Below are 142,732 nucleotides of genomic sequence, written 5' to 3'. Positions count from 1 at the left end.
CTTGAATCTGGCAGGCAGAGGTTGCAGTGAGCTGAGATGGTGCCACTGCACTCCAGCCTGGGTGACAGAGTGAGACTCCATCTCAAAATAAATAAATAAATTTAATTTAATTTAATCCACCTCTGAATTTATCTTTTAGCCCAATCACAATCCCATCTGGACATTCAATAACTCAAAGACTAAGTTGAAGTTAGTTACCAACACTGCCTCATCTTACAATGTTGTTGTCTATAAACCTTTTGGGGCTCCCTATTTATCTTCAGATTATATACAGTGAAAATCCAGCCGGGTGCTCAGTGGCTCATGCCTATAATCCCAGCATTTTGGGAGGCCAAGGTGAAAGGATCGCTCGAGCCCAGGAATTCAAGACCAGCCTGGGCAACAAAGTGAAACCCCATCTCTACAAAAAATTCTTTTTAAATTAGCTGGACATAGTGACGCACACCTGTAGTTCCAGCTACTCAGGAGGCTGAAGCAGAAGGATCACTTGAACCCAGAGTTTCAAGGCTACAGTGAGCTATGATTGTACCACTGCACTCCAGTCTCAGCGACAGAGTGAGATCTCATCTTAAATAAATAAATAAAGTCTCCCACATTTGGGGTTTAAGGACCTATCAAGCTAGACCAAAGTCTTCCTTTTTTTTCCCGATTAGCAACAGTTGCACGTCATTGGCTATGATATTGGCACTGTACAAAGCTTGATCTTCCTTTCACAACTTCTTACTGATTAGATTGACCTGTATTTCATTTCCCAAACACACCTTGTATATTTCTCCCTCTAAGCTTTTGAGCTTCTCATTACTCCCACCCAAAATGCTTTCCCCATTCTCTTTTTCTTTTCTATCTCCTCTGCTCCAAACCTACCAATTTTTCAAGGTATGGCTCAGGTTCAATGTCTGCACAGAGCTCTCTCCCAAAGGCACCAGCCCTCTGGGACAAACTCACCCCCTTGAGTTTGATTCTTCCTGGCTTCCCCACAGCACCTAGTAGCACAATGCCTCCCACATATCCATTTACTGACAAATATCTGGCAGTGGAGGATAGGGAAAAGGCAACACATAACTAGCTATTAATTCAAAGCCCAAGGCACTTATTGCCCAACATCAGCTTCCTGTAGGCTCCCATCATCCCTACTCAGGCTCTGTTTGATTCTGAATTAAAATCTGAAGCAGTACATCAATTCACCACAGCAAACCTTAAAGGAGTTCAGCTGGTCTCCAGAGACACTGTTCTCAGATTACTACCAAGCTAGCAACCTGGTTGAGGTCATTAGCAAACCACACCGTTTGCCAGCTAACATCAAGTCAAAGACAGGCAAACAAAATGCTTTCAAAGGGGCATTGCTCAACAGGAATTGTTCACCCTGAGAAAACGTGCAGGACACTGAAGAGCTAAGACCTAGAACTCAACACATTCCTGCTTAGCCATCCTGGGCTCGTTCCCAACAAAGGCTAGAAGATGCAAAGCCATTGCAAGTGTCCCTTCTCTCCAGGGGTTTTAAGATGTGATTTGGAATGCTAATTTCTACCAACAATGAAATTGTGCATAAACACAAAGGGCAATTAGCAAAGAGCCTAGAGACATAGTTTTTGTCCCACTTCTGCCCTGGATGAACCTTGTACTTTTCCCTCCCCTGATCTTAGTTTTCTTATCTGAAATACGAGGGGGTTGAACTAGATCATCTTCAAGGACCCTTCCAATCATGAAATCCAAAAACATCTTTAATTGCTTTCTGCTTTCCTTGTTACAAGATGTGCAATTATTCATTGAAGACCATTACTATCTATTATCTTGGAGGCTATTATTTATTATCTCGGAAGCTACCATGTATGACTGTTAGACTTGTGCACTGAACAAATCCAGAGAGCACCATTCATATTATAGTCTATGTAAACTACATTCCTGTGTTGGGCAGTGTACAACCTGAATATCCATATATAACAGCCCTGATTATGCTCTTCAATTTTGTAAATAGTTAAGGTTTTACTTTTTATTTTCCTTTTTTTTTCTTTGGACAGGGTCTTATTCTGTTGCCCAGGCTGGAGTGCAAGTGGTGTGATCCGTGGCTTACTGCAGCCTCAACCACCCAGGCTCAAGTGATCCTCCCACCTCAGCCTCCCAAGTACATGGGACTACAGGCATGTGCCACCATGCCCAACTAATTTAAATTTTTTGTATTTTTTGTAGAGAAGAGGTTTCACCATGTTGCTCAGGCCGGTCTTGAACTCCTTGCCTCAAGCGATCTGCCTACCTCCACCCCCTAAAGTGCTGGGATTACAGACATGAGCTACCACACCCGGCCTCTTTTATCTTCTTCATATCCATTATTTCCTGAACTTGGTTCCTGCTGGCAGAGCTGAAACTATATTAATATGTAGTACTGACTGACCAAAGTATTCTCTTATTAACGAACTCCTAATCATGTACATTGAATGAGAATAATAATAATGTTAATATTTATTGACATTTGTAAATATGTATTGATCACCTACCATGTGCAAGATACTTGACATGTATTACTACATTTGTTCCTTAAGAAATCCTATTAGTATAAATTACTATCCTCATCTTTGGATGATGATGTCGTTTGGATGTGTGTCTCCTTCAAATCTCATGTTGAAATGTGACCTCCGATGTTGGAGGTGGGCCTGGTGGGAGGTGTTTGGGTCTTAGGGGCAGATCCCTTATGAATGGCGTGGTGCCCTCCCCTGGTAATGAGTGAGTTCTTGCTCTGGTAGTTCACACAAGGTCTGGCTTTTGAAAAAAGCCTGGCATCTCTCTTGCTGTCTCTCTTTCACCACGTGAGAGAGGGGTGAGATGGTCATAAGGAGTATGAGCGAAGGTGATAATATTTTGATCCTCAAGGCAAGGACCTAAGCTGAAATGCCCATTTGAAGTGAATAATACACAAGCCATTTCTTCCCAACAGTTATCACTGAGCAAAGAGGAAGAAAGAGTCAGATTTAAATAAAAAGACAGAAAAAGATGCTCTAACGTGAAACACTGTGTACAGAGTCCAGAGAGGGAGGAAAGTCAAAACCTAGCACAGTCCTGGCCAGGCGCAGTGGCTCACGCCTGTAATCTCAGCACTTTGGGAGGCTGAGGCCGGTCAATCACCTGAGGTCAGGATTTCGAGACCATGCTGGCCAACATTGTGAAACCCCGTCTCTACTAAAAATACAAAAATTAGCCAGGTGTGGTGGTACATGCCTGTAATCCCAGCTACTTGGGAGGCTGAGGCAGGAGAATTGCTTGAACACGGGAGGCACAGGTTGCAGTGAGCCGAGATTGCGCCACTGCACTCCAGCCTGGATGACAGAGTGAGACTCTGACCCAGAAAAAAAAAAAAAAAAAAAAAAAAAAAAAAAAAACCTAGGACAGTCCTAAAACAGAGGTCGTCTTGCCCTAAATCAGGATCAGGTAACAGCTTCACCTTCTCACCCAGGGCTCCAAGTCACCCGATTCTCCCACATGCCTGCAGGCTGTGTGTTATGCAAGTCACTGGATTACAAGAACAGCAGTGAAATTAAACAGTTAAATCTCTGCATCTTTGCTTTTCATGCCTAAAGTCTCTCCATGTGAAAAAAAATCTAGTGTGATTTTTTTCCCCCATAACTGTGTGGCTCCTTGCATTGTTCCAGATTTGAAATAATGATTGATATAGAACATGGTTCTAAAAATGTTAATAAATTTTTTTACTAATATGTTTAATCTCTAAAATGCTTTGAATTTAAAAAGAAATAAAAATTAACTATGACTACATACAATGAAAGAGATACATCTTTTTAAAACACCCTGTACAATTCTACAACTTTATTACATATTTATATGACTTGGATATGTCTATATAAACTCTATATATTTTACTAAAAATCATTGTACACTTACAATGGGTGTGTATATATATATTTTGGAGGGGGACAAAGTCTCGCTCTTGTTGCCCAGGCTGGAGTGCAATGGCACGATCTCAGCTCACTGTAATCTCCGCCTCCCTGGTTCAAGTGATTCTCCTGCCTCAGCCTCCCAAATGGGTAGAATTACAGGCACCTGCCACCACGCCCAGGTAATTTTTGTATTTTTAGTAAAGACGGGGTTTCACCATGTTGGCCAGGCTGGTCTCGAACTCCTGACCTCAGGTGATCCGCCTGCCTCAGCCTCCCAAAGTACTGGGTTTACAGGCGTGAGCTGCCCCACCCAGCCACAGTGGGTATATTTTATAGTATGTAAATTATGCCTCAATAAAACTTTTTTAAAAACCACCCTGTACAGGACTTAAAAGCAAACATAAGCCAGCAGAATATATTTGCTGTGAAAATAACTGAAATAAAATCACCCTTACCACAGAAATCTTCAAAATTCTGAGAAAAGCATTTACATCTCAATGGAAAATGAGCAAAAGAAGAAATAAAAGTTGTCAATAAACATGAGAAAAACCTTCATCTTCACTAGCAATCAAATAAACATGGAGGCCAGATGCAGCGGCTCACACCTGTAATCTCAGCACTTCGGGAGGCCAAGGCAGGCAGATCACCTGAGGTCAGGAGTTGAAGACCAGCCTGGCCAATACGGCAAAACCCCGTCTCTACTAAAAATACAAAAATTAGCCAAGCATGGTGGTGCATGCCTGTAATCCCAGCTACTTAGGAGGATGAGGCAGGAGAATCGTTTGAACCTGGGAGGAGGAGGTTGCGGTGAGTCAATCATGCCTCTGCACTCCAGCCTGGGAGACAAGAGCGAAACTCTGTCTCAAAAAATAAATAAATAAAATAAACATGTTTTTAAGAAGTAAAGGTTTAATCTATGAAAAATGGCAACTTCTTTTTCAAGGTAACATCCAAAATAGGTGAGGATGGCTGACACAGGCTGAGAAAACACCTTGGTCTCCTTAGATATCACCTCCCTTTCTAAACAGGAGTGAATCAGGGCCAGGTGCCATGGCTCACACCTGTAATACCAGTGCTTTGGGAGACCAAGGCAGGCGGATCACTTGAGGTCAGCAGTTCGAGACCAGCCTGGCCAACATGGTGAAACCTCGTCTCTACTAAAAATACACAAATCAGCCTGGCATGGTGGTGCGAGCCTGCAGTCTCAGCTATTTGGGAGGCTGAGGCAGAAGAATCACTTGAACCCAGGAGGCAGAGGTTGCAATGAGCCAGGATAGTGCCACTGCACTCTAGATTGGGTGACAGAACAAGACTCCATCTTGAAAAAAAAAAAAAAAAGAGTAAATCAGGTCCTCTTCCTTTGGGTTTACAGTGTCACCTGAAATTTATATCTATTGTACCTTATTGTTGCTGGCTATTTACAGGCCTATATTATCCAGTTAAATTTCAAACCTCTGAGAAATGTGGCTTAGTCTTCCATATATACCTGGCACAGAGTATAAACTTTACACATGTTCACTGTGTGTGTATTGAATGGGTAATGAGAGTGAAACCAATGCAACCTTTCCAAAGGTTATTTTTATCTTGTATATCGAGTTCTTAAAATTGTTCATATTCTTTAACTCAGTCATTCAACACTTTGGAATTTGTCCTTAAAATTTTGTGCTTCTGAGACGAACAACAATGGTTATCTCAAGGTTAGTGTATTAGTCCATTTTCATACTGCTGTAAAGAACTGCCCAAGACTGGGTAATCTATAATGGAAAGAGGTTTAATTGACTCACAGTTCAGCATGGCTGGGGAGGCCTCAGGAAACTTACAATCATGGTGGAAGATGAAGGGGAAGCAAGGAACCTTCTTTACAAGGCAGCAGGACGGAAAAGTGTTGAGTGAAGGGAGAAGAGCCCCTTATAAAACCGTCAGATCTCACGAGCACTTACTACCCCGAGAACAGCATAAGTGAAACCACCCCCCAACCCTCCTACTCCCCACCCCAGCCATGGTTCAATTACCTCTACCTGGTCTTTCTCTTGACACGTGGGGATTATGGAGATTACAATTCAAAATGAGATTTTAGGTGGGGCACAGCCAAACCATATCAGTTAATTTTAACAATAAAAAATGGGAAATAGGGCCAGGTGTAATGGCTAATGCCTGTAATCCCAACACTTTGGGAGGCTAAGGCAGGCAGATTGCTTGAGCCCAGGAATTTGAGACCAGCCTGGGCAACGTGGCAAAACCCCATCTCTATTAAAAGAAAAAAATACAAAAATCAGCCAACCGTGGTGGTGTACTCCTGTAGTCCCAGCTACATGGAAGGCTGAGGTAGGAGGATCACGTGAGCCTGGGGAGATCGAGGTTGCAGTAAGCCATGATTGTGCCACTGCACTCCAGCCTGGATGACAGAGTGAGACCCTGTCTCAAAAAAAAAAAAAAAAAAAAGGAAAACTAGGAAATAATGCAAATGTCTGACATTCAGTAATAGATCAAACTTTTTTCCTATTTGTATAGCCTATTTTTAAAATTGTGGTAAAATACACATAAGATACAATTTACTATTTTAACCATTCTGAAGTGCACAGTTCTGTGACATTTAGTACATTCACAATGATGTGCAATCATCACCACTATCTAGTTCCAGAACTTTTTCATCACCCCAAAAGGAAACTTCCCACCTACTGAGCAGTTTACTCTCCTTAGGCCCTGGGAACCACTAATCTGCTTATGGTCTCTGTGGATTTTCCCTATTCTGGATATTTCATATAAATGGAATCATATATTATGTGGCCATTTGTTTCTGGCTTTCACTTAACACAATGTTTTCAAGGTTCATCTATGGTGTAGCATGTCACAGTACTTCATTTCTTTTTATAGCTGAATAATGTCCCTTGTATTAATATACCATATTTTATTTATCCATTCATCAGTTGATGGACATTTGGCTTGTTTCCAACTTTTGGCTATTGTGAATAGTGCTGTTATAAACATTTGTGTATAAGTTTTTGTTCAAACACCTGTTTTCAATTCTTTCGAGCACATACCCAGGAGTGGAACGGCTGTATCATGCAGTAATTCAATGTTTAACTTATTGAGGAACTGCCAAACAGTTTTCCACGGCGACTGCACCACTTTACATCCCATCACAATGCACAAGGGTTCCATAGATTAACATGTTATTCCACAGTTTTGCTGCGTCAGACTATCCTGTCACTAATAAAACAAAGTCCCTGCTTTTAAGAAACGTATAGTCAGCAGAGGAAATCAGTTTATAATACAAATACTGTAAATCAATATTAATCTTCTTTGATTAATATCAAGAAATGGTTGATTTTTTTCAACCATTTAAAACTGTAAAACAGGTGGGTGCAGTGGCTCATTCCTGTTATCCCAACTCTTTGAGAGGCCAAGGCAGGAAGATTGCTTTAGGCCAGGAGTTCAAGACCAGCCTGGGCAACATAGCGAGACCCCCATCTCTAAAAAAAAATTTTTTTTTCTGAGACAGGTCTTGCTCTGTCACCCAGGCTGGAGTGCAGTGGCATGATCTCGGCTCACTGCAACATCTACCTCCTGGGCTCAAGCTATTCTTCTGCCTCAGCCTCCTGAGTAACTGGAATTACAGGAGTTTGAAACTGGCACGTGCCACCACCCCTGACTAATATTTGTATTTTTAGTAGAGATGAGGTTTCACCATATTGTCCAGGCTGGGCTCAAACTCCTGGCCTCAAGCAATCCACCTGCCTCAGCCTCCCAAAGTGCTGGGATTACACGTGTGAGCCACCACACCCGGCCAAATTTTTTTTTCAATTAGCCAAGCATGGTGGTTCAAGACTGTAATTCCAGCTACTCCGGAGGCTAGGAGGGGAGGATCACTTAAGCCCTAGATTTCAAGGCTCCCACAAGCAGCCTACTGCTTCATCATATGATCATACCACTGTACTCCAACCTAGGCAACAGAGCGATACCTTGTGTCTTAAAAAAAATAAAATAAAATAAATCAATTAAAATGCAAAATCCATTCTTAGCACATGGGCAATACAAAAACAGGCTGCAAGCCAGATTTGGCCTGAGGGTTATAGTTTTCTGACCCCTGAAATAGACTCCCATTTACCAAGACTGATCTAGCTGCTGCTTACCTACCAGCTACAAAAATCAATGCTGTGGCCAAGCATAGTGGGTCACGCCTGTAATCCCAGCACTTTGGGAGGCTGAGGCAGGCAAATCACCTGAGGTCAGGAGTTCAAGACCAGCCTGGTCAACATGGTGAAACCCCGTCTCTACTAAAAATACAAAAATTAGCCAGGTGTGGTTGTGGGCGCCCATAATCCCAGCTACTTGGGAGGCTGAGGCCGGAGAATCGCTTGAACCTGGGAGACAGGTTGCTGTAAGCCAAGATCATGCCATTGCACTCTAGCCTGGGCAACAAGAGTGAAACTCTGTCTCAAAAACAAAACAGAACAAAAACAATGCTGAGCCTCTGATACTACTCCTCACAACTGGTCTCAACTGACCCTCCTCAACAGGGAAAGATAGAGTTACTGTTCTAGAATGGGGGTTGGGGCAGGGCATGGTGGCACACACCTGTAATCCCAGCTACTCAGGAGGCTAAGGCAGGAGAATCGCTTGAACCCAGGAGGAGGAGGTTGCAGTGAGCCGAGATCCCACCACTGCACTCCAGCCTGGGTGACAGAGTGAGACTCTCAAAATAAATAAATAAATAAATGAATAATAGAATGGGGGTTGGGATGAATATACGTGGAACCCAGGTGATCTATGTGGGTGCCTTGTGATTTTATTTGCCAATTGTAAAGTGAATGGACAAGTGCTGCAACCTGGCCTGAGAAGGGAATAGGGGGGCACAACTTTTCTCCACCCTCTTAGGGTCTCCAAGTGGGTCTGCAAATTAAATTGACATAATGCAAATTAACAGGAGGAAAGCGTACAGATGTTTACATCTACATAGGAGCCCCCATTAGAAAATAAAGACCCTGTGTAGGAAAAACTCCATGGCTTTTGTTTTTTGTTTTTTGAGATGGGGTTTCGCTTTTGTTGCCCAGGCTGGAGTGTAGTGGCGCGATCTCAGCTCACTGCAACCTCTGCCTCCCGGGTTCAAGTGATTCTCCTGCCTCAGCCTCCCAAGTAGCTGGGATTACGGGCACCCGCAACCACGTCTGGCTAATGTTTGTATTTTTAGTAGAGATGGGGTTTCACCACGTTGGCCAGGGTGGTCTCGAACTCCTGAACTCAGGTAATCACCCACCTCAGTCTCCCAAAGTGGTGGGATTACAGGCACGAGCTACTGCGCCCGGCCAGAACTGTGTTTTTCCCCTACTCTCATACCACAACAACCACGTCAACACAAAAGAAGATTTCTGTGACCAAATGAGTGGGTTTTTTCCCCACACACACCAAGCAGCAGACACCAGCTGGGTGTTCTCCAATTCAGTTCTAACACTATGTACCCTAAGATAGTGCCAGATCCCACAGGTTAAGGGCTCAGTCCCCAAGACTGCCCCCGCCCCCCCCACAACACATACAAACACGAGTCATATGTCCAGGCCTCCAGAACTACTGACCAACCAGCTTCAAGTTGAGGTTCCCATGACCCCCTCTTTGAGTTCAATTAATTTGCTGGAGCGTCTCACAGAACTCAGAGAAACACTTACATTTACTGGTTTATTATATAGGATATTGCCAGGGATAACAGAAGAAGGAACATGTAAGGCAAGGTATGGGCAAAGGGGCTCGGAGCTTCCATGGCCTCCCTGGCTGTGCCACCCTTCAGGAGGCTACACTTTTTCAAGTATCCAGAAGCTCCTGAACCCCGTCCTTGTGGATTTTCACGGAGGCTTCATGACATCAGCATTCCTTACCTCAGGGTATAGGACGGGACCCTCTTATGGGAGGGTCTTAAGACCCACAATCAGTTGGGCGAGGCACAAGCACTTTGGGAGGGCGAGGCAGGTGGGTCATCTGAGGTCAGGAGTTCAAGAACAGCCTGGCCAACATGGTGAAACCCCGTCTCTACTACAAATACAAAAATTAGCCAGGCATGGTGGCAGGCACCTCTAATCCTAGCTACTGGGGAGGCCAAGGCAGGAGAATTGCTTGAACCCAGGAGGCAGAGGTTGCAGTGAGCTGAGATTGCGCCATTGCGCTCCAGCCTGGGTGACAAGAGTGAGACTCTGTCTCAAAAAAAAAAAAAAAAAAAAAAAAAAAAGGCCAGGCATGGTGGCTCATGCCTGTAATCCCAGCACTTTGGGAGGCCAAGGCAGGCGGATCACCTGAGGTCGGGAGTTTGAGACCAGTCTGACCAACATGGAGAAACCCGGTCTCAACTAAAAATACAAAATTAGTCAGGCGTGGTGGCGGGCACCTATAATCCCAGCTACTCGGGAGGCTGAGGCAGGAGAATCACTTGAACCCGGGAGGCGGAGGTTACAGTGAGCTGAGATTGCGTCATTGCACTCCAGCCTGGGCAGTAAGAGCAAAACTCCATCTCATTAAAAAAAAAAAAAAGAAGAAGAAGAGGAAGAAGAGGAAGAAGAAGAAGAAGAAGAAGAAGAAGAAGAAGAAGAAGAAGAAGAAGAAGAAGAAGAAGAAGAAGAAGAAGAAGAAGAAGAAGAAGAAGAAGAAGAAGAAATAAAGAAACCACAATCAGAAAGGGTCGGGGTTCGTTCTTCACAGAACTAGAAAAAACAATTCGAAAATTCACATGGAACCAAAAAAGAGCCCATATAGCCAAAACAGAACTAAGCAACAAGAACAAATCTGGAGGCATCACTGTACCTGATTTCAAACTATACTACAAGGCTATGCTCACCAAAACCACATGATACTGGCATAAAAATAGGCACATAGACCAATGGAACAGAATAGAGAACACAGAAATAAACCCAAATACTTAGAGCCAACTGATCTTCAACAAAGCAAACAAAATCATAAAGCCGGGAAAGGACACCCTTTTCAACAATGGTGCTGGGGTAATTGGCTATCCACACGTAGGAGAATGAGACTGGATCCTCATCTCTCGCCTTGTACAAAAATAAACTCAGGCCGGGCGCGGTGGCTCACGCCTGTAATCCCAGCACTTCGGGAGGCCGAGGCGGGCGCATCACAAGGTCAGGAGATCAAGACCACAGTGAAACCCCGTCTCTACTAAAAATACAAAAAATTAGCTGGGCGCAGTGGCAGGCACCTGTAGTCCCAGCTACTCGGGAGGCTGAGGGAGGAGAATGGCGTGAACCCGGAAGGCGGAGCTTGCAGTGAGCCGAGATGGCGCCACTGCACTCCAGCCTGGGCAACAGAGTGAGACTCCGTCTCAAAAAAAAAAAAAATCAACTCAAGATGGATTAAGGACTTAAATATAAGACTTGAAACCATAAAAATTCTAGAAGATAACATTGGAAAAGCCCTTCTAGACATTGGCTTAGACAAGAATTTCATGACCAAGAACCCAAAAGCAACTGCAATAAAAACAAAGATAAATAGTTGGGACTTAATTAAACTAAAGAGTTTGTGCACAGCAAAAGGAACAGTCAGCAGAGTAAATAGACAACCCATAGAATGGGAGAAAATCTTCACTATCTATACATCTGACAAAGGACTAATATCCAGAATCTACAACAAACTCAAACAAATCAGCAAGAAAAAAACAATCTCGTCAAAAAGTGGGCTAAAGGCCAGGCGGGGTGGCTCACGCCTGTAATCCCAGCACTTTGGGAGGCCGAGGTAAGCAGATCACCTGAGGTCAGGAGTTTGAGACCAGCACAGCCAACATGGCAAAACTCCATCTCTACTAAAAATACAAAAAATTCACTGGACGTGGTGGCACGCGCCAGTAATCCCAGCTACTCGGGAGGCTAAGGCAGGAGAATCACTTGAACCTGGGAGGCAGAGGTTGCAGTGAGCCGAGATCGCACCACTGCACTCCAGCCTGGGCAAAAGAGTGAGACTCTGTATCAAAAAAAAAAAAAAAAAGTGGGCTAAGGACACAAATAGACAATTCTTAAAAGAAGATATACAAATGGTCAATAAACATTTGAAAAAATGTTCAACATCACTAATGATCAGGAAATGCAAATCAAAACCACAGTTTGATACAATGTTACTCCTGCAAGAATTGCCATAATCAAAAAATTTAAAAAAAATGGTGATGTTGGTGTGGATGCTGTGATCAGAGAACACTTCTACACTGCTGGTGGGAATGTAAACTAGTAGTCACTATGGAAAACAGTGTGGAGATCCCTTAAAGAACTAAAAGTAGAACTACCATTTGATCCAGCAATCCCACTACTGGGTATCTACCCAGAGGAAAAGAAGTCATTATACAAAAAAGATACTTGCACACGTATGATTATAGCAGCATAATTTGCAATTGCAAAATCTTGGAACCAACCCAAATGCCCATCAATCAACAAGTGGATAAAGAAATTGTGATGATAGATAGATAGATAGATAGATAGATAGATAGATAGATATGATTTAATACTACTCAGCCATAAAGAGGAATTAATTAACGGCATTCACAGTGACCTGGATGAGACTGGAGACTATTATTCTAAGTAAAGTAACTCAGGAATGGAAAATCAAACATCGTATGTTTTCATTGATATGTGGGAGCTAAGCTATGAGGATGCGAAGGCATAAAAATGATACAATGGACTTTGGGGACTTGGGGGGAAGGGTGGGAGAGAGGTGAGGGGTAAAAGACAACAAATAGCGTATAGTGTAAACTGCTCAGGTGATGGGTGCACCCAAATCTCATAAATCACCACTAAAGAACTTACTCATCTGCTGAGTGCGGTGGCTCAAACCTGTAATCCCAGCACTTTGGGAGGCCAAGGCAGGCAGAACACTTGAGGTTGGGAGTTCAAGACCAGCCTGGGCAACGTAGTGAAACCCCGTATCTACTAAAAATACAAAAACTAGCCGGGCGTGGTGGTGCACGCCTGTAATCCCAGCTACTCGGGAGGCTGAGGTGGGAGAATCGCTTGAACTCAGGAGGTGGAGGTTGCAATGAGCCAAGATCTCACCACTGCACTCCAGCCTGGGCCACAAAGCCAGACTCCATCTCAAAAAAAAACAAAAACAAGAACAAAAAACAAAACAAAAAAAAGTATGTAACCAAACACCACCTGTACCTCAATAACCTATAGGAAATTTTTTTTTTAAAGGTCTGGGGAACATGAGAGTCTTGCCATTGCACAGGTGAAAGGAGGGCAGGGGGGCAGAGGAACTGCTCCTGTGGCCTAACACATCCAGCATTAGAACAAAAGACTGTAACAAAGGCGATGGGAGTTATAAGCCAGGAACCATGGTTGAAAACCAATAAATAGGATAGGCATGTTGGCTCACACCTATAATCCCAGCTCTTTGGCAGGCCAAAGCAGAAGGATCACTTGGGTCCAGCAGTTCAAGACCAGCTTGGGCAACATAGTGAGACCTTGTCTCTACTAAAAACAAATAAATTGTCCAGGTGTGGTGGCACATACCTGTAGTCCCAGCTACTTGGGAGGCTGAGGTGGGAGGATCACCTCAAACTGGGGAAGTCAAGGCTGCAGTGAGCCATCTTCGTGCCAATGCACTCCAGCCTGGACAACAGAGCAAGACACTATCTCAAAAAAAAGTAAAAAAAAAAAAAAAAAAATAGGCCGGGTGCGGTGGCTCAAGCCTGTAATCCCAGCACTTTGGGAGGCCGAGGCGGGCAGATCACGAGGTCAGGAGATCGAGACCATCCTGGCTAACACGGTGAAACCCTGTCTCTACTAAAAATACAAAAAATTAGCCGGGCGAGGTGGCGGGTGCCTGTAGTCCCAGCTACGCGGGAGGCTGAGGCAGGAGAATGACGTGAACCCCGGGGGGCGGAGCCTGCAGTGAGCCGAGATCGCGCCACTGCACTCCAGCCTGGGTGAAAGAGCGAGACTCCGTCTCAAAAAAAAAAAAAAAAAAAAAAAGTATATATATATGCAGGAGTAAGGTTGTATCAAATCGTGGTTTTGATTTGCATTTCCTGATCATTAGTGATGTTGAACATTTTTTCATAATGTTTATTGACCATTTGTATATAAAGAAGTGGAAAAATCTAAGTGCTTGTATTCCATGTTGAACAGAAAGAGGCAACTGCACAAAAGTAACTAAGATATGTGGGAAAAATAATGAGTATTTTAATAAGGTCTGTTTGTACAGATTTTTCTCAGCCTTGACTCCCTATCTCTGTTGACAAGACTGTTTCTTCCTCCTGGCTTAGGGAGGGCATCTTTCACATGGGAGTTTTATCTCCTGCTTTCAGGAAGAAGGAAGAAAGGTCAGAGTGCCCTTCTTACATCTGCTGTTTTTCAAGTGCCTTCAGTTCAAAATAATCCTATGCCAAAGTGGCATATTTTGGAGTGGCATATTCTGCCACCCTTCAAGGGCATGGTAACCAGGTAAACCATCAAGATATCCCCCTCCCCTTTCACAGAGTCACGTCTGGTCTGAAGACCCTGTTCAGGTCTGCCTCCTCCTGTTCTGTTCCCCCTTTATATTTCACAGGCATTAACCTCAATAAATTTATTGCATTTCTTGCTCTATCTTGGCATCTGCTTCCTAGAGGACTCACCATAGGACCTAGTAAATCCACTTCTAGACATTTACCCATGAGAAGTGAGAGCATACATCTACAAAAAGACTGGTACACAGATGTTCATAGAAGCTTCATTCTTTTTCTTTCTTTTTTTTCTTTTCTTTTTTTTTTTTTTTTTAAACAGTCTCTCTCTGTCACCCAGACTCTGCAGTGGCTCGATTTCAGCTCACTGCAACCTCTGTCTCCCGGGTTCGTGCGATTCACATGCTTCAGCCACCTGAGTAGCTGGGATTACAGGCACGTGCCACCACACTGGGCTAATTTTTGTATTTTTAGTAGAGACGGGGTTTCAACATGTTGTCCAGGCTGGACTCGAACTCCTGGTCTCAAGTGATCTACCCACCTTGGCCTCTCAAAGTGCTGGGATTACAGCGTGACCCCCCACACCTGGCCCAGAAGCTTCATTCCTAATGGCCCAAACTGGAAACAACCCAAATGTCCAGCAACAGGTGAGTGGACAAACAAATTATAGAATAGCCACATGTATTCATCAAGGTTCCTCAGGGAAACAGAACCAACAGTACGTGTATAGCTATCCAGAGACTAGAGACAGTGATAGAGGTAAAAAGATTTATGATGAGAAATTGGCTCATGTGATTATGGAGACTGAGAAGTCCCAAGATCTGCAGTCAGCAAGCTGGAGACCCAGGAGAACCAATGGTGTCATTCCAATCTGAGGGCAATGTCCCAGCTCAAGGAGTCAGGGAGGTGAAGTCCCCTCTTACCCAGCCTTTTGGTTCTATTCAGGTCTTCAATGGATTGGATGAAGTCTACCCCTGTTAGGGACAGCAATCTGCTTTACTAGGTCTACTGATTCAAATGTTAATCTCATCTAAAAATATCCCCACAGATACACCCAGAATAATGTTTAACCAAATGTCTGGGCACCTCATTGCCCAGTCAAGCTGACACATACAATTAACCATCACACCATATGATAGGATACTATACGGTCACAAAAAGGAATGAAGTACAGATATACAAAACAGGCAGGGCGCGGTGGCTCACGCCTATAATCCCAGCACTGTGGGAGGCCGAGGCGAGCCAAGATGGCACCACTGCACTCCAGCCTGGATGACAGAAGGAGACTCCATCTCAAACAACAACAACAACAAATGGATGAATCTTACATACTCAGCAAAAGAAACCAGACACACAAAAAAGTAAACATGCTGTATGATTGTAAAAGAAAGCAGATTAGTGGTTGCCTAGGGCATGAGTTAGAAGAGAAATCAAATGGGACGGAGCACAGGGGAGCCTTTTGGGGTGATGGAAATGTCCCATATTTTTACCGGGATGGCTCTCACACAGATGTACAAATTTGCCAAAACTTACTGGAAAGGTACACTTAGAGTGGGCACATGTTATCATATCTAAACTATAGCTCAATAAATGGGCCAGGCACAGTGGCTCACACCTGTAATCCCAGCACTTTGGGAGGCCAAGGCAGGCAGATCACCTGAGGTCAGGAGTTCAAGACCAGCCTGGCCAACATGGGGAAACCCCGTCTCTGCCAAAAATACAAAAAATTAGCTGGGCGTGGTGGTGCACACCTGTACTCCCAGCTACTCGGGAGGCTGTGCAGGAGGATTGCTTGAAGCTGGGAAGTGGAGGTTGCAGTGAGCTGAAATCATGCCACTGCACTCTAGCCTGGGCAACAGAGTGAGACTCCGTCTCAGAAAAAAAATTATAGCTCAATAAATGTAATTTAATAATATAATTTTAACTAAACTCATCTTCATCAAATGGATAAGTGGCTTTACAGGCTTCCTTCAAACAACTGTAGTTTGAAGATAATATGTAGGCACAGCAGCCAGCTGGCAGTTTTCTAGAACAAACTCTCCCACTCACTTGTGGTGTGGGCTTCCTGCCTATAAAGTGAGGAGGTTAAACCAGATCAGTAGTCTTTTATAGGCGGTTCCACCCTCCAGGTATGGTTTTGTTGTTGTTGTTGTTGTGTTGTTTTGTTTTGTTTGGAGATTGGGTCTCACTCTTTAGCCCAGGTTGGAGTGCAGTGGCACAATCATAGCTCACTGCAGCCTCAACCTCCTGGGGTCAAGCAATCTTCCTTCTCAACTTCCTGAGTAGCTGGAACTGTAGTCATGCGCCACCATACCCAGCTTTTTTTTTTTTTTTTCTGTAGAGAGGGGGCCTCTGCTATGTTAATCAGTTGAACTCCTGGGCTCAAGCGATCCTCCTGCCTCAGCCTCCAAAATGCTGGGATTACAGGATAAGCCACTATACCTTAACTTGTTTTTTTCTGTGTTTTTTTTTCCTCTCCCCAACATGAGACAAGACAGATACAATTCTATATATTGGGTTTCTGATAATAATTTGTTTGAAAAAGAAGCTTTGTGGCCTTTTAAAGATGACTAAAATCCATTAACAGGATGACCTCTCTATATATATATTTTTAAACAGGGTCTCCCTCTGTCACCCAGGCTGGAGTACAGTGGTACAATCATAGCTTACTGCAGCTTCAACCTCTTGGGCTCAAGTGATCCTCCTACCTCAGCCTCCCCAGTAGGTGGGACTACAGGTACGTGCCGCCATGCCTACTAATTATTTTTTTAGAGGTAGGGTCTCAGTATGTTGCCCAGGTTGGTTTTGAACTCCTGGCCTTAAGCAGTCCTCCCACCTCAGCCTGGCTTCAACATTCTCACACAGTCATGCATGGCTTAATGGTGGGGATTTTTTTCTGAAAAATGCATCATTAGGCAATTTCATCAATGTCCAAACATCAAAGTATACTTACACAAACCTAGCTGATATAGGATATTGCTCCTAGGCCACAAACTTGAACAGCATGTTACTGTACTGAATACTATAGTCAACTGTAACACAGTGACCATGTTGGCCAGGCTGGTCTCAAACTCCTGACCTCAAATGATCCGCCTGCCTCGGTCTCTCAAAGTGCTGGGATTACAGGTGTGAGCCACTGCACCTGGCCCAGAGGCTACTTTACAGTTAACTTTCTAATCTATAAATACAAGGAGTACACTCTAAACTATACTGTTTAGTAGTTATTAAAAGCTATTAATAGCTAATATTATATGTGTATATATTGTAACCCATAAATATATATACATCCTATGTATTCCCAAAAATTAAAAACAAAAGGTTATACAAAATAAAAAGCACAGTATAGTAAATACATAAGCCAGTAACATAATCATTTATTATCATTATCAAGTATTATGTACTGTACATAATTGTATATGCTATACTTTTTTTTTTTTTTTTTGAGACAGGATCTCACTCCCACCTTGGCCTCCCAAAGTGCTGGGATTACAGGTGTAGGCCACCACGCGTGGCCTATGCTATACTTTTATAAAACTGACAGCCCATTAGGTTTATTTATACCAGCAACACCACATAACAATAATGACATTAACCTATGACATTAAGACAGCTACGACATCGCTATAATTCTATAACCTTTATAATCAGCTCATTATAATCTCGTGGGAGCCCCATTGTATATAGTTGGGGTCCCCAAACCCCAGGCCACAGACCGGCACCAGCCTGTGGCCTGTTAGGAACTGGGCCACACTACCGGAGGTGATCAGCGGGTGAGCATGCGAAGCTTCATCTGTATTTACAGCCACCCCCCATCACTCGAATTACTGCCTGAGCTCTGCCTCCTGTCAGATTGGTGGCAGCATTAGATTCTCATAGGAGCACGAACTCTGTTGTGAACTGTGCATGCGAGGGACCTATGTTGCATGCTCCTTATGAGAATCTAATGCCTGATGATCTGTCACTGTCTCCTATTACCCCCAGATAGGACCATCTAGTTGCAAGAAAACAAGCTCAGAGCTCCCACTGATTCTACACTATGATGAGCTATATAATTATTTCATTATACAGTACAACTTAGTAATATAAATAAAGTGCACAATAAATGTAATGTGCTTGAATCATCCTGAAACCATCCCCCATCCTTGATCCATGGAAAAATTGTCTTCCATGAAACTGGTCCCTGGTGCCAAAAAGGTTGGAGACTACTGGTATACAGGGCCAGTTGTTGACCAAAACCTTGTTATGAAGCCCATGATTGTATTTCTTCAGTTCTTTCCCATGCCCTTTGTTACATGATACCAATTGTTACATGTTAGCCTAGATAACCAGGCTACAAAGAACAGTAAGCCTTGACTATTCTGTAAAGTCTTAAGGCAAAGGTTCTTACCTTTTCTCAGCCCCTACACGCACTCCTTGATAAATCAGAGCTCCCTGATCTACTTTTCTAGGGAGATGTCATGTAGCATTTAAGAGTCAGGCTCTAGGTCGGGCGTGGTGGCTCACACCTGTAATCCTAGCACTTTGGGAGGCCAAGGTGGGCAGATCGCTTGAGGTCAGGAGTTCGAGACCAGCCTGGCCAACATGGTGAAACCTCGTCTCTATTTAAAATACAAAAATTGGCTGGGCATGGTAGCGGGCGCCTGTAATCCCAGCTACTCGGGAGGCTGAGGCAGGAGAATCCAGGAGGCGGAGTTTGCAGGGAACTGAGATCGCACCATTCCACTCCAGTCTGGATGATAAGAGCAAAATTCCTTCTCAAAATAAAAATAATAATTGAAGTTTTAATAGTAATTAGTTCTGAGTGGTAGGATAACAGGTGATTTTTGTTTCCTTTAAATTTTTCATCTCCAAAGTTTTAACATGTACAACTACGAAAAGTGTTATTTTAAGGCATTAAGCCAGAAGTAGTGTCTCACACCTGTAATCTCAACACTTTGGGAGGCCTCGGTGGGAGGACAGTTTGAGCCCAGGAGTTCAAGATGGGCCTGGGTAATGTAGTGAGACTCCATCTCTACAAAAAATTAGAACAAAAAAAAATGAGTGGGGCATGGTGGCTTGCGCCTCAGTCTCAGCTACTCAGGAGGCTGAGGTGGGATGATCTCTTGAGGCTGGGAGGTCAAGGCTGCAATAAGTCAGGGACTGTGCCACTGCATTCCAGGCTGGGCAACAGAGTGAGACCCTGTCTCAAAAAAATAAAAATTAAAAAAATAATGTGGTGAACAAATATGTCCATTAGCCATCAATTCTCCCACAGAGCAAAATTAGAGCAGGGGTTAAAAGGTGAGCCTGCACATAGATATTAATAAATTGATAAATGTGTACATATATATGTGCCCAAAAGTTTCGAACTCACAAGTAAGGAATGTTTAAACGAGAACACTGAGTTCTCGCAGTCTGAAGAACTTGGCTTGCTGCCCACTGACTAGAGTGAGATGGCTTATAGGAAACACCAGGCATGTCTTATCAAACAAATTAAATGAACATGCTTCTAATTGATTGTTTGCTCATGGAGACAGAGACACAACACCAAGCACTGTCTGTGGCAGTTGTCTGAATTAAGCAATTGTACCAATAAAATTAATGTTGTATTGACTCAAGGCTTTGGTTCTGCCTATGGAGTCAGGCTCATAATTCCACTGACTTAACACACAGAATTTGTCCCTGTGAGTCTCCTTCCAGCAAGCAGAAAGGCTCAATCAGTGTGCCATTACCCACAAATCAAGGAAGAACTATTTCAGGATCAAGGAAATCCAGTTATATTGTTTACATTTGGGTCTTATTTGTGCAGTTGTGAGAACAGTACCAAGGAAAGTGGTTTTCTAACATAAATCTCAATAAAACATAGTGTCTTCAAGAAGAGGTGCAGCGCCAACACATCATTTTCAGAAATTAACATTTGGAGGCCAAGTGCAGTGGCTCACACCTGTAATCCCAGCACTTTGGGAGGCTGAGGCAGGATGATTGCTTGAGCCCAGGAGTTCGAGACCAGCCTGAGCAATACAGTAAAACTCATCTCTACAAAAACCTTAAAGAATTAGCCAAGAGTGGTGGCACAAACCTGTAGTCCCAGCTACTAGGGAAGTTGAGGTGGGAGGATCATTTGAGCCCGGGAGGTGGAGGTTGCAGTGAGCTGTGATCGCACTACTACACTCCAGCCTGGGAGACAGAGCAAGACTGTCTCAAAAAAAAAAAAAAAAGCAAGGAAAGAAAGAAAAGAAGAAAGAGGCCGGGCATGGTGGCTCATGCTTGTAATCCCAGCATTTCAGGAGGCTGAGACGGGTGGATCATGAGGTCAGGAGTTTGAGACCAGCCTGGCCAACATGGCAAAACACCATCTCTACTAAAAATACAAAAACTTAGCCAGGCGAGGTGGCAGGCATCTATAATCCCAGCTACTTGGGAGGCTGAGGCAGGAGAATCGCTTGAACCTAGGAGGCAGAGGTTGCAGTGAGCCAAGATCCTAACACTGCACTCTAGCCTGGGCGACAGAGCAAGACTCCGTCTCAAAATAAAGAAAGAAGGAAAATAAAGAAAGAGACAGAACTTAACATTTGGGTCTTCAAAAAAATTACCGGCCCTGGTATTATACTCAGAATTAAATACAGTGCTCTTAGAACACTGGGCAGCACTTCCGGGATGCGATGTTGTGCTTCCAAAATTCCTTAGTGTATCTTCCCTTGCCCCTCTCCCCCAACCCCCAGCAGATCTGTAGTTTGGTAAATTACCCAGCTCAAGCCCTATCTCTAGCAGAAAGGAGTTCACTCTCTCTCTACTTTTCCCAGCATCATCTTTTTCTAGGTTCTGGGATCCTACAGCAGAAAACATCAAAGGGCACTTTGTGGGCCAGGCACAATGGCTCACGCCTGTAATCCCAGCACTTTGGGAGGCCGAGGTGGGTGAATTATTTAAGGTCAGGAGTTCGAGACTAGCTTGGCCAACATGGTGAAACCCCATCTCTACTAAAAATACAAAAATTAGCTGGGCGTGGTGGCACATGCCTGTAATTCCAGCTACTCAGGAGACTGAGGCAGGAGAATCACTTGAACCCGGGAGGCAGAGGTGAGTCTCAGCAGTGAGCTGAGACTGCACCACTACATTCAAGCCTGGGCGACAGAGCAAGACTCCATCTCAAAAAAAAAAGGGACACTTTGAGTGTGAGGCGGAAAGCAATTCTGGTGAGTAAATATTTGTCCCTCAGTTGCCTGTATTATTTCTCAAGGCATTATGAATAATAATAATTGCTGGCATTCAGGGCCAGCTTCTTGAACATGCTACTTGTGCACTGGAATGGGCTCCATGCTCAGAAGGACCCTGCACTTGGCTTAGTACTCTGCAATTGTCGTTTTGAATTTCTTAATAAATATTGAATGAAGGGCCTTGCATTTTCATATTGTACTGGGCCCCTGTGATCCTGTTAACATTTTAGGGCACTTTCTATGCATCAGACTCCATTCTAAGTCTTCACCCTATTAAACATGAGTGGCTGGAGTAGCACCAGACTGTGTAAATTTCCTCCATTACTTAAGGTAATTTGCAGGACTCTGTTTTCTTGCCACTGAAAGTACTTAACTGAGAAGGGCAGGGGAGACACTTGCTCCGCAAGGCCTTCCTAGGCAACCCTGTTTTAAAAATTAAAAACAAGGCCGGGGGCACAGTGGCTCATATGTGTAATCTCAGCATTTTGGAAGGCCGAGGCAGGCGGATCAATTAGGTCAGGAGTTTGAGACCAGCCTGGCCAACATGGTGAAAATCCGTCTCTACTGAAAACAGAAAAATTAGCCAGGCATGGTGGCGGGAGCCTGTAGTCCCAGCTACTCGGGAGGCTGACGTAGGTGAATCGCTTGAACCCAGGAGGCGGAGGCTGCAGTAAGCCAAGATCCAGCCACTGCATTCCCGCCTGGGCAACAGAGCAAGACTACGTCTCAAAAAATAAAATAAAATAAAAATAAGTAAAAACCAAAAACAAGAAAAAAACCTATCACATTACTGTTTCTTTCATATAACAAACCTGCATTTACTTTGCTTATTTTCTCATTGCCATCGCCCTAGAAATATAAGCTGTATGTTTTTCGTTACTGAATTTCAAGCTTCTAGCACAATGTCTGACACTGAGAATCAAACTTTTGTTTTGTTTTGTTTTTCACATCAGCCTCCCAAAATGCTGGGATTTTGGGGCCACCTTGCCTGGCCCAACATTTTAATAAATTAAGCATGCAAACCTTGGGAAACAAAAATTTAGAATAGCTCTGCTACAGAGTGCTACAAACTATCATCACCTGTATCAAATCACTTAATTGTCTTAGATGCTGATTGATACAAAAGTAATGCTTTTATGACTTTTTATTAAATAAAAGCTCATTTAATTTAACAGTACTTGAGTCCCTGCTACCTGCTTGGCACTGTGCCACACGCTGGAGGCATTCCAACCAGAACTCTCTCATCTCCAGAAGTTGACTCTTATCCAGCAGGAAATGGCTCTCAAAAGGGCCTCCAAAATCAAAACTATACTAAAGATTATTTGCTATTTTCATGCTCATTCTCTTACAAACGTGGAGTTTTCCAGAGGGTACATGATGTGATGTGTGATAAAGGGTGGTGGAGTGTGTCAAAGTTTTCTCTTTTTTTTTTTCTTTTTTGAGACGGAGTCTCACCCTGTCGCCCAGGCTGGAATGCAGTGCTGCAATCTCGGTTCACTGCAACCCCCGCCTCCCGAGTTCAAGCTATTCTTCTGCCCCAGCCTCCCAAGTAGCTGGGATTACAGGTGCGCGCCACTACGCCCGGCTAATTTTTGTATTTTTAGTAGAGACGGGGTTTCACTGTGTTGGTCAGGCTGGTCTCAAACTCTTGACCTTGTGATCCGCCCGCCTCGGCCTCCCAAAGTACAGGGAGGGATTACAGACGTGAGCCACCGAGCCCAGCCGAAGTTTTGTCTATTTTAAGTTCTCATTAACTATTTATTAATAGGTATAACCCACACTTTTCTTTAAAAAAAGCTCTTTGGAATCTTCCATAATCCACAAGACTATAAAGGCGTTCTGAGACCAACAAGTTTGAGAACCGCTGCATACAGGTCCGATGCATACCCAGGAAGCCGTCAGCAATAAAGAATACACTACAAATGACCACAGTCATGAACCTACAGTGCGAGGTTTCGTCCCACCCAGGTTGGGAGCCAAATGCATGACTAAGTGGAGATGGCTAGGGTGTGGGTGAGGGGCAAAGGCGGGCTGAAAGCACTGGAGAGACAGGCCCAGCTCTGCGCAAGGGCACACACCTCCTTCCTTTACACACTCAATACAAGAAGCTGTAAATCCTTCTTTCGCAGGTCAGGGTATAACCTGGACCAAACGGGAAATTTAAGGCAGCCTCTCTGAATTAAATAGTTTAAAAATCTGTCCATTTAGTAGTAACTGCAAAGTTTGGCCTAGAGACTAAAACATCTGCTTCCTGATTTGGGGGTGGGGATGAAGGGGAGTGCAAGGTAGAAAACGGCGGGAAATGAAGACCTAAAGAAAGAAAGAACAGGCTGGTGGGAGGGTAAGAGGCACCGCAAGCAGCCAATGAATGAGACCGAGGCTGAGGCGCGTGCGCCAGCCCTCCGCATGCGCAGGCGCACGCCTGGTGTTCTCGCGGGAAAGAACCGTTGCGGCCCGACTTTGCGCGGAGGTAGGAGGGGGAAGTGGAGGCGGGAGTGAAGTCTCGCGAGAAGAGTCGGTTGCCGTAGCAGAGCCCTCTAGCTGTGTGTGTCTGAGGCTCGGCCGCCGGAGCCGCGGACGGTTTGCTGAGCCCGTTAGTGCGCCCGGCCGAGACACGCCGCCGCCATGTCCCGCTACCTGCGTCCCCCCAACACGTCTCTGTTCGTCAGGAACGTGGCCGACGACACCAGGTAGGTACAAGGCAGGTACTCCGGGCCTAGGCAGGGAGGCCGCAGGCGCCCGGAGAGGACCCTGGTGGTGGCGGCACTGGACCGGGGGAGGGGACGGAGTGAAGATGGCGGGTCCCGCGCCTGCTTTGGCGCCGAACTAGGCCGCGCAGTGGGCCTCAGCCGCCGCGTGGGAGCGAGGGCGGCGCCTCTGCCCTCGCCGGGCCGCGTGGCGGGGTTTTTCGTTCCCCTTCCCCCTCCGCAGTTCGCAGCCCCTTTCTCCCTGCTTCCTGCCGACGCGAGCAGCCCCCCGCCGCGGCCTTTCCGCGACCCGACGGCAGCCCCCCATTGATTTGAAGTTCACATTCTTCGAGGTTCACGCCCCCTTGGCCCAGAGATTTTTTTTTCCCCCAGCCAAAAAATAGTGAGGTGGAATAACGGGATCGAGGGAGAGGATTGTTGCTACCATTTATCTTTGTTGTTGTTGCCGTTGTTAATATTTGGGGGTTTTAATCAGTTGGAGGTGTTTGGAGAAAGGGAGCGTTGAGATTTGGGGAGTTAGATTTTTCCAGTTAAATGTTGCGAGTAGTTTTTCTTATTTCCTGGAAATTCTGGTCACCCTTTGAAAAGGGAGGTTTGGGAAGCCTCAATCGTTAGGACGTTGACAGCTAAATTAGATTAATTCAGACCTACCTTAAATAGGCTTTGTTCTCACCATTCCCTTGTTTCGAGTTGCCTTCAGATTATTTTGGAAGAGTTCTTACTACAAGATGAGGCTTCTTATTTCACAAATAATGAATCTACACACAGAAAATAAGTGGTTTGGGTTTTTGGTGTTTTGTGGGGTTTTTTTGCTAGCTTTGTGATTTGCTTTTGTCTTAAATTTAAGCAGGAAAGAAAGCAATAGTAATTATGTTGGCATCTACAGAAATTTTCCCTTTGCGTCATCTTGACACTTATTATTTAAGGAGTTCGACATTTGTGACTTTTTCAGACCATATTTACCTACTGTTAAGTGTCTGAACCTGTCGCTAAAATTGGGGAGTAAAAATAAGTGCTTGGTATTTTTCAGAGTGCTAGAGTCGATTTGATACTGTAAAAAAAAAGTAAAAAAAAAAAAAACCAATGCTTATATACAACCTAATGCTGCTGTACCTTTTATGAAAAATGAAGGCTGTAGATAAAAGTAAATTGTGGTCATTCCCTTGTACCATATGTCTGCTGTTGTCCTATTAATGTAAACTGCATTTTTACCTTCCAAATTCTTGGATCCTAGCTTTCCTTCATCAAAAAGATATATTGCCTATACATCTTAAGGACTTGGACATAAAAATTTGAGGTCTTTTTATGATGTTTTAGGTCTGAAGACTTGCGGCGTGAATTTGGTCGTTATGGTCCTATAGTTGATGTGTATGTTCCACTTGATTTCTACACTCGCCGTCCAAGAGGATTTGCTTATGTTCAATATCCTTTCTTCAGATGGCTGATTAGTGAGGGGTGTTGAAGTTTGAAATTCAAGTTTATGTAAGTGGTAACATCTAAAAAGTAGTTCTTTTTGTCCTCTAATAAATGTCTGTCTTCAAATTTTTGAAAATTAATTCTGACTCACACATTGCTCTCGTTATTAAAGTTAATCCAAAAATGGTAAAATATTTAAATTCCCATTCATGCTTCTGAAACTCAAATCGGTGATTATATATGTGATTTAAATTTGAATGCACTCTGGTTGCTACTACCTTTAATGTAAGTCCTTTAAAAGTTAATATGTTCTTGTGCTTAGCAATTAAAATTTGGTATTCTTGTTTGTTAATTTGAATCTCTTGATCAAAAACAAATTGTATAACAATGAGGTAAACTTCTTTAATATTGTCCCCTAATTTGCTGTCCTCTGTTGTTACCTCAGAGAATGTAAAGCTGTACAGTTATGGCGACCCCAAAGAGAAAGCATGAAAGAACCTTTAGAGTAGAGTTCAACACTTAAGGCAAGTAGACAAGCCAAAGACCTCTTAAGGATCAGGCTTGAAGAGAAGGGAGAGTTTGGGAAAAGAAAAAATAAAGAAAAGCTGGAAGAAGGACAAGCCTAATGGGAGACAAAGCCTCGCTTTATCTACAAAAGGGGGAAAAGGTTGTTTTTCAAAGTTAAAGATAAAGCCATCTGTCATATTTGGCCAAGCATCTCATGACAAGTCCTTCTGACAAGCACTTAAAGAGTTAAAGGTCAAGATGAAGTTGAATGATGGCCAAGATTAAAGGAGTCATACCTGATGTATCCTACAGAATAACTATTTTTCTTTTTTTTTTTTTTTTTAATGTTTTGTAAGCAGTTAATTTTCAAAATTATTCTGGTTTGGTCTAGTGACAAAACCTGTAACTTGATTTATGTGGGCCTTTGATGTTGTGATTGTGGTCTTGTATAAATGCACTCTCTCTTATCAAGTTAAAGTGTAACAGGATGTATATTCTTAAGATTAAATTCAGCATATTTTGGTTTTGGACCAGGTGGTCAGATGCCACAGAGTAGCAGGCAGTGCTCTTTGGAGTAGCATGGGGTTCTGGGGTTAAGCCACAGAGCCCTGCTTAAAGGAGAGACAGGTGCATGCACTGGGGACTACTTAGAAACAGCTCTGGTGGTCTTGTAGGGTCAGAGCCACTAAAAATTCTGTTTATATATAGATTTTAAAGTGGTTGCTGGGGACACACATAAACCCTTAACTTCTTTAACTTAGCCCTGTGAAGACTGCTGGCCCTGCGCTGCTTTAGCACAATGATCAGTTGGCCCTGAATGAGTTGCAGAAGGCCTTCTCCCTGGTATAGGTACTTAACTGGGACCTATGGGAGACTGGTCCCTGACCCAGAGTTTCAGGTGACCTTACTTCCTTTCCTTTCAGTGAGATCATCTCCCTGCAACAAGGGTTTGGGTTGTGGACCTCAGACTAGGAAAAGTTCTTCCTGCTTAAATTCAGTGAGCCTCAAACTTTTAAGTTAGTGGAGTCCTAGTGAGACTTACAGGGAAAAGCCAAAAGCTACTCCTGCAGGGCCAGTGATCAAGGACAGTTGTGAGAATTGGTTGCAAAACTCCATTACGGAGAAAATAATAGCTATATCTGGCTTAGTAAGTAAAGGTAGCGGTGCATTCTGGCTTACAACATAGACCTGATTTTACCTAGTGTTGGGTGGCCCAGGAGTCAAGGTCAGTAGTAGTTTGATTCAAGAGTGTGTGATATTTGAGGCAGAAAAGGCTAGTAATTCAAAGCAATCTAAAGGAGAATGATAATTTTAAAATACATATTCAGTAAGTCTATGGTCTTAAAATAGTTGAAAAGTAATAAGAAACAGGCTTATGAATTTCATTTTTGAAAAGACCGTAAAGTACAAATTTCTCCATGACTGACATCAGAGTGATACTTGGCTGCCTCTGCTGCTGCTGTCTCTTCTGTCTGACTCCATTCGCAATAGCCTTTTCTTCCTACCCCTGGCTTACCAAGTAAAGTAGAAACTTGCCATCAGCCCAGGATTCTGTTTTCGAGGGTAGCCCCAGAGAGGATGCTCTGTTCTCATTAATAATTTTTACGGCTCTCAATATAAATCCTTCTTATACTTATTATATTCTGTCTCTTGGGGTAACAAAGTAGTGTACCCATTAAGTGAACGTATTCCTTCTAATTAGTTTAGAGCCCAGCTGCATTAACCTTGAGGGATGTTCAGTTACAGTATTCAAGGTTCTGAATTCCCCATCAGCCTTTCCCTTTCCATGTTGAAAGCCCAGTTATTTAAAACTTGTCCTTCCATTTAATCTGTTCATAATGGCCTTGGGAAGAACGGAGCTGGAAACCCGCAGTCCTTAATTCCTTTCAGAACAAAAAGTGAGAAGTCTAGTAAGGCAGACCTTTAGTCTCTATAATAAAAGAATACCAGTATCGGTCTCGAAAAAGGAGTGTGTCACTTCAGGGATTTTTAAAATCACCTCTCTAAATCTGCAGTCTTGTGTTGTCTCTCAAATTTAGGAAATAGAAATGTGCAAACTAGAATGGGGATTTTTAGGATAGAATGAAAACCTATACCTGTACCTAACCTAGCTCTCTTTCCAAACCATTTATATCAAACACTATATTGAATGTGTACTTGGCCTCTGTTAAAATGATGGTTTTAGGAAAGGAGCTAGGTTTGGACAGAATAGCTATATAAAGCCAGGAGTTCTCGTAGTATTATTGCTGACATGACCAGGGAGGACAAGCAGCTTAGCTTCTCAGGTCAAAAACAAGTACCAGTAGTTCCTGCTTAAGGCTGGTAAATAATATCTTGAAATTCTCAAGTTGGAAACCAGTCTCAAACCCATTTCTTTGCAAGAAGTTGTATATTTAGGGTCATGGTTAGGGCTTTCTGGTCTAGGAGTCCTTACAGCGGTCTGTTTCTTGATAGCATGCTTTTACAGTCTGCATGGATGTAATAACGCTTTTGGTATAGTGATTGTCTTGAGTACTGCTTGACTCTTGTCTTGATGCCCACAAATGGCTAGCGTGCTTGTCTTTCCATGCAGTGGAAGGAAGACAGTTAAATGAAATAGTAGTATTAGATATATATGAAAAAGAAAACAGCAAAATAAATTTGAAGTTAATGCTTTCGTCTCTTGTAAGGTAAGGCATATATTGCTTGCTTACACAAGAACTATTGGCATTTTCTTTTTTTCGTTTGAAAAAATATGAAAAATATTTTGGTTTTAAGAAATTTTTATTTTAGCATACAACATATAACATTTGTTTTTCTTTTTTGTCTTGTAAACTTAATTCTTAAAACTTAGGAAAATTTTTGGATAGGACAGCTTGGTGATTCAGCTATAACAGATCTTATTTCAATAATAACTTTACTGCAATATGTATTCATACATTTTCAGATGTGTGCCTTAGGAAATCACAAGTGCTTTTATAGTGTGAAGTGTTAATGGCTGAATCCAACTGAATCACCAACTAGTAAGTGGGGGTCTGGTTGATGTTCTGGAATAATATTGGGAGATTGTGAATTGTTCCAGACATACCAACTGAACTTTCATTCATTATCAAAGTTTGCAAAACTTCCCAAGCCCCTTAACATTTAGCACATTTGAGGATGTTCGTGATGCTGAAGACGCTTTACATAATTTGGACAGAAAGTGGATTTGTGGACGGCAGATTGAAATACAGTTTGCCCAGGGGGATCGAAAGAGTAAGTACCCTTATGCCTGATATGTACAAAGCATTATTTTTTAGTGTTTTGAGATTTTTTTTAAGAATTTAGGCAATTTGTGTTTCTGTTCAAAACCCAAAGGGATCTTTTTTTTTTCTTTCTTTTTTTTTTTTGAGACGGAGTCTCACTCTGTTGCCCAGGCTGGAGTGTGTGCAGTGGTGCGATCTTGGCTCACTGCAACCTCCACCTCCCGGGTTCAAACAATTCTTATGCCTCAACCTCCCGAGTAGCTGGGATTACAGGTGCATGCCACCACATCTGGCTAATTTTTTGTATTTTTAGTGGAGACGGAACCATGTTGGCCAGGCCGGTCTCAAACTCCACACCTCAGGTGATCCACCCACCTCAGCCTCTCAAAGTGCTGGGATTGGGATTACAGGCGTGAGCTACTGTGCCTGGCCCAAAAGGATCATTTTTTTAGAAAATGGAGTATCTTGAATATTTCATCATATTTTCCAGATTGTAAGTTTTGGGGTAAGTGTAAGTAGGAGGTGGAGATGAGAATGCCTGAAATACATGTGGACTCTTCTGAAAGTTGGTTATGCAGGCTTACCAGATGTTCACTGCATACTTATAAGGCAGGAATACAGGTTTTAGAGTCAAATAGACCTGGGTGTGAATTCTGGCTTAGCCATTATGTTACCTTGGGCAAGATACTAATTAAGAGATTAAAATAACCGCAGGGTGCAGTGGCTCACACCTGTAATCCCAGCACTTTGGGAGGCCGAGGCGTGTGGATCACAAGGTCATGGTGAAACCGCGTCTCTACTAAAAATACAAAAAATTAGCCAGGCATGGTGGCGCGCACCTGTAGTCCCAGCTACTGGGGAGGCTGAGGCAGGAGAATTGCTTGAACCTGGCAGGCAGAGGTTGCAGTGAGCCGAGATCACACCACTGCACTCCAGACTGGGCAACAGAGTGAGACTGTGTCTCAAAAAAAAAAAAATAGCTACTGAGGAGAAGAGGAGCTCTTGAGTAGACACAAACTATTGGAACTCTAGTTCTTGAGTTGGGTAATAGATTCCTGGTTATGCATTGTGTTATTTATATGTACTCCAGTACATAAAGTATCTGCTTCAGTGAATTGAATGAGATAAGAATTGAAGTGTATATAAGGCCTTTAGGAATGCCTTATTATTTTACTTAGGGTCTTAGAACTGTAATAATATATTACTGCGTGTTGACACTGCTCATTGTTCATAGGCCACCTATAAATATTTCGTTAATTGTGTTCTTAATGAATGGAATCTGTGGTGGGATCATTCCAAATCAGCATATGGTTCAGTGGTCATCTTTTTCAACCATTTGAAAATGTAAAATGCGTGGGTGTGATAGCTTACGCCTGTAATCTCACCACTTTGGGAGGCCTAGGCGGGAGGATTGCCTGAGCCCAGGAGTTTGAGACCAGCCTGGGCAACAAAGTGAGACCCCGTCTCCACAAAAAATAAAATAAAAAATTAGCCAGGCTTGATAGTGCACGCCTGTGGTCCCCACTAGGCAGGAGGATCACTTGGGCCCAGGAGGTTGAAGTTGCAGAGAGCTGTGTTTGCACAACTGCACTCCAGCCTGGGTGGCAGCAAGACCCAATCTCAAAACAAAAAGGCACTCACTTCCATTTGGAGTTTTTAAAAATCCTTTTATGTTATAGATTCCCAGTGTCAGAATAGTTGCCAGGTCTTGGCTGATAAACTAGATGGTGAGAAGACTTTGAAAATAGTTGAGGATATTAATGTTATTTTTAACATAAAACAGTCTTCTAATATACTTTCTTGCAAATAAATACATGCCTTTTCCAAGATGAAAATTTGCAGTTACCTCAACCCAGCCTTGGCTAAATCACGTTCTGCATCTGCATCTCACACCGAAACTACAGACACCTCTAAAACAGACTCCAGGGCTGGGTGCGGTGGCTCAAGCCTGTAATCCGAGCACTTTGGGAGGTCAGGGTGGGCGGGGCAGATCACCTGAGGTCAGGAGTTCGAGTCCAGCCTGACCAACATGGAGAAACCCTGTCTCTACTAAAAATACAAAACTAGCCTGGTGTGGTGGTACATGCTGTAATCCCAGCTACTTGGGAGGCTGAGGCAAGAGAATCATATGAACTTGGGAGGCTGAGGCAAGAGAATCGCATGAACTCAGGAGGCGGAGGTTGTGGTGAGCCGAGATCGCACCATTGCACTCCAGCCTGGGCAACAAGAGCAAAACTCCATCTCAAAAAAAAAAAAAAAGACTCCAGGCTGGGTGCGGTGGCTCACACCTGTAATCTCAGCACTTCAGGAGGCCGAGGCGGGTGGATTATTTGAGGTCAGGAATTCGAGACCAGCCTGGCCAATATGGTGAAACCCTGTCTCTACTAAAATACAAAAATTAGCCGGGTGTGGTGGCGCGTGCCTGTAATCTCAGCTCAGGAGGCTGAGGCAGGAGAATGGCTTCAACTGGTGTGGGGTGGAGGTTGCAGTGAGTTGAGATTGCGCCACTGCACTCCAGCCTGGGTGACAGAGCGAGACCCTGGTCTCAAAAATAAAAATTATTAAAAAAAAAAAAAAAAAAAAAAAACGCCAAAACACATACACACTTTTTTTTTTTGGAGACAGGGTCTCTGACCCCCAGGCTGGAGTGCGGTGGTGTGATCACAATTTACTGCAGCCACAAACTCATGAGCTCAAGTGATTTCCCCCCTTAGCCTCCCGGATAGCCGGAATACATGTGCAAGCCACTAGGCCCAGCTAATTATTTTTTGTAGAAATGGCATATTGCCATGTTGCCCCAGGCTGGTCTCAAACTCCTGGGCTCAAATGATCCTCCCACCTCAACCTCCCAAAGTAGTGGGATTATAGGCGTGAGCCACCACCCGGCTCATACATACTCTCTTTGGGATGTAAAAAGGGATGCAGGGATTTTTTTTCTTATTTATTGAGGGCTTTAATACTGTTTTTAATATTTCTAAGTATTTCTGTTCTTTGTATTTCCTAGCACCAAATCAGATGAAAGCCAAGGAAGGGAGGAATGTGTACAGTTCTTCACGCTATGATGATTATGACAGATACAGACGTTCTAGAAGCCGAAGTTATGAAAGGAGGAGATCAAGAAGTCGGTCTTTTGATTACAACTATAGAAGATCGTATAGTCCTAGAAAGTAAGTGTGCTGTGTAGCACAGTGATCTGTTTAAAAAATGTATTTGTTAGCATTTAATTTTTTTTTTTACTATTTTGTATACTTTTAATTATATACATTGAATGTTTCATTGAGACAAAAAATATTGTAGCATTTTATTTTAAAGGTTTTACGGTTTGCTTTTAATTAGAAACTTTGCCTCTATGAGTAGATATTTGTCACTGCTTTTTCTGATATGCTTTTTAGCAGTAGACCGACTGGAAGACCACGGCGTAGCAGAAGCCATTCCGACAATGATAGGTAAATAACTTTGCTTTGAAAAAGACTCATGTATTTTTTAATTTCAGAGTGAACTTTTGCTCTAAAAATAACAAATTTGATTAATATAGAATCTAATTTTTACTCTAATTATATCTCTCCTCTGTTTTGAAAGATTCAAACACCGAAATCGATCTTTTTCAAGATCTAAATCCAATTCAAGATCACGGTCCAAGTCCCAGCCCAAGAAAGAAATGAAGGCTAAATCACGTTCTAGGTCTGCATCTCACACCAAAACTAGAGGCACCTCTAAAACAGATTCCAAAACACATTATAAGTCTGGCTCAAGATATGAAAAGGAATCAAGGAAAAAAGAACCACCTAGATCCAAATCTCAGTCAAGATCACAGTCTAGGTCTAGGTCAAAATCTAGATCAAGGTCTTGGACTAGTCCTAAGTCCAGTGGCCACTGATAGTATAAACCATGGTCATTTTTAGGCATGTATCATTCATTTACTCATAGTTTGGTTTACTTAAATTATCAGGAATACAATGTTGCAATGATGCTTAAAAAACACTTGTTAGTTTTCCCTGTACCAGGCAATGGTTATAATTAAAATGATATGCTGTTGAGAAGCCACTCTTAAGAGTCCAGTTTGTTTAATGTTATGGGCAGCTACCAATTTGTGGTGTCTCTGTATATTTTTGTAAAGATTCTCATTTTTTATGCTTGAAGTATTTGGTGAAAAGATGTTGGTTGACCATAATTTGCAACATTGTCTCATTAAAAATAAACTTTCATATTCATATTTGGTAGAACTGTTAACCTAGAAATGTAGCTTGCTAATAAGATAGAATGATACAAAAGTGAAGTAGTAGCCACAGTACAACACTGACTGCTCAGACACATTTAGGTTCAGGGTGGACCTTTATGTCTTGTCAAGATGTCGAGGCCCGGCCGGGCGCGGTGGCTCACACCTGTAATCCCAGCACTTTGGGAGGCCGAGGCGGGCGGATCACGAGGTCAGGAATTCGAGACCAGCCTGACCAACATGGTGAAACCCCGTCTCTACTAAAAATACAAAAATTAGCCGGGCATGGTGCTGCATGCCTGTAATCTCAGCTACTCAGGAGGCTGAGGCAAGAGAATCTCTTGAACCTGGGAGGTAGAAGTTGCAGTGAACCAAAATCACGCCACTGCACTCCAGCCTGGGCAACAGAGTGAGACTCTGTCTCAAAAAAAAAAAAAAAAACCGGATGTCTAGGCCAATGATAATTATTTTTGATGCAGTGTGGATTAGTTCTTTTGTTAACCCCACTGTCTTGGGGAATGATGCCAGCTGGGAAATTGAGTTTTTGACTGAAACATGGAGCCTTCACTGCTTTTTTTCTGGTTCCTATGAAGATTTGGAACATAGAAAACACAAAAACTCACCTTAAAATTTGAGCAGGTCGATGATGGCAAAAATAATTTTAAGGAAAAAGGAATATTCTTATGTAGTTATTCTAAAGTTTAAGGAGCGTTGTTGACCATAATATTGCTTAGTTTTCTTACTGCTGTTAGAAGCAAGTAAATTGTTTCAAAGTAGGTTTCGTGTGTGTGTGTGTGTGCCTAGTGTAAAAGAACTGAAATTTTGATGCTTACAGCACTTGGCTCGTGCATTTGTATCAAAATTTGCCTGCCTCTTTGTGAGGGAGGCCTGCTTTTCACACCTCAGTTTATTTAATACGAGGCAAGTTGAAAGACAACACTCATTCTAGGTGATTCTGTGGTGCCATGAAATTTAATTTGGGGAAAAGGATAGTCAGTTTTAAGCAAGAGTCACATCTTCTGAGCTTTCGATTATCATTGTAGTACCTGACTAAAAATGAAGTAATACCCTTAACCATTTATAATTTCTAGTATTTCTCTGAAAGATCGTTTTGGGGACAAAAGTGACTTGACATGTCCAATTTCATTTCAGAATAAAAAGCTAGCATCTTTAAAAATCTCAGATTGCTTGCTTACAGATATAAGTAAGAATTATGGAGAAACGATTCCTTTTAGAGGATTACTTTTTTCAATTTCGGTTTTAGTAATCTAGGCTTTGCCTGTAAAGAATACAACGATGGATTTTAAATACTGTTTGTGGAATGTGTTTAAAGGATTGATTCTAGAACCTTTGTATATTTGATAGTATTTCTAACTTTCGTTTCTTTACTGTTTGCAGTTAATGTTCATGTTCTGCTATGCAATCGTTTATATGCACGTTTCTTTAATTTTTTTAGATTTTCCTGGATGTATAGTTTAAACAACAAAAAGTCTATTTAAAACTGTAGCAGTAGTTTACAGTTCTAGCAAAGAGGAAAGTTGTGGGGTTAAACTTTGTATTTTCTTTCTTATAGAGGCTTCTAAAAAGGTATTTTTATATGTTCTTTTTAACAAATATTGTGTACAACCTTTAAAACATCAATGTTTGGATCAAAACAAGACCCAGCTTATTTTCTGCTTGCTGTAAATTAAGCAAACATGCTATAATAAAAACAAAATGAAGGAAATAATGATTAACTGGAATTATTACAGTATTGAATATGATTCTAAAATAACAGTGGAAACAGTCCTTTATAGATTTAGGAATATTTTAAATCATTGTTGCACTAGGCACAACTAACTTTTACTTCGGAAATGACAGAACTTGCCAGAAAGGTACATCTTTTACACAGTAGTTAAAAATTCATTGTGTAATATCAAAGTTGTTTCATGATTGCTCATTAAGCCTCTTGGGTTAACTAACTTAAGAGGTTATTTGGTAGTGTTAAGATGAAATTTGGATCACCTAATTCCAAGTTTATACTTTCATTATCGGATGGATCAGTAATTCTGCTCTCCCTCTTCATAAACAAGATGCATTAGGACTTAACGTTTATGACATGATTTTAAATCATTTTAAATTGAATGTTGATGAGCAACTAATATTAAGTGATAATCTCTTTGGGGAAGTAGGTTAGGTATTTTGTGGTTTGAATTCTATCTACTTTATGACAATTATAGCTAATTTATTAAGTATTCATGATGTGCCAGACACTTGAAAAGGCTATGTGTTAACTCACTCTTCACAAAACCCTATGAGAAAGATACTTTTATTTTCCCCATATCACAGATAAGGAAACTGAGGCACAAAGAAAAGACTATAAGGCTGAGCCAGGATTTAAGCCCAGGCCTGGTCCCTTAGTTTTGGGGGGTGGGGGGGGGGTTTGTTTGGTTTACAGACTATAATTTGAGAGAAGTAGATTGAGGAGATAGCTCATTGAAATTGTTCATTTTCCATATAGAACTAGAAGGCCTAATTTCATTTTTATTTTTACTTGTGTCAACTTATTTTTAGACTTGGACTATTGAGAACCTTATATGTTGTTCCTAAAGCAACACACCTAACAGCTTCAAAAGGACTATATTACAGTTGAACCCATGGTAGTTTGGATCCTACTGATACTTGATGAGGATCTTTATGTAGTGTTTTATGTTAGTTTTGGGTGATGTAGTTGAGTCCTCCACTTACTGAGTGTACCTACAGTGTATGTGGTACTGGGCTCAATAATAAATAGAATGGTTATATCAACACTCAAATGAGGGCTGACACACTTTACCTCTCCTTTTACTTAAGATCTCTCTGCATTTTTTTTTTTTTTTTTTGAAGCCAAGTAAGCAAGAAGAAAAATGAGAGATAATGCTACAGTGAGAGAGGAAAGGTGCTACATAGAGTATGAGCTGTTAAGTTACATCCCAGGGGAAAGACCTGGGAACTATTGTATTATTCTCTTGAAAATTTGGCCCAGTAAGCTGCTACATCCAGTTCAACTAACAAAATCCTGTATACCACAGAGAAGAATAAAGAAAACCAAACTGACAAACATCCTTCTTTTATTTAAGACCAAACTGCAGCTGGAATACCCAGTACAGTTCTGCTTACTACACTTCAAGAAAGATCTGAAAGCGGAAAAAGAACCAAAGAAGGGCAGTTCAAGCGACCAAAGGGTGGGTGGAAGGTGCTGCAGTATGAATACTGTACGAATATTTTGACTCTGGTCTGAAAAGATAAAAGAATGTTATCGAAAACTACATGGAATAATTGAAGTCCCTTCAAGTTTGAAAGTAAGCATTTTAGGACAAATAAAAGGAAATTCAACTTTGTACTTGTGGAAACTAATCCCTAAATATGAATAGGTTTATACTGATTCGTGGGTAACAGGTCCATAATAAATTATTGGAAACTAGGATGTCTGAATATCAAGGACAACAGCCATAGTCTCTTACAGTGCCTCTGTTGGTCTGTCTCAAACTGAATTGGGTGGGAAAAGGTATGGTCCAATATAAAAGTTCCATTTTTGCCATTATTGGCAAATCTTGCCTTTATTTTGGTGCCAGTGTTTTCTGCGTAATCATTTGCTGTGTTGGCATCTGTGTTTATTTGTACACCACATGCAGTTTACATCTTTCTTAACTGCTCTCCTTCCCAGGTAAATTCCAATTATATTTGACATCCAGCTAAGAGGGCCCATCTCTTCTCACCTCTTTCGTAGTCAGTATGTTGAGCAAATATTTATTGAGCCCTTACTGTGGGCAAATCATTGTACTGGATAATTGAGGAGAAAAATAGATAATTCCCTTATTCAGTAAATGTCTACTGAGCACAATCTAGTGAATCATTACAGTATGGCCTCATTGTTTTGTTTGAGGTGTATTATTCATAACTATTTTACACCATTCGTATCAGTGTAATTATAGAACACACTATACTATCAAAGATAATTGTGTGGTTATCTGCCATTTAAAAGTATCCAGTATTTGATCCCATTATTACAAATAATGAAAAAATGATTTCTTTTAATCTGTAATAAACTGGTTTATTGTGCAGTGACTGTAATATACTAGAGTTATAATAAATTGTTTACTCTGCCTCACCAAACACATACTAGGATATAACCCCCAAAATAAGTATTTAACTTTGCATTAGATATAAAGGAGACTGGGTGCTATAATTAGATTATTTTGAGGCAGACAGAGAGCTGTTATCCTAACTGATTTAGTATGTTCTGTAATTGAGAAAATGTTCACCAAATTATACTTTCTAGTGATTTACATGTACATTTTATAGGGGACATGTTCTGTGTATAGCGAATAAATAACTTTTATAGTATCACAAAATGTTCTGGATTCCTTAGTTTCTTATTAGGATATGATGTTTCTTTACCTATACATTGATTCCATCACATTTGATTTTTGTCATCTTTTTTGCCACATACTTAAAACTTTCCATACAAAATTATTAACTAAAAATCTGGAAGTAGAATTTAAGCTTTTAATTTATAGCAATTTTGAAAATATAGCAGAGGTATATTTTCAGGGGAGGTGTGAAATGGAGGTATTACTGTTTGTATTTTATTTTAGAAATTTTTTTTGAACTTGCCCAAGATCACACAGCAAGTGTCAGATCCTAGGTTACAGCCCATAATCTTTCACTTGCTTCATCTTTTGTTACCATGTTTGTTGTTTAATCAAATGGGGAAGTGTTTTTATAGCTTTATTTTCATGGAGATAGTAACATTGATATAATGGGATCTAGAATTTACTTAAGAGTCAAAATGACTAGATTTAATTACAAGAAGTATTTTGTTGTATACCGTTATACGCTCATTAACATAGTGGGTTCTTACGGACAGAGGTTCTATGTATTTTTAAAAGAATATGTAGAGGTTATAGACTTTTTTTGCCCTCTACCTCCCTTCTCCATTTCCTTTTGAAGTTCAGACATTTAAGGGGGAGAATTAAGGTGCATACTGAGTTGGGATTTTGTTTAAATTAGGTAAATACATATATAACTACAATAACAATAGTTGGTAGTTCTCTAAGTATTTAATTATGGTGAATCAGAAAAGGCCCTTCAATTTTTGCATCTGTTGAATGAATTGCTTTAGGATCTCTTCTGTGGTTCTCTCTCTTTATACTGAATGCTGTCAATATTACTGAGCACTTACTGTGCCAAACCATGTGCTTTTCAAATATTTCTATTTAATCCTAAAAACACTCCTGGGAAATGGGTATTATCCCATTTTACAAATGAGAAAATTGTCCTTTGTAGAATACCCATCATTTGATAGCTTCTTGCATATGCTATTCATTCCTCACAGCCTTACAAGGTAAATGGATAATGTTCCTGGATGACAGATTAAAACGTAATCCAAGATCTCATGGTTGTGTGGCTCAGAGACTCTAAGCATGGCTTTCCAAATCTCATTGTCTTGTAGAGATTTTCCATTGTATTACATTTTGACCATGTTCCTGTTTACAAAACCTAAGATGATATTCTGAAGTAGCTGTGACTTGAGCAATAGCTCAGGAATAATCTGATGGCATTCTACTAGGAAGGAGGACTAGCAAAGCCTATAGTTAGGCTATCCTAGGCATGAACTATTTTCATTTTAGATAGGATGACTTGATAAATAGGATGAAGTGAGCAACCTGTTTGTCTTCAGTTATTGGTATCTACAAGACATTCTGCTAGTCACTGTGGAAAAGTTTCCTTCTCTTGGGTTTTTCCTCTGCCCCTTCCTCTTAACAGTGTTGGTTATCTTTATTATGTTCCTCTGTATTTGTAACAGCTGTTTCGCCCTTGTATTGCACAATGGGGATTTTTCTTGGAATAAAAAGTGAGGCATGTAAATTCATTGAGAACTAACCGTAGTTTGTAAAGAAGTCAAAGGCCTTTGTATCTAGTTTTTTGCAGATCACATTTCTTTGAATGCTGGAAAGTGAAATAAACTGGTCTAGGAGCCAAAAATAAATCTTGGGTTTTTTTAAGATTTTGCTCTACCTTAGATTTGTAACCACCTGGTATAAGAGATTTTAGAGATGCACTCTGTCCCTCTTTCTTTACAAATTGCCTACAAGAATGCAACCAAAATACTAGAAACTGAAACTTACACAAAACCTGTCAGATTTTTTCCTGTGTTGTAGTTGTTCTAGGGAAGAGGATAGTTTATCAGTATTTATTTTAAGCTTAAGGATAGGTTTTGGACCTGGATTCCATCGTAGTATAACTGCCATCAAAAAGAAGACAAATTGAAATTACAGCATTTACCCTAAGGTTCACAGTATGGCTGACTTCAGCAGCCTTACATGGTAAGTTCTCTGTACCAGCTATTTTTGGTTCTCGCAATTGCATCGATTTGGGAAATTCCTATCACCATTCTCTATATAGGCTAACCAAAACTTTACCAGTACCTTTCCTAAAGTATGAAGTTAGGTAATCTTCCACTCCCACTTCCATTTACCCATTTTGCTTGAGTCAAACCAAAAATCTAGTGTATTACTAGATTAATCACTAAAAATCTAGTATATTCAATATATAGCTTAAAAACTAACAGACACCTAGGCTGAGATTTGTTCAATATGTGAAGTTCAATTCTGCAATCCTTGGCATTGTTCACAGAAATTACCCTGGAAACAAAATGAACACCCAAATGCTGGTTCTGCCTTAACTCCAAATCATTTCCTAGTTTGCATGAAAAAACACAGCTTTGCCATGGGACTAGTTGTAGAATTTTAAGGATTACTCAAACTAGTTTTAAGATGCCCTATCATTTGGAATCTGTAGCAGAAAGGTGTGGTTGTGATGCTTTTCTTCTGAGGGGTCCCCTTACATAACTTTCATTTGTCAACATACTTAAAATACAAGGGTTGTCAACTTGATAAATTCGCTTATAATTTTTCTCTATGAACCTAGATCATGGAATTAACTTTCAAAAGCTTTGTGACGTTTTCCACGTGTGGCCTTTTTTTTTTTTTTTTTGCTTTTTGTTAACACTACTGGGAGAGAAATCCCAAGTAGTTGCTTAATTGCATAGCTGTCAAATCCTAGTATCTTCTGTATCAGTCAGCAAACTAGTTGCCCCTTTTCAAGCCAACAGTCCTATCACGTTTTAGTTGTGACCATATATATATATATATATATATTAAGAAATTTAGTGGCTCATAGTTCTGGAGTCTGAGAAATCCAAGTTTTGAGTATTGTGAGTGTATTATGAGCTTCAAGTCAGTGACAAAACACATTTTTAAAAAGAATATTAAGCAATCAAAACCATTTTTAAAATAAAACCAAGCCAATGGGGAAAAAATTTTAATTTTATGCTTCAAATTCATATCATGTACATTAAGTACTACATAAACTTGTCTTTAGGCTATCAATATTTAACTTGGGCAGTACTTCATCTTGACTTATTTGGAGAAATACAGCTTAGGCATCTGCTTAGCTGCTTAGGCATCAAAAGAGGTGCCAAATTAGAAAATAGGGCATTAACAATCAAAATTTTTAAACTGACCCACATACTTGCTACCGGTTTCGCTTATGTTTAAGCATTTAAAGTTGGCAAAACATGTTATCAATGTATTATGCAAGAGTTTACATCTTTTGCATAAGTGGTCTGTTGGGTTGCACCTACCCCTTGACCAAACAAAAACCAAACATCACTGGCACCATACTCGAAACTACCTGTATCCTAGGTTGTAAGATTGTGAAAGCTAAAAATCTGTAAGGTTGGAGGGACTCTAATCTTTGGGCTTAGAGGAGGAAAAAAAAGATAGTCCCATACTGCATTTCACATCTCTTAAAAATAGTTTTAGCAGCTTAAACCTTTTTAGTTATAAAACTTATTACACTAGGATTTACTTTGAAATATAGTTTACAACCAAATCAAGTATAATATACATACACTGGCACTTTAGCACAAGGGCAAACTTTAAAACAAGTTATTTTGGACCTTTAAAATTAGGCCATACTATAAAAAACAGTCCACGGTCTTACATTCAGCAAATTCATACTAAAATATTCCATTTTTGTCAGATAAAGGCCAAGAAAACTTTACATATGCTACAAGTTTATTACAGATATTTACATGGCTTTCTCCCCTACGTACTTAAAATTTTCACATTATCCAACTCCCCAAAGCAAGCTTTGCAGGAATGAGGAGGCCAGATCACTATTAGAATAGCTTGTGCAGTGCTGTAATACAAAAATGTATTTTGAAAGCTATTGAGTGACCATTAAATACTGTTTCTATAAAAAATGGTTTTGGTGTATTTGTTGACACTTAATCCACTACATTTAATAAACAGGGCCATTAGGGTGTACTACGTCTCATTCTGAGCTCCAAATGCCCTTTCCACCCACTGTACAATTCACTAAAATGCAATTATTACAAAAAATTCACATTTTCTTTCAGCAGTGCATCAGGTTGTTAGCATATTACTGGTTTGGGTGTTTCCAATATACTAAACCTTCAGATGTTTACCTAATTCTGAATCCTTGTGTTAGCTAGAGGCTTATAATCCGATTCACCAACTTTCAACAATCTACTGGTCCATGAATGATAAATTACTATCTTTTACTATCTTCCCCTAACAATAGAAAAAGCTGATTCCTTTACCACTCCCCAAATCTAAACTTGGTTTCCACTTAAAAGTTACTCAGTTGAGAACACTTTATATCAAGTACAATCATTAGTTTAAGTTGCACTGATACTACCATTATATCACAGTGCACACAACACAAGATGAAGTCTTTTTTTTTTTTTTACATTAGCAGTTCTACAGATTCCCTAGCGAATTTGTTTCAGACCAATTGACAACTATCCGTGAACATAACTAAACATATGTCTTATTTTATACCTGTACTTTAAGTAAGGTTTTAAGTTGAAATGTCATTATTTCCTTATCTGAAGGATTAAAGGAAACAGGGACCCAGTGGCTTGGTGGTTTGGGAAGAACACTTGGTGATGGCGGCTCACTAAATTTGGCACCAGCATAATTCTGATTAGCTTGAGATTTAAAAAGTAAGCTGGGACCTGATAAGCTAGAATTCCAACTTTGATTATTTGGAAAATTTTTGTTCTTCCCCCCATTTTGCATGGCCTGCCAGGCAGCTGCTGATGAGTTATAACCATGTCCTCTTTCTTTTTTCTTATGAACAATCTTCATCTGGGAATTCTGATCCTTGGTCTTCTGTCTGTTCAGCTGCTGTTGGTTCTTACTAACATTTCTAGATTGAGGGGCTGGAATGTTATACCTTTCTCCACCACCCATCTTCAGCTTCTTTGTCACCTACAAGTGAATGGAAACAAATACTGAGTAAAATTCCATTAAGAAAAGTTCAAAATCTTGAAGAAGCTTCTATGGCTCCAACTTATAACTCCAGATATTTTGGACAAGACTCAATAATAGGCTATTCAGCTGCTTTAAACTCAAAAAAGCAAGCCGTTCAGACTTCAATATATGCATAACCTTTATTGTTATATACTTCCCTAAGAAAAATGGGCTTACCCACAAATCTGCATAATCTATTTTAAAATAAAAACTATTAGTTTAGGATGGCTCCATCATAAAATGTTTGCCCATTATGATGATTACCTTTCAGTCTGCTTTTCAGATTGCAGGATCTCCACTACCTGTCCTCTTCCTTGCTGCCAAGCCCAAGATAACAAGTGTTGCTTTCTGACAGATCCTTTCCTTTGTCTCAATACAGAAGTTTTCATGGGCCGATCTGCTGAGTTCAGCCAAGGAGCTGAGGCCAACATCTGAGTCTCCTCAGCACACAAGTTTGAGAGAAGTCCTAGCTAGAAAAGTAAAGATTACTTCATTATTTCAAAAACACGTTGAGAAAATGATCATTTAGATTTACTACGAAAATCGTTGACTGTAAAGGCTACTTCCTGAACAGGTAGAAAATTTCTCGTAAGATGGCTTTCTTTGACCTCATAACCACGACCATTTAAAAACTCTCTTCACCCTTGAGATCCAGTCACTCCTGGGGAATTTTTATAAGTGTCTCCAAGTCCCGCAATAAGTTTTATCTTTATCTTTTTCCTGGGAAAGACCTTCAGATTCTCTCGCGTATAAAATCAAGGAAGTGTTAAATGTTGAGTCATCAAAAAATTGGCTTCAGACGGATTTTCTAAAGAGACTGTGTTTTTAAACTCCCACCAGAATTTTCCAATCTTTCCACACATGTCACATCCATTTTCAGTCTCTTGGAACATGTAGACATCACGCAGTGTTTTCTTTGGTTATGAACACCCTCGCCTCCTCCCCATCTTAAAATTAAGTTCTCACAAGCCCTAACAGTCTAAGCCCATCTTAAATATATAAAAATGTCTCCCTAGAGGGAACAGCTCAACTTTCAAGGTTTGGTTTTAATTTGATGTTCCAAGAAAATAAGTTACCAAATAGTTAAGCCCCCTCCTTTCAAAGGGGTAAGAGAGCCTTCCAAACAGGTAAACAACCCTAAATAAATTGCCACTTCCGGACTGCGAGTCATTCACAACTCGAACCCGGAAAACTCGCCGCCTTCGACGCCACACGGGCTTGGCTTCCCAGTGGCCCCCTCTCTCCGGAGCCGCAGGGGTCGCGGCGCTGCGACCGCCCGCGCCCGCCCGGGGTACCCGGATCTCGCCTCCGCTCGCCTCCTTCCCCCAACAATGGGGAGCGCGGCCACCAACATGGCCGCGCCCTTAGCGCAGCCGCTACTTACTGACTTCAAGCTCGGAACTACGGCGGCAGCGGCTCCCTCTCGACGTCGAAGCCTCCCTCCCTTTCCAGGGAGAGACGAGGCACGGACCGACAAAGCCCACGAGCACCGACGAGCGAGCTGCCGGCCACCCCAGCTTCTACAACCCTACCTCCTCCTTCTGCCTCTACCGACAAAATGGAGTCGGTGGCGACCGCAGAAGCAGGGCCGGGAGGCTCCGCGGCCAATCAAAACACGACAGCGCGGGCCTGGCCAATGAGAAGCGGGCCTCCGCCTGTTGCTAGGGCAGGCCGGGGGCGAAGGCGCGGAGGTGGGGCTGCAGAAGGTTTGAAATCCGTCCGGGGAGGAGGGGCATGCTGGGAGTAACTGCCCGATCCCCCGGTGTCTCAGTCCTTTTCCCGGCGGCCTCCCCGCGCCGCTGGCCCGCCGAGGCCCCGGCCGCTAGCTCTCGGCTCTTCCTCCCCCTCGGCTCTCGTGCGCGCGGGCCCGCCGCCCTTGGGACTGCCCCGGGGGAAAAGACTGACTGGCGGGGGACGTTTGGTTCTCGAATTAGGGCTACTGAGTCCTGTAGCCTGTATTGACAGATGGAGGATACTCCGGAAAGCCGCTTGCCAGGGCCCAGCCCCCGCCCGCCTCGGGCCTCGGATTGTGGGTCGCCTCTCTCCCACACCCACAACTCCGCGTCCGAAGCCGGCGCGTCCCCGCGGTTCCCTCCGGTGCCCCCACCCTCCAGCCCTGCAATTACTCAAAAGTTGCCTCCCTGTGAAAGCAGTTGAGACACACGCGGGCAAGTCAGTCACTTCCTGCTTGGTGGCCCCATTGGTCCTTAAGTTCAATTAGAGCCCTTCATGCGCCTTGTTACAGTTTCCTGTGGCTGCAGCTCTCCCCACCCACACACCCTCGAGGGCCACAACCGGTTAGGTTTTGTTTCTCTGAGCACAGCGCTTTCGCGCGTTGTAAGTGCACCGTAAGTTTGCTGAAAGAATGAGGACTACTCTCTTCCCCTTTCTGCCCCACTTGTAAGTGAAAGAAAGGGAAGAAAGAATATTGTTCAGTTGATTATGCCAGCCAGATGCAGGTAAGGGGAAAATGGCAATTTCTTTGGAGTAAATGTATAAGCAACCCAATGTGAATCTTTTAAGAGAGCACTAATTTCAATGAGCGTGAATAATTCTGGGATAAACGGTACAAAATCAGTCTCATTACATTCACAGTTTGTTCGTGTATACACATATATACCCAAGTTTACGTTACAGAATTTATATTTACCAACTTTCTATAAATCTCATGTAATTCGTTGTTTCTTTTTGAGACGGAGTCTCCCTCTGTCGCCCAGGCTGGAGTGCAGTGGCACAATCTCGGCTCACTGCAACCTCCGCCTCCAGGGCTCAAGCGATTCTCCTGCCTCAGCCTCCTGATTAGTTGGGATTACAGGCGCCCGCCACCACACCCTGCTAATTTTTGTATTTTTAGTGGAGACAGGATTTCATCATGTTGGCCAGGCTGGTCTCAAACCCCTAACCTCACGTGATCCGCCCGTCTCAGCCACTCAAAGTGCTGGGATTACAGGCGTGAGCCACCACACCCGGCCTGTATTTCGTTTTTTAATCTTCAATTTTTTGCCACCGTTATCCCCCACTTCCCAATCCAACCCAAATTCCTATATTCTAGCCATTGGATCTTAAGAAAAGTTACTGCATCTTAAGAGATGCAGTTTGTTAATTAACTTGATAAAAGAGGTATTTTTGAGCATAGGGACTTTCTGATGCTAATCATAATCAAATAAGAAGTATGTGGTAAACCAACAGGCGTCTTAGTGAAAGTGTAATCTGTTTTGCAAACATTCAAGAAGTTTGCTTAGACGTCTAGCCAGATAATAGCCAGCTGTATTAGTGAATTTTTAATGGTGTCACTTTAAAAAACAACAAACAAAAAAAACTTCCATGGCTCCAAATTGTAATACAGAATAAAATCTAAACTCTAAACGTTTAGAAAGTTATTCAAAGCCATTGCAATCTAGAGTTAGTCTTTTCGTGGCAGGGCATGGCTCACACCTGTAATCTCAGCAATTTGGGAGGCCGAGGCAGGAGGATCACTTGAGCTCGGGAGTTTGAGACCAGCCTGGGCAACATGGTGAAACCCCATCTCTACAAATATACAAACAATTAGCTGGGCATGGTGGCACATGCCTGTAGTCCCAGCTACCTGAGAGACTAAGGTGGGAGAATCACCTGAGCCCAGGAAGTAGAGGCTGCAGTGAGCTGCAATCACACCACTGCACTCCTAGATGAGAGTAAGACACTCTCAAAAAAAAAAAAAAAAAAAAATTCATCTCTTCAGCCACTCTGAATTTTATCTGCATAAACGCACACATAACATTGGAAATGTATAAACACACACAGAGTATCCTTACTCTGCCCCCTACCCTGTGCTAAATTTTTTTTTCTTACATCATTTCATTTAATCCTCACAATAATGTTGTGAGGTAGGAGCTGTTTTCATCCACACTGTACAGATGAAGAATCTGAGACTCAAGACGGTTTTGAGTTCAAAGCCAGATACTGGGATTCAAGAGGCCAGGCTGCAGGTTGCCTGCAGCATCTGTGCTCCCCAGCACCTAAAAGATTTTTTGCCCAGAGCAGACACTGACTGTTGGCTGGGCTGCCGGGGCTGTTCGGGCAGCAAGAAGCCTCCATCCTACCATCTGGCAGAACCAGTTTCTTTGCCAGAAAGTCAGAGTCGAGATGCCCTTGGGGAAAGCACTGTTAAAGCTTTTACTGCATCCCAGACTCCCAGCACCCTCTCAGGCTAGCTCCAGCCTCATCATTCATTAGTATTAACCAAGTGCCTGCAACAGCTCAGAACTAGAGAGGAGAAGTTAAAATAATACCTTTTTTGGGACATCTGATACAGCCTCTGCCAGACCTATGTGGTCTTTAAATTCAGCTCCACCAGCACAATCCTATTAGCAGTTCTCAATTCAAATAGGAAAATGTTGATGCCGACAAACAGCTCTCAGGATATAGCTCACCTAAACTGGAAGCCAAATGCATAATAAATACATGGATGTTTAATACAAAATATTTAGCAAAGATTTATCTGGTGCCTACTTTGTGCCAGGCACTATGCCACGCCCTGGGGATACAACAGTGAAGGAGGCTCCATCCTGGCCTTAAAGGAATCCAAAAGCTGTTTCCTTTACAATTTACCAGAGAGGGAAACTGGTGTCTGGGAAGATTTATTCCCTCCCTTCTTCCCCTGAGAGTCAAGGACAGGCAAGGCCAAAATCAGCCTGCTAACCTCACCCAGGAGGTGCAGGTAACAAACATTGTTACTGGACCCTGCGAATAAAGCAGAAAAGGAGGGGGACTCTCACAACTTGCTGAAATTTTTTCACTGGAGGATCTGTTTTGACCTATGTATCAGTGGCAACCAAAATCAATGAAATCATTAGGAAAACATTATCTACCTAATCTGTAAGTAGAGGTGGAGCAAAAAGCAAGTGTTTCTGGGCTGGGCGCAGTGGCTCACGCCTGTAGTCCCAACGCTTTGGGAGGCCGAGGCGGGCGGATCACCTGAGGTCAGGTCGAGACCAGCCTGGCTAATTTGGTGAAACCCTGTTTCTACTAAAAATACAAAAAATTAGCTGGACGTGTGGCGCGTGCCTGTAATCCCAGCTACTTGGGAGGCTGAGGCAGGAGAATCGCTTGACCCCGGGAGGCAGAGGTTGCAGTGAGCCGAGATCGCGCCATTGCACTCCAGCTTGGGCAACAAGAGCAGAACTCTGTCTCAAAAAAAAAAAAAAAAAAAAGAAAAGAAAAGAAAAAAGAAAGAAAGTGTTTCTGAAAGCCCAGCTTTGGGGGAGAGACAAGTTGTAGGCTGAGGCATACAACCGCACCAGTGCCAGGGTAGTTGGAGAAATCACCCAGGTTTGCCATGGCTTTGGAATAAGTCTATAGTAGAATCGACTGGCCTTCAGGCTGAGTCTCAGTTTCTTCATCTGTAGAATGGCAATCCTCCCTGTCTTGTAGAGCTCATGGTAGGAGCCAATGAAATAATAAATGTAAAAGCACTTTTATGATGTATATTTAGAATACACCTGTAATCCCAGCACTTTGGGAGGCAGAGGCAGGAGGATCACTTGAGCCCAGGAGTTCGGGACCAGCCTGGGCAACATGGTGAAACCCCATCTCTACAAAAAATACAGAAATTAGCTGGGAGTGGGAGGTGGTGTGCTCCTGTGGTCCCAGCTACTTGAGAGGCTGAAGTGGGAGAATTCCTTGAGCCCAGGATGTCGAGACTGCAGTGAGCCATGATCACACAACTACACTCCAGCCCGGGCAACAGAGCAAGACCCTGTCTCAAAAATAAATAAACAGAACATGCTAAAAATGTTAGGTACTTTAATATTATCCCGCAACTCCACCCCCGCCCTAGCGAGTCCATTTCAAAACAAAAGCTGGTTTGGTTCTTTTTCTTCTTCAAGCTCATATATGAAATCAGATGGTCAACTTTGAATGTTTGCAGGTCTGTCCGCTCAGGGCTTAATTCAGTTTGAAGAAGCAAGCAAATTATTAGAACCTGCCAGAAGAGTGAAATGGAACCCCTGCCCACTGTTTCGATGTGCCTCAGAGCTCTGATCTTGTTGCCAAACTGATTGCAAAACACACACCCCTCCCCACACCATGAATTCATTTCCTGGGGAAGCATCTGCTGCCTCCCTGCTTTGCTCAGACGTTCCTGAGAAGTGTCAAATCTGTTCTCAACCATTGCAGCCATTTCGGTCTAATTACTAAACGGGGCACAGGAAGTCAATGCTGAACTCCCACGCCTCCTGTCGACGCTGCTCCAGTGGCCCAACCTTCAAGACCCTTAAAGGATTCTGATGCCCAGACCCCATCCCAGAATCAGAATCTTTGAGCACGGCAGGGTGCGGCTATTCCAATCCAGCTGATTCCAATGTCTCACTCTAGTTGAGAATCACTGCTTTCAGTTTTGCTAAGGGCAATCCCCTGGTGTGGAGGCATATTTATGAAGGAGACCCCCTTTGTCCTACATAATTCTCAAAGTTGGTGATAACACCAAATAACCCCAACAAGTCAGAAACTAGCTCCTGAACACCCAGAGTTGTTTAGATTAGCTTTTAAAAGTGATTTTCACACAGGTGGACTCCCAAGCTCGGCCATGGGCTTCCTTGCTAGTTTGTTGATCCCAGCCGTCTAATTCTTGGCCCATTCCAGAGTTTTGGCCTCAGTCCCCAGGCCAGAAGCTGGCTGAACGGAGAGACGGGCAGCGATCTTGAGAGGAACTTATGAAACAGGCTGAGACTGCTACCTGCGTTGATAGGAAGAGGAAATCTGGAACACACCGTGCTCACTCCCCCCAAAATAATGGTGTATCGGAGCCATCTACTTACATGTAAGACCATAACAATACCTGTCCCCCAACTATTCACACCTGTGGCATGAGGAAGAGACACACCATCCCCAGCTCAGAAATAATGGGAGGCTCTAAAGAGAATCAAAGGAGACATGAAACCACTGAAGTTCCCACACAGTGTTTGCTTGACAGCATTCTCTGGATTCCTCTAAAACATGCTTGCTTTATCACTTTCTACGTTTTATTTGTGTTTGTTTGTGTTTGTTTTTTTTTTTTTTTTTTTTTTTTGAGATGGAGTCTTGCTCTGTCACCCAAGCTGGAGTGCAGTGGCGCGATCTCGGCTCACTGCAACCTCTGCCTCCTGGGTTCAAGCGATTCTCCTGCCTCAGCCTCCCAAGTAGCTGGGATTACGGGCTTGTACCACCACGCCCGGCTAACTTTTTAGATTTTTAGTAGAGACAGGGTTTTACCACGTTGGCCAGGCTGGTCTTGAACTCCTGACCTCAAGTGATCCGCCTGCCTCAGCCTCCCAAAGTGCTGGGATTACAGGCGTGAGCCACTGTGCCTGGCCTAATTTTTGTATTTTTAATAGAGATGGGGTTTCACCATGTTGGCCAGGCTGTTCTTGAACTCCTGACTTCAAGTGATCCACTTGCCTTGGCCTCCCAAAGTGCTGGGATTACAGGCATGAGCCACCGCACCTGGGCCTCTGTCGGCATTTTCACAGGTGAAAAACTGAGGCTCAGCGCCACCGCGCCCGGCCTCTACTTTGTATTGTAATAGCCCCTAGCATTTTTAACATCTTCTACACATCTTTTTAACATATTCTAAATCTGTGTCATCCAAGTGCTTTCACTTTATTTCATTCAATCCTACCATGAGCTTTATAAGGTAGGCACAGTTGCTGTTCTAAAGATAAAGAAACTGAGGCTGAGAGAGACTCGTTCACCTCTGCAACAAATATCTTGTATTTTAAACATTTTCTTTGGAGTTTTGTCTCATTACATAACACATTAACTATAGAAAAGGCAGATAAAAAATAAGCAGAAATCACTCAACATCTCACTTCCCAGAAGTAAGCATTGTGAACGCTTGGAAGCTATGTCCTTCCAGTCTTTTTTCTATACCAGGAGAGAGTGTGAGTTGTGGTGGGAGCACAGACACCAAAACCTGCTCAGCGTCACACCTTAGCTCTGTGGCTTTCTGGCATATGACTGACTTTGGCAGGTTTTTTAAGTTCTCTGTGCTTCAGTTTCCCCATCTGTGAAATGGGGATAATAACAATACCTAACATTTGTGTAATGATTAAGTCAGTCAACATCTCTGCAGTACTTAGAACAGTGCCTGCCACATAGAAAGCCCTTAGTTACTGAGCTTTTTTTTTTCCTTTTTACAAAGATGAAAAGTGGTATATATTCTATTGTTACCTTTTTCCACTTTTTTTTTTTTTTTTTTTTTTTTAGGCAGAGTCTAGCTCTATTGCCCAGGCTGGAGTACAGTGGCACCATCTCAGCTCACTGCAACCTCCACTTCTCAGGTTCAAGTGATTGTCCTGCCTCAGCCTCCTGAGTAGCTGGGATTACAGGCATGTGCCACCACGCCCAGCTAATTTTTGTATTTTTAGTAGAGACGAGGTTTCTCCATATTGGCCAGGCTGGTGTTGAACGCCTGGGCCTCATGTGATCCACCCACCTTGGCCTCCCAAAGTGCTGGGATTACAGGTGTGAGCTACCACGCCCACCCCTTTTTTCACTTTTTAAACTCAGGATATTGTGAGCATGTTTCCATGTATATATACATTCATTGTTAGTCATATTTTATGTTATGACCATCTTTGATTAATTTACTATTCTCCACTGTTATTTCCAATTTTTTGCTATTATATGCTGAGTATTATATGCTGAGTTGGATGTCCCTATAAATAAATCTTCATTTCTGTAAATAAATTTCCTTTAAATAAATTATTAGGGGAGAAAGTACTAGGTCACAAGGTAAATACATAGGTAAGACTTTTGATACATATTACCGAATACTTTCCAGAAATTATGTATCCAGGTATGCCCCCACCATCAAGCTAAAAGTCAGCCCCAGGCTTCTGGCTTTGAGGATACTGTTGTCTGTCCTTATTGTTTATAGCTGCTTTGCTGACATTGGATCTGTAAGAGGAGTTGGTGAATTTACGTTGGTGAATTTATTTGTTTTTTTGAGATGGAGTTTCACTCTTGTTGCCCAGGCTGGAGTGCAATGGCACAATCTCGGCTCACTGCAACCTCTGCCTCCTGGGTTCAAGCGATTCTCTTGCCTCAGCCTCCCATGTAGCTGGGATTACAGGCATGTGCCACCACGCCCAGCATATTTTTTGTATTTAGTAGAGACAGGATTTCACCATGTTAGTCCGGCTGGTCTTGATCTCCTGACCTCAGGTGATCCACCCGCCTCGGCTTCCTAAAGTGTTGGGATTATAGGCGTGAGCCACCTCGCCTGGCGGTGAATTTCTTTTGACAGGAAATAGTCAAAAGAATTTTAAAAGGTTTTTTAAAGATCACGTGTTATGTATGGCCTTTGTACAAAGTATGCCTGTGGGACAGCTTTTTCTGGGGAACATGGAGCTAATGAGGTCCACTTATTCATCACAGCCTCCATAGCTGTCAATTTGGCAGTTAATGAGCTACAAACATCTGGAATTTCCACTGACTCAGGCAAGCCGGTGTTTGTTCTCTGGCTGATGGCTTGGGTTTGGAAAGAGACTATGAGTCAAGCTTCCATGGCCCGAGAGCCTGGATTTTGCCACAGCAGAAAAAAAAAAAAAAAAAAAAAAAAAAAAAAAGAACAGATTGACATAGTCTTAACACATGATTAAACTGCTAGGTATGCCGGGTGCGGTGGCTCAGGCTTGTAATCCCAGCACTTTGGGAGGCCGAGGTGGGCGGATCACGAGGTCAGGAGATCGAGACTACAATGAAACCCCGTCTCTACTAAAAATACAAAAAAATTAGCCGGGTGTGGTGGCGGGCGCCTGTAGTCCCAGCTACTCGGAGAGGCTGAGGCAGGAGAATGGCGTGAACCCGGGAGGCGGAGCTTGCAGTGAGCCGAGATTGTGCCACTGCACTCCAGCCTGGGTGACAGAGCGAGACTCCGTCTCAAAAAAAAAAAAAAAAAAAAAAAAACTGCTAGGTGACACCATGGCATGACTTCCACTCTTGGGAAGAGCAGGCAACAAAGGAGTCGCCATTCGCCCACAGTTTCCAAGGCAAGAGGAGGTGAAGTAACTTCCTCAAATTCAGTCTGACCTCTTGATTCCAGTTCACCGTGATTGAATATTTATACCATCTCCTTGCCTTTGACTGGTATATCTTTATTTTGTTTTGTTATAACTGTTACTTATGCAATTCAAAGGTATGATCTTTTGCATATTACAAATGTGTTGCACATTAAATAATAACAGTAAGTATCAAGCACTCTACCATGAGCAAGGTACATTGTCCTAAGCAATTTAAAAAAAAATTTTTTTTTTTTTAAATAGGATCTCACTCTGCCACCCAGGTTGGAGTGCAGTGGTGAGATCACGGCTCACTGCAGCATCAACCTCCTGGGCTCAAGCAATCCTCCTGCCTCAGCCTCCCGAGTAGCTGGGGCAACAGGTATATGCCACCATGCCCGGCTAATTTTTGTATTTTTTGTAGAGACAGGGTTTCGTCATGTTGCCCAGGCTGGTCTTGAACTCCTAGGCTCTAGTGATCCACCTGCCTCAGCCCCGCAAAGTGCTGGGATTACAGGCATGAGCCATTGCATAGGCCTGTCCTAAACAATTGATATGCGTTATCTTATTTAATTCTCATCACAAGCTACTGAGGTCACTGGTAGTATTGCCTCATTAAATGGATGAGAAAACTGAGGTTCAAAGAGGTAGGCTAAGTCATTTGCCCAAAGTCACGCACCTCGAACTTGAACCTGGGTCAGCCTGATGCCAAAACCTGCTCTTAGCCCCTCTGCTACACCGATCTAGTCTTCAGGGTCCATATTGCTAGGAAGTGCTCGGAATACAGTATGCTCTAAATGGGAGGTAGCCACCCTTCTGGTTCCATGCTATTATTGGCCAGTAAAATTGCACATATATTCTCATTGCTGATTAGAAAAAAATAAGAAAAAGAAACTAGAGTATTTATAGACCCCCATGTGTTTTTGTTGTTGTTGTTGTTGTTTGTTTGTTTGTGAGACAGGGTTTCACTCCTATTGCCCAGGCTGGAGTGCAATGGTACGATCTCGGCTCACTGCAACCTCTGCCTCCTGGGCTCAAGTGATCTGCCTGCCTCAGCCTCCCAAAGTGCTGGGATTTCAGGTGTGAGCCACCTGCCTGGCTGGAGTTATTTTCAAAGCCCACAAGTGTGGCCCCTGCAATGGCAGTCTTACAGCAAGATATTGTATTAAGAGGCAGAAGCTAAGGGAGCAGTCAGCCTAAGGAGAAGCATTGCCCACTGTGAAGGAATTGCAGCCGAGAGAGCTCATGAAGATTATTTGCTGAAGAACAAGTGCCATGAGAGAAAGAGGCAGCTTTAGCTATCTGTCAGGCCAGGGAAATGTTACAAGAGTTCAAGTAGGAACTTTCTTACCGTCTTCTGCCCTTCTTCCTCCCTGATTGCAACTCTTAACTATAGTTAAGGCCAGGCATGGTGGCTCACACCTGTAATCCCAGAAATCCAGGAGGCCAAGGCAGGCAGATGACTTGAGGTCAGGAGTTTGAAACCAGCCTGGCCAACATGGTGAAACCCCATCTCTACTAAAAATACAAAAATTAGCCGGGCGTGGTGGTGCGCGCCTGTAATTCCAGCCACTCTGGAGGCTGAGGCAGGAAAAAAGAATCACTTGAACCCGGGAGGCAAAGGTTTCAGTGAGCTATGATTGTGCCACTGCACTCCAGCCTGGGCGACAGAGTGAGACCCTGCTTTTTTTTTAAAAAAAAAAAAAAAAAAAAAAAAAAAAAAAAAAAAAAAAAAAAAAAAAAAAAAAAAAAAAAAAAAAAAAAAAAAATGGAGCTGAGCAGAAAAAAGAATCACTTGAACCGGAGGCAAAGGTTTCAGTGAGCTATGATTGTGCCACTGCACTCCAGCCTGGGCGACAGAGTGAGACCCTGCTTTTTTTTTAAAAAAAAAAAAAAAAAAAAAAAAAAAAAAAAGGCAGGCGTGGTAGCTCATGCCTGTAATCTCAGAACTTTGGGAGGCCGAGGTGGGTGGATCACTTGAGATCAGGAGTTCAAGACCAGCTTGGCCAACATGGTGAAACCCGGTCTCTACTAAAAATACCAAAATTAGCCAGGCCTGGTGGCGTGCACCTGTAATCCCAGCTATTCGGGAGGCTGAGGCAGGAGAACTGCTTGAACCCAGGAGGTGGAGGTTGCAGTGAGCTGAGATTGCACCACTGCACTCCATCCTGGGTGACAGAGTGAGACTGTCTAAAAAAATAAATTAAAAACAAAAATTTTTTTGAATTGTGTTCACAGCCGCCGCCGCTGTCACTCTCCAAGGCCAGCGCCACCTCTCACTCGCCGAGCTCCAGCCGAAGGAGAAGGGGGGTAAGTAAGGAGGTCTCTGCACCATGACTCATACAAAGCAGACTGCCCGCAAATCGAAAGAACCCAGGAAGCAACTGGCCACGAAAAAGTGCGCCCTCTACTGGAGGGGTGAAGAAACCTAATCGTTACAGGCCTGGTACTGTGGCACTCTGTGGTATTAGACATTATCAGAAGTCCACTGAACTTCTGATTCGCAAACTTCCCTTCTAGCGTCTGGTGCGAGAAATCGCTTAGGACTTTAAAACAGATCTGCGCTTTCAGAGCTCAGCTATTGGGGCTTCGCAGGAGGCAGGTGAGGACTATCTGGTTGGCCCTTTTGAAGACAACAACCTGTGTGCTATCCATGCCAAACGTTTAACAATTATGCCAAAAGACATGCAGCTAGCACGCCACGTACGTGGAGAACGTGCTTAAGAATCCACTATGATGGGAATCATTTCATTCTCAAAAAAAAATTCTCTTCTTCCTGTTATTGGTAGTTCTGAACGTTAGATGTTTTTTTCCCATGGGGTCAAAAGGTACCTAGTATATGATTGCGAGTGGAAAAATAGGGGACAGAAATCAGGTATTGGAAGTTTTTCCATTTTCGTTTGTGTGTGAATTTTTAATATGAATGCAGAGACGTAAAGCATTAACGCAAGTTAAAATGTTTCAGTGAACAAGTTTCAGCGGTTCAACTTTACAATAATTATAAATAAACCTGTTAAATTTTTCTGGACAGGCCGGGCGCGGTGGCTCACGCTTGTAATCCCAGCACTTTGGGAGGCCGAGGCGGGCGGATCACGAGGTCAGGAGATCGAGACCACGGTGAAACCCTGTCTCTACTAAAAATACAATAAGTAAGGGAAAGGCAAGATGGGTGTGGATTAGATCAGATCTCTTTTACTGCCATGATTTTCTTACTGTTATAATTTTTGCAAAGGTAGCTTCAATGGGATTATGAAAATTGGTATACTTTGCAAATCAAAAATAAAATTCTAAGTCCCCCAACCATCTGAATGGATCCTCCTCTCGACCAAGAGCATTCCAAAGTTAACCTGAAAAACTAGTTCAAGCCATGATGGGAAGGGGGAATTGGACATGCCTCGTTATTCCCTCCTCCCTTTTGGAATTCAGATACAGCTGACCAGCATTAACATTAAAACAGATCTTAAGACTGATAGAACAGGTCAGGTGCAGTGGCTCATGCCTATAATCCCAGCACTTTGGGAGGCCAAAGTAGGCAGATCACCTGAGGTCAGGAGTTCGAGACCAGCCTGGCCAACATAGCAAAACTCTGTCTCTACTAAAAATACAAAAATTAGCTGGGCGCAGTGATGGGTGCCTGTAATCCCAGCTCCTCGAGAGGCTGAGGCAGGAGAATCACTTGAACCCAGGAGGCAGAGGTTGCAGTGAGCCGAGACTGCACCAATGCACTCCAGCCTGGGTGACAGAGCAAGACTCTATCTCAAAAAAAAAATAAATAAATAAGTGCATTTTAAAAAGCTTCCTTGTCCATTCCCATTATATCTTTCCCATTGTGATCACCAACAATTGTTTATGAAGGCTAGAGTCTTTCGTTATAATGTTGGATGCATTAGGCCTCAGGGGCAGGTCTCTGACCTTCCCCTGCCTCCTTTCATCTGCCCCAAGGCAGGACTTGGCATCTTAAGACTCTCCAATGAGAGGTTCCCACTCTATACCCTGTGGGAAAGAATGCTAATATCATGAAGCTTCCATAAAAACCCAAGAGGACTAGGTCAAGAGAGCTTCCAGATAGCTGAACACGTGGAAGCCAGCAGGAAGGGGAAGAAAAACTGGTCCAGGTGCTGGGAGGGTGGCGCACCCCAACTCCATGGGGCCAGAAGCTCCTGCGATTGGGCCCCTTCCAGACCTCACCCTATGTATCCCCTCATCTGGCTGGTTATCTGTTTCCTGTAACATAGCTTTCTTAGTAAACTAGTAAATGTGTTTCTCTGAGTTCTGTGAGACGCTCTAGCAAATTAATCAAATCCAAAGAGGAGGCTGGGGGAACCCCAGCTTGATGCCAGTCGGTCAGAAATTCTGGAGGCCCAGACTTGTGACTGGGAGAGTGGAGAAGGAGGGAGCAGTCTTGGGGACTGAACCCTCAACCGGTGGGATCTGGCACTGTCTCCAGGTAGATAGCGTCAGACCTGAATTGGAGGCCACCTGGCGGGTGTCTGCTGGTTGGTGGTGGGGAGAGACCTGCACACGTTTGGTTATGTAGCAAGACAAGCCACAGACAAAACCCCACAGACACTGAGTTAAAGAAGGAAGGGCTTTATTCGGCTGGGAGCTTCGGCCAGACTCATGTCTCCAACAACCAAGTTCCCTGAGTGAGCAATTCCTGTCCCTCTTCAGGGCTTACAACTCTAAGGGGGTCTGCATGAGAGGGTCGTGATGGATTGAGCAAGCAGCGGGTACGTGACTGTGGGCTGCGTGCATCAGTAATCAGAACGCAACAGAGCAGGACAGGGATTTTCACAGTGCTTTTCCATACAATGTCTGTAATCTATAGATAACATAACTGGTTTAGGTCAGGGGTCAATCTTTAACCAGGCCCAGGGCTCGGTGCCGGGCTGTCTGCCTGTGGATGTCATTTCTGCCTTTGAGTTTGTACTTCTTCTTTCATTGGAGGCAGAAATTGGCCATAAGACAAGATGAGGGGTGGTCTTCTCCCTTAGTCGCAGAAGTTTTCTTCTGTGTAGTTGATCGTTGTGGTGTGAGAGTAGAGGAAAAACCCAGTGTTAGGAGACTTTCTCCCTACACAATCTTTCATCAATTATATGATTTGCAAGTATATCCTCCCATTCCCTAGGTTGCCTTTTGAGAAACTGTTGATACTATCCTTTGATTTAGAAAAGTTTTTAAATTTGATGAAGTCTTGTCTGTTTTGTTCTTTTGTTGCCTGAGTTTTTGGTTGTCATAGCCAAGAAATGATTGTCAAATCCAGTGTCATGAAGCATTTGTCCTATGCTTTCTTGCACATTATAGTTTTATCACTTACATTTAGATATTTGATCAGTTTTAAGAGTTAATTTTTTTTTTTAATTTTTTTAGAGACAGAGTCTCACTCTGCCGCCTAGGTTGGAGTGCAGCGATACAATCATAGCTCACTGTAACCTCGAACTCCTGGGCTCAAGGGATCCCATTTTTAAGTTAATCTTTGTATATGATGTTAGGTGAGGGCCTCACTTCATTCTTTGGCACGTGGACATGCAGTTTTCCCAGCCCCATTTGTTGAAAAGATCATCCTTTTTCATTCAATGATCTTGGCAACTCTGTTCCATTGATCTGTATGTCTGTCTTTATGCTAGTTCCCACTGTTTTTGATACTGCAGTTTGTAGTAAGTTTTGAAAGCAGGAAGTGTGAGACTTCCAACTTTGGTCTTTTTCAATTGTTTTGGCTTTTCGAGGTCCCTAATATGCCATCACTTTTGCTATATGCTATTTGTTAGACACTAATCACTAATCCCCACACTCAAAGGATTTGAATACAGGGAGGCAGAAATTACTGCAAGACATTTTAGGGGCTGCCCAGTACAATAGCTAACTTTTTTTTTTTTTTTGAGATAGAGTCTTACTCTGTCACCCAGCATGGAGTGCAGTGGCGTGATCTCGGCTCACTGCAAGCTCCGCCTCCCAGGTTCACGCCATTCTCCTGCCTCAGCCTCCTGAGTAGCTGGGACTACAGGCGCCCACCACCACGCCCAGCTAAATTTTTTTTGTGTGTGTATTTTTAGTAGAGACGGGGTTTCACCATGTTAGCCAGGACGGTCTCAATCTCCTGACTTCATGATCTGCCCACCTCGGCCTCCCAAAGTGGTGGGATTACAGGCGTGAGCCACTGCGCCCGGCCTACAATAGCTAACATTTACTGAGTACTTAATATAGTAAGTCACATGTGTATATACTCGTATAATCTTCACAACAGCCCTGGGAATCAGAAATATTACTATGCCTGATTTGTAAAGAGGAAATTGAGGTTTAAAGAGATTAAACAATTTACCCATGGCCCTCCAGCTGGGATTCAAACCCAGTCTGTCCAACTCCAAAGCTGTGCTTTTAACCCTTACACTGCCTATGCACACATAATTACTTCCATGTCTCAGATGAATGGGAAATGTTGCTGGTTATCATTTAGAGCTTAGCTTGATGATTTGCAAAAGTCTCAGATGACTGCTCATGAGTAGAAGAATAAGCGCTCTTGGCTGAATTTAGTATTAGTCAAATGAATTTGAGAAATCCTATTTTAGTTCAATGCCAACTTGTTATAGAAGTTTGCTACCCACTGTGGAAAAGAAAGGACAAACCCACAAACATACGAAGAATTTTTCTTCTTGCCGCAATGGAAACTATTTATGTTCTCCAGCTTCTATAAGAAGAAGCTTGGCTCGAAGGAAGCTTCTGGACCTAATTTCATAAGCAGCTGCCTCATAACATAAAAATCTCTCTCAGACATCTCCTAGAGCTTCTGACTCACATCACACATGAGAGAACTTGGTGAAAACAAGTTTCCACAGAGCCTCTTCTCCTAAGAAAGTTCTGCTTTCAAATAACTCCATCCACACCTCCTCCCCAGCCAGATTCTAACACTGGTGAAGAGACAACCTCCTTCTCACCCTGAGGAACGTGTCAGGGAGTGTCTGAATGAGTTATAAAGATTCTCTTCTCCTCTTTTCCCCCTTCTTTTGTGACACATCTGCAAGCTCTCAAGAAAAAACACGTTGGTTTGGGTTTAAAACCCAGAATAGAAAGCTGGCATTAGAAATGTTTCAGGAATGCTGAGAATTTTTAGAGGTGTTCTTTTTTTTATTTTTTGAGACAGAGTTTCACTCTTGTTGCCTAGGCGAGAGTGCAGTGGTGCAACCTCAGCTCGCTGCAACCTCCGCCTTCCAGGTTCAAGCGATTCCCCTGCCTCAGCCTCCTCAGTAGCTAGGATTACAGGCATCCGCCACCAGGCCCAGCTAATATTTTGTATTTTTAGTAGAGATGGGGTTTCACCATGTTGCCAGGCTGGTCTCGAACTCCTGACCTCAGGTGATCCACCTGCCTCAGCTTCCCAAAGTGCTGGGATTACGGGTATGAGCCACTGCACCTGGCCTAGAATGTGTTCTTAAAGGTTCTTGTTCTCATTATGTTTTTATGAGCAGGTATAATTGTCCTAGTGCTTCAGCTTAATAGAGGAATCCACTCCATTCAAATATATATATATATTTTTTCTGAATCCCAACTCAGTCCTCGGCACTGGATGGGATGCTGTGAGGGTGCAGAGAGGAATAAGACATGGTGCTTGCCCTTAAGGAGCTTTAACAGGAAGACCCAGAAATAGGAGCAACCATGTCTGCTATAAGGCAGAACAGGCCAGATGCTATCAGGGAGTTGCAATAACCATAAACATGTGCCAAACACAGTCTCTACAAAAAAAAAAGAGCAGGGCGTGGTGGCTCAAGCCTGTAGTCCCAGCTACTTGGGAGGCTGAGGTGGGAGGATCACTTGAGGCTGGGAGGTCGAGGCTGCAGTGAGCTGTGGTTGCGCCACTGCACTCCAGCCTGGGCAACAACCAGAGCGAGAACCTATCTCAAAAAAAAGAAAAAGTTTTCGGCCGGGTGCAGTGGCTCACACCTATAATCCCAGCACTTTGGGAGGCTGAGGCAGGTGGATCACCTGAGGTCGGGAGTTCGAGACCAGCCTGGCCAACATGGCAAAATCCCGTCTCTGCTAAAAGTACAAAAATTAGTTGGGTGTGGTGTAATCCCAGCCTATAATCCCAGCTACTCGGGAGGCTGAGGCAGGAAAATCGTTTGAACCCAGGAGACGGAGGCTGCAGTAAGCCAAGACAGTGCCACTGCACTCCAGCCTGGGTGACAGAGTGAGACTCCATCTCAAATAAATAAATAAATAAATAAATAAAATTTTTAAAAATAAAATGAGTTGGAGAACAGGAATTCTGGAGTGAGGTGGGAGAAGATTTACCTCCTGGCCTATAGGACCATGTGAAGATTAGAGTCCGGGGTACAAAGGATGGTGAACTTGGTCTTACCCAAAACACCTAGAGCTCCTCTTACCTACTTCCTGGGGAATATTATGTTATATTTGAATATGTAACACAATATAGATATATAATCCTTACTGCTAAGTGTTGCGAGGGTTAAATGGGAAAATATTTGTGAAAAGTTTAACTCTGTGTCTGGTATACAGTGAGGGTTCAGTGAGGAGGCTTATTAGTATTTTCCTTTCATTTATTCAGTAGACATTTACTAACTATTACCATACACCAGAACCAGCCACCTGGGGCTAAGTGTTATGACTCAGTTCAGCCAATGCTTCACCTTCCTAACTGGACTATAAACACGTTGAGGGCAGGAGTTATGTCTAATTCAGTCCCACACGGAAAGTCAGAGCAGGATGGTCTCTCCCATCCTCTGCTTTTGTAGGAGAAGAATGTGAGGCTCACACTTGTTCAAGGCCACATGGCAGAATGAGGCAGTGCCAGAACTAGAACTTGGTCTCTGATCTGGTCTTTCCTCCACTGTTGCTTCCTCATCCATCCAACGATCTCTCCAACCCCCGTTATTGACTCTTGACTATACCCTTTTATGGGTCCTGCAAGCTATTGTTAAAGACAAAATTATTAGTGACACTCATTCAAGATGGTAAGGAAGCGTTTATTCAAGCGGGGGGGTGCGCATCATGATAGGTATAAAGACCACTTCAATGGGGTTTTGCAGTGGGGGAGACAGATTGGACTCAACCCCACATACAGAATCAGCAAGTGGAAATTTATAGCCAAGGAGCAGGGTGGGGATCACTGGATGAAAAATTACTAAGAGGATACATCAGAAGTAAGGGGAGGGGGCTTCTGGCTAAGCCAACCTAACATCTGGCTGAAGGCAAGCCAGGACGATCAGATGTCACCTGGGAGGTGGTGGAGGATGAAGGACCCTATCAGATATTGAGGGTGATCAGACATGGAGGACAGGAGATTCTAGCTAAATCAACTTCAAAGGATTCTTGCTAACATTGACCAATGCAGAGATGAACAAAGAAGTCAAGGTCTCGTTGAAAAGTTCAAGGCTAGGCTGGGCACGGCGGCTCTCACCTGTAATCCCAGCACTTTGGGAGGCCAAAGTGGGAAAATCTTCCAAGGTCAGGAGTTTGAGACCAGCCTGACCAACATGGAGAAACTCCATCTCTACGAAAAATACAAAATTAGTCGAGTGTGGTGGCACATACCTGTAATCCCAGCTACTCGGGAGGCTGAGGCAGGCGAATCGCTTGAACCTGGGAGGTGGAGGCTGTGGTGAGCTGAGATCGAGCACCATTGCACTCCAGCCTGGGCAACAAGATAGAAACTCCATCAAAAAAAAAAAAAAAGAAAGAAAGAAAAGAAAAAGAAAAAAGAAAAAAGAAAAGTTCAAGGCCTGAGTAGAGTTTGGTCAAGGAATCTTTGTCACTATTCAACCTGTGATGTAAAACCATGAAGTCGTTCAGTCAACTTTTCCTGGAAGTTCAAACCTATCCACAGCTTCTCCAGCCAACTGGAGTCGGGAGTGCCCAGCCAGTTGGATGCTTTGGCATCTGCTCAGAGTGGAAACTGCAGCTGCAGACTTTGCTGCGGTTGCTCAGTCGCCAGTGACCCAGACAGTCCAGCGGCATGAAGCGCCTCGCTCTGACCCATTTGTTTTAACCTTGTGTTGGGGCCCCGGACTCTGACTTCTCTTTGTTCAGAAAACAGGTCTTCCTGCCACCCCTGGCCCCTTTGGGCTCTGTTTTGTCCTTAGCCCTAACTCTCTTTGCCCTCCCTCCACGTCTCTGAACCCTTGCAAGGATGGGAGTGGGAAGTGGAAGACAGGTTCTTCCCTGTCCCTCTTCTTCCAAGAGGCTGCACCCGCTAATGGGCTACATTCTCATGTCCCCTGTCCTCTGTGTCCTGCTGATCACTCCAACTCAGCACCTGGGCCCCAGAACGCATCTTACGCCTTTTTGACTCCTCCTCCAAGCACATTTCTAGACACATAAACAGACAAACAAATACTTGCTGGCTAATTGACAGATACAGCAATTTAAGGAAACAAAACAAAAACTGACTGAGAAATGAGACTTGTGACAAGCTGGGAAGACTTCCTGGAGGAAGAAGGACTTATGTTGGGCCTGGAAGAAGGAGTCAAGACCAAATTGATAAGCAGGAGGCAGAGGGCATTGCAGACTAAGAGAATCAAAGGTGTAGAGGTGGAAATATGCAGGCAGATTAGAATTCCAAACCTAGAGAAGAGGCCCTCTAATAAGTATTTTCAGCTTGTGATCCATTGGTGAGTAATCAAAATTATTTCTTTGGCTACAAATGGCATATTTAAATAAAATAAAATTAGTTAGAACTGAATAAAATATAAAGGAAAATATCAGAATATATCCCATATAGTAAGAATTATTGGTTTCATGAAACTGAAGTTGCAGTTTTACATACAGTGTATAAGTATTATATGTGGGGTTTTTTGTTTTTTGTTTTTTTGTTGTTTGTTTGTTTGTTTTTGAGACGGAGTCTTGCTCTGTCATCCAGGCTGGAGTGCAGTGGCATGATCTCAGCTCATAGCAACCTCCACCTTCCAGTTTCAAGCAATTCTCCTGCCTCAGCCTCCTGAGTAGCTGGCACTACAGGCGTGCACCACCACACCCGGCTAATTTTTGTTTTTTTAGTAGAGATAGGGTTTCTCCATGTTGGCTAGGCTGGTCTTGAACTCCTGACTTCAGGTGATCCTCCCACCGCAGCCTCCCCAAGTGCTGGGATTACAGGTGTGAGCCACTGCTCCCGGCCTTATATGTGTATTGAATCATAATATAAAATGAATCTTTCATGGATTGCAGTAAGAAAAAAAAAGTTTTAACTTCTTACCAAACCCAGCCTGTTCATTTCACAGATGAAGGGGCTGAGGCTTATAGAGAGTTAGAATGGGGCTGGGATTGGACACTGGGGTTTCTGACTCCCAGTGTCCTGTCTCCCCACACCATCTCACCTTCCAGAGGTAAAGGAACAGATCAGACCTACCTCCCAGACAGTATGGCTTCCATTATTTTTGCCATGCCAGGGACACTCAGCAATTATTCATTCAACAAATACTTTCTGAGTATTTGTCCAATCATGGGTTGGACATTTGTGCCAGGTACTGGGATAGTATGGAATTTACGATGGGAGTGTGGGATTTTACTGCCTGACATGGGTTTTCTCCTGGGTTAACTTCTATATTTTTTGTTCAGATTGGAGATGTGAAAGGAAAATTATCCTGACGCTTATTAAAATGGTGAAGAGAACTTGAAGACTGTTGCAGTAGTGGTGTTGCAACGGATTGCGGGGAATCAGACCCAACTCCAAATGCAACACGGATACGTGGGACTTTATAGCCAAGGAGCTCAGTGGGCGCTGGGGGTCTGTGGGTGGAAATTTACTATCAAAAGACTAAATTACAACAAATTGGTCAGGTGTGGTGGGTCACGCCTGGTCTGTAATCCCAGCATTTTGGGAGGCCGAGGCGAGCAGATCACCTGAGGTCAGGAGTTCGAGACCAGCCTGGCCAGCATGGTGAAACTCTGTCTCTACTAAAAATACAAAAAAAAAAAAAAAAAAAAATTAGCCAGACATGGTGGTGCATGCCTACAGTCCCAGCTACTCGGGAAGCTGGGGCAGGAGAATCGCTTGCAAAAGGTGGAGGTTGCAGTGAACTGAGATCATGCCACTGCGCTCCAGCTGAGTGACAGAGCAAGGCTCCGTTTCAAAAAAATAGTTTTTAAAAAGCAGAGAGCACTTTATTATCATGCCGGCTAAAATTGGCTTGTTTGGAGGTTTGGTGTTTATCTGGCTCTCTCCTGGTTTCTCAGAAGGTCAGATAAACAACTTAGTTTTGGCTTGGTAGCGTGGGCTTCAGCACGAGGAACTCCATTTCGGTCTGCTCTATTGGGCCTCGTGCAGGAAGCTCAGTTCAAATCGATGTCCTCCTATAAATGTTAACATTACTAAGAGGAGACGTCAAGAATATGGAGATTCTTGTTAAACAGACCTAACAAGATTCTTGCTAAAGGCAGGCCCAGGACATACGCATCAAAGGTGGGGGCTGAAGAACTTGATCAGATATCCAGGGTAGGGGGATGACTTAGCAGGATTTTTTGCTAGGACTGGCTGGGCAGACCAAAGATAGGACAGAGCCAAGTTCAAGTTCTAACCGAAAAGACAGAGGAACCTAACTAAAGTTTGCTCAAAAAGAGTGTTTGTCAGTGACAGCATCTATATTTATCTTATTATCTTGTTTACACCAACCCCTGATATTTATATGGTGTTTTCCATTTTTTCTTTTTCTTTTTTTTTTTTTGTATGTAATTGCTAGGTGGTATTACTAGATGGAAAAACTGAAATTCAAGAAAATTAAGTCACACAGCTATTCAGTGGCAAACTGGGAACAGAGGCCCAGGGCTCTCTGGTTCAGAGCCCAGACTCTCAATCCTTGTGCTATGTTGCTTCTGATGGAAGCTGGAAAATCCAAATCTAATCTTCTGCTACCAAAGCTGCCTGCCCCAGTCCTCTTTTGGAGAGGGGAACGTTATCAGCCTGTGCTTGTACTGCTGGCTGAGCCCTGTAGTGAGAGTCGAGGCAATCACTAAATGCTCTCAGGTCCCGGAGCCTGGTAGGCTCAGATCTGCCTTGGCCTCTGCCCACATGGTTATTTATAGAATTGACTGTTTACTGCTGGGGCTGGGCAGGGGCTGGGCTGGGGCTGCGCAGGAAGGCAAAGGGCAGCTCTAAAGAAATAGTCACGTGCTGGGCCCTGGCATTTTTCAGACACTGGAAGCCCCAAGTTTGGCTCCAAGCTCTAGTTCTATTAATCAACCCTCTAATTCATCTCTTCCACTGTGTTCTCTCCTCTGCCCCCATGGCCCAGTCTGGGTTCCTCAATACCTCTGGCCTGGAATTGTGGCAGCCCAGAAAGAAACACATCTAAAAGTTAGCAGCAGCTACCTCCCTGTGGTGAGATCAAGAAGCATTTTTGTTTTCTTAGTTCTATTTTTAAAAAGTTTTCCATCTGGGTGCGGTGGCTCACGCCTGTAATCCCAGCACTTTGGGAGGCTGAGGCGGGTGGATCACGAGGCCAGGAGATCGAGACCATCCTGGCTAACACGGTGAAACCCCATCTCTACTAAAAATACAATAAATTAGCCAGGTGTAGTGGTGAGCACCTGTAGTCCCAGCTACTCGGGAGGCTGAGGCAGGAGAATGGCGTGAACCCGGGAGGCGGAGCTTGCAGTGAGAGATCACGCCACTGCACTCCAGCCTGGGTGATAGAGCGAGACTCTGTCTTAAAAAAATAAAAAATAAAAAATAAATAAATAAATAAATAAGTTTTCCATACCATTGATGGGCATTTAGGTTAGGGGGAGAAAAAAAAATAGAAAGAAGTTTTCCAAAATGTCCAAAATAAGAATGTTGAGTTTTTCAGGGGGACCTTTGGTGGGTTTATTGCCTTAAGCAGCCCCCTACCGTCTATGACGCACCGTCATGGATTCTGTTCAAGGCCCCTCTTGTGGAATTGGTTCATCAATGGATTGAATTTTTTTTTTTTTTTTGGATGGAGTCTTGCTCTGTCGCCAGGCTGGAGTGCAGTGGTGCGCTCTCGGCTCATTGCAGCCTCTGCCTCCTGGGTTCAAGCAATTCTCCTGCCTCAACCTCCTAAGTAGCTGAGACTACAGGTGCATGCCACCACACCTGGCTAATTTTTGTATTTTTAGTAGAGACAAGGTTTCACCATGTTGACCAGAATGGTCTCGATCTCTTGGCCTCGTGATCCGCCCGCCTCAGCCTCCCAAAGTGCTGGATTACAGGCATGAGCCATGGCACCTGGCTGGACTGAATTTCTTTTATCCTGTTTCCTCCCATTTCCCGCAGCACCAAAAGTAACTCTCCTCTGGGGTACCTCTGGGTGGGTAAGTATCCTTAACTTTAATTGTGTCCTTGTGAAATATGTTATACTCTTGTATACATAGATGTTTTCTAGTTTACAAAATGGTCATGTTATAAGCCTTACTTCGCTTCCTTTTTGACGTGGCACATTGTCGGTTGCTTCTGTTTACTTTCTTCCTTTTCTTTTCTTTTTTTTTTCTTTTTTTCCGAGATGGAGTTTCGCTCTATCGCCCAGGCTGGAGTGAAGTGGCATGATCTCGGCTCACTGCAACCTCTGCCCCATGGGTTCAAGCGATTCTCCTGCCTCAGCCTCTGGAGTACCTGGGATTATAGGTGCCCGCCACCATGCCTGGCCAATTTTTTTTATTTTTATTAGAGACGGGGTTTCACCACGTTGGCCAAGCTGGTCTCGAACTCCTGGCCTCAAGTGATCTGCCTGCCTCGGCCTCCCAAAGTGCTGGGATTACAGGTGTGAGCCACCACACCCGGGCTGCTTCTGTTTACTTTCATAATTGGGAGAAAAAAGGCCTGACAAATGCGCAAAATTGGGGTCTGATGGATTTCCTTTTTTTTTTTTTTTTTTTTTTTTTGAGACAGAGTCTTGCTCTGTCACCAAGGCTGGAGTGCAGTGGCACAATCTCGGCTCACTACAACCTCTGCTTCCCAGGTTCAAGAGATTCTCCTGCCTCATCCTCCTGAGTAGCTGGGATTACAGGCGCCCACCACCACACCCGACTAATTTTTCTATCTTTTAGTAGAGACAGGTTTCATTATGTTGGCCGGGCTGGTCTTGAATTCCTGACCTCAAGTGATCTGCCTGCCTTGGCCTCCCAAAGTGTTGGGATTACAGGCTTGAGCCACCCCACCTGGCCCAATGGATTATATTCTTGAAAATGATGGAAAGTAGATTTTATTTTATTTATTTATTTATGTATTTATTTTTTTGAGACGGAGTCTCGCTCTGTCACCCAGGCTGGAGTGCAGTGGCGCAATCTTGGCTCACTGCAAGCTCCGCCTCCCAGGCTCATGCCATTCTCCTGCCACAGCCTCCTGAGTAGCTGGGACTACAGGCGCCCGCCACCACGCCCAGCTAATTTTTGTATTTCTTAGTAGAGACAGGGTTTCACTGTGTTAGCCAGGATGGTCTCAATCTCCTGACCTCGTGATCTGCCCGCCTCGGCCTCCCAGAGTGCTGGGATTACAGGCGTGAGCCACCGCGCCCGGCGGATGGAGAATAGATTTTAAGTGTACTCACCACAAAAATAAGTATGTGAGGTAATGCATATGCTAATTGGTTCAATGTAGCCATTCTACAATGTGTATGTATATTACAAAACATCGCATTGTACATGTTAAATGTATACAATTTTTGACAATTCTAAAAAATTAATTTTAAAAGGAATACTGTATAGCAGGGTTTAAAAGGCAAAACATAACAACAGTTTTGGTGAAAATATGTTATCCCATATGATTGCAGACACATTTTGTTTTATTTTCCCAAGTTAATTCAGGCACCAACATTTACACTGAAAACTGGATAATCTTTTTTTTTTTTTCTTTTGCTCCATTGCCCAAGCTGGATTGCAGTGGCGCAGATCATGGCTCATTGCAGACTTGACCTCCTGGGCTCACATGACCCTCCTGCCTCAGCCTCCTGAGTAGCTGTGAGTACAGGCATACATCACCATGCCCAGCTAATTTTTTATTTTTTGTCGAGACAGGGTCTCGCTATGTTGCCTGGGCTGGTCTCAAACTCCTGGGCTCAAGCAATCCTTCCTCCTCGGTCTCCCACAGGCCTGGGATTACAGACGTGAGCCACCATGCCCGGCTTTGAATCATCTTAGGGTCAGTTGGTTCGGACAGTGCAAAGACTGCTTCCCTGTGGCCTGACAGGAAACGTATACATCTCGGGAATGTTCCTCCTCAGATCAGACCCTCAATATGACAGCACTCGGCCCCAGCACGGGGTAGATCCATCCTGTAGATGGCGGCATCTCACAGTACAAGGGCTGCTGAGGCCCGCTCTACTCAAGGAGCTGAGAAAACCACCTCCTAAACCCTCACCTACAATTGCTCCTGGCCTTCCCAGGGAAGAAAAGAGAACAGACTTCCTCTGTGGGCCCCATCAGCCCTGCCCACGGGACTTAGAGATCATGGAGCTTCCTTATTGATTCTCTTGTCCAGTGCTGCCCATAGGGAGTCCAAGGACCAACAGCATCTGCCTCCCCTGGGAATTAGTTAGAAATGCAGATTCTTGGGCCCCACCCCAGAATACTGAATCAGAATCTCTGGGAGTGGGGCCCAGCAATCTGTGTTTTGGGGTTTTGTTTTTTAAGAGTCAGGGTTCTCTCTCTGTCACCCAGCCTGGAGTGCAGTAGCATGATCATAGCTCACTATAACCTCAAACTCCTGAGTTCAAGAAAGACCTCCTCCCGCCTCAACCTCCCAAAATGCTGGGATTACGGGCATGAGCCACCTCTCCCGGCCCCAATCTGTGTTTTAACAGGGCCTATGGGTGACTTCGATGCACTCAGGCGTTTCAGGGGCACCTGTTATCTCCAATTTCCTCATTTTAGGAATGGAGAAATTGAGAACAGATACAGGAAGTAACTTGTTGCTCATCCAGGCAATGGCAGAGACCACACAAAAACTCAGCTTCCCAGTGTTCCTTCCACTTGAACTTTCAGTAACTTCCTTTCTTTCTTCCTTCATTCATTCATTCCTTCACTCACTCATGCCTTCCACCTCCAATTACATGCTTCGGGCTGCAATGGAGGACCAGGCGTTTAGGGACAGCCTCACCCTTCTTCCCCATGTGGGGCTTTCTCAAGGCCAGAGGTCTAGGATTCAGGATTGTGGAAGCATCTGCTAGATCTCTTCCAGCTCACCCCTGGGTCTCCAATTCCAGCCCAGATAGGAGTCTGATGTAGGCTGCAGGCGGCCCCCACTCTCCAGCTCCTTCTGGTCTTCTTTCCCTCTCTCTTGGCACCTGGGGCTCTCTGTCCCATTCCTCACTGCCAATGTCTTGCTCTTGGGAGAGATGCAAGGGCTAGAGGCTGTTACTGTTCCATTTCCCAAAGGGACGAATGATCAAATTAAAGGCCCTTCCCAGCAATGGCTTTGCACTGAAGGAGCCAGGACTAGGTCCAGACCAGGGTTCGAAAGTTAGCATTCTGAGCTGGATAATTCCTTGCTGTAGGGCTGTCCTGTGCATTGCAGAATGTTTAGCAGCATTCCTGGCCTCTACCTAGCAGATGTCAGTAGAATTCCTCCACCATATTGTGACAACCAAAAATGTCTCCAGATATTGCCAAGTGTCCCCTCTGGGTGGTGTTGCCAGATAAGACAGAGAATGCCTGGTTACATTCTTTTTTTTCTTTTTCTTTTTCTTTTTTTTTTTTTTTTTGAGATAGAGTCTCACTCTGGAGCCCAAGCTGGAGTGCAGTAAGGCGATCTCGGCTCCCTGCAACCTCCGCCTCTGTGGCTCTAGCATTTCTCATGCCTCAGCCTCCCGAGTAGCTGGGAGTACAACTACACACCACCACGCCCAGCTAATTTTTTGTATTTTAGTAGAGACGAGGTTTCACCATGTTGCCCAGGGTGGTCCTGAACTCCTGATCTCAGGCAGTCCATCTGCCTCTGCCTCCCAAAGTGCTGGGACAACAGGCGTGAGCCACCACGCCAGACTGAGCATTCTAATCGCAGATAAGCAACACGTAATTTTTAGTGCCTGAATGTCTCAACTATTGTTGCATTACCTCACATACTTATTTTTGTGGTGACAACACTTAAAATCTACTCTCCATCGTTTTCAAGAATATAATTCACTGGGCCAGGTGGGGTGGCTCATGCCTGTAATATTTTTTACTTGAAGAATCTTGCAACTCTACCTCAGGGGCAAAATCTTTCTTCATTGGCCCAGATCAGGGTCTGGGGTGTGGGGAGCAGTTAGTGAGAGGATCTGATGAGATAATCATAGGCCATGAGTTTACAAGGGCAAAAACTTTGCCATAATCATCTCTGTATCCTTAGAATATAATGGCGTCTCATTAAATATTTTATCTGAGAGTGGGTGTGAGGACACCTGGAACTATATCAGATACCATACCTGAGTACGTCCAGCCCAGGACTGGACATTAGGGACATACTCCCTAATAAATATAAACTGAAGATAATGTTTAGTTTGACTCATATAGCATTTTTTAAAGGTGTGACTTTGGGCTTTAAATTCTAAAATTGGCAACTGGCTGAGCATGGTGGCTCATGCCTGTAATCCCAACACTTTCGGAGACTGAGGGGGGAGGATTGCTTGAGCCCAGGAGTTCAAAACCAGGCTAGGCAACATAGTGAGACCCTCATCTATACAAAAAAATTAAAAAAAAAAAAAATAGCCAGGTGTGGTGGCACATGCCTGTTCTGCCAGCTACTTGGAAGGCTGAGATGGGAGGATCACTGGAACCCAGGAATTTGAGGCTGCAGTGAACTATGATTGTGCCGCTGTACTCCAGCCTGGGCAACACAGCGAGACCCTGCCTCAAAAAATTAAAATAAAATAAAATAAACAGGAAGTGGCAGGGCATGGTGACTCACACCTGTAATCCTAGCACTTTGAGAGGCCAAGGTAGGTGGATCACTTGAGGTCAGGAGTTCAAGACCTGCCTGGCCAACATGGCAAAACCCTGTCTCTACTAAAACTACAAATTAGCTGGAGGTGGTTGTGTGCACCTATAGTCCCAGCTACTCAGGAGGCTGAGGCAGGAGAGTTGCTTGAACCCAGGAGGCGGAGGTTGCAGTGAGCCGAGATCGCGCCATTGCACTCCAGCCTGGGCAACAGAGTGAGACTTGGTCTCAAAACAAACAAACAAAAAACAAAACACACACACATACACACACACACACACACACACACACACACACACACAGGAAGCTATCACATAAGTCAAGATTTCTGGTATCTCTTGGAAAATACAGCACAACTTCCAAATGCTTGGAACATCTGACAATTTGTCTATACTCCCAAGAAGAAAAGCTTGGCTGGAACTAAGAGGTACCTGCCCCTCTCTACTGGCCCAGATCAGGGTCTGGGGTGTGGGGCAGATACCTCTTAGCTGGGCCAGTGGAGAGGGTCAGGAACCTCTCAGCTCCAGCCAAGCTTTTCCACTTGGGTCCTGTGTTCCCCCTATTACCCACCGTCCCTACCACTCCCTATTGCCCCACACCAGGACCCATCACCCATTATGTTAATCTGCCTGTAGGCATTTGCATTTCAAAGCTCTGGCCTAGTGGTGAAGAGACATTGGAATGGCATGTCCTTTTAGGTGATCTATTGTAATGCTGGTGCATTATCCCCTTTTTACAGATAAAGAAACCTGCCTTTAGGGAGGTTAAGTGAATCAACATTTTAACGAGGCTGGATTAGAACCCAAGTCCCTTGACTCCAGGGTCTAGGCCCATGCCCCACCCTGGCCAGAGTTCGTTGTGAGAGAGAAGTCAACTGCAGGGGCAAGAGCACTGTGGCACCAGGGACCTGGAGGGGAAGTGGTAACAGGCACGGAAGGCCAGACCTCCTCACACTCACTCATCTGTGAGAAAGTACAAAAGCAAGAGAAAGCTGGCTTGGGAGTGGCACTCAACAGGTGATCTGAGTGGCACCCACGGCCAGGTCCTGGGAGAGGACAGAAAACAACTGGGACTCCTCAGCCCACGGCAGCTCCCGGTGCCCAGCCACCCACAACACAACCGTGAGTAGCTTTTTTTGTTGTTTATTTTAGGCTTCTTCCTCATTCTCCAAAACCTGTATTTTTGTTTGTTTGTTTGTTTTTGAGACAGAGTTTTGCTCTGTTGACCAAGCTAAAGTACAGTGGCACAATCTCGGCTCAGTGCAACCTCCGCCTCACAGGTTCAAGCGATTCTCCTGCCTCAGCCTCCCGTGTAGCTGGGATTACAGGTGCACTACTGCGCCTGGCTAATTTTTGTATTTTTAGTAGAGACAGGGTTTCACCATGTTGGCCAGGCTGGTCTCGAACTCCTGACTTCAGGTGATCTGCCCACCTTGGCCTCCCAAAGTGCTGGGATTACAAGCATGAGCCACTGCACCTGGCCAAAACCTGTATTCTTACCTTATGCCTTCCCTTCAGGGACACAAGAAGCCAGGTGGGCCTGTCTAGGGCAGGGGATAGATGTCATTTCAGGACACCTGGGGTTGTGGAGGACCAGTCGCAGGAATGCTCAGGGCTGGCATCCCCCTCCTAGGACCAAGAATCAGGACTTTGGCTTTCATTTCATTACAGAGACAAGAATCACACACACAGATGGCCTTACTGTGTGCCAGGTGCTGCCCGAAGAGCCTTTAGTGGTTTGATTTATTTAATCCTCACGACAGCTGTATGCAGTATGCGCTATCACCGTTGCCCACTTGATAGGTGGGGGCTAGGTGACTTACCGGAAATCCCGCGGGCATCGAGTGAGAGCATTGGCTTGGATTGAGCCTAGGCACTCCGGCTTTGTGGCCCACCCTTCAGCCTCCAGGCTCTCCTGCCTTACGAGGTGTGAACTGCAGCAGTAGATGGGGGCCAGGAAAGGACAGGGGCTGGCAGAGGCCTTTGAGATGACCAGGTGAGTCCCGCGCTCTCATTTTATAGATGGGGAGACCACAAGGTAGTGTTAGGGGCACACTGGACTCAGGAGGCCAGGGGTCTGCTTTGGTGTAAGTTCCACTCAGTGGAGGGAACTCCAGTGTGCCCTGGGGTCAGCGTCCAGGTCTGAATCCCAGCTCTGCCACTGGTAGCTCGATGACCTCAGGCAAATCACTCCATTTCTTTCCTGCTCAGCTTCTTCCTCTGAGAAATACGGGCCTGAGAAGGTCACTCACAGGCTTGTTGCGAGGGTTGACTGTCTGATGCGGGCACAGGGCGGGCAGCGGCACAGGGCTCAGGAATGGCTGTGGTGGAGAGTTTGATTTTCACCCCATCTGCTCTTGCTGTGGATTTGAGATGAGGATAAAATGAGGCCCGGCTGCTTTTCCCTGGAATGAGTGGCAAGCAGACACGTTGGCAGCATGAAAGCCAGGATGCAGGCTGGGGAGAAGTTCAGGGAGACCTCAGGAGGTGGAGTCCCAGTAATCCTGGCCCCAGCTCTGTAACCACCTTGTGGCTTACCAGAGTGACCCCCTAACCTGCTCTGGGCAGGCGAAGCATATCCTTTACCCTTTGGCCGGCTAAGGCCAGGCTAAGGCAGTGAAGACGGGAAAATGAGAGCCTGGCTCAGCCAAGCACAGCCCTCCAGCGCCAGCCCCCTCTTTTCCCTCCTCATTTTACAGTACCAGTCACTCTTGCTGCACGCCGTCGGGTGTGCATAAAATGGTCTTTCCTTTATTCAGATGAAGTCACATTCAATAGGACCCTGAGCCTCATCCTACTGGGCTAGGAGGAAATGAAATCTCCAAGTCCACTGAGCTTCCCTCACTCCCACCCCCACCCATGCACACTGACCCAGAGGACACACAGAACATGAGCGTGAGGGAGGCTCCTGGGTCCTCCTACGATGGATGCCCATTGCCCAAATGGGCTTGATTGTCTGAAGTCCAGCCTTGCCCACTTCCCTGGCATGCCTGGAGTCCAGATTCTTTGTAAGACCTGAAACCACTGTGTCTCATTTTGACATCCAGGATGTATCACCCAGTGACTTCCCCCAGAGGTCCTGCCGTCTTCCCAGAAAGCAGAGTCTAGGTGCCCATGACCTCTGGTCCCCTCCCAGCCAAGGACAATCTCTCCTCTCCCCTTGGCTGTGGATAACAGATGGACACTCTTCTCTCCCCACCCCCCACCCACGTGGCCTAACCTCACTGCGCTCAGGTTCTCAGGAAAGGACAGGAAGAAGGGTTGTCTTCAAATAGCTTCTGCTTCCTACTCTCACCCCTGAAAAAAGTCCCCGAACCATGAGACACAAAGGGCACTCTGAAAAGAGACAGGCAGCCCTATCTTACAGATAAGAAAAACCAAGACTCAGCAGCAGTGTTGACTTGCTCAGTGTCACACAGCCAAGGAATAGCGGAGCCAGTGTGAGCAGAGTCCTGTGCTGTGGGTTCAGAGCTTGTGCTATCAATCACGTGGAATCACATGGAAACCCAAGTCTCCCTCATCAATTACTCAGGCGACCTGGGGCAAGTCACATCACCTTTCTGAACCTCAGTTTCTTCAACTCTAAAACTGACGCTATCATAGCATTCCCAACCTGCCTCAAAGCGGCTCTTGTTTTTTTGTTTTTTGTTTTTTTCTTTCTTTCTTTTTTTTTTTTTTTTTTTTTTTTTTTCTGAGACAGCGTTTTGCTCTTGTTGCCCAGGCTGGAGTGTAATGGCGTAATCTCAGCTCACTGCAACCTCTGCCTCCTGGGTTCAAGCGATTCTCCTGCCTCAGCCTCTCAAGTAGCTGGGATTACAGGCATGTGCCACCACGCCCAGCTAATTTTGTATTTTTAGTAGAGATGGGGTTTCTGCATGTTGACCAGGCTGGTCTCGAGCTCCCGACCTCAGGTGATCTGCTCTTGTTTTTTTCTTAAGCGAACACTGATGAAGCATTTACTACACATGTGAGCTCTGTGACCGTTCCTCATTCAGTCCTCACCACAGCCTAGGAGGGGGCTGCTATCACTAACCACATTTGCAAGGTGAGAAACTGAAGCTCACACAAGCTTAAGACTTGTCCAAGGGGCTGGGCATGGTGGCTCACACCTGTAAGCTTGGCACATTGGGAGACCCAGGCAGGAGGACAGCTTGAGCTCAGCAGTTCAAGACCAGTCTAGGAAACATAGTGAGACCCTATCTCATATTTTTTATTTTTAGTTTTTGAGACAGAGTCTCTCTCTGTCGCCCAGGCTGGAGTGCAGTGGCGCAATCTCAGCTCACTGCAAGCTCCGCCTCCCAGGTTCACGCCATTCTCCTGCCTCAGCCTCCCGAGTAGCTGGAACTACAGGCGCCCACCACCATGCCCGGCTAATTTTTTGTATTTTTAGTAGAGATGGGGTTTCACCATGTTAGCCAGGATGGTCTCGATCTCCTGACCTCGTGATCCGCCTGCCTCGGCCTCCCAAAGTGCTGGGATTACAGGCGTGAGCCACTGTGCCCGGCTAGTGAGACCCTATCTCTACAAAAAAAAAAAAGAAAAAATTAAAAATTAGCCATGTGTGGTGGCACATGCCTGTGGTCCCAGCTCCTCAGGGGGCTGAGGTGGGAGGATTGTTTAAGCCTCTGGGAGATTGAGGCTGCAGTGAGCTATTATTGCCTGGGTAACTGAGCAAGATACTGTTTCAAAAAAAAAAAAAAAGGAGAGAGACTTGTCCACAGTCCCACAACTGGTGGTAATGGCAAAGCTGAGACTCAAGTCCAGGTCAATCTGGATCCAGAACCAAGCCATACTGTGGTGGGAATCAAATAGGAGAACGGGAGTGGAAATGCCTCTAGGTATAGAGATGCAGTGCAGGCTCGGGGACTCATCATCAGGGTTGTCTTTACTGTGTCGCTCGCCAGGCTGCATTTCAGATGCCATCACATGGACAACCCGAGAACCTGCGCGGGGGAGGAAATTGGGGGGATAGCATATGAATATGGCCGGCTTCTCTCCCCCCACCCCAAACTGAGCATGCCTGGAGTCCAGATTCTTTGTAAGACCTGAAACCAGTGTGTCTCATTTTGACATCCAGGATGTATCCAGTCTGGCAGTCCAATCTGAGCAATCCAATCCAGTCTTGTGAGGGGTCCACTCTGTGCCAAGACCCTGAGGCTCTAGCCCTTGGCCCAGGTGACTTCCTGTTTCCATGATGATCTCCGACAGACCTTCCCTGACTATGCGTAGGCATTATCTTATGTAATCCTCACCTCGGTCCTGTAAAGGCAATTCTCTTTCTCTCCCCAAGCTATAAATGAGGACGCTGAAGTCTCGGGAGAGGGCAGAGTGGGAACCCACACACAGCCGAGGCTCTCAGCCCCCAGTTACGCTGCAGGGACCACCAGAAGAGTAAGATCAGGTCTCAGCCTTCTTCCAGCAGAACCCAGAACAGTGTAAAACTGTTCTCTTTTCCCTCCATCTCCTGGAGAAAGAAAGGATGTACTCAGTCCTCACGCCAGGCAGCAAAGACCTCAAATGCCAAGGAGAGAAAATGACAGACAAGGGCAGATTAATGGGGGAGGAACTGCATAGTGGAGTTAGGGCCAAGCAGGGAGGGAAGGATTCCCCAGCAGTCGAGGGAGTGAAGGCTGCTGGGGCCCCATCCTGTCGGGGAGGATGTGGGTGAGCCCATGAGCAGAGGGGACTTCGTGGTTCAGTGTCCCGTGAGCTTCACGGCTTCTCCTCCCCTCCCCTACCTGCTCCCACTGCCCAGAGAGGAGGTCTCTGATCTTCTGCTCATACAGTGAGTCAAAGGCAGCTTTTCCCACTCCCTCACCCCCACCACCCCACCTGTCTCTCAGAGGCTCCCTTGCCTCCCTAGAGGTTGAGGCAACCCCTAAGTTCCTCTTTGAGAGCCACAGCTGTGTTCACAGTGTTGCCTCAGCCCAAATTCATTGAGTTTGTCCTCTGCGTCTCTCCCTGGGTCTGTTTGGGTCCTGGAAAATCTGATGGAGCTGGAAGCTGGGGAATAGAGCCCACTGAGAGCAAGGGAGGAGCCAGAGGGTGCTTCACTGACCTTCTGTAGCCCTCCCTCCCTTCCAGTGGGCCCATTTGACAGATGAGGCCACTAAGGCTCAGACACAACAGGCAGAGACAGGAGTCAAACCCAAGTCTATCTTCCCACTACTTTCTACCAGCTTTTCCCACTAGGGAGGGAGATGTTCCAGAAGGTTCACATCATTAGAAGATCTTGATGCCTGTTTCCATTTTTTAAAAATTAGTGAATAATTACTGTAATATTTAAAAGATATTTTTCTCAGCGTGAGATCTTCCTAGGATAAGTGGAAGAATCAAGTCCGGCAGGTATAACCAGGCATCACTTGAGCCCAGGAATTCAAGGCTGCCGTGAGCCGAGATTGTGCTACTGCACTCTAGCCTGGGTGACAGAGCAAGATCCCTATTTCAAAAATAAAATAAATATTTAAAAAGCGATAATTGGCCAGGCATGGTGGCTCATGCCTGTAATCCCAGCACTTTGGGAGGCCCAGGCAGGCAGATCATGAGGTCAGGATATCGAGACCATGCTGGCCAACATGGTGAAACCCCATCTCTACTAAAAATACAAAAATTAGCCAGGCGCAGTGGGACGTGCCTGTAATCCCAGCTACTCAGGAGGCTGAGGCAGGAGAATTGCTTGAACCAGGGAGCCAGAGGTTGCAGTGAACCAAGATCACACCACTGCAGCCTGGTAACAGAGGGAGACTCCATCTCAAAAAAAAAAAAAAAAAAAAGCAGTAGTTAGTGGTGATGGAACAAACTATCTCATGACTCACAACCAGGCAATTAATCATTCAGCTACAGCTTTGGCTGATATATGGCTTTATATTGTTTTTGCTCTTAATATGAATCATTTAATTTATACCCTTACTGAGCCAATGATTAAAGACAGCATAAGAAACTGATATAAAAAACACAAGGAAACTGGGAATGGTAGCTCACGCCTGTAATCTCAGAACTTTGGGAGGCTGAGGTGGGAGGATCACTTGAGGCCAGGAGTTTGAGACCAGTCTGGCCAACATGGTGAAACCCCATCTTTACTAAAAAAATACAAAAATTAGCCAGGTGTGGTGGCATATGCCTGTAATCCCAGCTACTTGGGAGGCTGAGGCCGGAGAATTGCTTGAACCTGCACAGCAGAGGTTGCAGTGAGCCGAGATCGCACCACTGCACTTCAGCCCAGGCAACAGAGCAAGACTCCATCTCAAAAAAAAAGAAAAGAAAATACAAGGAAATGACAGTGTTAACTCCCCTGCAGATTTGCTTCAAGATTCTTCTTTTTTCTCTTTTTTTTTTTTGAGACAAGGTCTCCCTCTGTCACCAGGCTGGAGCATAGTGGCGTGATCTCGGCTCAATGCAACCTCCGCGTCCCAACCTCCACCTCCCAGGTTTAAGCGATTATCCTGCCTCAGCCTCCCATGTAGCTGGGTTTACAGGTGCATGCCACACGCCCGGCTAATTTTTTTGTATTTTTAGTAGAGACAGGGTTTCACCATGTTGGCCAGGCTGGTCCCGAACTCCTGACCTCAGGTGATCCGCCCACCTTGCTCTCCTAAAGTGCTGGGATTACAGGAGTGAGCCACCATGCCCGGCCTGCTGCAAGATTCATAAATTACATTTATCTGATCAACTTTCTTACATAGCATATTAGAGAAATCCTAGTATTTCACAACGTTTCAAAGGTTGGTAAGACGAGAGAAAGATGTATTCTGTCTTTTCCTGTACTGAGTATAAAAGAGATCTACACCTGCAAGGCATATACAGAAAGGCATGCAAATAGGGGCCTGAGACATATTTTTTCTTTTTTTTTTTTTGACACAGAGTCTCACTTTGTCACCCAGGCTGGAGTGCAGTGGTGCAATCATGGCTCACTGCAGCCTTGACCTCCTAGATTCAAACCATCCTCTCATCTCAGTCTCTCAAGTAGCTGAGACTACAGGCACATGCCACCACTCCCAGCTAAATGAGACCTATTTTAGCTCATCATATAGCAAACATAAAATTACTTTTAAAAAGTATAAATTGTCCGGGTGCGGTGGCTCACGCCTGTAATCCCAGCACTTTGGGAAGTGCTGAAGCTCAAGGTGGATCACTTGAGCTCAGGAGTTCAAGACCAACGTGGGCAACATGGCAAAACTCCATCTCTAAAAAAAAAAAAAATGAAAAAAAAGTTAGAGAAAAATTTTAAACGATACACTTATTGTAAATAGTACATTTGATTTAAAATCACTTCCTTTTTCATGGGCCATAGAAAATTATGAAATGGCTCCAGTAGTTTCCACTGGGGTTTATAAAATTGAGTGTTCTATGTCCCATATATCCCGTTTAATCCTCACAACAGTCCTGAGTGGAGGTATTTTCATTATTCCCATTTTACAGACAAGGACAGTGAGGCTCAAGGAGACGACGTAATTTGCACGAGAGACCACAGATTTAATAAGGGGCAGGAGGCAGGTACAGTGGTGTGGGCCTGGAATCCCGCTACTGGAGAGTCTGAGGGGGGAAGACAGCTTAAGCCTAGTTCTCCAAAAAACATCAGAGTGGGAGCAGAATCAGAACTCACAACTATGACTCAGGCTGCCTCTGTCTAACTATTTCCTCCTTATTCTCAGTTGGTTCCGAGGATAAGTTCAGGACCAACTGAGAATCTGTGTTCAGAGCCAACTGAGAATCTCTTTTACACAGAACAGGAACGGGAACTAGAAATCCAGGCCACCTTGCAAGTTTGGCTCCCGAGGCCTGAGACTGGCTTGATAGAGTGTCCCGTGATCCCGCTAGATCCCAAATCCCAGGCCAGAGATTGTAACATGTGTTCGTTGTTATGGTCCCAGGGACCAAAAGCCAACAGATGCACAAATGCACCTTAATTAATTCTATCATAGAGAGGTAGAAGGAACTCACAGGAGGATCAGCTCCCCAGATGTCTGGCCTATCCCTGGCTGTTCCTCGTCTCTCCATGACCTGAGTCCCCATGCCAGGTTTAATTCATCCATCAGCTTCTGCCCAGCTTGTCCCTTTGTCCCCTCTAGCCCCTTTGCCACCACTCACAGATCTTATCAGCCCCATGAGTCAAGCCTCTCTGCTGATGCTGGTTTCCCCAACTACAGAACAGGAGTGATACTAGTCCCCCATCATGGATTTGTTGTGTAGAATATATAAGTTAATATATAAATATATATATAATATATAAAGTGCAAAGATGGCCAGGCGCGGTGGCTCATGCCTGTAATCTCAGAACTTTGGGAGGCCAAGGCAGGTGGATCACCTGAGGTCAGGAGTTCAAGACAAGCCTGGCCAACATGGTGAAACCCCATCTCTATTAAAAATACAAAAACTAGTTGGCATGGTGTCGGGTACCTGGAATCCCAGCTACTCGGGAAGCCGAGGCAAGAGAATCGCTTGAACCTGGGAGGCAGAGGTTGCAGTGAGCCGAGATGCACTACACTCCAGCCTGGGCGGCAGGGCCAGACTCATCTCAAAAAAAAAGAAAAGTTAAGTGCAGAGAATAGTGCCTGACACACAGTATACAGTAGGTGCAATTTCAGTATTAATTGCTACTATTGTCATAATCACCAGAGTGTTTCAAGAGCTGAGCCTCCATGGCTCTCCACATCGCTTCACAAACTCCCCTCTTCTGTTCTGGGAACCAGCCTGAATTGCAACCTCAACCCCTCACTGATGCAACCCTATAAGCAAACCAGAATCATGGCTAGGGCAGGGGCTCTACCCTTTGGGATCTGGCCAAGCCAGGAAGAGGTAGAGTGGCCTGGAGGCAAACCGCAGATGATTCAGAATGTTCACCACGTGGTTAACCCTGTCTTATTCCTGCTTTAGAGAGAAGCCACCATGAAAAGTCCTCATCATCAGGGGACAGGCCTCTTTGTCCCCTGGTTATAATGCCTTACTTTGTATGCAAGTTTCCTTTCCTATGGAGAGCACTTCATGGATGGAATGGGTGACTGGCCACTTCCAGGTGTGATTTTAACAACGCCCCTCCCACCCGCAGACAAATGCATACTTCCAGATGGCTGACAGATTTCACAGCAACAGGCTACCCTCAGGGTGAAAGAGATCCACACATGCTTATCAGTCATTTACACTGTAATATCGCAGAGCATCAAATAATTTTCTGTAGTAGACTTTCTTTGAAAGAGGGAGATAGGCCTTTTAGTTCTCGTTATAAAAATGAAGATTGGCCAGGTGCAGTGGCTCACACTTGTAATCCCAGCACTTGGAAGCAGCACCAGGTGGATCACCTGAGGTCAGGAGCTCAAGACCACCTGGCCAACATGGTGAAGCCTTGTCTCCAATAAAAATGCAAAAAAATGAGCTGGGCATGGTGGCAGGCGCCCGTAATCCCAAGCTACTCTCGAGGCTGAGCCTGGAGACTCACTGGAACCCAGGAAGCAGAGGTCATAGTGAGCTGAGATTGCACCACTGCACTCCAGCCCGGGTGACAGAACGAGACTCCAAAAAACACAACCAAACGAACAAAACAACCAGAGGATCTGAGTGACATCACCTGGATCACAAGGGGGCTCCCTAGTGGGGCAAAGCTAAGATGCCTGTCTTCAGGCAGTGTGAACTCTGGAATCTGGTAAAGCAGAAAATGGGGAGCCCAAATGCAATTTTTCAACATTTCAAAGGGCCCCCCAGAAAGATTAGAGAGAAGTCCCCGGGAGAAAGCCGCAGGAGCCAGCTGAGCAACTAGGAGGCAGGCCCCTGTGACAGCTGCAGACCTGGGCACAGGTTTGGGTTCACATCGGGCTCTGCCCTTTTGTGCAACCTCAGACAAGTCACTGCATCTTTGCGCCTCGGTCTCCTTGTCTGCAAAACAGAGATGATGATAATAGGACCACCCTTCCTGACTTACTGTGAGGATTAATTGCATTTTACACAACTAGCTATTGTTAAAGTGAAGCTCCCCACAATCACATTCTCACCCTTGCATTTATGGCCTGGCAGGTTAGGTTCTGCAAGGCTGTTTCACAGATACTATGAGTAGCACTTTTGATATGTTAACCCAGGCATGCCCTTCTTACTGATCGTTAAAAAAAAAAAAAAAAAAAAAAAAGCCTTTTTTTTTTTTTTTTTTTTTTTGAACAAATCGTGGGGTCTCACTCTGTCACCCAGGCTGGAGTGCAGTGGCACGATCACAGCTAGCTGTAGCTTCAACAACCTGGGCTCAAGTGGTCCTCCCACCTCAGCCTCCCAAGTGTCTGGGACCACAGGCATGCACCACCACTCCTGGCTAATTTTTTTTATTTGTAGAGGCGGGGTCTTCCTATGTTGCCCAGGCTTGTCTTGAACTCCTGGGCCCAAGGGCTCCTCCCACCTCAGCCTCCCAGATTGCTGGGATTACAGGTGTGAATCACTGCACCCGGCCTCACTTTGAAAATTAGAAAGCAGGTTACCCTCCTTGAGGATGCTGGCATGTGTCAGAGAGAATACCTCCAACCAATCCATTAAGAAACAGTTATTGCTGCGGCCGGGCCTGGCCCGGCTGCGCTAGGCTAGGCTCCGGCAGGATCGCAGGGGTGGGGGTGGTAGGGGCACGGGTGGCAGCCCCGCGGGTCGCAGCGCCGCTGCCGCCGCCCATGAATGCTGCTGCCCCTGGCCTGCCCTCACCGCCGCGTCGCTCAGCGCCCGACCTCCCTGCTTGTGCTTGCAGAGCCGCTCCCGAGGCCCCGGCGCGGCGCGAGGGCGCGGGGCGGGGGTCCACAGGCGCCGAGGCTGCCCCCTGACCCCCCCGGGGCCCCGCCCGCGAAGATGGCGGCGGAGCTCTACGTCCCCGCCAGCGCCGCAGCCGCGGTCCTAGCCAACAGCAACGCCGGCGCCGTCGTGGGCAGGAAGGCCGGGCAGCGCAGCCTGCACAGCGCCCCCCGCGCCCGCACCGCCCACACCCGGAGACCCCCGAATGGCGCTGCCGCCCCACGCTGCGCGAGGAACGCGCTCATGTTCCACAACGAGCTCATGGCCGACGTGCACTTTGTCGTGGGACCCCCGGGGGCGACCAGGACGGTGCCCGCCCACAAGTACGTCCTGGCTGTCTGCAGCTCCTTCTTCTACGCCATGTTCTACTGGGACCTGGCGGAAGTCAAATCTGAAATTCACATTCCAGACGTGGAGCCCGCAGCCTTTCTGATCCTATTAAAAAGTACGTGTACAGTGATGAGATCGATCAGGAAGCCGATACGGTGCTGGCCACTCTGTACGCTGCTAAGAAGTACATTGTCCCGGCATTGGCAAAAGCCTGCGTCACCTTTCTGGAGACAAGTCTGAAAGCCAAGAACGCCTGCGTCCTGCTGTCCCAGAGCCGGCTGTTTTAGGAGCCCGAGCTAACGCGGCGCTGCTGGGAGGTCATCGACGCACAGGCCTTGATGGCCCTGCGGTCCGAAGGCTTCTGTGAGATAGACCGGCAGGAGACATTGGAGATCATTGTCACTCGGGAGGCCCTCAACACCAAGGAGGCGGTGGTCTTCGAGGCCGTCCTGAACTGGCCCAAGGCAGAGTGCAAGAGGCAGGGGCTGCCAGTCACCCCACGAAACAAGAGGCATGTTTTGGGGCGAGCCCTCTATCTGATCCGAATTCCAACCATGACCCTAGAGGAGTTTGCCAACGGCGCTGCCCAGGCAGACATTCTGACTCTGGAGGAGACCCACACCATCTTCCTGTGGCACACGGCCACCAACAAGCCCTGCCTTGACTTCCCCCGATCAACAGGAAGGGCCTCCCCCCCGCAGAGGTGCCACGGATTCCAGTCTTCTGCCTACCGCAGCAACCAATGCCATACCGCGGGCGCTGTGACAGCATCCAGTTTGCAGTGGACAGAAGGGTATTTATTGCGGGGCTGGGCCTGTATGGGTCCAGCTCTGGGAAGGCTGAGTACAGCGTCAAGATTGAGCTCAAGAGGCTTGGGGTGGTTCTGGCTCAGAACCTGACCAAATTCATGTCGGACAGATCCAGTAACACCTTCCCGGTCTGGTTTGAACAACCGGTCCAGGTTGAACAAGACACCTTCTACACGGCAAATGCTGTCCTGGACGGCAGCAACCTCAGCTACTTTGGGCAGGAGGGGATGACGGAAGTGCAGTGCAGAAAGGTGGCCTTCCAGTTCCAGTGCTCCTCGGACAGCACCAGCGGGACTGGGGTCCAGGGTGGGCAGATCCCTGAGCTCATCTTCTATGCCTGAGGTGCCCGGGGAGGCTGCAGCAGGTCGGCGAGTGGGTGGAGGGGAAATCAGGACACTAACTGCTTCTTGACACCATGAAAGGCCACACTTAACCTTGTCTTTCTTTGGCATGTAGTCAACTGAAGCTTGATTCTGTGAAGTAGGCACCTTCTCCATACAGCCAGAGCTGGGGGATTGGAGTCTTAGGCATCTCTGGTACACTGGGGTGCACGTCTCAGGTGGAGGAAGATTTAGGGCACAAGACAGGCCCCAGATCCCCTCCCAATGGCACCCATGCCACCTGCTTTGAGGGGTTGGATGTTCCTGCCACCCTCTTGGATACTAAGTGGTTCCAAGCTTAAGTGTAGACCTTCCCTTCAAATCTAAAATCGGCAAAAAGTCACTTAAAATAAGGGACTTCTGTAATAAAGGTTGCCTAAAATTAAAAAAAGAAACAGTTACTGAGCAGTGACCATGGGTGAGGCAGGTGCAGTTAAGATACAGGGGTGAACAAAACAAATAATGAGCCCTAACTCCCTTGGAGTGACCATTCTAGTGTCCTATTACTCAAATTAGTCTCCCCATGCATTCGAGGATCAGAGTTTTTAAGGACAATTTGGTTGGTTGCTGGAAGCATGGCTCAGTAAAATGGTCCAAGGTGGGAAGGATAAAAATGAGATCAGGGAGGCCAGGCGCCGTGGCTCATGCCTGTAATCCCAGCACTTTGGGAGGCCAAGGCGGGCGCATCACCTGAGGTTGGGAGTTCAAGATCAGCCTGATCAACATGGAGAAACCCCATTTCTACTAAAAATACAAACTTGGCCGGGCGTTGTGGCATATGCCTGTAATCCCAGCTACTTGGGAGGCTGAGGCAAGAGAATCGCTTGAACCTGGGAGGTGGAGGTTTCAGTGAGCCGAGATTGCACCATTGCACCCTAGCCTGGGCAACAAGAGTGAAACTCTGTCTCAAAAAAAATAAAAAATAAAAAATGAGATCAGGGAAAAGATGGTTGCCCAGAGGTATAAGAGAGAACCCGTGCCCCTCCGTCTATAAGCCTCTAGGGGTTCACCTTGCCTGCCGCCTAGACAGAGCCGATTCATCGACAGGAGAATTGCAATAGAGAAAGAGTAATTTATGCAGAGCTGGCTGTGCGGGAGACCGGAATTTTATTATTACTCAAATCAGTCTCCCCCAGCATTCAAGGATCAGAGTTTTTAAGGACAATTTGTTTGGTTGCGGGGAGCCAGTGAGCCAGGAGTGCTGATTGGCCAGGGATGAAATCACAGGGAGTCGAAGCTGTCCTCTTGCGCTGAGTCAGTTCCTGGGTGGGGGCCACAAGATCAGATGAGCCAGTTTATGGATTTGGGTGGTGCCAGCTGATCCATCAAGTGTAGGGTCTGCAAAATATCTCAAGCACTGATTGCAGGAGCAGTTTGGGGAGGGTCAGAATCTTGTAGCCTCCAGCTGCATGACTCCTAAACCATAGTCTGTCTGTCTGTCTTTCCTTCCTTCCTTCCTTCCTTCCTTCCTTCCTTCCTTCCTTCCTTCCTTCCTTCCTTTTCTTTCTTTTCTTTCTTTCTTTCTGACGGAGACCCCTCTGTCGCCCAGGCTGGAGTGCAGTGACGCGATCTCGGCTCACTGCATCCTCCACCTCCCAGGTTTAAGTGATTCTTCTGCCTCACTCTCTCCAGTAGCTGGTATTACAGTGTGCACCACCACACCTGGCTAACTTTTGTATTTTTAGTGGAGACGGAGTTTCAATATGTTGGCCAGGCTGATCTTAATTCCTGACCTCAAGTGATCCACGCGCCTCAGCCTCCCGAAGTGCTGGGATTACAGGTGTGAATCACCACACCAGACCCTAAACCATAATTTCTAATCTTGTGCCTACTGTTAGTCCTACAAAGGCAATCTAGTCCCCAGGCAAGAAGGAGGTGTACTTTGGGAAAGGGCTGTTATCGTCTTAGTTTTAAACTAAGTTTCTCCCAAAGTTAGTTCAGCCTACGCCCAGGAATGGACAAGGGCAGCTTGGAGGTTAGAAGCAAGATGGAGTCGGTTAAGTTAGATCTCTTTCACTGTCTCAGTCATAATTTTGCAAAGGTGGTTTCACATCTAGGCTGCCCAACTTCTGTGGTCAGGGTCTGGCACCAGATATATGAGTCTGAATTCTGACTCTGCCATTTACAAACTTTGTGACCTCGGCAAATCCAGTCCAGCTGAGCCTCTGGTTCCTCACAGATAAGATCTTGAAAATGAGACAATCTATCTCCAACAGCAGTTTGGAGGATAAAGAAGACAGTGCATTTCTTTGTGGTAACAACATTTAAAATCTACTGTTTTAGCAATTTTGATACGTGTATCGTAACATCACATTGTATTCCATAAATATATACAATTATTATTTGTCCATCAAAAATAGAATGAAAACATTTAAAAATAATATATAGTACCGGCCAGGTGTGGTGGCTCGCGCCTGTTATCCTAGCACTTTGGTAGGTGGAGGCGGTTGGATCAACTGAGGTCAGGAGTTGGAGACCAGCCTGGCCAACATGGCGAAACCCTGTCTCTACTAAAAATACAAAATTTAGCTGGGCATGGTGGTGCACTTCTGTAATCCCAGCTACTCAGGAGGCTGAGGCAGGAAAATCACTTGAACCCAGGAGGCGGAGCTTGCAGTGAGCCGAGATCACGCCACTGCACTCCAGCCTGGGCAACAGAGTGAGACTCTGTCTTAAAAAAGAAAAAGGCCGGGCGCAGTGGCTCATGCCTGTAATCCCAGCACTTTGGGAGGCTGAGGCGGGCGGATCACAAGGTCAGATCAAGACCATCCTGACTAACATGGTGAAACCCTGTCTCTACTAAAAATACAAAAAAATAATAAAAAATAGCCAGGCGTTGTGGGGGGTGCCTGTAGTCCCAGCTACTTGGGAGGCTGAGGCAGGACAATGGCGTGAACCCGGGAGGCGGAGCTTGCAGTGAGCCAAGATCGCACCACTGCACTCCAGCCCGGGTGACAGAGTGAGACTCCATCTCAAAAACAAACAAACAGAAATTTAAAAATATATATATAGTATGGATTTGAACAACAACAGAAAAGGACACAGTGCTTATGAAGGGCCTTTCACAGTGCCTGCCACAAAGGAAGCACTCAGCAGAGAGTGGCAAATTTCTTTTCTTCACGTAGTTTAACCACGACAATACATTGCAACAGTTCGCATGCTAAAGCAGAGATAAGAATCCAGTTGCCTTCTCATAAACCAGACAATTAAAGAGATTTGCCACAAAAAGTTATTTTCATTTAAAAATATGTTACTTCAGGGTGGGCATGGTGGCTCATGCCTGTAATCCCAGCACTTTGGGAAGCTAAGGCGGGTGGATCACAAGGTCAGGAGTTCAAGACCAGCCTGGCCAACATGGTGAAACCCTGTCTCTGCTAAAAACACAAAAATTAGCCGCGTGTGGTGGCACACGCCTGTAGTCCCAGCTACTTAGGAGGCTGAGGTGGAAGAATTGCTTGAAACCGGGAGACAGAGTTTGCATTGAACCGAGATCGCACCGCTGCACTCCAGCTTGGGTGACAGAGTGAGACTCGGTCTCAAAAAAAAAAAAAAAAAATTTCTATTAACTTGCAGTAGGATTATTAATTTTTTTAAGTTCTCAGTTTTAGTCTCTAATACAGCAAGTACTAATAGGTGTAACCTACATCAACAAAAGCTCTTTAGTGCCGAGGTAACTTTTAAGACGGTAAAGGGTCACTGAGACCACGAAGTTTGAGAACTGCTGCCCCAGGCTTTCGTGATCTGCCTTTCTCACGCCAGCTCTTTTGCAATCTGACAACACCCCCATTTTCTGCCCCATGTGATTAATTGCATAACTTCCGTGTTGGAAGGACCTTTTGAGATCTCATCATAAAACCACTCCTGGCAGGGTGCAGTGGCTCACACCTGTAATTCCAGCACTTTGGGAGGCTGAGGCGGGTGGATCACCTGAGGTCAGGAGTTCAAAATCAGCCTGGCCAAAATAGTGAAACCCCATCTCTACTAAAAATAGAAAAATGGTGGCAGGCACCTGTCATCCCAGCTACTTGGGAGGCTGAGGCAAGAAAATTGCTTGAAGCTGGGAGGAGGCAGCTGCAGTGAGCTGAGATCTCACCACTGTATTCCAGCCTCTAGCCCAGGTGACAGAGCAAGACTCTGGAAGAAAAAAAAAAACAAAAAAAACACTCCTGGGTGCAGATGGACCTACTGAGGAGGCTGCTGTGCCTGAGGTTACACAGCCATCAGTTCCACCTGGGACTAGAACCAGCATCCTTCCTATCTCCTTAATCCAGGGCTCTCGTCATGACAGCAAGCTGGCAGATGCTCCCTGGCACAATCTCAGCTTCCTGTTCTTTCATCTCTAAAAGTCTTGAGTGGAGACAGGGTCTTCCCCCTCTGCTTTCCTGTCCCACCCTTCCCTCCTGCCTCTCACCTCCCTCTTTGACACTCCTCCTACCAGCCCAAGGGCACAATAGAGATGACATCGTCACTCTCATTGGTTACCAACTAGCAAAGAACTTGAGAAAGTGAGGAGAAAGCTCTAATGTGTTCACATATATAGCATCTATATAAGCTGCCATTCATGCAGGGCTTAGTGTGTGGCAGGCCCTGTATTAGGCCTGAGCCAACTCAGTTAGTCTTCATGCCTCCCCACCACTGATGAGACAAGTACTACTTGTTACTCCTGTTTTATGGATGAGGAAACTGAGTGAAAGAGATGAATGAAGTGAGTGGCTTTACTTGAGAGCAAAAAGCTAATAATACTTGGCAGAGCCAAGATTGGAACTCAGTGCTATCTGACTCCAAAGCCCAACAGCCTGATGGGCAAATCCTCGTCGGTGAGAAGGTCCGGACTCCACCAGTAAGGTGGGGAAAGGACTAAAGTCTAGGGCCTGGCAGGGTGTGGTGGCTCATGCCCGTAATCTGAGCATGAACTTTAGGAGACCAAGGCGGGAGGATCACTTAAGGCCAGGAGTTTGAGACAAGCCTGGGTGATATAGTGAGACCCCATATCTACAAAAAGTAAATAACAATAACAATAACTCAAGGCCAGCTAATGGTAGCAATGAAGGCATTACTGAGAAAAAATGGTCAGAAAAATACAAAGTCAAAAGAGAGAGAAAATAGATGGGATTTGCCCCTGGAAATAAAGACAAAAGATTGTGCATGGTATCAGGGCCCCTCACCCTGTGCAGAGTCATGCATTCAATCCTGCCTCTTTACCAATCTGACCTTGTCATGACACAAGGACTCAAGTCCTGGCCGGGCACGGTGGCTCACGCTGTAATCCCAGCACTTTGGGAGGCTGAGGAGGGCAGATCAAGAGGTCAAGAGATCAAGACCATCCTGGCCAACATGAAACCCCGTCTTCACTAAAAATACAAAAAATCAGTTGAGTGTGGTGGCACACACCTGTAGTCCCAGCTACTCGGGAGGCTGAGGCAGGAGAACCGCTTGAACCCGGGATTCGGAGGTTGCAGTGAGCTGAGATCGCGCCACTGCACTCCAGCCTGGTGATAGAGCGAGACTCTGTCTCAAAAAAAGAGAGAGAAAAAAAAGGACTCAGGTCCTGGCTTTGTCTGCCACTTGCTATGGGTTTTTGGGCAAATGACTTGCCCCCTCTGAATCTATTTGTTCATGGAATAGTTGAGCAAAACCTGCCTCACATAGTGGCCATGAGCCTTCCCAGGCTGTGTAGATCGTCAAGTATGTTATGAACGTGAGCATTATTAGTCCATTCTCTAAAAGAGAAGTTGCTGAATTATAAAATAATTGAAAGAGGAAGAAGATATTGGAAAAGACTCAACAAAACTGTCCTGTTGGGAGATTTCTTTTTTTTCTGAGTTTTGCCCTGTCACCCAGGTTGGAGCACAGTGGTGTGACCTTGGATCACTGCAACCTCCACCTCCCGGGTTCAAGTGATTCTCCTGCCTCAGCCTCCCAAGTAGCTGGGATTATAGGCACACGCCACCATGCCTGGCTAATTTTTTTGTATTTTTAGTAGAGACGGGGTTTTGCCATGTTGGCCAGGCTGGTCTCAAACTCCTGACCTCAGGTGATCCGCCCGCCTCGGCCTCCCAAAGTGCTGGGATTAGAGGCGTGAGCCACCGTGCCCGGCAGTGTTGCAGATTTCTAATTAGTCAGTTAATTTACCAAGTATTTGTTTGGAGATGGAAGGGGAGAATGCAAAGCAACTGGATGGGATCCTAGGTTTTCAAATAAATGGACAAGAGCGTGGATTCCCAATGTCCCCAGCAAGTTTCTTTTTCTTTCTTTCTTTCTTTTTTTTTTTTGAGACAGAATTTCACTCTGTTGCCCAGGGTGGAGTGCAGTGGCAGGATCGTGGCTCACTGCAGCCTCTGCTTCCCAGGTTCAAGTGATTCACCTGCCTGGCTGATTTTTTTTTTTTTTATAATACAGATGGGGTTTCACCATGTTGGCCAGGCTGGTCTCAAACTCCTGACCTCAAGTGTTCCACCACCTTGGCCTCCTAAAGTGCTGGGATTACAGGTGTGAGCCACTGTGCCTGGCCAAGTTTCTTTCCCTCCCTTCCTTCCTTCCTTCATTCCTTCCTTCCTTCCTTCCTTTTATTAAAAAAAAATTTTTTTTTGAGACAGAGTTTTGCTTTTGTTGCCCAGGCTGCGGTGCAATGGCATGATCTCAGCTCACTGCAACCTCCATCTCCCAAGTTCAAGTGATTCTCCTGCCTCAGCATCCCGAGTAGCTGGGATTACAGGCAAGCCACCACGCCCAGCTACTTTTGTATTTTTTACTGTAGAGATGAAGTTTCACCATGTTGGTCAGACTGGTCTTGAACTCCTGACCTCTGGTGATCCGCCCACCTCGGCCTCCCAAAGTACTGGGATTACAGGCGTGAGCCACTGCACCCAGTCTCTATTTTTTTTAATTTGAGACGGGGTCTTGCTCTGTCACCCAGGCTGGAGTGCAGTGGTGCGATCACAGCTCACTGCAGCTTCAATCTCCTGGGCTCCAGCAATCCACCACCTCAGCTTCCTGAGTGGCTGGGACTACAGGCACACGACACCACGCCCAGCTAATTTTTGTATTTTTTGTAGAGATGGAGTTTCACGTTACCCAGGCTGGTCTCTAGGTCCTGGGCTCAAGTGATCTGCCCACCTCAGCCTCCCAAAGTGCTGGGACTACAAGTATGAGCCACGGTACCCAGCCCCCAGAAAGTTTCTTAACATCCCTGAGCCCCAATTTCTTCATCTATAAAATACAGAAAATAAGATTCTTGAAGGGTTGTTTTGAGATTTAAATGAGATAATGTGTAGAAAGTGCTAGCACAGTGCCAAGCACTCATCGTTATCCTCCAGTCTTCTTTACAAATGGCAATACTGGGACAAGAGAGAGTAGGTGGCTTCTGGATAGATCCAGCTGGTGCCAGAGCCAGGGCTCAAACCCTGAGCACCTGAGATTCCGAACTCAGGACCCTTTTCTTTCCACCACATCCAACACTCTTGATAGTTCAATCAGGCAACCAATCTCCTGCTTAATTAGTTTTAAATAATTATTTAATCTGCACATACAGAACATAGGGATTAGTTTCCCCATTCACAGAGGAAGAAACTGAAGCTCAGAGAGTTTGAGTAACTTTCCCCAAGGTCACACAGCCTATCAGTGGCCGACCTGAGATTTGAACTCAGTGATGTTTCCTTCTAAAGCCTTGGCACTTAACCTTGACTAAAGTGGAAAGAGGCCTCAGACATCATTTAGCTCAGCTCTGCCCAGGAGAGAGGCTGGAGATGATGATGCACAAGGAAGGTCCAGGAAAGGTCCAGGGAGACTGAGTGAATCCAGACAGCCTGGGTGGGGGTGATGAATGGTGAGTGGACAGCAGGCTGGGGATGGAATCCTTCAGCCCCACAGGGAAGACTGCGTTTCTTTGATAACCCATAGACCTTTTTTTTTTTTTTTGAGAGAGAGAGTCTCGCTTTGTCGCCCAGGCTGGAATGCAACTGCGCGATCTCTGCTCGCTGCAACCTCCACCTCACAGGCTCAAGTGATTCTCCTGCCTCAGCCTTCCAAGTAGCTGGGATTACAGGCACCCACCACCACTCCTGGCTAATTTTTGTAGTTTTAGTAGAGACAGGGTTTCATCATATTGGCCAGGCTGCTTTCTAACTCCTGACCTCAAATGATCTGCCTGCCTCGGCCTCCCAACGTGCTGGGTTTACAGCATAAGCCACTGCCCCCAGCCTACATATTCTTTCCTAAAAGGACTAGAGGTGGCTACATTATAAATTGGGGCAGTTAAAATAAAAACAAAGCATTAGAAACCACTAAAAGGAGCAATAAATAAATCAGGAACCGACCTTGAATGGCCCCGTGACTGCACTTCCACATTGCATTTAGCTCTGGGCTTGCTGGCAGCCAAGGGAAAAAGAAGCACAGAAGTGGGTCTGAAGAAGGCTGCTTTTCTCCTAATAGACATTCATTGATTCTATAAATCCATTTTAAATATTTAGATGCCCACTTTGTGCCAGGCTTCATGCCAGTTGAGGTTCTGGAAACCCCAGGAGGAATTTATTAAAGGAATTGACTCGGGAAACAACTCCTTTGCCAGCCCTTTTCATCTCTCCTCTAGGAAAGCTTCCATATTTTGCCTTATGTCAATAAACCTCCCCTGGGACCTGTATCACTAGAGAGATTTTTTTTTTTTTTTTTTTTTGAGATGGAGACTAGAGAGATTTTAAGTTCCTTCCCTGCCCAGTGCTGTCCCACCTCCCCTGCCAAACCCATTTTAGGAGTGACTGTCCTGGTGGCCTGTTCACAAGGTCAAGAGCCTGGGCAGGCACCATCCTTCTAGTTCACACTCTGCTTCGGGGCTGCTGCTTGTGGTTCCAACCTCTTTCTGCAAGTCTGGTTCTCCGGGCCAGGAGCACTAGGGTGAGAAGTACGGTGAGGCTCAGGGGGCACAAGGTCTTGGAGTGGTGAGAAGCGTCTGTCATGGGCTTGGGACTGAGAAGTGGGAGCTTGAGGCCATCAAATTGCCTTGCCTGGCTGGGCTGAGTTCCATCTCCCCAAGACTGCTCTGCTCATGGCTCCTCATCAAAAGACCTCCACCAAGAGTCTACTGTGGGCCTACCATTGTGCTAGGAGACACTTTTTTGAGCAAGTGGGATACAAAGATGACTCCACTCCCAGACCCAGATACTACTCTCAAGACAAGGAGCTCACAGTGCAGGAAGCAAGGTGTGGAATGGACACATATAATACAAGGTAGACAGTGCAGTAAGACTCAACAAAGGGAGACCAGAGAATGCTTCTTGGAGGAGGTGGGTTTTGATATCAAAGTAGTTATAAAAAGAGGTAAGATTTGGGCTTTTTTTTTTGAGATGGAGTTTTGCTCTTGTTGCCCAGGCTGGAGTGCAATGACACGATCTCGGCTCACTGCAACCTCTGCCTCCCGGATTCAAGCAATTCTCCTGCTTCAGCCTCCCAAGTAGCTGGGATTACAGGCGCCCACCACCACACTCGGCCAATTTTTGTATTTTTAGTAGAGGTGGGGTTTCACCATGTTGGCCAGGCTGGTCCTGAACTCCTGACCTCAGGTGATCTGCCTGCCTCAGCCTCCCAAAGTGCTGGGATTACAGGTGTGAGCCACCGTGCCTGGCCTGATTTGGGCTTTCAGTATAATTCATAGGTTCACACACACACACAAAAGATTTGGTGAAAAAAACCCCACAGTCTACAGCCCCAAATTCCAGAAAACTTTATTGCAACTTCAATCAAGGGCTACAAAGGACAGAGGGAGGCCAGCCAGGCACAGTGGCTCACGCCTGTAATCTCAACACTTTGGGAGGCTGAGATGGGCAGATTACTTGAAGTCAGGAGTTCGAGAACAGGCTGGCCAACATGGTGAAACCATGTGTCTACCAAAAATAGAAAAATTATCCAGGTGAGGTGACTCACGCCTATAATCCCAGCTACTTGGGTGGTTGAGGCACGAGAATTGCTTGAACCTGGGAAGTTGAGGTTGCAGTGAGCTGAGATCACACCACTGCACTCCAGCCTGGGCAACAGAACAACAATCTGTATTCCAAAAAAAAAAAGAAGAACAGAGGGGGACTAGGAGAAGAAATGTGGAAGGAGAGCCCCATGGCTGAACACAGCAGCAGGGGCCCAGCCAGCTGGGCAGCAGGTCAAGAGGGTCACTTTGATCTATTTCTTTCTTTCTTTTTTTTTTTTTGAGACAAGAGTCCCACTCTTGTTTCCCAGGCTGGGGTGCAGTGGCGCAATCTCGGCTCACCGCAACCTCCGCCTCCCGGATTCAAGCAATCTTTTGCCTCAGCCTCCCGAGTAGCTGGGATTACAAGAGTGCAGCACCATGCCCGGCTAATTTTGTATTTTTGGTAGAGATGGGGTTTCACCATGTTGGCCAGTCTGGTCTCAAACTCCTGACCTCAGGTGATCTGTGTGCCTCGGCCTCCCAAAGTGCTGGGATTATAGGCGTGAGCCACCTCGCCCAGTGGGTCTGTTTCTGATGGGTCATTCTTGCAGGTTGAACAAGTTTTCCAAAATGTGGTGGTTTGTCCTCAGTGGTGGCAAAGTGTCAGCTGACAGTAAGTAGGGATTGTTCTATCTGCCTCAGCTCTCAGGCGAAGGTCAGGCATGACTGGAGGACATAATTCTTTTCTTCTTTTTTTTTTTTTTTTTTTTTGAGACAAGGTCTCACTCTGTAGCCCAGGCAAGAGCACAGTGGCACAATCACTGCTTACTGCAGCCTTGACTTCCTGGGCTCAAATGATTCTCCTGCCTCAGTCTCCCCAGTAGCTGGGACTACAGATATGCACCACTGTGCCCAGCTAATTTTTGTATTTTTTGTAGAGATGGGGTTTTACCATGTTGGCCAAGCTACTGCTGGGCTCAAGTGATCCACCTGTCTCTGCCTCCCAAAGTGCTGGGATTACAGGCATAAGCCCCCATGCCTGGCACAGAATCCTGTAAGAATCCTATAAACTAACTCTATTAAGCATCTCCTGCCTTTGATTAGATACCTACTGTAAACCAGGTACAGTGCCATGAATTTGGTAAACTTGTATCATTAATCTGTATAGTCATGTGATATAGATAGTATTTCTCCCAGTTTACAAACGGATGAAACAGAGGCTCAGAGAGGTGTAGTAACTTGCCCAAGGTCACACATCCTGAAAGTTGCAGAGCTGGATTTTAATCCAGGAAGGTCTGGTTCCCAAACCTGTGACATTGTGATCCAACATGCTAAGTTTCCTGGAGGAGACCTTGGGAATCACCTCCCTCAATCCAACTGCTTTGAAGATGAGAAAAGAAAAGCCCGGATGGTCAGGCAAGGTGGCTTATGTCTATAATCCCAACATTTTGGGAGGCTGAGGTGGAAGGACAGCTTGAGGCCAGGAGTTTGAGACCAGCCTGAGCAACATAGCAAGACCCTATCTATATTTTTTTAATAAAAATTAAAGAAAGAAAAGAAAGGCCTTAGATGGAAAAGGGACCTGCCCAAAGTCACTCAGTAGCAGGACAAGGACGAGAACCTAGGCTTCCCTACTCCCAGTTGGGGATAAAAACGATGAGACTTGTGGCATCAAATCTCAGCTTCCCATTGTAGATGTGGTAGCCGCAGGCAGGGTATCATTCTCCTCCTTGCCTCCAGCTCTGAGAGATTTAAGCACAGTAGCAACGTGGGGCCAGCCGCTACTGTGGCTTCTTTCACTTCACGCTTTCACTTCAGGTTAGAAAAACCCCCAGATACACCTTTTCTGAGCAGTTTCTCAGGTCCCAAGCTTCCCTTTCCAGACGCTCAGTATGAACCAGGCTCTAGGCTGCAGCCCCTAACACCAACCCCACCATGGACGCTCCTTGTGGGAAGTGCCATATGGTTTCTGAACAGTGGTATTTTTGTGGTGAAGAAAGCACTTGGTCATGGTGGTTCACTTTTTTCTTTCTTTCTTTCTTTTTTTGAAACTGAATCTAGCTTTATTGCCCAGGCTGGAGTGCAGTGGCGCAATCTCGGCTCACTGCAACCTCTGCCTCCTGGGTTCAAGTGATTCTCGTACTTCAGCCTCCCGAATAGCTGGGATTACAGGCACCTGCCACCACTCCTGGCTAATTTTTGTATTTTTAGTAGACAGGGTTTCACCGTGTTGGCCAGGCTGGTCTCAAACTTCTGACCTCAAGTAATTTGCCCTCCTCGGCCTCCCAAAGTGCTGGGATCACAGGCACGAGCCACCGCGCCCGGCCTTTTTTCTTTTTTAATCAGGCAGCCCAGAATAGGTTCAGAAAGACTCCCGCTTCTCTTTTACTCTTACATCTGTACAGCATCAGATCACAAAATGTTTTTGCATGCATCAGTGATTCTTAATATTCAGAACTCTGCTGGCGCACTGATAAAAAGTGTGAATCCTTCCACCCCAACCAAAACATGCACAGACATAAAGTCTTAAATACGTCTCGAAAGGACCGATACTCCCATCCAAGCCTACCCATGGACCCAGGGTAAGAAGCTATGATGGAGGTCATCAGCCCATTTGGCATCTCAAGGAAAATGGCACAGGTATTGTTACTGTCATTTTACAAATGAGGAAAGAAAAGGGGCTCAGAATGTTGAAGGGACTTGCCCACAGTCACCTGATGAGCCGTGGTGGAGGTGGGACTAGAACACTGTTCACTGTGGCAAACACTAAGTCTGTCTCTGTTGCGGAAAATTAAGGAACCGGAGAGAGCGAACGGAGTGCAGGGAAGTGTCTATTTAAGGCGCACACCGGCTCAGCGGACATGTGTCCTGGAAGTCTGAACCCAGGACAAAGGAAACGAGTCCCCTTTAAGCATTTCGAGGCGCGCATTATGTGAAGCGGGAAGCAGGCTTACAGAAGCAAGAATAAAGGCTGTTGTGACGCTTTTGCAACATGTCTTACATCTCTGGGAAAATTTGGTTTGCAGCTCATGCTTATTTGTCTTGTGACCTTGCAGCTGTGCAGGGGAGAAAGAAACAGGAGTTTACGGAGCCTCCAAAATATGTGGAGGGTAGATATGGTTAATGTTTCTTGGGACAGACAGTTAATTTTTTTTTAACTTTAACTTCGGGGGGCTACTTAAATTTTTTTTTAGCCTTGGTTAATACAGCAATTCATTTTATGAGCTTTTTAAACTATTACTATAATTTTTACTACTATTACTTATACCATTATTCTGTTATTTTCTTAATTTCCTACTTCATCTCTGTGCTGAATGTTCAGACACAGTCTTTGCCCTGGAAAAAGGCCCTGTCTAGAAGCCAGAGGTTCTGACTCCAAAAGGGATTTATATCTGTCCAAAGGGAAGACAGGGAACTGGGTTTCCTGTTGCTCTGTGTGTCCCATCGTCAGATGTTGGCTTGTTAAGACCTGCATCCAAATGCCTGAATTTCTTGCCCTTATCTACTTTGGATAATAACCTCACATGTTGGTGGTCATGCCAGGCCTAGATGAGACCTGAAGCCAGCCTCCATCAGCCCCAGCCTCCCTCTTCTAGGCTGGATTCTACATGGGGTAAGCCATTTCCTGACTGGAAGGGGTTGTTTTCCAAGGGAAAAAAGGGAAGAGAGTCTCTGGGTAGCAGGGGATGGGGTAGGGGGTTCCTAGCAGGGTTGCAGGGATCCTCTTAGCCCCCTGAGCTGGAAACTTTCAGAAGTAGCCAGGTGGAGACATGGAAGCTGAGAAAGGCTTGCACCGTCTGCCACTCACTAGTGACCAGGGTGGAGAGGTGAGCTGGCACCTTTTTCTGTCTGAGCTCAGGTGTGACCTTGACAACACTCAACAAAGTTTACCAGCCTGGCCAACATGGCAAAACCCTGTCTCAACTAAAAATGCAAAACTTAACCAGGCGTGGTGGCATGCACCTGTAATTCCAGCTACATGGGAGGCTGAGGCAGGAGAATCGCTTGAACCCAGGAGGCACAAGTTGCAGGGAGCCAAGATCGTGCCACTGCACTCTAGCCTGGGCGACACAGCAAGACTCTGCCTCAAAAACAAAAACAAAAAACAAAAAAAAAACAAAAAACACAAATCTCCAACTTCTCTGCATAGGGCCATCTCTATGCCTACTGCACAGGATTTTGCCTTGTGACTCGGGATATGTGGATAATTGCAGCTCTGCTGCTCATATGTTGGGTGACCTTAGGCAAATTACATCCCCATTCTTGGACTGTTTTCTGGATGGCAAAATGATGGCATTGGATTAGAAGACAGGTTTTTCAATCTGTTCCTAGAGCAACCTGGGCTGCCTTGAAGAAAGGACATAGTGATATGAATCCCCCTGCAGTCAAAATATGGCTTACTCCATGTAGAATCCAGCCTGGAAGAGGGATGTTGGGAGTGGTAGTGGCTGGCTTTGGGCCTCACCTAGGCCTGGCATGGCCACCAACATGTGTGCTTATTATTCAAAGTAGGTAAGGGCAGGAAATACGGGCATTTGGATGCAGGTCTTAACAAGGCAACATCAGGACGCACAGAGCAACAGGAAACCCAGCTCCCTGTCTTCCCTTTGGACAAATAGAAATCCCTTTTGGAGTCATAATCCCTGGCTTCTAGACAGGGCCATATCTACCTGTTTTATAAACAGGGATTACGCAGATTGTAAAAAGCACCTATCCTCTTAAAAATTTTAAAGTCATTGGGTTATAAAAAGGACTGACATTTATCGAGCTCTTATAGTGCTCCACGCATATTATTCTTTTTTTTTTTTTTTTTTTTTGAGATGTAGTCTCGCTCTGTCGCCCAGGCTGGAGTGCAGTGGCACAATCTTGGCTCACTGCAACTTCTGCTTCCTGGTTTCAAGCGATTCTCCTGCCTCAGATTCCTGAGTAGCTGGGATTACAGGCACGTGCCACCACGCCCTCGGCTAATTTTTGTATTTTTGGTAGAGACGGGGTTTCACCGTGTTGGCCAGGCTGGTCTCAAACGCCTAACCTTGTGATCCACCCACCTCGGCCTCCCAAAGAGCTGGGATTACAGGTGTGAGCCACCGCGCCTGGCCCAGGCGTATTATTCTTAGCAACCTCACAGAGTAGGTGAACTAGCCTCATTTGAAGATGTGCCTAAGAATAATAATAATGGCAACAATGAACACTTTCATGTGTTATAGTAATTTATTTAAATACTCAGAAAACCCCATTTTACAGATGAGAAATGAGAAGACCGAGGCATTAGGTATTTTGAATACCATTAGGTATTTTAAACCTACGTGGTTTGTTCCCATGTCCCTCACACTCATACTTGGGGTCTACGCTATTCAAGACAGCCCCTTTCCATCCAAGTGGATTTCATTAATTAATAGTTTTCTTTTTTTTTTTTTTTAAAGAGATGGGGGTCTTTCTCTGTCAACCAGGCTGGAGTGCAGTGGCATGACCATAGCTCACTGCAGCCTCTGACTCCTGGGCTCAAGGGATCCTCCCATCTCAACCTCCCAAAGCGCTGGGATTACTGGTGTGAGCCACTGTACCCAGCCTCCGTTAATAGTTTTTGAGGCTGGGCATGGTGGCTCACGCCTGTAATCCCAGCGCTTTGGGAGGTTGAGGCAGGTGGATCACAAGGTCGGGAGTTCAAGATCAGCCTGGCCAAGATGGTGAAACCCCATCTCTACTAAAAACACAAAAAATTAGCCGGGCGCAGTGGGAGACGCCTGTGATCCCAGCTACTCGGGAGGCTGAGGCAGGAGAATCGCTTGAACTTGGAGGGTGGAGGTTGCAGGGAGCCGAGATTGCACCACTGCACTCCAGCCTGGGTGACAGAGTGAGACTCTGTCTCAAAAAAAAAAAAAAAAAAAAAAAAAGTTTTTGAGTACCTACTATGCAGCAGGCATTGTGCTGAGCCACTGAAGGTCCAGAAATAATAAAGCCTTAGTTCTCACGCGGACAAGCTGTGTGGCCTCAGCCCAGTGCTTTAACATTGCTGAGCTTTTATTATCTGTGAAATAGCAATAAGCGTGAGTCTAATATCATAGAGTTGCGGGGACTAAACTAGATGGTCAGCTGGGCACGGTGACTCACACTTGTAATCCCAGCAGTTTGGGAGGCTGAATCGGGTGGATCATTTGAGGTCAGGAGTTCGAGACCAGCCTGGCCAACACGGTGAAACCCCGTCTCTACTAAAAATACAAAAATTAGCTAGGTGTGGTGGTGTGTGCCTGTAATCCCAGCTACTTGGGAGGCTGAGGCATAAGAATCGGTTGAACCCGGGAGGCGGAGTTTGCAGTGAGCCACGATCGCGCCACTACACTCCAGCCTGGGTGACAGAGGGAGACCCTATCTCAAAACAACAACAACAACAACAACAACAAAACTAGATGGTGGCTGTGAAAAATATTTTGTGGAATTTAAATTCCATGCAAATGTTGGTCAGCGTGGTTGGTGATCTAGGTGAGGGGAAAGACCAGTGTAGCACTAGTTACCACACATGCAGAGCGGGCTGGGTGCTTCGGATGTGACTGCGGGATCCGGGAAGGCTTCACTGGGCAGGAGATGAGCCCAGAGGAAAGGTCAGGAGGGAAGTGGGCCAGGGAAAGGACCCCTGGTGCAAAGGCGTGGAGGCAAGAAAACAGGACTGCTTGGGAACTGTGAGGCATCCAGCTGAGCCAGGCTGGGGAATGAGTTCTGATTGGCAGGCAGCTCTCCTGGGGTCTAGAGCTGTCCCACAAAGCTATGAGACACGTGGATAATTTAAAAATTTTCCAGCCAGGCGCGGTGGCTCACGCCTATAATCCCAGCACTTTAGGAGGCCGAGGCGGGTGGATCACGAGGTCAGGAGATCGAGATCATCCTGGCTAACACGGTGAAACCCTGTCTCTACTAAAAATACAAAAAAAAAAAAAAAAAAAAAAAAAAATTAGCCAGGCGTGGTGGCAGGCATATGTAGTCAGTCCCAGCTACTTGGGAGGCTGAGGCAGGAGAATGGTGTGAACCCGGGAGGTGGAGCTTGTAGTGAGCTGAGATCGGGCCACTGCACTCCAGCCTGGGTGACAGAGTGAGACTTGGTCTCAAAAATAAACAAATAAAATAAAATAAAATAAAATTTTCCATAGACACATCTAAACATTTTAAAATAGGCTCACCCTGTAATCCCAGCACTTTGGGAGGCTGAGGCGGGCAGATCACCTGAGGTCAGGAGTTCGAGACAAGCCTGACCAACATGGTGAAACCCCGTCCCTACTAAAAATACAAAAATTAGCCGGACATGGTGGTACATGCCTGTAATCCCAGCTACTCAGGAGGCTGAGGCAGGAGAATCACTTGAACCCAGGTGGCAGAGGTTGCAGTGAGCCGAGATCGTGCCACTGTACTCCAGCCTGGCCAACAAGAGCGAGACTCCATCTCAAAAAAATAAAATAAAAATAAAAATAAACTGGTGAAACAAATTTTTATTTAACCCAATATATTCCAAAATATTGTCATCTCAACTTGTCATCGATATAAAAAATTGAGATATTTTATATTCTTCTGTTCATGTAACCTTTGAAATTCAGTGTGTATTTTCTACCTATAGCCCATCTCAATTCAGAGAAGCCACATTTACAGCACAGCCCAGTTCTCATACTTAAAAAACTAGATCAGACCAGGTGCAAGTGGTTCATACCTGTAATCCCAGACCTTTGGGAGGGCAACGAAGGAGGATCACTTGAGGCCAGGAGTTCGAGGCTGCAGTGAGCTATGATTGCACCACTGCACTCCAGCCTAGGTGACAGCCACACCCTGTCTTCAAAAGAAAAAATCTATTTGTATATATATTCTTAATTTTTATTTTAAAAGAAGTTTTAAAAATACGTATATCTTTAAACTTTATAAAATAATATTGTGGGCCGGGCGCGGTGGCTCACGTTGTATCCAGCACTTTGGGAGGGAGGCGGGGGATCACGAGGTCAGGAGATCGAGACCACGTGAACCCGTCTACTAAAAAAAAAAATTAGCCGGGCGTGGTGGGGGGCCTGTAGTCCAGCTACTCGAGAGGCTGAGCAGGAGAATGGCGTGAACCGGAGGCGGAGCTTGCAGTGAGCGAGATTGAGCACTGCACTCCAGCCTGGCGACAGACGATACTCCGTCTCAAAAAAAAAAAAAAAAAAATATTGTGGGCCAGGCATGGTGGTTCGTGCCTGTAATACTAGCAATTTCAGAGACTGAGGAGGGAGGACTGCTTGAGGCCAGGAGTTCAAGACCAGCCTCCTGGGCAACAAACAAGCAAGACCCTGTCTCTATTTTAAATGTCAGTTTTTTTGTTGTTTTTTTTTTGAGACAGTTTTTGTCACCCAGGCTGGAGTACAGTGGCTCGATCTTGGCTCACTGCAACCTCCCCCTTCCACATTCCAGTGATTCTCGTGCCTCAGACTCTGGAGTAGCTGGGAATACGGGCGTGAGCCACCATTCTCAGCTAATTGTTTTTACTTTTTTTGTACTTTTAGTAGAAACTGGGTTTCACCATGTTGGCCAGGCTGATCTCAAACTCCTGACCTCAAGTGATCTGCCAGCCTTCGCCTCCCAAAGTGCTGGGATTATAGGTGTGAGCCACCATGCCCAGCCTCTATTTTAAATAATAATAGTAAAGTAATATTTTAAGTTTTAATACACTTAACTTTCAATTTTTCAATTGTAACTACTTTAGTGTTTTAATACTTAATGTTTTGAGGAAAAATAATCACTAAAGGATACATAGCCGGGTGTGGTGGCTCACGCCTCTAATCCCAGCACTTTGGGAGGCCGAGGCACGCAGATCACTTGAGGTCAGGAGTTTGAGACCAGCCTGGCCAACAACCCCGTCTCTACTAAAAATACAAAAATTAGCCAGGTGTGGTGGCAGGTGCCTGTAATCCCAGCTACTTGGGAGGATGAGGCACAAGAATCGCTTGAACTCGGGAGGCAGAGGTTGCGGTGAGCTGAGATTGTGCCACTGCACTCCAGCCTGGGCGATAGAGTGAGACTCCTCTGTCTCAAAACAAAACATAAAGACGTCTATAGACAGGCACAGATTTTTCCTTTTGCCTCCGGCAAGGCTCGGTTTTCAACTCCAGTCTGGGGAGAATCCCTCCCAATTCTCTAAAATGCTATATTGCTGCCTGCAAGCTCTCTTCACTGCTATCTACTCATAAATCCTCTAAACTCTCCGTAAGGATTAGGCTTTACAACGGATTGGCCCAACACTGTGGGGTTTTTTTTGTTTGTTTGTTTTTTCGTTGTTTGTTTTTTGGAGATGGAGTCTTGCTCTGTCACCCAGACTGGAGTGCAGTGGTGCAATCTCAGCTCACTGCAACCTCTGCCTCCCGGATTCAAGCAATTCTCCTGCCTCAGCCTCCTGAGTAGCTGGGACTACAGGCACACACCACCATGCCTGGCTAATTTTTTGTATTTTAGTAGAGACGGGATTTCTCCGTGTTGCCCAGGCTGGTCTCGAGCTCCTGAGCTCAGGCAATCCGCCTGTTTCAGCCTCCCAAAGTACTAGGATTACAAGAATGAATGTATGCCATGGCCCTTCTTCTAATTTCATAAGTTGTATGATGAGCTCATGAGACTTTTTTATCTTGTAGTGTGAGCATTTATTATTAATTTATTTATTGAGAACAGAGTCTTGCTCTGTTGTCCAGGCTGGAGTGCAGTGGTGCGATCTTGGCTCACTGAAACCTCTGCCTCCCAGGTTCAAGCGATTCTCCTGTCTCAGTCTCCCAAGTAGCTGGGATTACAGGCACCAGCCACCACGCTGGCTAATTTTTTTTTTTTTTTTTTTGTATTTTTAGTAGAGATGGGGTTTCACCACGTTGCCAGGCTGATCTCGAACTCCTGACCTCAAGTGATCCGCCCGCCTCAGCCTCCCAAAGTGCTGGGATTACAGGCGTAAGCCACCGCACCTGATGGTATGAGCATTTAGAGCTGTAACTTTCCCTTTGCATAGTACTCATATGAATCTCACACATTTTAATGTCTCACAATTTCATAGTCATTCAATGCCAAGTATCTTCTAATCTCCTTTATGACTTTTTGACCCAGGAATTATTAAAAGTGTGTCTTTTTTTCTTTTTTCGCACATCAGACTGGTAACGTGACAATGTCATCATAGGTTTGAGGGAGGAACATCTCACACATGAGCATGAAAACCAGTCATCACGCTTATGAACTACAAAGGGATCCTGAAGTGTGTTTTTAAAGATCCATACCTGAGGCTGGGCACGGTAGCTCATGCCTATAATCCCAGCACTTTGGAAGGCCAAGGTGGGCGGATAACCTGAGGTCAAGAGCTCGAGACCAGCCTGGCCAATATGGTGAAACCCCATCTCTACTAAAAATACAAAAAATTAGTTGGTTGTGGTGGTGGGTGCCTGTAATCCCAGCTACTTGGGAGGCTGAGGCAGGAGAATCGCTTGAACCTGGGAGGTGGAGGTTGCAGTGAGCCGAGACTGCTCCACTGCACTCCAGCCTGGGTGCAACAGTGAGATTCTGTCTCAAGAAAAAGATCCATACCTATGAACTTTGTTAGTAGTTTTTTTTTTAAAGACAAAGTTTCACTCTTGTTGCCCAGGCTGGAGTGCAATGGCACGATCTTGGCTCACCGCAACCTCTGCCTTCCCAACTTCAAGCGATTCTCCTGCCTCAGCCTCCCGAATAGCTGGAATCACAGGCATGCACCACCATGCCCGGCTAATTTTTTGTATTTTTAGTAGAGACAAGGTTTCTCCATGTTGGTCAGGCTGATCTCAAACTCTCGACCTCAGGTGATCTGCCCGCCTCAGCCTCCAAAGGGCTGGGATTACAGGCATGAGCCACCATGCCCAGCCTAGTAATTTTTTTTTTCTTTTTTGAGACAGGGTTTCACTCTGTCGCCCAGGCTGGAGTGCAGTGATGCTCATTGCAGCCTCCGCCTCCTAGGTTCAAACGATTCTCCTGCCTCAGCCACCTCAGTAGCTGGGATTACAGGTGTGCACCACCAGGTCTGGTTAATTTTTGTATTTTTAGTAGAGATGGGGTTTATTAGAGACAGGCAGGTCTCGAACTCCTGGCCTCATGTGATCTACCCGCCTCAGCCTCTCAAAGTGTTGGGATTACAGGCATGAGCCACCATGCCCAACCAGTATTTATTATTATTATTATTATTATTATTTTTGAGATGGAGTCTCACTCTGTCACCCAGGCTGGAGTGCAATGGCGTGATCTCGGCTCACTGAAACCTCCGCCTCCTGGGTTCAAGCGATTCTCCTCCCTTAGCCTCCCAAGTAGCTGGGATTACAGGTGCCTGCCACCATGCCCATCTGATTTTTGTATTTTTAGTAGAGATGGAGTTTCACCATGTTGGCCAGGCTGGTCTCTAACTCTTGACCTCAGGTGATCCGCCCGCCTTGGCCTCCCAAAGTGCTGGGATTACAGGAGTGAGCCACCATGCCCAGCCTTAATTATTAATTTCTAAATAAATTTTATGTGGTCAGAATACAATTTTATACAACAGATCATTTTATATTAATTTATATTTATAATTATATTTAAATTATATGTAATATGTTTATATTTAAATTACATATATAAATTATAGGCTGGGTGTGGTGGCTCACATCTGTGATCCCAGCACTTTACCTGAGGTCAGGAGTTTGAGACCAGCCTGGCCAACATGGTGAAACCCCATCTCTACTAAAAATATATATATTTAAAAAAGCCATGCCTGGTGGCAGGCACCTATAATCCCAGCTACTCAGGAAGCTGAAGCAGGAGAATCGCTTGAACCCAGGAGGCAGAGGTTGCAATGAGCCAAGATCGCACCATTGCACTCCAGCCTGGGTGACAAGAGTGAAACTCCATCTCAAAAAACGAAAAACTAAAAATAATACATTGTATATATTAGAAGGTGATAGTGGTATGGAAAAAATAAAGACGAGGTCAGTGTAAAGAGAACCAGAAAAGCTGGAGGTTGGGCTAGGTGCAGTGGTTCATGCCTGCAATCCCAGCACTTCGGGAGGCTAAGGCAGGCAGATCATGAGGTCAGGAGATCGAGACCAGCCTGACTAACACGGTGAAACCCCATCTCTACTAAAAATACGAAAAATTAGCCGGGCATGGTAGTACGCGCCTGTAGTCCCAGCTACTCGGGAGGCTGAGGCAGGAGAAAGGCTTCAACCCAGGAGGCGGAGGTTGCAGTGAGCCGAGATTGTGCCACTGCACTCCAGCCTAGGTGACAGAGCGAGACTCCGTCGCAAAAAAAAAAAGAGTTGGAGGTTGGGATGAGTTAGGGTATTACATGGGGTAGTCAGGGTAGGTGTCATTGAAAAAGTAAGATCTGAGCAAAGACTGAAACAAGGTGAGAGCAAGCCAAGTAAATGTTGAGGGAAAGGTGATCCAGGAAAAGGGAACAGCCAGTGCAAAGGACCTGCAGCTGAAGAGAAGACTGATTAAGAAGCCACTGTGGCTAAAGCTGGGTCACCAAGGGAATCATGGCAGAAGGGACCATAACACTAAGGACTTTGGCTTTTACATAGTGGACTAGGGAGCTATGCAGGGTTTGAGACAGAGGAATGACGAGATCCTATATTTTTAAAGGATCACCCTGACTGCTATGTTGCAACTAGATTAGAAATAGGCCTGATTAAAAGCAGGGGGCCCAGTTAGGAAGCTATTGCAATAAACCAGAGAAGAGATGATGCCTGTTTTTTTTTTTAAGCTTAAAATTAATCAATGTCTTTACCCACTTCCTAGATAAAGCTTTAACTCTATTCATCTCTTTCTTGTCTTGCATTTTTGTCATTCACAATTTTATTTCTACTTTGTTTTTGTTTGAAACAAGGTCTCATTCTGTCACCCACGCTGGAGTGTGGTGGCACAATCGTAGATCGCTGCACCCTCAACCCCCTGGGCTCAAGTAATCCTTTATCCTCAGCTTCCCAGGTAACTGGGAATACAGGCAGATGTCACCATGCCTGGCTAAATTTTTATTTCTTGTAGAGATGGGTTTCACCATGTTGCTTAGGCTGGTCTTGAACTCCTGGCCTCAAGCAATCCTCCTGCCTTGGACTCCCAAAGTGCCAGGATTTCAGGCATAGGCCACTGTGCCCAGTCTCCACTTTGGTTTTGTTTGTTTGTTTTGTTTTGTTTTTTGAGACGGAGTCTCACTCTGTCACCCAGGCTGGAGTGCAGTGGCATGATCTTGGCTCACTGCAACCTCTGCCTCCCAGGTTCAAGCAATTCTCCTGCCTCAGTCTCCTGAGTAGCTGGGACTACAGGTGCACACCACCACGCCTGGCTAATTTTTGTGTTTTTAGTAGAGATGGGTGTAAATTACTCACTATTATCATTGTTGTTTTATAAAACCATTTGCTTTTCTTTACTCATATATTTGTCAACTTACTTGCTCACTATTCTTTCTTGCCTTTCTTTTCTTCCCTTTGGGTTGAATTTCCTTCTAAAATGCACATTCTTTAGATGTTCCTTCAGTGAAGGTCTGTTAGTGAACAATTTTCTTTGAATTTTTTAGACCTCATTCTTGAATGATAGTTTAGCTAGGTGTAAAATTCTAGACTGACAGTTTTTTTCTTTATTTTTTGGCTTCTATTGTTGCTGATCAGAAATCTGCTCTTAAAATTAATTATAGTTCTCTTACAGGTAATTTGTCTTTTCATTCTTACTGCCTTATATTTTTCTTTGTCTTTGGTATTCTGATATGTATGCTATATGATATACATGAACATGGAATGTGTTTTTAAAAATTCTACTTGGGGCTGGGTGTGGTGGCTCACGCCTATAATCCCAGCACTTTGGGAGGCCAAGGTGGGCATATCACTTGAGGCCAGGAGTTCAAGCCCAGCCCGGCCAATATGGCAAAACCCCTTTTCTACTAAAAATACAAAAATTAGCTGGGCATGGTGGTGCACACCCGTAATCTCAGCTATGTCAGGAGGCTGAGGCTGGAGAATCACTTGAACCTGGGAACTCTGTCTCAAAAAAAACAAAATTCTGCTTTGGGTTCCCTGTGATTTCCAAATCTGAATAGTCTTATTTTTCATGGATCCTGAATAATTCTTTTTTGTTGTTGAGGCAGGGTCTCATTCTGTTGCCCAGGCTGTAGTGCAATGGCACAATCATGGCTCACTGAAGCCTCGGCCTCCCTGGGCTCAAGTGATCCTACCACCTCAGCCTCCCAAGTAGCTGAGGCAATAGGCCTGCACCACCATCCAGCTAATTTTTGTATTTTTTTGTAGAGATGGGGTTTTTCCATGTTGCCCAGGCTGGATGGATAATTCTTTACTACTACCTCTTTGACTATTGCCCACCACCAATTTTCTCTGTTTATCCACTCTAATACTCCGCTGAGATATAAGCATTTTTACTCAGTCCTTCATAACTCTTAACTTCTCTTTCTTGTTTTCCATCACTTTATCTCTTTGTTCTGCATTGTGAGAAATTTCTTCAGATCTACATTCTTTTTTTTTTTTTTTTTTTTTGAGACGGAGTTTCACTCTTATCGCCCAGGCTGTTGTGTAGTGTGCAGTGGTGCGATCTCAGCTCACTGCAACCTTCACCTCCTGAGTTCAAGCAATTCTCCTGCCTCAGCCTCCTTAGTAGCTGGCATTACAGGTGTCCACCACCATGCCTGGCTAATTTTTGTATTTTTAGTACAGACAGGGTTTCATCATGTTAGCCAGGCTAGTCTTGAACTCCTGACCCCAGGTGATCCACCACTTCAGCCTCCCAAAATGTTGGGATTACAGGCGTGAGCCACTGTGCCCAGCCCCAGATCTACTTTCTTTTTTTTTCTTTTTTTTTGAAATGGAGTCTTGCTCTGTTGCCCAGGCTGGAGTGCAGTGGCGCGATCTCGGCTCTCGGCTCACTGCAAGCTCCACCTCCCGGGTTCACGGCATTCTCCTGTCTCAGCCTCACGTGTAGCTGGGACTACAGGCACCTGCCACCATGCCCAGCTAATTTTTTGTATTTTTAGTAGAGACGAGGTTTCACCGTGTTAGCCAGGATGGTCTCGATCTCCTGACCTCATGATCCACCTGCCTCAGCCTCCCAAGGTGCTGGGATTACAGGCGTGAGCCACTGCACCCGGCCACCAGATCTACATTCTAGATCAATGCTTTTCAGTTGTTCTGTTTTGCTCTTTAACTCATCCCTTAAGGATTTCTTTTTTCAATGATTTTATTTTTAACTTCCAGAAATTCTACTTGAATCTTTTTCAGATCTACCCAGGAACAATCTCTCATTCTGTACTCATGTTTTTAATTCTTTACTGTTTTTATATCAGACATATTTTTTTAAGGTATACCCAAGAATTATATGAAATTCTTGAAAGTGTAATTCTGCTGTCTGACGTTTCTGCTGACTCTTGCTCATGTTTCCTTATGCATTTTGCACTGTGAACTCAAATTTCACAGGCTCTTATATGTGGTATTCCTATACAACCTGTTCAGAAAGTGAATCCCTCCAAACAAATGTTTAGTTTGCTTTCTAATAATGTCTAATAATAAACCATACAATATTTAGGTTCCTGAGCGTTTTTTCTTCAATATTTGGGACATATACTAAAAAGTTACTTCTTATTAACATTCAATTTTTTTTTTTTTTTGAGACAGAGTCTTGCTCTGTCACCCAGGCTGGAGTGCAATGGCACATTCTCGGCTCACTGCAACCTCTGCCTCCTGGGTTCAAGCAATTCTCCTGCTCAGCCTCCCAAGTAGCTGGGGCTATAGGCATGTGCCATCACGCCCAGCTAATTTTTTGTATTTTTAGTAGAGACGGGGTTTCACCATGTTAACCAGGATGTTCTCGATCTCCTGACCTCATGATCCGCCTTCCTCGGCCTCCCCAAGTGTTGGGATTACAGGCGTGAACCACCGTGCCCAGCCAACATTCAAATTTAACTGGACTCCTATATTTTATCTAGTATAAAATGTTTTGGCCAGGCGCAATGGCTCATGCCTATAATTCCAGCACTTTAGGAGGCTGAGGTGGGTGGGTCACCTCAGATCAGGAGTTCGAGACCAGCTGGCCAACATGGTGAAACCCGGTCTCTACTAAAAGTACAAAAATTAGCCGGGTGTGGTGGGTGCCTGTAGTCCCAGCTACTTGGGAGGCCGAGGCAGGAGAATCTCTTGTACCTGGGAGGCAGAGGTTACAGTGAGCCAAGATCACACCACTGCACTCCAGCCTGGGCAGCAGAGCAAGACTTTGTCTCAAAAATAAATAAATAAATAAATAAATAAATAAATAAATAAAATTAAAATAAAATAAATTGTTTAATCTTCTGTAGTTTCTCTTCCCATCACTTGATGTGAAGCCAAATTCATATCTCCCATCCCCAAATAGTTGTTAAAACTTCAGTACTTTACTTGCCGAAATTGGCAAATTAACAAAACAAAATGTAAAACAAACAAAAAAACCCTCAACCTTATCACTCTGGATTCCATTTCTTCTTGGTTTTGATTTCCTCTTGGTTTTGACCTTTTGGGATTTCCCTTGCTTCAAAAAGAAGTCTTAGGATTAGTCTTTTGGAAAATGGAAGGCCAAAAATCTTACAGGTCACTTCTGTTTGTTGCATTCCCACATACCTCCCCTGAGGCAGCCAGGACAGATCTGGCTCCCCGCTTGGATGGAGAAAGGGCAAAATACAGGGGAACAAAACAGAAATTGATTTTCCAACATAGAATCCATCCATACAGGTAGCAGTTTTGGCTACAGTCAGTTATCAGGTGAGGTCATTCTTGTACTTACTGAAAAAGATTGTTTTCTTCTTCTCATTGTACTGCAGCAAAGCCTTCTAGACAAGCTCAGTGGAATCTGAAGGGCCTACCCCATGGAGGAATGCTGGGTGAAAGAGATAGCCAATGGCTCCAAGGATGGCTTGGATTCCAACCCTATGAAGGATTACATGATCCTGAGTGGTCCCCAGAAGACAGCTGTTGCCGTGTTGTGCACCCTTCTGGGCCTGCTAAGCGCCCTGGAGAACATGGCTGTGCTCTATCTGATCCTGTCCTCCCACCGGCTCCGCCGGAAGCCCTCATACCTGTTCATTGGCAGCTTGGCTGGAGCTGACTTCCTGGCCAGTGTGGTCTTTGCATGCAGCTTTGTGAATTTCCATGTTTTCCATGGTATGGATTCCAAGGCTGTCTTCCTGCTGAAGATTGGCAGCGTGACCATGACCTTCACAGCCTCTGTGGGTAGCCTCCTGCTGACCGCCATTGACCGATACCTCTGCCTGCGCTACCCACCTTCCTACAAAGCTCTGCTCACCCGCGGGAGGGCACTGGTGACCCTGGGCATCATGTGGGTCCTCTCAGCACTAGTCTCCTACCTGCCCCTCATGGGATGGACTTGCTGTCCCAGGCCCTGCTCTGAGCTTTTCCCACTGATTCCCAATGACTACCTGCTGAGCTGGCTCCTGTTCATCGCCTTCCTCTTTTCTGGAATCATCTACACCTATGGGCATGTTCTCTGGAAGGCCCATCAGCATGTAGCCAGCTTGTCTGGCCACCAGGACAGGCAGGTGCCAGGAATGGCCCGAATGAGGCTGGACGTGAGGTTGGCCAAGACCCTGGGGCTGGTGCTGGCTGTGCTCCTCATCTGTTGGTTCCCAGTGCTGGCCTTCATGGCCCACAGCCTGGCCACTACGCTCAGTGACCAGGTCAAGAAGGCCTTTGCCTTCTGCTCCATGCTGTGCCTCGTCAACTCCATGGTCAACCCAGTCATCTACGCTCTGCGGAGTGGGGAGATCCGCTCCTCTGCCCATCACTGCCTGGCTCGCTGGAAGAAGCGTGTGAGGGGCCTTGGGTCGGAGGCAAAAGAAGAAGCCCCTAGGTCCTCAGTCACCGAGACAGAGGCTGATGGGAAAATCACTCCGTGGTCAGATTCCAGAGATCTAGACCTCTCTGATTGCTAATGAGGCCTCTTCCCAATTTAAACAACTCAAGTCAGAAATCAGTTCACTCCCTGGAGGAGAGAGAGGGGTCTTGGCACTCTCTTCTTACTTAAACCAGTCCCAGGCACCTAGACATGGACCCCTTTTTGCTGATGAGTGTTGGGACTGACTCCTGGAAGACAGCCTGGCCTTGCCCACCTGCACACAGTCTGTTGGATAGGTAGGGCCCACGAGGAGTAGCCAGGTGGGCGAGACGCAAAGGGCCTGGGACAGGCTCAGTACAAGTCAGGTCAGGCTTCATGCCTGCATCCTCCAGAGACCACAGGAGCCAAAGCGAGCCTCCAGGCCCAGCAATGAGGGACTTGGGAGAGATCTGAGAAGAATGGGTTGTTCTCTTGGGAAGTCAGGGTATCAGATGGGATGGACATCCAGGTCTTCTCCCTGCCTAATTGTCAAGGCCTCCTTGGCTCTGGAGCTATGAAAGGCCCCACTTTCAGGTCACCCTTGCCACTGAGGACCGAGAACTATGCTATGATGAGGATTAAGGTGTTGACTTGCCTCTTTCAGAGATAAATGACAAACCTTCAGTTTGGGGCATCCTGTTGTTTGGGCGAGGACCCTCTCTGATATTCTGATAATCCCCACCTGTAACCTCAGGTCCCTGGAAATACAGAGGAGGCTGGGATCGCTTGAGACACAAAAATCTTTGGAGAATTTTCTTGACCCTCTGAAGTCCTTCCAGCAGCAGTCCTGGTGGTGCAGCTGGAAGCAGGCAATGTCCTAGTCTAACCTAACTCAAAGAAAAAGGAAGATATTCACAAAGATTGTATAAATCCCCAAACTGTTCCCTCATCTGCCCCCAATTCAGCTCCCTTGCCTCCTCCACACCCCTATTACATATAATAAGCAGAGCAAGTGGGAGGAGGGGAAATGCCCTTCCTATATGCCAGGTATGGGGCTGACATTTCAGCCCATTGACCCCAGCTAGAATATAGCTCCTTGCTTTTAAAGATCTCAGGGGCCAGGCTTGGTAGCTCATGCCTGTAATCCCAGCACTTTGGGAGGCCAAGGCAGGTGGATCACCTGAGGTCAGGAGTTTGAGACCAGCCTGACCAATATAGTGAAACCCTGTCTCTACTAAAAATACAAAAATTAGCAGGGCATGGAGGCAGGCACCTGTAGTCCCAGCTACTCGGGAGGCTGAGACAGGAGAATTGCTTGAACCCTGGAGGCAGAGGTTGCAGTGAGCCGAGATTGCGCCACTGCACTCCAGCCTGGGTGACAGAGTGAGACTCTGTCTCAAAAAAATAAAATAAAATAGATCCCAGGGTACCCATTTTTCATATGAGGGAGGCTGGGTTCCTTCCAGAGGAGCCTAAAACAGCCAACAAGAGAAATTGTTGGTGGCAGGAGGATTGCAGAGGAATTCTAATGCAATTATTTGGGACCACAGATGGAATAAAATGAAAGATATTGGTTAAACATGTCTTCATTTAATACTTTCAAGACAAAATATCCACTAGCCATTCACTTATTCATTCATCTCATAAACATGAGCCAGGCTCTGTGCAGGGTCCTGAGTACCCAGCCATAAATGAGACTGTGCCCCTGTCTCATGGGGCTTACAGTCTATATCCTGCTTGCAAGACAGCCAATAAGTCACTAAAGAAGATAATTACAGGTGGTTCAACAAAGGAAATATGCATGGTCATGTAATAGGGATTAATTGAGTTAACTCAATGAATGGTAGTGTAGACCTACCATGTGCTCTGGTCATACAAGCCGGCTCACTTTTATTGAGCCTTTACTATGTGCCAGGCAGGGGGCTAAGTGTTTTTAAATGCCTTATTACACTTCATTTTTCCCGGCAACCTAATAAGAAGGTCTTAGTTATCTTCATTTTACAGATGTGGCCACCTCAAAGATGCAAAGTCGCGTGTCTAATGTCACCCTGCTAAGTACCAGAGCTGAGGTCTCCAACCTAGTTCTGTTTGACTTCAAAGCCTGCCCTCCTAACCACTAACCTTTTGGCCTAGTTCAGTGAAATTCTGCTTGATTATTGCTCATTAGGGATAATATTGACTATCTGTAGCATCAGATCGCTGCAAAGTTAACTCATCATAGATTCTCAATATACTCCATTTTATTAAATGGCCCTGTATTAATCTCCTGTAATAAATTTCTACAAATCCGGTGGCTTAACAACAGAAATTTACTCTCTCATAATTCTGGAGGCCAGAAGTCAAAATCAAGGTGTGGTAGGGCCCTGCTCCCTCCAAAAGTTTAAGGGGAGAATTATTCCTTGACACTTTCAACTTCTGGCGGTCCCTGTCATTCCTTGGCTTGTGGAAACATCACTCCTACCTCTGATTCTGTCTTCATATGGCCTTTCCTCTGTGTTTCTTGGTGTCTTTTTTTTTTTTTTTTTTTTGAGACGAGTCTCATCCTGTTGTCCAGGCAGGAGTGTGGTGGCATGATCTTGGCTCACTGCAACCTCCACCTCTCAGGTTCAAGTGATTCTCCTGCCTCAGCCTCCCAAATAGCTGGGACTACAGGCACCCGCCACCACACTCAGCTAATTTTTGTATTTTTAGTAGAGATGAGGTTTCACTATCTTGCCCAGGCTGGTCTCGAACTCCTGACCTCAAGTGATCCACCCACCTTGGCCTCCTAAAGTGCTGGGATTACAGATGTGAGCCACCGTACCCGGCCTGGTGTCTTTTTTTAAGAACACCAATCACGGTTTGGGCCCACCCTAATCTAGTATGACTTCATCTTAATTTAACCAATTATATCTACAGAGACCCTGTTTCCAAATATGGTCACATTCACAAATTCCAGGTGGACAAGAAGTTTAGGGGGACACTATTCAACTCAGTACAGACCCAGGAACAAAGTCCACCCTCTGGGCTGTGTGGAGTGGCAGTCACTAGTTTATCCTCCCTCAATGAGATGAGCTCCAGGTTTACTTCTGCATCCCCAGTGCTCAGTCAGGACCCAGCAGAGCATCTGAAGGGATCTGGTCAATATCTGTGGAACTGAACTGTTTCTGAAAAGCTCTGACGTATGTTTTGGAAAATCAAATCTTATTTTAACCCAGACACCAATCTTTTTGTAAGGCAAAGAAGTGGCATAAATGTTTAAAGGTGAATCTGCATGTTTATGTATTGTCATTCCTTAAAGTTGAAGCATGCCTTTCTTTATTCGTCGGTGGAATCCTTTCTCATTTTGGCAAAGAAAATGCCCAAGTGCCTGGCACAAACAAGCATTGAGTAAATACTTCTTGAATGAATAAAACTAGATTCTAAAAATCATTTGATCAAACGCACCTCCACACTTTCTACTTCTCTCCTTTTACAACCACACTGTGTTTCTCCTTTTTTTTTTTTTTTTTTTTTTTTTTGAGCTAGAGTCTCGCTCTGTCACCCAGGTTGGAGTGCAGTGGCACACAATCTTGGCTCACTGCAACCTCTGCCTCCTGGGTTCAAGCAATTCTCCTGCCTTAGCCTCCCAAGTAGCTGGGATTACAGGTACCTGCCACCATGCCCGGCTAATTTTTGTATTTTTAGTAGAGATGGGGTTTCACCATGTTGGCCAGGCTGGTCTCAAACTTCCGACCTCAGCTGATCTGCCCACCTTGGCCTCCCAAAGTGCTGGGACTACAGGAGTGAGCCACTTTGTCTGGTCAGAGACTTCTGACTTCTGTTATTTCCCTCGCTAATGGCCTCACCTCCCGTTTGAGTATGTGCAGCATGTACAAATTGCACAGGAACTGGGGAACTGGGGAACTTCCCTGCCAGGCAGTCCTTGGGCCTGGGTCCTCTTGGCTCTCCACTTCCTTTTTCTTTTTCTTTTCTTTTCTTCTTTCTTTCTTTTTTTTTTGACAGGGTCTGGCTCTGTGGCCCAGGAGGTGGAGTGCAGTGGCGCGATCTCGGTAGAAGCTAAGCTATTTGAAATGCCTCGGAATTCCCAAAGAAAGCTCAGTAAATATCAGACGATCCTGCCCGCTCCCCCTCTTTCAGTACCCACTTTTCTCTTTCCTCTCCCCTCATAACGTTCCCTCCCATCATCCCTCTACCTCCTTATTTCTGTCAGGGCTGTTAGATACCCTTCCAGTCTGGTATCTCCTCCTCCAGCCTTGTGCTACAGGACAACTCAAAAGCCCCCTATGGCTCCCAAGTGATCACTAAATAAAACTCGTGATCTGACTTCAGCCTATCCCTGCAGGATTGCTGCGACAAAATGGACTACTCCCAGAGGCGTGATCACGGTTCGGTTCACTGCAGCCCAAACTTCCCAGGCTCAAGCGATCCCGAACCTCCCACTTCAGCCTCCCGAGTAGCTGGGACCCCAGACATGCACCACCACGCCAGGCTCATTGTGTTTATTTTTTGTAGAGACCGGCTAGTCTCCAACTTGTGGGCTCAGAGCGATCCTCCCGCAAAGAGTTAGGATTACAGGCATGAGCCACTGCGTCCGGCTCAATGGGCTCCTTCTTAAATGTGAGTTCTCCGCACACACTGGGCCTTGCTCACCTCCACGATTTAACCTCGCAGTTAAGTCCCTTTTCAAGGTTTTTATTCGTCCTTCAGCGAAGCGCTGTCAACGCCTCCCTGCGTCTTTCCCCGTTTGAGCACCAGAGGGCGCTCCTCCGACCCGAGGAGGAAGCGACTCGGGCCAACCTGTCCAGGTTGTCCCACCCCTTTTTTCTTCCAGGCCAATCGTTAGTCAGAGTGGGCGGAGCCGCCCGCCGGCACCTGCGCGTTAAGAGTGGTCCGCGTCGCCGCGGGGTAGTGATGCGGCCTCCGGCGATGAGGTCGCGGCCGGCGGGACCCGCGCTGTTGCTGCTGCTGCTCCTCCTCGGAACGGCCGAGTCGGTGCGTCGGGCCCAGCCTCCGCGCCGCTACACCCCAGACTGGCCGAGCCTGGATTCTCGGCCGCTGCCGGCCTGGTTCGACGAAGCCAAGTTCGGGGTGTTCATCCACTGGGGCGTGTTCTCGGTGCCCGCCTGGGGCAGCGAGTGGTTCTGGTGGCACTGGCAGGGCGAGGGGCGGCCGCAGTACCAGCGCTTCATGCGCGACAACTACCCGCCCGGCTTCAGCTACGCCGACTTCGGGCCGCAGTTCACCGCGCGCTTCTTCCACCCGGAGGAGTGGGCCGACCTCTTCCAGGCCGCGGGCGCCAAGTGAGTGTGGTCCCGGGGAGCGGCGCCCCTTCCCGGCTCGGGCGGCAGACAGGAGGTGGGGCTGGGCGGCCAGCCGGGGCGCGCACCTGCCGGTCGCCCCCATGACCCCGGGGCCCGCGTGTGGCCTCCTGCGGCCACAGGAGTGAGCCTGGCACACCTGATGAGGAGGAGGAGGTGCGTTTGACTGGAGACTGATAAATGAAGGTTCAGGGAGATGGCGGGCTGGGAAGCCCTGGGTATCTACACCTGTGCACCGAGAGGGCTGAGTTAGGCCATACCTGATGACCCTTCCAGATTGACAGCACTATCAGGACTCCAGGGTTTCAAATCAGTGGTGTGGAGCCTGGTTCTAATTCAACTGTGAACCTGGACAAGTCACTTCAGCCTCCCTGCAGCCTCTTCTATGGTTATAGAAAGGGGTTGTATCCTTTCCTTTAGCTCTAATGTCTCTAAGAGGGGAGTTCTGGTGTGCAGTGTATTTGGGCAACAGTACAGATAGTCATTCGTTTGCTCCTCTCAATCCGTTTTACGTAGGAAGTGCCCAAGAAGGGTCTGACTCTCTCTGAGAACTGTTGGAACTTGGGGGTGGCTGGTTCAGAGAACAGAGTAGAGAGCGCTGGGGTGGGGATAAGGGGAGACCAGGACCCATGAAGTTGTCAAGGCAGGGGCTTGTCCTGAAGGAGTGAGCCTTGAGAGCCCTGTATTGACAGGTGTTAAGTCAGGGAGTGGTTACTCTCAGCTTCTAGAAAGATTCATTCGGCTGCTGGGAGAGAAGTGGGTTGGAGAAGAGTAAGAATGGAGGTGGGGAGGTTTCCCCAGCCCCTGGCTTAGAGCAGTCTTCCATCCTTATCTTGGTTCCTCAGCCATCTTCCGGGTTTTCGTTTCTCTTGAACTTTGGATTCACTTGTACTAAAGAGAAATTACAACTGGCATTTAGTGTTTACCATTAAATGTATGGGAGTATAAGACTTGATTAAGCAGAGGAAGTGTTTGTCTCCTAGGGGCCTTAGGGATCCATAACTTACAAGTGAGAAAAATTAAAATCTGGGAGCTAACCTCTTTCCATGCCTTTTATTTCATGGATGAGATGACTGGCCCAAAGAGAGGAAGGAATATAATGTCCTAGACTCCAGGTCTCATGACGTCAAGGTTGTTTCCACTGCACCAGGGTCTGCAAACTGGCCAGAGGGATTGGTCCTCTGCCAGTTTTTTAAGGCCCATGAGGTGAGAATGGTTTTTACATTTTTAAAGGATTGTAAAATGTTTTAAAGAAGAATACACTACAGAGAGGAATGTGCCCCACGGAGCCTAAAATACTCTCTGGCCCTTCAAGTCCTGGAGTTCCCTACTCTGGCCAGTGATTGAACCATAAAGTGCATTACCTATTTTTCTGCCATAAAAGCAAATTAAATATTGAGTGATTTGGTTGTTATTTCAACACTGGCCTTTTCTCCTAGTTATTGGGTCTTTTGTCACCTCTATAATAAATGAGAGGCAATTTATGTAGGCTTGGTAAACCAAACAGCTTAGTTTTCTAGAAAGTTTTCTTATTTTGTCGTTGTTGTTTTGAAACAGTTTTGCTCTGTAGCCCAGGCTGGAGTACAGTTGCATGATCTCGGCTCACTGCAACCTCTGTCTCCCAGGCTCAAGTGATTCTTATGCCCCAGCCTCTCAAATACCTGGGACTACAGGCACACACCACCATGCCCGGTTATTTTTAGTTGAGATGGGTTTTCGCCTCGTTGGCCAGGTTGGTCTTGAACCCCTGACCTCAGGTAATCCGTCCACCTTGGCCTCCCAAAGTGCTGGGATTACAGGTGTGAGCCACCATGCCTGGCCAGCAAATGGCTTAGTTTTCTATTATCTGCCATTTCCAGTAGAGATCTTTCTCCTTCAGGGCAAAGAGTGAAAGAAAGTTAATCATTCCTACCAGAAGTGTTGAAGAATCAGAGAGCTAAGGTGCACTTCTTTTCCCTTACCCACTCCTTCCTTCCCTCTGGGCCTCCTCCTTCGCTGGGGACTGAGGGTTGGGACTTCCTCAAATCTGCTTCCATTCTTGGAGCAATGCCCAAGGGGAATTGTGACTGCAGCAGCTTCCTGAATATCACAAATATAGTCACTGGTACAAGTACATTTGTTGTGGTCAAGTTCTTTCAGGCATTTAAAAAGCCTCAAGCATGCTGGGCAAGTTCATGCAAGTTCACTGCCCACTTCCTTTGCTCATGTGGTTTTGCTGTCCACAGGTATGTAGTTTTGACGACAAAGCATCACGAAGGCTTCACAAACTGGCCGAGTCCTGTGTCTTGGAACTGGAACTCCAAGGATGTGGGGCCTCATCGGGATTTGGTTGGTGAATTGGGAACAGCTCTCCGGGAGAGGTGGGTGTCTAGGGATGGTTACTCTGTTATCTCTTTGGATCTGGCCGTCAAGAGTTCTGTACCTTCTCTACTCTCGTGTGATTTCTAGGTTTGCATTTAGCAAGTAGCAGAAGGGCGTCTGGCCTTTGAATTGGCAGTGTTTGATGCTTCACAGTTTTCATGTGACCAAAGGGGACACCATTACAGAAGTTCATGGCCATGTCTGGTTAGATGAAGGATACCCAACATAGACTACGATGCTACTTGATGTCCTGTTTGAGGAGTAGGCTGAGTGTCTGTGTAAATCATCAAGTTTGATTGGAACACAGCCATGCCTTCATTTATGCACTGTCTGTGACTGCTTTCAAGCTACAATTTGAGAGCTAAGATAGAGACCAAATGGCCTGCAAAACCTAAAACACTATCTGGATCTTTAAGAGTTCGCTGGTCGGGTGCATTGACTCACACCTGTAATCCCAGCACTTTGGGAGGCAGAGGCAGGCAGATTATGAGGTCAGGAGTTCAAGACCAACCTGACCAATATGGTGAAACCCTGTCTCTACTAAAAATACAAAAATTAGCCGGGCATGGTGGCGTTTGCCTGTAGTCCCAGCAACTCGGGAGGCGGAGGTAGGAGAATCACTTGAACCCAGGAGGCGGAGGTTGCAGTGAGCCAAGATCGCGCCACTGCACCCCAGCGTGGGTGACAGAGCGAGACTCTGTCTCAAAAAAAAAAAGAAAAAAGACAAAAAGAGTTTGCTGACTCCTGTCACCTGCTCAGTTTGTTTCTCAGCACTGTGCTTTGCTTATAGTCCTGCTGTAAAACTCTGAGATGTTGATTAGATATGGACTTTAGGAGTCATGATTTTTACCATCTTTATTTAGTCCCTGGGTCATACGATGAAATACTTAAGTTGTTTTTTATCTGTGTAATTGCTTCTTGCATTATAAGGTTTTTGTAACACTCACCATTCTTAACCCAAAGCAAGCTTTATTAAATATGAAAATAGGTCATCAACCACATTTCATTTTGTGTATGTTAAGAACTACTACAGCGCGGCGGCTCACGCCTGTAATCCCAGCACTTTGGGAGGCCGAGGTGGGCAGATCATGAGGTCAGGAGATCGAGACCATCTTGGCTAACACAGTGAAACCCTGTCCCTAGTAAAAATAAAAAATAAATTAGCCGGGTGTGTTGGCGGGCACCTGTAGTCTCAGCTACTCGGGAGGCTGAGGCAGGAGAATGGCATGAACCTGGGAGGCGGAGGTTGCAGTGAGCCGAGATCGCGCCACTGCACTCCAGCCTGGGCGACAGAGCGAGACTCCATCTCAAAAAAAAGAAAGAAAGAAAAAAAAAGAAAAAGAACTATTAGTAAATCTTAGATAAATAAAACAATAAACCTATATTCACTTCAGCTGTGTGGAAAATGTTACTAATGATTATTTCTGAGTAAGAGTACTTTGGATATTTTATTTTCTATTTTCCAGTTTCTTTAAATATGAAATTTTATGATTGACAGGGAAGACATTTTTAAAAAATAAGACTATATGGTTTTTTGTTTTGTTTTGTTTTTGTTTTGAGACAGGGTCTCACTCTGTCGCCTTTGCTAGACTCCAGCGGCACAGTCTCAGCTCACTGCAATCTCTACCTCCTGGGCTCAAGCCATCCTCCCGCTTTAGCCTCCCAAGTAGCTGTGACTACAGGCTCGCACCACCACACTCAGCTAATTTTTTAATTTTTTGTGGAGACGAGGTCTCACTGTGTTGCCCAGGCTGGTCTCAAACTCATGGACTCAAGGGATCCTCCCACCTCAGCCTCCCAAAGTGCTGGGATTACAGGCATGAGCCACCGCGTCCTGCAGGACTATACTCTATTGGGATAATTGACTTAAAAGATAAAAGATGGTTTAAATAACATTTTGGTGTTATTTATGTATAAAAGGTAGTTATGTGTATAATCAAAAACACAGTAAACCTCATTTTGCTTAAGTGAATGGTGAATAATTTAAGGAAATGGTTTTGGATCCCATCCCTCTCTACATGCTCTTATGAGTAAGTGCCACTGAAATGAAAAAATGCTAGAACTGATATTCCTTAAAATAAATTATTTGTTCTATGCTTAATGGCAGTTGCCGTTCTGTTTTTCTGTTTAAGGAACATCCGCTATGGACTATACCACTCACTCTTAGAGTGGTTCCATCCACTCTATCTACTTGATAAGAAAAATGGCTTCAAAACACAGTATTTTGTCAGTGCAAAAACAATGCCAGAGCTGTACGACCTTGTTAATAGGTAAGACACTGAAATATTTTGGCCCTGCGACTTTTATCAATGAAATCAGAGCTTCCTATAGGGTACCGTTAAAGTGGAGAAGGGATAGATATGAAAAAAACCTAAAAGACATCAAAATAATAAAAAGTGGTGGTTGTATTAAGACAAAATATGTTCTTTCCTCCTGCTTTTCAGAACTTCTGTCATGTGGTCATATTGCCTTCTACATTGAAACAATCACACAAAACCCAGGATGGCAGAAAGTCAAAATTTTAGTTCCCTTCTTACATGCCATTTTCCCTATGTCAGGACCCTGGAGAGGGGGTGGTTTGGCATCAGGCAGATTCGTGTTTGAATTCTGGCTTCTGTTACTTACACGCCTTAAACAGAACACTCTCCTGAGCTTGATTCTCACTCTGTAAAGTGGGGATAATAATGCCTTCTTTGTAGGGCTCAGAATAGTATGTGAAATGTATCTGTCACGGTGCCTGGTACAAAGTAAGGGTGTTGTTATTACCATTATTTTTTAAATGATCACTTTCACTTAGGGATTTGTCACTCGTTCTTCACAATGTTTTATCCCCGTTTGCCTTTCTCGAGCCTGGGGACTCATCGAGGACGGTAGACCCTTAAAGCTTCAGAGGCAGCTGCCTGGACCCTCACTTTAGAGCAAAGGAAAATCACCTTTAGCCAGGCGCAGTGGCTCATGCCTGTAATCCCAGCATTTTGGGAGGCCGAGGCAGGCAGATCACTTGAAGTCAGGAGTTCGAGACTAGCCTAGCCAACACGGTGAAACCTCGTCTCTACTAAAAATACAAAAATTGGCCAGGCGTGCTGGTGCATACCTGTAGTCCCAGCTACTCGGGAGGCTGAGGCAGGGGAATCTCTTGAACCAGGGAGGCAGTTGCAGTGAGCCGAGATCCTGCTACCATACTTCAGCCTGGGCTACAGAGGAAAACTTTGTCTCAAGAAAAGAAAAATTACCTTGTATTCAGATTCCATCCAGATGACTTCTCTTAAGAAAATAGTAACAATTGTAAGAGACCATCAGAGACATGGACAGATTTAGACATTACTGAATCTGAGATCCCCATTCTTTTATCGTACTTGGTTATGTTGCCTTGAACAAACTACTAATCTTTCAAGATCTTGGTTTCTCTATCTGTGAAATGAGATAATAATATATCCTAGAATCATGAGAACTAATGAGGTAATGAGTTTAAATTGCCTAGTACAATTTCTTATACACAGTAAATCACAGACCATCTGTGTTGTATCTTGCCACTTAGTGATCTTCCTAGAGTTTACCTGCCTAATTATGGAGTACAGTGGACAGTTTGGCATCAGGCAGATTTGTATTTGAGTTCCACCTCCTGTTACTTACAAGCCTTGTTACCTAAAACAAATTGCCCTACTGAGCATCAAATTCTTGCTGCTCAGATGAGAATAATAATGCTTACCATATAGGTATATACATATGTATTTATATATATACACACAACATACATGCCTTATAGGGCTCAGAGTAATAATATGCTAAAGTACAAATGGGGCTCCAGTGGATTCCATAAATCCTTTACAGTACAGACTTTGGTAATTATCCACAAAAATGCATTTTATGAATAGTTCCAACTCTTAAAACATCTTCAAAGCAAATCTTAGTCTTATAGTCCTGAAGCACCATTTTTTTTCCTTTGCTTCCTTGAAACACCATTCTTAATTGGAATTAGTTACCGAAAGGAAACCAACTTGTTTGTATGCTGATTACACCTCCATTTTCTAAAAGGCATAAAGAAAAATATTAGGGCAGGCACAGTGGCTCATGCCTGAAATCCCAGCACTTTGAGAAGCCAAGGCAGGTGGATCACTTGATGCCAAGAGTTGAAGACCAGCCTGGCCAAGATGGCAAAACACTGTCTGTACTGAAAATACGAAAATTAGTCAGGCATGGTGGCGCACACCTGTAATCCCAGCTACTTGGGTGGCTGAAGCGCAAGAATCACTTGAACCCAGCAGGTGAAGGTCACAGTGAGCCGAGATCATAGCACTGCACTCCAGCCTGGGAGACAAAGCAAAACAGTCTCAAAAAAAAAAAAAGAAGAAAGTAAAAGATCGGGAGGAAATATACCAAAATGCTGTGGGTTTTTTTTGTTTGTTTTTTGTTTTTTTGAGATGGAGTCTCACTCTGTCTCCCAGGCTGGAGTGCAGTGGAGCAATCTCGGCTCACTGCAAGCTCCACCTCCCAGGTTCACGCCATTCTCCTGCCTCAGCCTCCCGAGTAGCTGGGACTACAGGCGCCTGCCATCACGCCCGACTAATTTTTTTGTATTTTTAGTAGAGACGGGGTTTCACCATGTTAGCCAGGATGGTCTCGATCTCCTGACCTCGTGATCCACCCATCTCGGCCTCCCAAAGTGCTGGGATTACAGGTGTGAGCCACTGCGCCCAGCCTGCTGTGTTTGTTTTAAATGGTGGTTTTATTAGCAAACTGGTTTTATTAGCAAATGTTTTCGGTTTTCCACATCCTCTGCACTGTGATAATTTTTATGCCATATACTTTCAAAATGGAGGAAGATTAATTTTAAAATATTTGTTGCAAAAATCAGTCCACAAGTCAAATGCAGTGATGTGCACCTGTAGTCCCAACTACTCAGGATGCTGAGGCAAGAGGATCGCTTGAGCCCAGGAATTTGAGCCTATGGTGCACTATGATCGTACATGTTGATAGCTGCTGGACTCAAGCCTGGGCAACATAGCAAAACCCCATCTCTAAAAAAAAAAAAAAAAGGTCCATAAGATTTTACCGTGAACATATTCAGATAATAAGCTCTTTCCTGATCACATGTCTTCCAGCTATAAACCTGATCTGATCTGGTCTGATGGGGAGTGGGAATGTCCTGATACTTACTGGAACTCCACAAATTTTCTTTCCTGGCTCTACAATGATAGCCCCGTCAAGGTATGTGATTATATGACTTCTTTCTTATTTATCTCCTATGAAGAAAGAAAGTGCAAGGAGCCAAACTCTGGAGTAGACAACAGCAGCCACAGCAATAATAAACAGGAATATCAACATGGAGGCAGTAGGGACTGGGGCACTTAATGGATGGTAAAGGTTTCTCCTTTAATCTTCCCTGGCTCCCTTAGAGTATAAGCTTTCTTCTCCATTAGTTCTTTTTTTTTTTTTTAAATTGAGACAGAGTCTCACTCTGTCGCCCTGGCTGGAGTGCAGTGGCGTGATCTGCCTCCCAGGTTCAAGTGATTCTCCTGCCTCAGCCTTCCAAGTAGCTGAGATTACAGGCGCCCGCCACCCTGCCCGGCTGATTTTTGTGTTTTTAGTAGAGACAGGGTTTCGCCATGTTGGGCAGGCTGCTCTCGAGTCCCTGACCTCGGTGATCCACTCACCTTGGCTTCCCAAAGTGCTGGGATTACAGGCGTGAGCCACCGCGCCCGACAATCTCCTTTAGTTCTTAACTTTGACAATATAGGTTTAAACAGTGGTAAATTTACATAGTAGACTAAAAATAGTAATTACAATTTCCAGACCACTACAGAAAAAATAAACTCTATTAAGCAAATAAATGTTATAAATGAGAAAACCACCAAAAAGATATTAAAACATATAATAAAATATAAAGAAAACATATAAAAGACATACAGGCCAAGCACAGCAGCTCATGCCTGTAATCCCAGCACTTTGGGAGGCCAAGGCAAGCAGATGACTTGAGTCCAGGAGTTCAAGACCAGCCTGGACAACATAGTGAGACCTCATCTCTACAAAAAATAAAATTAGCTGGGTGTGGTGGCATGGACCTGTAGTCCCAGCTGCTCGGGCGGCTGACGTGGGGGGAGGCTGACGTGGGAGGATCACTTGAACCCAAGAGATCAAAGCTATAATGAACCTAGATCACGCCATTGTACTCCAGCCTGGGTGACAGCGAAACCCTGTCTCCAAAAAAATAAATAAATAAAACATATAAGATATACAAAACATACAAAATTAAATGGCAGGAATAAAATGCAAATGTCTACAATCCCACCTACTCTATGTTGATTTTATAGTTTAACTCTCAAGGAGCACACTCACTTCCCTTATATCCAAATCCTTGGGGGAATGTTGCCTACCCCATACCCCTCCCTATAATCAACACTATTAGGCAGTGCATAATGGCTGCCCATTTACAGTTTGTATTTTAGTGTACTTGCAAAGTAGCAGAAACCCTAATCTTCACTGTAGCAAATTTCAAAATTGTACATGTTCTAGATTTGTTGTGGATTTAAAAGAAAAATCTTAAGTGTAAAACCAGTTTGTACTGAGGTACCTTGGTAGTTCATAAACCTCTAAGGGTCTTGGCCAGGCGCAGTGGCTCATGCCTGTAATCCCAGCACTTTGGGAGGCCGAGGCAGGCAGATCACGAGGTCAGGAGATCGAGCCCATCCTGGCTAACACAGTGAAACCCCGTCTCTACTAAAAATACAAAAAGAAATTAGCCAGGCGTGGTGGTGGGTGCCTGTAGTCCCAGCTGCTCAGGAGGCTGAGGCAGGAGAATGGTGTGAACCTGGGAGGCAGAACTTGCAGTGAGCCGAGATCGCACCACTGCACTCCAGCCTGGGCAACAGAGCGAGACTCCTTCTCAAAAAAAAAAAAAGTCTAAGGGTCTCATTGGGTCTCTATTACTAAGCTCAGAAAATGGGAAGAAAGAAAAAAACAGATTCTATATGATGCACAGAGACAGATTAAGAGTGGTTTTCTAAGGCCGGGCATGGTGTCTTACGCCTGTAATCCTAGCACTTTGGGAGGCCGAGGCTGGTGGATCACGAGGTCAGGAGTTCAGGACCAGCCTGGCTAACACGGTGAAACCCCGTCTCTACTGAAAATACAAAAATTAGGCCGGGCCTAATTTTTACATGCCTGTAGTCCCAGCTACTTGGGAGGCTGAGGCAGGAGAATGGCGTGAACCTGGGAGGCAGAGCTTGCACTGAGCTGAGATGGCACCACTGTACTCCAGCCTGGGCAACAGAGCGAGACTCCGTCTCAAAAAAAAAAAAAAGTGGCTTTCTGGAACTTGATGAATGTTTGTGACCTCCCAGATGTGCAGTTCATCCCTGGGTAATGAACTCTGATGTGATGTCATATTGTAATTGTCCACATATCTGTCTCTGCTAGTCTCTGCTGGATCGTTGAGGGCAAGAACTCTTTTATTCACCTTGGAAACTCAGTGTCTGCCACAGTGTGAGCCTCATGGTAGTTGCTGAATAATAGGAAAAGTAGGTGGGCGTTGAACCAAGAATTCAGATTGTTAATACCCCATTTGTCTCTGAAATGGTGTCTATGTATATATATGTTCAGGGTGTATACCCCTGGAGCTAGGTCGCTTGCTATGTGAGGTTACAGTCTAGTGTTTGTGCTTAAGGAGTATCACAGAAGGAAAAATGACTAGCCAAAGATGCAGGATTCGGAAAGGGGAGAAAATATCAACCCCAGTGCCATTTAAGAAGCATGACTAGCTAGACAGCCTGAGCTTTTTTGGCTTTTTATTTATTTATTTTTTTTTGAGACGGAGTCTCGCACTGTCGCCCAGGCTGGAGTACAATGGCACGATCTCGACTCACTGCAACCTCCACCTCCTGGGTTCACACAATTCCCCTGCCTCAGCCTCCCGAGTAGCTGGGATTACAGGCGCACACCATCACACCTGGCTAATTTTTTGTATTTTTAGTAGAGATGGGGTTTCACCATGTTGGCCAGACTGATCTTGAAACTCTTGACTTTGTGATCCACCCACCTCAGCCTCCCAAAGTTCTGGGATTACAGGTGTGAGCCACCGCTCCCGGCCGGCCTCTCTTAAACAATAATTCCTAAGCAACCAGGACCTTCTGTGTGGGTGTGTCTCAACCCATCTTCACAGTAGCTTCGCAGGCATATGGGGACTGTAGATTCTCCTTCGTTTCTACCAGGATTTATTGAGAGCCGGTGCCGTAGCATGCCGCATGCTAAGCCTTGGAAATACTGAATGAATGGTTTCTGCTTTTAGGGAACTACAGTCTGAAGAGAAAGACAGACATACAAACAAAGTACATTGTAGGGTGAACAGTATGATAGTAGAAGTATGTCCTGAGGTCTCCACAATCCATAGACACTGGCTTGAATGCCAAAGTGGAGGGTACTGCATTAGCTTCTGTGGGATGAAGGAGTGCATGGCTGTGTCTGTCCTTGACAGGCTGAGAGTACAGGGAGTGTTCACATCACCTGAGGACTCTGAGGAAGAGGAGGTGTGGCAAGGAGACACCTTTATTCACTCTGAGCCAGAGTCTGGGCACACTGTCACTTTTATCCCTCCCTGTCAAACCCCTGTGAGGTGGGTGATATTTGCCTTTGGATTTTGTTTGTTTGGTTAGTTTTGTTTGTTTGTTTTTATAGATAGGTAACTAACTTAAAAGGTAAAGTTGGCCGGGCACGGTGGCTCATGCCTGTAATCCCAGCACTTTGGGAGGCCGAGGTGGGTGTATCACGAGGTCAGGAGATCGAGACCATCCTGGCTAACACAGTGAAACCCCGTCTCTACTAAAAATACAAAAAATTAGCCGGGCGTGGTGGCAGGCGCCTGTAGTCCCAGCTACTCAGGAGGCTGAGGCAGGAGAATGGCGTGAACCGGGGAGGCGGAGCTTGCAGTGAGCCGAGATGGCGCCACTGCACTCCAGCCTGGGTGACAAAGTGAGACTCTCTCAAAAAAAAAAAAAAAAAAAGGTAAAGTTACCTGCCTAAGACCCCTTGACTACTAGGTGGTGGAGCCAGCTATGAACATCAAAGCCCTTGATAATCTTGTAACCAGGTATAAACTCTATGATGTCATATTGTAACTGTCCACATATCTGTCTCCTCTGCTAGTCTCTGCTGGATGGTTGAAGGCAAGACCTCTGTTTTATTCACCTTGGAGACCCAGTATCTGCCCACAGTGTGAGCCCCATGGTAGTTGTTGAGTAAATACTTATTGAATAAGTGGATGGGTAGGTGTTGAATGAAGAATTAGGATTGTTAATACCCCATTTTTCTCTGAAATGGCTTTTACATACCTGTTCTTGAATTGATCTTGAGTTATCCTTTTCAATTCTGTGACCCCATGATGCCCAGACATTGATAATCGAGTACCAGACATTGGATTGAACTAGTTACAAATAATGACTATTCTTCTATTTCTCTTTGGCACTTAACTAGCTTACATAGGAGAAACTTCATACCAATGCGAATGACTCTAAAACAGGCAAGAAATTGGAATTTTAAACTTTTATTTAATCTCCTTTTGCCGTGATGAGTTGAACATGGTTTCAGTTTTGTTTTTGTTTTTGAGATGGAGTCTCGCTCTGTCGCCTAGGCTGGAGTGCAGTGGCACGATCTCGGCTCACTGCTACCTCCGCCTCCCAGGTTCAAGCGATTCTTCTGCCTCAGCCTCCCAAGTAGCTGGGACTACAGGCATGTGCCACCATGCCCAGCTAATTGTTTGTATTTTTGGTAGGGACGGGGTTTCACCATGTTAGCCAGGATGGTCTCTATCTTCTGACCTCATGATCTGCCTGCCTTGGCCTCCCAAATGGTTTCAGTTTTTATCTTGTATTGGCCACTCTGTTATAAAATATGCTGCATTTGGCCGGGCGTGGTGGCTCACGCTTGTAATCCCAGCACTTTGGGAGGCCGAGGCGGGCGGATCACGAGGTCAGGAGATCGAGACTACGGTGAAACCCCGTCTCTACTAAAAATACAAAAAAAATTAGCCGGGCGTGGTGGCGGGCGCCTGTAGTCCCAGCTACTCGGGAGGCTGAGGCAGGAGAATGGCGTGAACCCGGGAGGCAGAGCTTGCAGTGAGCCGAGATCGCGCCACTGCACTCTAGCCTGGGTGACAGAGCAAGACTCTGTCTCAAAAAAATTAAAAAAATAAAAAAAAATAAAAAATGCTGCATTTAACATTTACATTAAGATATTCCATGTATGATTTGTCATTCTTCAGCTAAACCTCGAAGGAAGAAAAAGAATTTGCATTTTTTTTTTTTTTGAGTGGGATTGGCTTAAGACTTTTTTTACCTAGGTAAGGTTGGGATTATATAGTTGGAAAACAGCCTGCCATGGGTTCAGATACCTGATTTGTAGTTCCAGCTTTTGAAACTGCCTAGGGGCATGGCCCCAGGCAGGTCCTCTCCTGTCCATTTCTCCTCTTATAGAATAAGTGATTTACCAGATGATCTTTAAAGCAAGCTCTCCCAGCCCTGACGTGTATCTCTGCTGCAGGGTTTCTCTGCCTCAGTACTGTTGACATTTAGGGCTGAATATTTCTTTGCTGTGGGGGCTGTCCTGTGCATTGTAGGATGTTTAGTAACATCCCTGATCTCCACCCACTAGATGGCATACCACCCCCGTTGTGACAATCAAAAATGTCTCTAGACTTTACCAAATGTCCCCTCCAGAGCAAAATTGCCCCCAGTTGAGAACCACTGCTCTAGACTAACTTTCTTGCTTCCAAATAGAGCCTTACCAAAGTGCATTACATAAAGAAGTCAAGTGGTTTTACTCCTCATGACCGAATATTCTTTCCCTTCTTAGGATGAGGTGGTAGTAAATGACCGATGGGGTCAGAACTGTTCCTGTCACCATGGAGGATACTATAACTGCGAAGATAAATTCAAGCCACAGAGCTTGCCAGATCACAAGTGGGAGATGTGCACCAGCATTGACAAGTTTTCCTGGGGCTATCGTCGTGACATGGCAATGTCTGATGTTACAGAAGAATCTGAAATCATTTCGGTAAGAGCACCTTTGAGTTTTTTGTTTTTTTAACGAAATGGGGTCTTGCTCTGTCATGCAGGCAATAGTGCAGTGGCACGATCATACCTCACTGTAACCTTAAACTCCTGGGGCTCAAGTGGTCCTCCCACCTCAGCCTCCTGTGAGTAGCTAGAGCTACAGGTGTGCACCTCTACATCCAGCTAATTTTTAAATTTTTTGTAGAGACAGGGTCCTGCTATGTTGCCCAGGCTGGTCTGAAACTCCTGGCCTCAAGAGATCTTCTAGCCTCAGCCTCCCACAGCACTGGATTACAGGCAGGAGCCACAGCACCTGGCCTGAGTTCACTGTTTTTTAACTATGGATCTCAAACCAGTTATTATTATTATTATTATTATTACCTTCTAACACTATATGATTGATTTTAATTATTTTTTCCTCTTTTTTTAAATTTTACTTTAAATTCTGGGATACACGTACAGAGCGTGCAGGTTTGTTACATAGGTATACATGTGCCATGATGGTTTGTTGCAAACTATCAACCTGTTATCTAGGTTTTAAGCCCCGCATGCATTAGGTATTTGTCCTCATGCTCTCCCTCCCCCAGCCTCCACACTCCAACAGGCTCTGGTGTGTGATGTTCCCCTCCCTATGTCCATGTGTTCTCATTGTTCAACTCCCACTTATGAGTGAGAACATGTGGTGTTTGGTTTTCTGTTCCTGTGTTAGTTTGCTAAGAATGATGGTTTTAGGCCGGGCGCAGTGGCTCACGTTTGTAATCCCAGCACTTTGGGAGGCCAAAGCAGGCGGATCCTGAGGTCAGGAGATCGAGACCACGGTGAAACCCCGTCTCTACTAAAAATACAAAAAATTAGCTGAGTGTGGTGGCGAGCACCTGTAGTCCCAGCTACTTGGAGAGGCTGAGGCAGGAGAATGGCGTGAACCCGGGAGGCGGAGCTTGCAGTGAGCCGAGATTGCGCCACTGCACTCCAGCCTGGGCAACAGAGCGAGACTCTGTCTCAAAAAAAAAAAAAAAAAAAGAATGATGGTTTCCAGCTTCATCCATGTCCCTGAAAAGGACATGAACTCATTCTTTTTTATGGCTGCAAAACCAGCTTTTTTATGTAAGAGTGATGTCCAGCTTCATCCATGTCCCTGCAAAGGACACATTCTTTTTTATGGCTGCAAAACCAGCTTTTTTATGTAAGACTGATGGAAGTACTCTGGATAGAAGTGCAGGTCAATAGAACCCTTTTAAGGACATTGAATAGACTAACAGAAACCTGTCCTAAGGAAATAATTAGAATTACACAAGAAAGTTGTGCAGAGGTCCTTCCCAGGATTATTTGTATGTATGTATGTATGTGTGTATTTATTTATTTATGACCAAACTTCACTCTGTCACCCAGGCTAGAGTGCAGTGGTGCGATCTCGGCCTGCTGCAACCTCCATCTCTTGGGTTCAAGCGATTCTCCTGCCTCAGCCTCCCAAATAGGGAATACGGGCACGTGCCACCATGCCCAGCTTGTTTTTGTGTTCTTAGTAGAGACAGGGTTTCTTCATCTTGGCCAGGCTTGTCTCGAACTCCTGGTAACCATAAAAGTGTTGACAAACTTAATATGGGTTAATGCTTAGAGCACTGAGTGAAAAAACAAGTTACATATTGGCTGGGCACAGTGGCTCATACCTGTAATGCCAACACTTTAGGAGGCCAAGGTGGGAGGATCCTTTGAGGCCAGGAGTTCAAGACCAGCCTGGCCAACATAGAAAGACCCCATCTCTATTATTATTATTATTTTTAATAAAGTTACATATTGGCTGGGCATGGTGATGGCTCACACTTGTAACCCCAACACTTTGGGAGACCAAGGCAAGAGGATTGCTTGAGGGCAGGAGTTTAAGACCAGCCTAACCAACATAGTGAGACCCCATCTCTATTTTAAAAAATGAGGCACAGTGGCTCACACCTGTAATCCCAGCACTTTGGGAGGCCAAGGAGGGTAGATCGCAAGGACAGGAATTTGAGACCAGCCTGGCCAATGTGGTGAAACCCCGTCCCTACTAAAAAATACAAAAAAATTAGCCGGGCGTGGTGGCGCACGCCTATAATCCCAGCTACTCAGGAGGCTGAGGCAGGAGAATTGCTTGAACCCGGGAGGCAGAGGTTGCAGTGAGCTGAGATTGTGCCACTGCACTCCAGCCTGGGTGACAGAGCTAGACTCTGTCTGAAAAAAAATTTTTTTTCAATAATAAATAAAATAAGTTACATATTATTACAACTATATAAAATTAACTACATAGGAAAAAGACTGGAAGAAGACATCAAAAGTTAATGGTGTGGTGTCACTTGGAGTACTGTAATGAATTCTTATAATGAATTCTTTAAATTCTTTTTTTTTTTTTTTTGAGATAGAGTTTCGCTCTTGTTGCCCAGGCTGGAGTGCAATGGCACGATCTCAGCTTGCTGCAACCTCCACCTCCCGGGTTCAAGTGATTCTCTTGCCTCAGCCTCCCGCGTAGCTGGGACTACACGTGCCTACCACAGCGGTCAGCTAATTTTTGTATTTTTAGTAGAGATGGGGCTTCACCATGTTGGCCAGGCTGGTCTCAAACTCCTGACCTCAGGTAATCCACCTGTCTCGGCCTCTCAAAGTGCTGGGATTACAGGTGTGATCCACCATGCCTGGCTGAATTCTTCAAATTCTATAATGAATTTAAAATTTTCTGTATATAACCTTAGTTTTTCTGAGCTGCTTGGATATGTATAATACCTGTTCAAGGTCACAGTAAAAACACACACACCCAAATCCCACTCCAGAAGCCTTAAAGAATGTATCTCTTGGCTGGGCACGGTGGCTCACACCTGTAATCCCAGTACTTTGGGAGGCTCAGACAGGTGGATCACAAAGTCAGGAGTTCAAGACCAGCCTGGCCAACATAGTGAAACCCCATCTCTGCTAAAAATACAAAAATTAACTGGGCATGGTGGTGTGCACCTGTAGTCCCAGCTACTCGGGAGCCTGAGGCAGGAGAATCACTTGAACCCAGGAGGCAGAGGTTGCAGTGAGCCGAGATTGTGCCACCGCACTCCAGCCTGGGAGACAGAGCAAGACTCCGTCTCAAAAAAAAAAAAAAAAAAAAAAAAAAGAATGTATCTCTTTATAGCAGTTTTCCCAAAGGGGCAGCATGTTCATTTATATAGCCCAATGCATAAGGAATGTCCTGAAATTCTCAGCTTCCCTGCCCACACCTCATGTTTCTGGGGCATGACCCTTCCCACTGCACCCAGCACCATGAGAAGTACAGTGTCACAGGGAGTGCTCCATGGCCACTCCCTGAAATTCGAGTTAATATAGCATGATTTTTCATTTACTCACATGAGCCTAACCTTTTATAGTGGCAAAAATATATATAGAGAGAGAATTTTTAGCTCAGGTGCGGTGACTCGCGCTTGTGATCCCAGCACTTTGGGAAGCCGAGGCAGGCAGATCACCTGAGGTCAGGAGTTTTGAGACTGGCCTGGCCAACATGGTGAAACCCTGTCTCTACTAAAAATACCATATTAGCTGGGTGTGGCGGCGCATGCCTGTAATTCCAGCTACTCAGGAGGCTGAGGCAGGAGAATCGCTTGAATTAGGGAGGTGGAGGTTGCAGTGACCTGAGATGCAGTTGAGCCGAGATCACGCCATTGCACTCCAGCCTGGGCGACAAGAGTGAAACTCCGGCTCAAAAAAAAAAAAAAAATTTAAAACAGCAGAGAATATTTAAAAAACAGAGTGTGCCCTAGATTCTTTCTCTTCTCTTACTGTCTGTTTTAAGCATGATGCCAGGCTTGGCATTCATAGCTAGACTTTCATTGTTTCTGTTCTCTCCAGGAACTGGTTCAGACAGTAAGTTTGGGAGGCAACTATCTTCTGAACATTGGACCAACTAAAGATGGACTGATTGTTCCCATCTTCCAAGAAAGGCTTCTTGCTGTTGGGAAATGGCTGAGCATCAATGGGGAGGCTATCTATGCCTCTAAACCATGGCGGGTGCAATGGGAGAAGAACACAACATCTGTATGGTGAGTCTTGTCTTCTGTTGTGTGTAAGAACAGGACAGTGCCCTATCCGAAACTGGTATCTCCTTGTTTCCTTGGGTCCACAGTGTTACAAGCCAGGCTGGAAGTTGCCTTGAGAAAATCCAAAAGGTTATTTTCCTATGAAATTTGTACCCCATTTGAGTTATGTCTTAGGCTACTAGGTTATCTTTGACTAGTGAGGGGAGAGAGTGGGTTTGGTGAAAAGGGAAGGAGCAACAAAGCATCAGTCAATTTATTGAGATTATTACCCTGCCCCCTAAAAATAGTAATAATGAATGCTTGGATTGTACAGAGCCCCATGCAAAATTCTTTCTGTTCATACTTGGACTTCTGGATCTAGTTATTTGATCTTGGGCCCCATTTTTTCCACTACAGAATGGAGTGATGATACTTTATAGTGTTGTGAGGATTAAATGAGATGAGTGCCAGGCACAAACTCAGTGTTAAATTAAAAGGAACTACTTTTATTATACCAGAGAGCTTAGGTCTCTGGATCTAATCCCTCTATTAATCCCTCTGTTTTGGATGAGTTTCTGTTTAGTGGTTGTCTTAGTCCATTTTCTGTTGCTATAACTGAATCCCACAGGCTAGATTTTTTTTTTATTTTATTATTATTTTTTTAGACAGTCTCACTCTGTGGCCCAGGTTGGTGTACAGTGGCGCAATCTCAGCTCACTGCAACCTCTGCCTCCCAGGTTCAAGCAATTCTCCTGCCTCAGCCTCCCAAACAGCTGGGATTATAGGCACCCACCACCACGCCCAGCTAATTTTTGCATTTTTAGTAGAGACGGGGTTTCACCATGTCGGCCAGGCTGGTCTCAAACTCCTGGCCTCAAGTGATCCACCTGCCTCTGCCTCTCAAAGTGCTGGGATTACAGGCATGAGCCACTGCACCTGGCTCAGACTGGATAATTTTTAAAGAATAGAGGTTTATTTAGCTCACAGTTCTGGAGGCTGGGAAGTTCAAGAGCATAGCACCAGCATCTGGTGAGGGCCTTCCTGCTACACCATGACATGGTTGGGGACAGGAATGGGCATGTCCACTCAGGTCTCTCTTCCTCGTATAAAGCCATCAAGTCCTATCATGGGGCCCTACCCTGATTACCTTATCTGATCCTAATTACTTCCCAAAGGCCTCACCTCTAAATACTATACCATCAACATATGAATTTGGGGATCAAGTTTCCAACATGAGATTTGGGAGATGCATTCAAACCATAGTAGTGATTTTCATCCTCCTCTCTAAACATAATGAAATTTCAGAACAGGCTGGGTGCAGTCTCAGAAAAAAAAAAAAGAAATCTCTGAACAACAAATTTGTCTTCATTGCATATCTTATCCTTGTTATAGTCTCTGCTATTTTCACATGGATTTGGAGTAGAAAAGAGATTTGAATAATAAGGTAAATGGCTCTATTTATTTGAAGTAACTGGTGTAGGAGATAATTTTTAAAGACAACCCAATTGGTAGGGAAAATAGACAATATCACCAGATAGAGTTTTATAGACTGCCTCCTTCCTGCAGACCTTCATTGGTATTGAGTTATTGGTGCTCCCTAGTAGCAGTGACAGACTCAAGGACTGGGATTTGGTAGATAATTGAAAGGAGAATGAGTGGCCTTGTGCGGTGTTTCATGCCTGTAATCCCAGCACTTTCGAATGCCAAGGTGCGAGGATCACTTGAGCCCAGCAAAACATAGCAAGTTGTGTTGGGCAACACAGCAAGACTCCATCTCTTAAAAAAAAGAAATTAGGCCCGGCACGGTGGCTCACGCCTGTAATCCCAACACTTTGGGAGGCCGAGGCAGGTGGATCACCTGAGGTCAGGAGTTCGAGACCAGCCTGGCCAACATGGCGAAACCCCATCTTTACTAAAAATACAAAAATTAGCAGGGTATGGTGGCAGGCGCCTGTAATCCCAGTTACTCAGGAGCCTGAGGCAGAATTGCTTGAACCTGGGAAGTGGAGGTTGTATGAGCCAAGATCATGCCACTGCACTCCACCCTGGACAACAAGAGCCTGGACAACAAGGCTTCATCTCAAAAAAATAAATAAGGAGCTGGGTGCAATGGCTCATACCTGTAATCCTAGCACTTTGGGAGGCCAATGCAGGTGGATCACTTGAGGCCAGGAGTTCAAGACCAGCCTGGTCAACATAGCAAAATGCCATCTCTACTAAAAATACAAAAGTTAGCCAAGCGTGGTGGTGCACACCTGTAATCCAGTGACTCGGGAGGCTGAACCACAAGAATTGCTTGAACCCAGGAGGCAGAGGTTGCAGTGAGCCAACATCACACCATTGCACTCCAGCCTGGGCAACAGAGCGAGACACTGTCTCAAAAAAAAAAAAAAAAAAAAAAGAAAAGAAAATTAACATTAGAAAGGGGGAACGTATAAAGTTGTATATCAGGATAACAAGCCAGGTATCTTTGACAGTGTTGTTTCTGTTTTCCCAGGTATACCTCAAAGGAATCAGCTGTTTATGCCATTTTTCTGCACTGGCCAGAAAATGGAGTCTTAAACCTTGAATCCCCCATAACTACCTCAACTACGAAAGTAAGGAGCCTCAGTCAGTCCTAAGATGTAACTTTCTGTAAAGGAATTGGCAGATCATTCCTTTCTTCCTTCCCTGCCAGGTTTCTCCCATATTCACACCTCTTTTAGACTGGCTTTCCTGCCCTGGCCCAGCGTGGCTGTTTCCCACCATAGTCAGCCTGTATTCTATACTCATTAGTGCATTACCAGTTTGTTTCATTCCCTTTTGTTTTCTGCAGATAACAATGCTGGGAATTCAAGGAGATCTGAAGTGGTCCACAGATCCAGATAAAGGTCTCCTTATCTCTCTGCCCCAGTTGCCACCCTCTGCTGTCCCTGCAGAGTTTGCTTGGACTATAAAGCTGGCAGGAGTGAAGTAATCATTTGAGTGCAAGAAGAAAGAGGCACTGCCCACTGTTTTGCTGCCTCAGTTTTCCTCTTGTAGTACCATCACTATAATCAACGAACTTCTCTTCTCCACCCAGAGATGGCTTTTCCAACACATTTTAATCAAAGGAACTGAGTACATTACCGTGATGTCTTAATGGACCAAAGATCTGAGATCTATTGTGATTATATCTGTATCAGGTCAGCAGAAGAAGGAACTGAGCAGTTGAACTCTGAGTTCATCAATTCTAGTATTTGGAAATTACCTACAATGGAATTTTCCCTCTGTTCTCTGATAACCTACTTGCTTACTCAATGCCTTTAAGCCACATCACCTTGTTGCCTATGGGAAGAGGTGGAAAGGATTTGACAAGCTCAACCGCATGCTGTTTAGTTAGCATCAGTTGTCACCAACACTCTTTCTGCAAAGGGCCGGAGAGCTTTGGGGGAAAAGAAAAGGCTTACCAGGCTGCCATGGTCAACTCTTCAGAAATTCCCAGAGCAATCTAAGAGCGCCAAAGTTTGCTATGTTTACAGTGATACTATTAAGAAAATGAATGTGATTCTGCTCTGTCTTTTTAAAATGATCAAATAAAAAAATTTGTGCATCACAATCATTTCTACCAAAAAAAAAATGGTATAGCTTTCTTTTCCTAGTTTCAGCTTAGACTGCTTATAGCTTTATGATCAGTTTCTGGTTTGTGTGTTTTTTTTTTTAATCTTGCAAAATCTCCTTAACGCTGAACAAAAAATGTAATTCCTGTGTTTTTTCTGCTTCTCACTTCTAATACCATTCTTCTGAGTTGACTACCAGTTCAGCCTCTTTGTTAGAGATCTAATCAAGTTTTCTATTTAATTTTTCCTTAATAGATATGTTTAGAAATCTTGTTTTGTTTTGAGGCAGAGTCTTGCTCTGTTGCCCAGGCTGGAGTACAGTGGTGTCATCTCAGCTCACTGCAGCCTCCACCTCCCAGGTTCAAGTGATCCTCCCTCCTCAGCCTCCCAAGTAGCTGGGACTATAGGCACACACCACCATGCCCAGCTAACTTTGTTTTATTTATTTTTTTTGTAGAGACGGGGTTTCACCATGTTGCCCAGGCTGGCCTCAAACTCCTGGGCTCAAGTGATCCACCTACCTCACAGCCTCCCAGAGTGCTGGGATTACAGGTGTGAGCCACCACACCCAGCCAAGTAGATATATTTAGAAATCTTTACCCAACATTTAAGGAATATATGTTTTTCTCAAGCACATATGGAACATTTGCAAATCTCAAATACCAAAGAAGCAGCATCATATAAGCTGTTTAGTGTGTCTACAATATAATTAAAAAACAATAACAAAAACTTGGAGAAGAAAAAACTATGTAAATGTTAAAATGCACTAACTCATTGTGTTACTGATTCATAAATTTATGGATTGTGCCATGAGATATAAGAATTCCAAATATGTAGTTCTAGTGAGGCAAATGAAGCCTGGTTGTGAAAGAAAAAAAGTAGACATTAGTGTAAGTAGATTAGCACAGCCAATTTTAATTAGATCGCTTTCTGCCCAGAGTTAGAGAGCAAGTTGATGATAATAATATTGCTTATATGGTTCTTCACAGTCTTAAAGCAACTTCATGCACACTTCTAAAAAAAAAAAAATACTTGGAATGATAGTAACACTATATATTGAACCTTATAAGATGTAGCTTTAAAAATAAAAGTACTTTAGGAAAATACAGCGTTAAATGTTTATGTTAAAAAGAAGGCTGGTGGCCGGGCGCGGTGGCTCACGCCTGTAATCCCAGCACTTTGGGAGGCTGAGGTGGGCAGATCACAAGGTCAGGAGATCGAGACCATCCTGGCTAACACGGTGAAACCCCATCTCTACTAAAAATACAAAAAATTAGCCGGGCGCGGTGGCGGGAGCCTGTAGTCCCAGCTACTCGGGAGGCTGAGGCAGGAGAATGGTGTGAACCCCGGGAGGCGGAGCCTGCAGTGAGCCGAGATCGCGCCACTGCACTCCAGCCTGGGCGACAGCGAGACTCTATCTCAAAAAAAAAAAAAAGGGCTGGAAAGAAGTAATGAAGGCCAGGTACAGTGGCTCACGCCTGTAATCCTAACACTTTGGGAAGGAGAGGCGGGTGAATTTCTTGAGTCCAGGAGTTCCAGATCAGCCTGAGCAACATAGCAAGACCCCATCTCTACAGAAAATACAAAAAGTAACCAGGCGTGGTGGTGCACACCTGTAGTCTCAGCTATTTGGAAGGCTTAGGTGGGAGGATTGCTTGAGCCTGGGAGGTTGAGGCTGCGTTGAGGTGAGATGGATCACACCACTAGACTCCAGCCTGGGTGACAGATCAAAACCCCCTCTCTAAATAATAAAATTTAAAAAGCAAAAGAAGTAAAGGGATGTAAGGAGCAGCAAGGATGAAACCAAACTGTCATTGTTCTCAGGTGATGAAACTGTCCACATAGAAAACCTCAAATAATATACAAATGAATTATTAGAATTAATGATAAGTTGTTGGATCAGAGACAAAAATCAATTGCATTGATACAGTTCAGAAACTAGAATACAATGAAAATATTCCATTTATCATAACAAAAGATATAAAGTAACTAAAATGAAATCAGCAAGAGTTGTGCAAGAAGCACCCACCCATTGCAGCTCCAACGGCCCCAAGTTTCCAGCTTCCACTTCCCAAAGGAAGGGGATGCAAGGGTGACAAGATGGTGCCAGGCGGCCTCTCTCAGACCTTTTGGAGGTTTCTTGAACCAGCCTTGCTGACTTTGTGGAATGTGTTGAGCAAATCCTGTTGGGTGAATCCATGAAAAATTCCAACTCCTGGTGGCAAAATTGCAAAATTGCAGCCCTAGAAATGTTCTCAGATTTTTTTTTTTTTTTTAAGACAGAGTCTCGCTCTGTTGCCCAGGCTGGAGTGCAGTGGCATGATCTTGGCTCATTGCAACCTCCACCTCCCAGGTTCAAGGGATTCACCTGTCACAGCCTCCCGAGTAGCTGGGATTACAGGCACGTGTATTTTTAGTAGAGATGGGGTTTCACCACGTTGCCAGGCTGATCTCGAACTCCTGACCTCAAGTGATCCACCTGCCTCAGCCTCCCAAAGTGCTAAGATTACAGGTGTGAGCCACTGCGCCTGGCCAAAATGTTGTCAGCTCCTAAATCTTCTAGAAGACACCAAATGTCTGGAGTGGTTTAAAGCATGAATCCAGGATCATTTTTATCAAGAGGAGTAGAAGAACCAAGTCTGCAAAAATTTAATTCCAAAGTACGGCCCCAACACTATGAGTTCAATATGTCCAGTGTTTCAAGTGTACCCTTGCTCTTGGGCATTATTCAGTGATGGCAGCTAAGAAAACTGACAGCCCAACTCCTTTCAAAATCAAGCCCCCAATGTGTCCCCAGCAATAATTCAATATTGTATCCAATGTCATTTTGTTTTTTTTTGAGATGGAGTTTCGCTCTTGTTGCCCAGGCTGAATTGCAATGGCGTGATCTTGGCTCACTGCAACCTCTGCCTCCTGGGTTCAAGCGATTCTCCTGCCCCAGCCTCCCGAGTAGCTGGGATTACAGGCGCCCACCACCACACCCGGCTAATTTTTTTGTGTTTTTAGACAAGATGGGGTTTCACCATGTTGACCAGGCTGGTCTTGAACTCCTATCCTCAAGTGATCCGCCCGCCTCAGCCTCCCAAAGTGCTGGAATTACAAGTGTGAGCCACCGTGCTCGACCGTAGCCAGTGTCTTGTAGTAAATCAGCTTTGTTGGGTGTTTCTCAAGAACGGCTGCTATGAAAACTTGGAGAAACTCCTTTCAAAATTGAGTCCCAAATGTGTCCCTAATCCTTAAATCTTCAATGTTGCATCCAGTGTCTGAAGTAAATACACGCTATTGGATTTGATTGCAGGCTAGTTCCAACAGAGACAGGTAGATCCAACTCCTTATAAAATCAAATCTCAAACTGTGGTCCCATCTCTGAGACCCAGACTGCATCTAGTATCTGGAGTAAATCCGTGCTGTTGGACATGATTCCAGATTCTAGGATAGTTATGATGGAGATAAGTTATTTCAGCTTCTTACAAATCAAGGTCCAAGGTGTGTTGTTTCCTTTCCCTGAGCAGGTGGAATAGGTCTGTGGACAGTGACAGGTGCAGATGGTTTGCTGTGAAGATATGGATGGAACCCCTTACAAAATGGAGGTCCAAGGTGT

The 142,732-nt window shown here is 45.1% G+C and overlaps 4 protein-coding genes, 1 non-coding gene and 1 pseudogene across 16 annotated transcripts; 4 read left to right on the top strand and 2 right to left on the bottom strand.

Annotated features, from left to right (window-relative positions):
* Positions 1-23,927: 23,927 nt before the first annotated feature.
* SRSF10 (serine and arginine rich splicing factor 10) lies at positions 23,928-39,580 on the top strand. Of its 11 annotated transcripts, none has more exons than XR_004028490.1 (7): positions 23,928-24,193; positions 25,529-25,693; positions 26,073-26,435; positions 26,896-29,368; positions 32,363-32,525; positions 32,754-32,804; positions 36,673-36,736. XR_004028490.1 is itself a non-coding variant. In XM_030805777.1 (7 exons), the coding sequence occupies exons 3-7, from the start codon at positions 26,403-26,405 to the stop codon at positions 33,233-33,235; spliced, it is 645 nt and encodes a 214-aa protein (XP_030661637.1). In that variant the 5' UTR covers positions 23,928-24,193; positions 25,529-25,693; positions 26,073-26,402; the 3' UTR covers positions 33,236-35,303. The 11 variants fall into 11 exon arrangements, 7 of the variants coding, with proteins under 7 accessions (XP_030661637.1, XP_030661639.1, XP_030661638.1 ...); XR_004028487.1 differs by having other exon boundaries at positions 32,751-32,804; positions 36,673-36,728; XR_004028488.1 differs by lacking the exon at positions 36,673-36,736 and adding an exon at positions 32,938-35,303 and having other exon boundaries at positions 29,262-29,368.
* A 1,302-nt stretch (positions 39,581-40,882) lies between these two features.
* On the bottom strand, positions 40,883-44,530 carry PNRC2 (proline rich nuclear receptor coactivator 2). 2 transcript variants are annotated; one of them, XM_003282305.4, is made up of 3 exons: positions 44,324-44,530; positions 43,204-43,409; positions 40,883-42,897 (listed from the first exon to the last, which is right to left on the bottom strand). In XM_003282305.4, exon 3 carries the CDS (start codon positions 42,877-42,879, stop codon positions 42,460-42,462), a length of 420 nt encoding a protein of 139 aa, XP_003282353.1. In that variant the 5' UTR covers positions 42,880-42,897; positions 43,204-43,409; positions 44,324-44,530; the 3' UTR covers positions 40,883-42,459. The 2 variants fall into 2 exon arrangements, with proteins under 2 accessions (XP_003282353.1, XP_030661640.1); XM_030805780.1 differs by lacking the exon at positions 44,324-44,530 and adding an exon at positions 44,016-44,232.
* A 28,312-nt stretch (positions 44,531-72,842) lies between these two features.
* On the top strand, positions 72,843-113,512 carry CNR2 (cannabinoid receptor 2). Its single transcript, XM_003271607.3, has 2 exons — positions 72,843-72,953; positions 111,819-113,512. The coding sequence occupies exon 2, from the start codon at positions 111,864-111,866 to the stop codon at positions 112,944-112,946; it is 1,083 nt and encodes a 360-aa protein (XP_003271655.2). The 5' UTR covers positions 72,843-72,953; positions 111,819-111,863; the 3' UTR covers positions 112,947-113,512.
* On the top strand, positions 83,640-85,062 carry LOC105738031 (annotated as a pseudogene).
* Positions 105,120-105,221, bottom strand: LOC115833066. Its single transcript, XR_004028519.1, has one exon. It is a non-coding gene; the product is annotated as a small nucleolar RNA U13 (small nucleolar RNA).
* A 4,119-nt stretch (positions 113,513-117,631) lies between the features above and the next one.
* Positions 117,632-139,133, top strand: FUCA1 (alpha-L-fucosidase 1). The gene is made up of 8 exons (XM_003271606.3): positions 117,632-118,110; positions 120,354-120,488; positions 122,622-122,759; positions 125,592-125,697; positions 131,332-131,532; positions 135,387-135,577; positions 138,051-138,150; positions 138,369-139,133. Exons 1-8 carry the CDS (start codon positions 117,722-117,724, stop codon positions 138,507-138,509), a joined length of 1,401 nt encoding a protein of 466 aa, XP_003271654.2. The 5' UTR covers positions 117,632-117,721; the 3' UTR covers positions 138,510-139,133.
* Positions 139,134-142,732: the final 3,599 nt, after the last annotated feature.

The sequence above is a fragment of the Nomascus leucogenys genome, chromosome 24 (assembly GCF_006542625.1).
Source record: "Nomascus leucogenys isolate Asia chromosome 24, Asia_NLE_v1, whole genome shotgun sequence".
In the NCBI taxonomy this organism is placed as follows: Eukaryota; Metazoa; Chordata; class Mammalia; order Primates; family Hylobatidae; genus Nomascus; species Nomascus leucogenys.
This window is presented reverse-complemented; position numbering and strand designations above follow the sequence as displayed.

Coding starts and splice junctions, on each gene's coding strand:
- FUCA1 (XM_003271606.3), top strand. CDS start 117,722: ATGCGGCCTCCGGCGATGAGGTCGCGGCCGGCGGGACCCGCGCTGTTG. Junction 118,111..120,353: donor TTCCAGGCCGCGGGCGCCAA/GTGAGTGTGGTC, acceptor TGCTGTCCACAG/GTATGTAGTTTTGACGACAA. Junction 138,151..138,368: donor TAACTACCTCAACTACGAAA/GTAAGGAGCCTC, acceptor TGTTTTCTGCAG/ATAACAATGCTGGGAATTCA.
- PNRC2 (XM_003282305.4), bottom strand. CDS start 42,879: ATGGGTGGTGGAGAAAGGTATAACATTCCAGCCCCTCAATCTAGAAAT.
- CNR2 (XM_003271607.3), top strand. CDS start 111,864: ATGGAGGAATGCTGGGTGAAAGAGATAGCCAATGGCTCCAAGGATGGC.
- SRSF10 (XM_004092667.3), top strand. CDS start 24,129: ATGTCCCGCTACCTGCGTCCCCCCAACACGTCTCTGTTCGTCAGGAAC. Junction 25,634..29,264: donor AGAGGATTTGCTTATGTTCA/ATATCCTTTCTT, acceptor AACATTTAGCAC/ATTTGAGGATGTTCGTGATG. Junction 32,805..32,937: donor AGCCATTCCGACAATGATAG/GTAAATAACTTT, acceptor CTGTTTTGAAAG/ATTCAAACACCGAAATCGAT.